General features: G+C 41.4%; 1 protein-coding gene across 2 annotated transcripts; it reads left to right on the forward strand.

Annotated features, from left to right (window-relative positions):
- The first annotated feature begins 36,622 nt into the window (after window positions 1-36,622).
- On the forward strand, window positions 36,623-92,740 carry epha7 (eph receptor A7). Of its 2 annotated transcripts, none has more exons than XM_030783309.1 (17): window positions 36,623-36,716; window positions 38,384-38,448; window positions 39,597-40,266; window positions 53,731-53,886; window positions 59,039-59,374; window positions 81,839-81,963; window positions 83,038-83,215; window positions 83,762-83,867; window positions 85,061-85,116; window positions 87,077-87,202; window positions 87,645-87,830; window positions 88,247-88,308; window positions 88,751-88,964; window positions 89,196-89,407; window positions 91,079-91,272; window positions 91,968-92,123; window positions 92,626-92,740. In XM_030783309.1, the coding sequence occupies exons 1-17, from the start codon at window positions 36,623-36,625 to the stop codon at window positions 92,738-92,740; spliced, it is 3,051 nt and encodes a 1,016-aa protein (XP_030639169.1). The 2 variants fall into 2 exon arrangements, with proteins under 2 accessions (XP_030639169.1, XP_030639170.1); XM_030783310.1 differs by having other exon boundaries at window positions 83,038-83,206; window positions 83,759-83,903; window positions 88,751-88,960; window positions 89,258-89,407.
- Window positions 92,741-122,500: the final 29,760 nt, after the last annotated feature.

The following is a 122,500-nucleotide window of genomic DNA, read 5'->3' on the forward strand; positions in this document are numbered from 1 at the left end:
CAACATCTCTATGAGATAATATAAAACACACAGTAGCAAGGAATGCTTTTCAAAACTGTGGTTAGTTATATTTTAAATCAAAGTTAAAATGAAGCCACATAATATTACACACTTGCATAGGAATCTAAATGTGGCTTATTGGTGTTGCATTTGGGGTAAACCTAAAACAGAGTAAATATAATCCATTCATCCTTCAGTTGAATTTGAGTGTACGTTTTTGGATGCCAATCAGTCTCCTACACTGTTTAAGTACGACTCAAAACTGGATAGAAATCAGAGAGCATTCATTCTCTGTGCTTCACATTTAAAATGAATAATACTTTCTCCTAATGTACAGTATAATATTTTTCTTCAAGCGTACAGAAACAAGATATTCAGACTTTTCTTTTTTTTTTAAAGCTTTGAGCTGTTGGTAGAATGAAAAAGGGGTTTGTTTTCTTTGGATAATCCTATGAAAAGAGTGTTTATTCATTTCCTTACAGCCTTTCAGGAAACGCTGCCAATTTTTGGAATGACGTTCGCTCGGTGAATCACGGTGGCAGTGGGTCATGCTGGCATGATTCCTTCCCTTTGCCAAAAAAAAAAAAAAAAAAAAACGGGGGAAAAAATAAATAAATAGCAGCAAAATAAAATTACCATTCTCTTTCTCACTGTGACAAAAAGGTTTTATTTTTTATTTTCGGGGTGACCTTTTCCGTTCCTCATGCATTTTTCATGTTCCCTCTGAAAACGCTTTCTAGAAAAAAAAAAAAAAAAGAAAAAGAAAGAAAGAAAAAAAGAAAAGAATCTGCGGGGTATATACGTCTTTAAAGCTTTTGGTGCCCTGTCCATGTATCTTCATTATGAGTGTGCATGCATGTGTGATAGAGAGATAGACAGATGATAGATAGGTAAAGAGAGAAGGAGAGAGAGAGAGAGAGAGAGAGAGAGAGAGAGATTGTTTGGATTTGGAGAGAACACATATGATATGCTTCTGATCCAAACCTGACTCTGTGTTTAGGGACACGTTCAAGGATGCTTCGGACTCGGGGTATAAATCCAGCCTTCAACCGTTCCCCCCGTTTATTTCGTGGCTGGGCGCTGTCACTACTCCGTGGACAAGATGAAATGCAACATCGTGTAAAGAAACTGAAATGAAAATCTTATTGGACCCAGCAGGACGGTGGAGGGGGTTATTATACCTGACTCGACGCCTCTTCCCCCTTGGGTTAGGGTCTGATTTTTGGGCAGGGAAATCTTTTCCTGTGGCCACCCGCTGTGGTCAGCTTTGTCCTGGGATCACAAGTTGTTCGGGGTGAGCGCTCTTGGGACGAGGGCGAGGGGAATGCACACACACCGCTCCCCGCTGACATTTAGATCTCTCTATTTTCCCTCAGCTCGCATTCAGCCAATAACAACTAGCAGGAGCAGGAGGGGAAATGCCACAGTCCACTGTGTCGAAGGAAAGAGAAGGGGAAAAGAGCACGCATGTGTTTGCATGCATGTGCACATTTGTGTGTGTGTGTGTGTACGACAAAGAGAGAGAGGAGAGGAGAGGAGAGGAGAAGAGAGGAGAAGAGAGGAGAGGAGAGGAGTGGAGAAGAGAAGAGAAGAGAGGAGAGGAGGGGAGAGGAGTGGAGAAGAAAAGAGAGGAGAGGAGAGGAGAGGAGAGGAGAGGAGAGGAGAGGAGAGGAGTGGAGAAGAGAAGAGAAGAGAAGAGAAGAGAAGAGAAGAGAAGAGAGGAGAGGAGAGGAGAGGAGAGGAGAAGAGAGGAGAGGAGAGGAGTGGAGAGGAAAAGAGAGGAGAGGAGAGGAGAGGAGAGGAGAAGAGAGGAGAGGAGAGGAAAAGAGAGGGCAGAAAATGGAGAAGAGAAAGGAGACCACTGCTTATAAGGACAATACAGGAGTGCGACCATGAAAGTGCAAAATTTCCTCCAATCAGCAGCTGGATTTCTCCACAGCCAGCAGGTGACGGACACAGAGAGACCTGGACCTCGTCCTCTTCAGACCCACGGATGAGAAAAATATTGTCTGTGTAAAACGTGACAGCAGAGCCTTTTTTTAAAGTTCAACAAACGTTGTTGGTTTAATAACTCTAGAAAACTGCACACGCTGAGAGATTTATTAGCTTTCAATTACAAAAGTCACCAAATGGCCTGAAATCTAAATAACATCAAACTTATGTTTGGCAGTCATACAAAGGTATAGAGACAGCTGGGTTTGAAATAGAGTTTCCAATGTTGTGACCATAGTCTGAAAACAATCAACACTGAATCAAACTGTCAAAGAATTCACTTCCTGGTCCTCAGTCAAAACAACCAGTTACGGTGCCTTTCACCATTCAGACAGAAGCATTGGCTGAAACTGTCAATCGACAAGCAAATTACCTTGTCACTGAAGTGAAGCCAAAACCAGTTTTACTGGTGGAGCTGAAAACATTGTGTAATAGGAAAAATTTTACAGGCATCTTTTTTAATACAATAGTCACATTAAATGGTTCACTACCGTGTTAGAGGCCTTAAGGACATTTGATTGAATTCAACTCTTTGTGTTAATACTAAAGCCCAGGACTGTAAACATCTAGAGTGATCCGGTACGTAAGCACAAGGACCAAAAATATACTCCTCAAGCAGTGAAAGATGCGAGTTTTCAAACTAATGAGTCCAAAACTACACAATAGCCTCCACACAAAGACGTAAGCTCCCAGCCAAGAGATACAGCCAAATTGAAAGAGTCCTTTTGTCTCTGTCAGATGTGCTGGAGGAGACTGGGTAATAATTGGCCAGATGTACATTTCACTGCAGCTGAATGGAAAATACTCTAATCTGATGAGTCTTTCCCACACATATCATCCACACTGCTCACACATACACACACACACACACACACACACACACATAATTGTATGCACACATAGGTGCATGCACTTCTGCACACATAAGCACAAGCACCGACACATTCACATGCACCTACACATAAACTCGGAGAAATGTATGGACGCTTTCCTACATGCAGGTGAGTGTGTGCACGCGCACACGCACAGACACACACACGCTCATACACATACACACACATGCATTCTCCTGTGGGCACACAGGCGCATGCATGTATGCACACACAGACAAGCAGACACACACACACACACACACACACTATCACGAAAAAAAAAATGAAGAAAGTAGACAAAATTCAAGCTGAGGTATTTACATATTCTGCCACATCTGTGACAGAGACGCATATTTAAAACATGAAATAAGTTCAATGGTTTATAAAAGTTCCAGCAAACTCTACCCAAGCATTTCAAAATGAACTTATTTACATACCCAAACATTTTCAGTATGTCCTGACTTTTAGCGGCTCTCCGCTCACTCACACACCCACGCAATCTTTTTTCTTTTTCTTTTTTTTTTTTGAGATGGTGAATCGAACAGGCAGCAGATAGAAAGAATTCCATCGTGTCAATACATTTGACCTGCAGTGTCAGATCATAGTTGGCATACCCTCTTCCTCACAAACCCACAGGCCTGCAGAGAATGTTTGCCAATCGAAGTGCACATCTCTCAGTCTGTGTTTAACCAAAAAATACAGCTTTACACCAGCCAAAGAGAGAGAGAGAGAGAGAGAGAGAGAGAGAGAGAGATGGCATTAACATCTGAATTATGCAACACTTCGCACCAGCTCTACTGTCTTCCTGAAGTCCCATTGTTCTTACTCTAATCATCGACTTTATCAGCCGCAGACAGGACTGAGAGAGCAGATGTGACAGACACCGGGGAGGGGCAGAGTGATATTCACCGTTGCGCAGGTCCAGATGTTAATCTAAGGGGGAACTTAAGTTGGTCAGAGGTGTGACTGTTGTAAGACTTAGGGAAACACAAAGGACTGTACTCTTTTATAAGCTTTAAAATCATTAAAATTAGCAGCCTGTGAGCAGCAGATAGTCTTATTTGGTGATGTTGTGGAATGTAGTAAAAACATATATTTCACAGGGTATTTTTAAAACACGCACAGGATGTATCGCTAAGGCCACATTAAAAGTAATTCTCTCTTTATTAAGAGAAAGTGCCTTATTGTGTTGTGTTTCTACACAGAAGTCCTTTTTTTTTTCTTTTAGTAATCCCTAAGGCTATGTATGTCATATTAGATTGTTTTGGCACTTAAAGACCTTTTTGCATAATCATTTGCCATTTACGATCCGGTTTTCACGATGCATAATTGATTTTTTTTTCTTTCTCAGAATAGGCACACTGGGGGAGTTGTGAGGTTTTTCATTAGATCTGCCAGATGGTTGATTGAAATCAAGCTGCTGGAATTCTAGGGGATTCTGAAAGTTCTGAAATAAAAAAAAAGTGTGTGTGTGTGGGGGGGGTTGGGTCCACTTTAGTTTGATGTGAAGTGCTTGGTCCACACAACAAGGCAAAGGATTAGACAAGATAGATTCCTGCAGAAATACCAACAGAATACAAAATATTAGAGTAGCGCTAAAATTTGAATGAACTGTCATGAGCAAGTCTAAACATAGCAATTTCACAATAAGAGACACGTGTTGAAATCCATTCGCATCAACTCTGTCCTTTACCCTACATTCTTTAAACTTTGATAAGATTGAAGCTAAGAAATCCAACAGACCATCATACGATCAAGGCATTTTCTAGCACAAGTCTGAGATAAATAGTTGTAAAATACCTGTTTGATGCTGTGTACGTTAACTCTTTTTTTTTTTTTCCAAAAGAAATATGAAGTCATGCGCCGTAGCAAAAAGAGAAAAGAGAGTCTCCGTGGGAGATGACTCAACAATGCTTTCAGATTGTGTTGAAGCGCTCAACGAATCGCTTCTCAACCCGAGACGGCAAAGAATAAAAGATAAAAGATTTTTTTTTTTTTCTACCTGAGAACACACTCCATCTCTCTTTTAACCTGCATTTGCCTGGAGGACTTTTTTTCATGGCCTGGTGGGTGTATGAGGACTAGGGTCTCCACTCCCTGTGCTCAGGAACAGAGAGATGTTTCTGTGCCTGGGAGCAGTGGAGCGAGTCCACCGATAGGATCGCCTTACGCTGCATAGCTCCTGCTTTGTTATCGGATCTCCGCCACCGAGGGACACAAAGCATCGTCTAACCCACTTTAATTCACACAAGATGTCCAATCAGCGCCTCGTACGGTCATTACGGCCGTTTCCTCAGAGTTTTTTTTTTTTTTTTTTCCTCGGCGTCCAGCGGCCCGTGAGACTTTACAGATGATCTCTTTGTGAAAGGGCTCTATTTCTTCTCAGAGGAATGGCTTGGTCCCGTTGCTTTATTTATCTAAGAAAACACAGGCAGGAACTTGTATGTCTCTGTACATTAACCTTGTTAGATATTTGGGTTGAGTATAAACAGTGCTGACTCAAAGATCTCATATGAACTTGAGCGCGTCTGCTTCTCATAGAATGCGATAGCTGTAGGCCGCCCACACCCCGCATAACCCTCCGCTATTGAACTGTGACAGAAACACCTTTAAAATCAGGTGAAAAAAAATCCCTAACTTTCACCCTCCCTCTACTACCCCCCCCCCCCCCCCCCCCCCCCTCTCTCTCTCTCACTCTCCCCTCTGAGGAGTTTAATGACTGAAAATTTGTGCTAATTCTCAGCCTGGTTAGTCCTCATTATCATAGAGGAATCATCAAATTCATTGGGTTGCTTCACTAAGCGCAGGCACTGAAGTGCAACAGCTGGCATTCATGCCAAACCTAATCAAATCTAAAGTATGCAATTCAGCGAAACAGGGAATAGATTACTTCTTTTTCAATTGTTCTTTTATACCCTGACATTTTGCCTGTTTAGTTTGAAATGATATCATGACTAGTAGCAAAAGCCGACGGCTCCAACCATTCAGAAGATAAATCAGTTTGTTCTCTCGTTTTGTTTGTTTGTTTGTTTTTAAAAAATTATTATTTATTTTGCTGGGTTTTTTTTTTTTCTTTTTTTCGTGGGAAAATGTCAATGCCTTTTCGAGTGTTATACATAGCTGTGAAATGCTGATGTTTAAATTCTGCATCTCCATCTTTTGTCCTCACTAAGTTCTATAAATTACAGAATTACAACATCTTAACATTTTAAGATTTCAAATACAGCTTCGCAGTTAGCTGTGTCCCCATTTAAGATACCACTTTTTCCTTTTCTCACATGTAGGTGACACATAAAATGTACGATCTGATTGGCTGAGACCTCAGAATGCCTATGTGTCCAAGGAGACACATATTTGAAATGAGTTGCACGACAGAACATTACAAGTCAACTTGAAACAGACACACACCCACACACACACACACACACACACACACACACACACACACACACAGACACACACCAACACAGACATATGTGTCCTGACACCCAACGGTATCAAGACAATGACAGCACCTTCATCACAGGCCGACCTTGTCTCACATATGAGAACGAAAATAAAATTTACACAGCAACTCACCATGGGGGACTCAGTGTTATTACCCCTCAAGAAGAGAGATGCATCATTTCTGTACAATGTTTGTGAAATCTCCCGGACAGAGTATACTCGCATAAAACTTTCCAGATGGGAAAGTATTTGGCAATATACGGACATTATGCCTCACGGCAAAATCCGAGGATGAAAAACTATAACTGAGAGGCATTTTGTGAACAAGCCAGGTAATATGAAACAGTAGCTAGTGAGTGAGAGAGAGTAAGAGAGAGAGAGAGACAGAGGGAGAGAGAGAGAGAGCAAAAAGAGAGAGAAAAGAAACAGGAAAAGAGAGAACTGAACATAAAGGGATAGGACCGATCTCATGACCTTACCTGATTATAGAGTGAAGTGGACCATCAACAGACCACAGACTCTCTCTGTCGGATCCACGGTCACATTAATCATTCTGGCCTCAGCCAAACTAAATATGACCACACTAATGCCTCCCAATTAGAGCATTTTTTAGCAGCCTGGACAAACTTTCTTCTGTGTGAACAAGGCTAGCAAGATCTCAACAACATCTGAAAGCATCTCAAAAACTGCCCCCTCAGCAATTTTCCCTCCTAATTGATCTAATGTTAGTGGTTTCTGAAACATTCTGAATCAATAAGATTGCTAATGAAGCATTTTGCTTTGTGGAGGTTACACACAAGACTCTAATATTGTTCTACATGGCGTATTGTCTTTCTTTCTTCTGTTGGAGAAATAATGTTTCTGTGTGTGTATGTGTGTGTGTGTGTGTGTGTGATTTGAGTGTGTGCTCTATCGAGTGTGTACATTGAGGGTTTTTTTTTGCAGAGTCACCATTTAGATCAGCTCATTGGTAAATGTTAACTCCCCCAGGTGGAAGTTGTAGTTGTTGTTAGCTAGCATTTGCGTGCTACCTGTGGTTGCTATTGCTAACAGCCCCTCTCTTTTGGAGTTTGTGTGTTGGCACTTGTTTGTGGCTGTTCAGAGACCAGTGTGAAGTATGGCACCTGCAGTTCAAGCAGATAGAATTACAGTGGGAGCCGATGTGATGCTAGCCCTGCTTTTGTTTGTCAAGAGTCTGTGTGTGTATGTGTGTGTGTGTGTGTGTGTGCGTGCGTGTGCACGCGCGTGAATGCGTGCACGTTCTGAACAAGAGGCAAGCAGGTCCTCAGATGTTTCAGAGAGGTTCAAAGAGATGGTGCCTTTAATGTCAAGAACGCAGCTGTGTTTACACGGTCACCGTTAACGGAAGGTCAGAGACAGGGGAAACACGACAGGGATCTGATGATGTCATGCGCCTGAGGGGAGACCTTTAACCCCTGCTTGGGCTGGAGGCAAGCTTTTTTTGGGGAGGGCAGTGTTAGGGGGGTTAGGTGGAGGACAAACAAAGTTACATATAAAAACAAAACTGTCCCTTGGAGTGTATGAGTATAGTGGGAGATATGCTCTGTGTATTTTTGCAGACTATGCTCGACCACATCATGTGCGTCCTGCTTAAACTTGCTTCATCTTGAAGTTCTTAATGGTCCTAGAATACACAGAGGGTTTGCTTTTCAGGGGTTTTTTTTTCCTCAACTAATACAAGCAATGTTTGCCTTTTATGAAAATTTCTTATGAAACTTCAATTATTGCTGGATAGTGTCCAAACATAAAGAACACATTTTAAATGATTATGTTCAGTAGCTGAGTAATTATTTTAGTAAAGCAATATTAAACACACAGTGATTACATATCATTGCATTTTTGTACTTCACTGCAGTATTGTGTCACATTATATTTAAGCTAATAAACACACCATGTCAGAAAGCAATATAAAAACCGTGCGTGGTTCAGCAAATTATAACCAGACTGTTCTTTACATTTCTATTGTATTTCTTAAATTCCACTGAATGCTAATTGCTTTGGCAAGTTGTGCTGCTCTGATTGAAATATAATATTACATGGTCTGAAAATAACAGTTAGCAACAAAGACCCTTCTTCTTCTTCTTCTATTTCTTCTTCTTCTTCTTCTTTTTCTTTTTTCCTTTGACCAGGAGTTATTGTGAAGTGCTCATAAACTATAGGGAGCAGTTCGGCAAAAAATTTTATTAAAATGATTTAGCCTGTTTATGACAAATAGTCCTCCTCGTGCTCTCTGGTGGTTAATAGACACAAAATTAATTCAAACATAAAGTCTCTTGCTGTAAGACAACTGACAGTAATTTGGCATGCGGCCAGCTCGACTTTTAAAGATTTTCTCTATGACGGATTACTCATCTAATAAATTAAAACAGGCCGCATAAATACAGACAGATAGACAGAGACGCATTGTTAGGATTCAAGCCAGCCCCTCAGAAATCAGCTCAACAGAAATCAGCCCAACAGGAATCAGCCCAACAGAAATCAGCCCAACAGAAATCAGCCCAACAGAAAACAATACAGAGGCAAATTTGATGCCACTGGAGTACTCAATAGCCCAAACAATGTATGCAACTAGAGAGAGAGAGAGAGAGAGAGTGAGAGAGAGAGAGAGAGAGAGAGAGAGAGAGGGAGGAAGAAAGAGAGAGCGAGATCTACGGTTCCACCTGTTCGGCCAGAGAATAGAAAGGGAGAGAGAGCAATTGACCCGTGATCCTGTCTGAAAAAAAAGAATGAGGTGGCGTGGTAATGGCTCTTCTCCACTTCACCATACATTCAAACCAACAGTCTCTTCTGGACCACTACACAGACCCTCCAGTTAAAGCAAAAACTACAGCTGGGAACAAAAAAAAAAACAAAAAAATTCACACAGACACCCTCCAAAAATCAAGAGAGCATTACATACTACATTTATTTTCTTTTAGATAAGATTTTATTTTTATTTGAAAAAAAACAACAACATTATTTTAAAAAAATCTGGGCCAAAAAAAGAAGAAGGAAAGAAAAAAAAAGCTAAAAAAGCCAAAATAATAATATTAAAAAAAAAGAATAAAAAAAAGTGGCACATCTTTTTAAGTCTAATTGCTGTTCTTAATAACTAAATCAATACATGTAATACAACTTGAAGATATAAAAAGATTACTAATCTTACTTACTTACTTATCTTAATCTTATGTCTCATTTAAGATAATTCCAGATTTAAATAATTATATTATTCTTGACCTTTTCCCCTCCTCAAAGTTCCAATTTGCGTTCCTACGTGTCTAACAGACATTGAATATTTGTGATTAAAAAGTACATCTTATCAGCGGTACAGGGGAAAACCACTCTGGAGCAAACATCTCAAGCATGCTCTCCTCCCATGAGCTTTATTCCATGAGCAGAACCCCTCTATGTTCTGATAATGGAGCTCCCCCCCCCCCCATCCACGGTCAAACAGCTAATCTGGCCTATCTATGGGCCATTCCAGTGTAGAGTGTGTCCCACCATGTGTTAAATTGGCCCTAGCCTATCCTCCCCAAACCTCCTTCTGATCCAGATAAGAGGTATTAGTCCTCCCATACACACACACACACACACACACACGCTCGCAGTTACATGTGCACAGAATCCTCCCGCCTCCTCTCCTCTCCTCTCTTGTCATGTATTAATCGTCTCTGGTGTTTCATCTGAGAAAAGTCTCATCCTCCTGAAACACATACACACACACACACACACACACACACGTACCACCACCACCACCACCACCCAACTCCCTAATCTCACTTTCACTGGAATGTTTTCCTCTTCTGTCTATCTGTGGGAGAATTGCTCTCTCTCTCTCTCTCTCTCTCTCTCTCTCCAACTGACAGCCTGCTCCAAATGGCCTCTCGATAGCCGGATATCTCAGTGCTTAAAAAACATCCACCACACACACACACACACACACACACACACACACACACACACACAAAACAGCCTTCCACCCCTCTTTTAGTCAGACGTTACTCGCTCTTCTCCGTCAAATCTATCTAATGGTTTGCGTTTCCAGCGCATCCAAGCTGCAGCAGCAGGGCTTTGAGCGGTCTGGAGTCAGATGGCCCCGGTGTATTTTTAGAGGCTCAGGAATGGTAACGAACGAGGAGCAATGAGTGGGAAATGCCTGAGAGCTGACAGTAAGAATGTGCACATCAGCTTCAGAAAATGTTTATGGTCTCCTAGAGCAATTCAGCCAAAACGACAGCACACAGACATGTAGTGAGTCAAGGTAAATAAAGAAATAATCCATCACAAAGCCATAAAATGCCCCTTTTTTTTTTTTCATAGCAGCACAAGGATTTTTACACTTTGTGCGTATATATAGCCCTCTTGGGATGGACGATATTAATAATTCATATTCATTGAGATGAAAATGGACTTTTTGTGTATATCCATAGGATATCTTTCAGCTTAGAATGCTTTATGGAGAATTGCCTTTACTAGCTAAAACTGTCGAGGTTTAAAACTCCTTCAGAAAGGCAGTGGGATCTGATTAATTGTCTGTCAATGAGTCCTTAACGTGAAATAGAGCTAAACGCTGTCTAAAATGTCTTTTTACTGGTATCTCCCTGTCATACTACCACATTTTTCCTCCATACTGAGCTGAATGGAGACATCACAAACAATAGCCGTGTTGTCTGACATCCGCACAAAGGCCCGAAGAAAAGAACAAAAGAGCGAGATTATGTTAACAGACACAAATATTGACACAGAACCACATTAGCAAATCCATTCACCGAGTTCTTAAAAAACCAGATTTTGGTGGTGCCATTTTGATGACCTCCCCCCAAACGTAATTTGTATGTAAATCTCTTAATTGTAATTTTGGGGAGTCTTTTAACCTTTTTGGTATAACAAAAAAAAGAGTTTTAACCCTGGCGTTTTCTAGTTTACAACAAGACGCCACAAGTTTACGCAACTCCAAACGAAGTAAAAATTCATTGGAAGAAAAAAAAAAAAAAGACAATATCCATATTTTCACACATAGCCTTCTGTGCTGTGCAACTCAGGGCATGTTTTGGTGTAACTTGCACTACGGAATGTTGCACTCTCCTACTCGGGAATGTTTCCTCAGTAATATGTTTGGATGTGGAAAGGGCAAAAAGTCAGACACTCCGGGGGGGTTTCTAAGAATAATTTGCGGGAGATGGTTGGGTTTCACTTAAGAGAAGTTAAAAAGAGATGAGGAGTCAAAGGCCACGCGCAGGCTAACAATCCATTAGATGGCTCTCACACATGCCATACATACTAACAATACAGCTTCTTTAAACCGACACTGGCAACCCTGAACATACCTGAGCACAGAGATATGGTAATAAAACACCACAGTCCAAATCTCCAGAGAAGGAAATCTAAGTTACCAAGTTCAGAAAAGGCCAGAAGGTAAGATGTCCTGTAGAATGCTAAAAGAAAAAAAAAAGAGAGAGGTTTTTTTTTTCTTTTTAATGACTGAATGTTGATGCTGGCTGTGTGGTTCTTTTCAACTCGGGCCAAAGATAACTTCTGATCCTCTCCGTTGTGAGGGGGGGGGGGGGGGGGGGGGGGGGGGGTTCGTTTTGCACCTTTAAATTGGCTCTATTGTCATATGTTTCTGCCTGTGCATTGAGCCTGCCTTTCAAAACCTATTCAGTTAAATATGAATTGCCTGAGTGAGAAGGATCACCTGTCTGGGTGAAATGAAACACTACAGGTTCCCCCCCCCCCCTTCTTTTACAACAACAGAAAGTTTATCTGTTTTGGGGCTGTTATTGTTCCATTAATATTTTAGTAATACAATACTAGGGAGTAAAATAAAGTAAAAGGGATCATGTGATGCATCAGAAGTATTTGGTTTGCAGTATTAATATTATATTCGGTGTTTGTGAAGCGACCGGAGAGTGGTCAGAATCTAAATTCAAATCGGAGAAAAATGCTCACAGCAGATGCCCGTTTGCGGCAGTATTAAAAGAGAAATGATCTTTGGCTCCTGTCCTCTCTGTTATGATGGAAAAGGAGTAAAAATGACTGAAATAATTGGGAAGAGGTCAGGAAATGGAGCTTTAATCACTAGTTTCCGTCTTTATCATAATGAGGATGTTCTCATATAATCAAGATCTTCTCATACACCACAGAGTTATTGTAACTTCACAGACGTGTCACAGGAGTATTAAGCTTGTCGAATGAATCATTTTTCTTGCCACTTTGATCGGATGTAAAAATGGCCTTAATTGTTTTGTTGACAGATGGCCAGTCAGAAAATCCTTTCATAACCTTTAATTATAATCATCCCACATTTCTGCAATTATTTAAAAAGAACAATTAAAAAAAATATATATATACATATATATATATATATATATATATGATAATAGTCTGAACTGCTCACAGAAGACCGTTGCGATTTGAACTTTGTCAGTCAAATGGGCAGATAACCACCGGCCTAGGAGCTAACAACCTTTCTTTCCATCCCTAAGTCCGACAAAACTCAGACAAAACAAAAACAGAGGATATCCACTCTACGGAACAATTGATTCAAACCCTGCCTGTCGCCGTCGTGTAGAGCTCATGTCTGTGAACGACCGTGAATAAATATCAGAGATTTTTGTCTATCCAACTTGGGATGTCTGCATGCTATCCTGAAGTGCTCCGAGGGTGTTGTTCACTTTGCGTGAGGGGAAAGTTGGATTGTTATCGATTGGAAAAGTGCTGTGCCGTGGACACATCACAGAAAACATTTACAGGAAGGAGCAGGAAGGTTTCCTTGTGAGTAAATCAATCTCACACACAGTGTGTGGCAATAGGAAACAGTCGGGTCCAATTTTTCTCACAATGCCATCCCAGCAACCCCATCCCACGGACACGCTAGCCCGGTAATTAAAGAAAGTGTGTAAATTACAAATGAAGTAATATTTGACCTTTTTTTACCCCCTTCTCTCTCCTCAAAAAAGCACAAAAGACAAATATATTCGACAGGATTGTCGCTTTGCTGACACACGCCAAGGAGAGGACGAAACCTCTCTCGTCTTTCCTTCCGATATTTCAAAAAGTATTCATTTCAGAATCCTTTCCTTTTTTCATTTTTCTTCTCAGTAAGCCACACTCTCACGTCTGTAAATCTAGTTTGAGCCGTATAGCGCTGTGGCTAACAGTTTGGACAGCCGTCTCATAAGAGCATTAAAGATATTGGAAAATTTGACCTGGTCACCCATATTGCCGAGCTGTACCTAAACGCTAGAAGAAGTCAGACATATGTTGTATGGATGTAGACTGGATTTGTAGTGCATGGTGAGGTTTGGGTTCAGGACTGAGGGGAGCTGGGAAGGGCCCCTCAGGGTCTGTGCTAACAGTAGAAGTGAAGCAGTCAGGTTGCTCCACGGCAGATCAAGAGTATCTGGTGTGAAACGTGAACGTGTCTTCCAGGGTAAACCCAGATTTTCATGTTTCCTGTAGCCCACACTCGGCCGCATACGCGTTTGCTCCCCTTCCAGCCATCCACAATCGTGAACGAAAAAACAGAAGAAATGACTCATCTCACGGGAATCGATGCTGAAATGAATACAGTCCACACATACGGAGAGAGTACAGTTTTTTTTCTTTTTTTTCTTTGGGATTTGGTACGGACAATATTGCAATACATTACTGAACAATGCACTGTGTTGCTTTAACAAAAACATATCCTGTGTCTTTCATAGCAACGTTAATACATGTAAAGATAGTTAGACATGTGGTTAAAAAAAAGACTCCCTTCTCAAACGGCCTTTGGGAGGTGCAGAGAATCGATAGGTTAGATAAGTAAACATTCTAATCATTCAGTTAATCGATACAGCATTCTCGCTTTATCTTACTCTCTAGAGCAAACATAGTCTACCACTCTCTCTTTCTTTATTTCCTACCAGATTTATACAATCTCAACCCCCACTGCTTCAACTCCCTGAATGCCCCCCCACCCCCACCTCTCTCTCTCTCTCTCTCTCTCTCTCTCTCTTTCTCTTTCTCCTAACACTGCTTAGTCTCTTCTGGGTTCTTTTTTATTCTTCTGTACATCTCTTTCTCTCCCCCCCCCCCCATTCTCTGGTTCTTTTTCTCTTACTCAATTTCTTTCTTTCTTTCTTATTCTCTTTTTCTATTTGTCTTGACTTCATCGTTTCATCTCTCTCTCTCTCTCTCTCTCTCTCTCTCCCTCATCTATCTCTCTCGCCCTACAGAGGTGACCCGCTGCTGCAGTGTGGTGGCCGTGGGGACTGGAAGCATCTCTCCCCCTCTCTCTCTCTCTCTCTCTCTCTCTCTCTTTCACTCTCTCTGTGTGTCTCTGACATGCAGAACAGATGCCTTACACTAACAAACAGCACAGTGTGCTGTAGCCTCCCACTGCGCACATACAGCTCACTACCACGGCAACAGGAAGGAAGGCTCCCAAACCTTGCAGCTGGTGCAGGCAGGGTCTCAACCCATCACAAATCTAGACAGGTGACACGGAAGACTCCTCTGGATATGTTTTCCCACACTCTGTTTTTTTTTCTTCTTTTTTTTTTTTAAGTTTGGGGGCTGTCAGTTAGGAGCAGGGGCAGATTGATGGATGTGGTGATGTCACACAGATATATGATGGATTGGTTTTCACCGTTATTAGGGATAGAGAGCTGTAAGCTAAAGTTTAACTCTTGAGAATGAGGAAATGGGATGTTACGTTCTGTACTTCCCTCTTCTGCTGTGTACAACAGTTCAGTTCAATCTTTACAAACTGATTAGCACTGAAAGAGTACACCTCAAGCATTAAGACAATCAAGAGCATTTTTTGGTGTTATTGTAAAATCATTCTCGCTAATTTACACAGCCCTACCACTTACCACAATAAAATAAAGTTATATAAAATAATAATAATCAAAACATTGAAAAGATAATCCAATGTAAAGATTTGTTTCAAAGAAAAACTGGGAGAAAAACTCTTAGGGTGGCAGTGTACCAAAAACCAAACGTCAACATTTTTTTTTTCAAGTGTAACTTTGCTTTGCAAAAAAAAAAAAAAAAAATCTGTTATGTCCAAGGTAAAGAAAAAAGAAAAAAGAAAAAAGAATGAATAGTTTGTTAGCATTATTTGTATGATCAAAATATAGCTTTGCATGATTTTGCATCAGTTGCATCAGCTTTTTGCATCAGCTTTTTTTTTTTTTTTTTACTGATTATCAATTTGCCTGCATGTTCTCACAGCTATTTTTCAAGCTGAAACTTCTGCTAGTGTTTTGAGAATTATTCATGTTCGAACTCTCAAGCTGTACTGAGGAAGTTCTTAACAATGGGAACTTGAAAATCGTGTCTTAAATCTGAAATAGATCTGAACTAAGAACACAACACATTCTGGTTATAAAACATTTATATGTATATGTACTAATATGTATCAGTTATATGTAATATGTATTAAATGAATTAATATGTATTAATATGTAATAGTTGATATATTGCAATGAAAGGACTAAATCATCCACAATTTTAACTAACAGTGCAAAGACCTACCACACATTGCTGTAAAGTGCCCTTTTTAACATCCTGGCTTTTGGTAAATGGCACCAGTAAACACAAGCATGTTCGCCAGGAAAATTTCGAGCTTTGTTTTTGCACCAACAAAGAGGAAGTTGACTTGTAACTTTTGTTTGAAGCTCTTTCAGCTCTTTTATCTTGGTTGGTAAAGCACTCGTTCTAAGTGTGACTTCAAAAAAAACAACAAACTGAGGAGGAAGTAACCAAACAACGTCTGACTACCTGATGTGCTTTAGCAAACAGCTCTGAGACGCACATTTACACACACACGCACACACACACACACACACACACACACACACACACACACACACCTTATAGATGCTGACCACCTGATTCATACAGGAAAGAAGGGGCTTTTTGGAAATTTGTTGGGGTTCGGCCAAAGTTCACAGCAACGCTTCTGGCTTGAAAAGTTAAGACGCTAACACACATTTAATTAAGCTACCATGAATATTTCAAAGCTACATCCCTTTAAAGACAGATTATTATTTAGTATCTAACCCGTTATGGATAAATTATGAGGAGAAACAGGCGCAGCTTGGATGCATTTTAATGACTCTCTCCAACTGCAGGGGAAATAAAAGTGACTTTTCATCCACTGCCAAGTGCACTACCTCCTGCAGCACAGGAGAGAGCGGATTCGTATATGCATATGCGTTTCAGCCTCGCGCAGCTCTCCAGATTGATGCATGAAATGCGACAAACCACATGGCACCTCGGCTCCGCAGTAATGATCCGCGGTCTGACGTTTAACGCGTAACTTATAACGTTGCGTTTGGAGACCTCTCATTAAACAATACATTCTTCAAAACCACACCACAGAATTCCAGACAACAGCGTCCCTCTGATCTAATGGTACAGGAGTGGCTGAGAGCTGTGTATGTGTGTGTGTGTGTGTGCGAGAGAGAGAGAGGGAGTGTGTATGCGTGTGTGTGTGTGTGTGTGTGCAAGTGTGGACAAGTGTGTATGATAAATTGGAGCTGAAAGACTTTCTTCCTCTGATAATTAGCATTTACCGCTACTGTGACCTATGAAAATTGCATACATTCCAAAGATGTCACTATATAAAACTCTTTACCATATCTCCATTTAACAACAGAAATATCATGTTTATCGTCCCACTTTCTGTGACTACATTTTCAAAAAACATTTTAAATATACATTGTGACAGTCTGCTGTCTTATAAAAACACTATGAACTTTATACACCAGGTCGGCCCTTTGTCAGGAGTTTCGTGGGAAACCTCAAAACCTCATTGCCTTTGCAATGAGGAAGACATGCTCTCTTTTGTCAACCCCCCTATCGCCCATCCCTACCCCCGCCCCTACCCCCACGTTACTTAGTTACTCTCTCTCTCTCTCTCTCTCTCTCTCTCTCTCTCTCTCTCTATGTCTCTCTTTTTAATAAGTTATCAAGTGTCATCCAGCAGGACTGCTTAACCCATGAGCTCTTGCACAAACATGCTCCTGGTCATGTCGGTGTTTTAGCTGGACAATGGCTGGACGAGGAAAGTGAAAAGGTCAGGCCGGTGGGGGTGCTTGTCTTGCACCCTGTTCTAAGCTGCTGTACAAGCATTCTAATCTGCTTAAGTCCATGTGTTCTGTCCCAGGGTTCTGAGAAGCGCTCCGGATTCTTTTTCCTCTCACAATTACAATCCAGACCCATTCCACACAACCGTGATCTGTCTCCTCTAATTGAGACGTAAACTCTTAAACTGCGTGCCCTTTGAAGGGTTTTTTTTTTTCTGTTGTTGTTGTTGTTCTTTGCAGGGAGGTGGTATTTGGCATCACGTCTGGTTACATGGTCAATTTACACAACCTTTGATGTTTGCTACAGAAACTTTGATTTTTGTTGGATGGCGTAGTGGACTTGCAAAAGTAAGACCATTTAATGTAGAGTGTTCCAGCCAACTGATGTCGAGTGCTCCAGTTTGACAGAAGGGGGGGGGGACTTCTGATTCAAAGTATCATGAACGATGTACATTAGAATGATCCGTGTTTTAAGAAAAAAAAATGTATTTCAAAAGTAGGGTTTAGTTGGGAGTTAAATGCTAATCACTATCTGAAATAAATAATAAGACCTTTACCATAAGGATGAACGCGTGATACAAAGTCACAGTGATGTTTTATTCAGTAAGACAGGGAACTCTCCAAATTTGCTAAGAAATTGGCAAAGCTTGCTTTTCATGATTCTATAAGTGCTTCAAGTTTTCACTTTTTTTTTTTTTTTGCTACTCTGAGCGCATTAGATATGAATTCATTAGACACAAGAAGTTCTTAGTCATTTCAATGACCTTTTATGATATTATTTATTTCATAACCTCCTCCACAAACTTGCTGGAGCTGGAATTTCTGGAACTCACACAGCTGTGCTGCAGTCATTTTCAACCTGCGCTTATTGATTTTGTAGCTTACTGTTATCCTGAAACAAACTTTCTGACATTGAGTGGAATGTTTTCTCTCTCTCCTTCTCTCTCTCTCTCTTTCTCTGTCTCTGTCTCTTTATCACTGTGTCCTCAACATTGTGACTGAAAAAGTGAATACTACCCATGGTGTCTCATTTGAGGTTACTGATATGGTCTTTCAGAAGTTTCAGACTTTTATAACCTCACATACCCCCCTTCCCCCCACCCCCTCTTAAGAGAATCTGACAGATTTCACACTTTTATTTATATATTTGTCTGTTTCTCCGCTGTTCCGCTGTACCGCTGTGCGGCTTGAGGAGGTCTGAGACTCCTCCTGTTGTTCACTTACCCCAGTGAACCACAGTGGACCCTGGGCTAGAGGGCTAGACAAACAGGGGTGGCACAGTTTCGGAATGCTTAAGAGCGGCGGAGGGTGTGGAATGCTAAGAGGAACAGAGGCTACAGGAAAACATCTTTCCTTCATGACAGTCTTTGGTCTTGCGCTTGACGTGATGTCAGGTAGGGTGACACGGAGGCTCTGCGGCCCCTTCCAGTTCCAGACAGGTTCGCTCCGGCCCCTGACAGCAACGGCCTTCGGGGGAAAGGCTCGATCCAGACGTCCGGCTGACCTCTGTGCCCTTGCTGCATGTTGTTTACCTTCAGAAGTTGGCACCTGGACAAACGAATGCCTCTGACTCTCCTGGCCTGAGCCGAATTCCGGAATTGACAAACGCGGGAGGAGGTTCGGAACATTTCACCCGAGCCTGCTGGTCCCTATGGAGCTGCCAAAAAACTCTGACTAGACCTGTCCACCCCCACCAAGCTCTGGGTCAAACAAGACATGTTCACCTATAACCAAGCACTGATTTCACTCTACTTTAAAAGGTTAAAAAATATTAATGAAGAATTAATGAATCTGACAAATAACCCCATTCCTAAGTGTGTATACTGGTGTCTAACTGGTTGTCTGTGTTTTTTTCACTTTTTGTTTGTATTTTTTTTTTTTCGTAAACAGCGTTGTACACAGATGTAAGCATCCAATCAGATAGGATTAGAATTTAAATACGTTTGTCCTTGTAAGTTGCAGGTGAAAAAGAACAGACAGCAATTTAAGGAGAACCCATAACGCCCTCTAGTTCTGCTTAAAGCTGTCCTATTCTTAGCGGGCATTAGCACTTGAGTAATTGTGGAAGATTATTCAGTGCAAGCATAATTATGCAAAGTCTTTTAAACGATGGCAAAATCAGTGCTTTTCAGTATATTGTTTAGCAAATGTTCTCGATGGTTCTGTTATCTCTCTCTTTCTTGGCAGCAACTGTTTATTGTAATTAAAACCAACTTTGATAAAGGATTTTCACTAGGGCAATCAACATCATTACTTATGTCATTCTATGTAAGACAAGTTAATAACTGTCCATAGATACATCTCCATATGTGTGTTTTTAACTCAAGACAAAATAACTCATCTTTCACTTTATCACTCTCCGCGGATCTGTTGTTCAGGAAAATCGAGTGAGCGTTTTCCTTAGGGTCTCTGTGAATTTCTACCTCTCAGAACATTTCTATCTCTCAGAACAATGATTGGCCTTTATTGTGACGTCTCATTTCAGTCTAGGTGGTACACATGTCTAAATTTTGGATCAGAAAGTAAGATATTCCATCTACACTGTAATAAAATAGAAAAAAAATAAACAGATCTAATGGTGCTAAAATCTGCCATTGGTCATGCTCATAGCCTGGGGAGCACGCTGATTGCAAACCCGTCAAAGAAAGTTTAAACATTACTTTAGTAAAGGTAAGATGATATCTAAAGGAATTTGTTAGCTGATTAAACTAGGTTGAGATGAAAATAATACTGTTTTCCCCCACATCATCCAGTTGAGTAATTCTCCATTTCCATTGGCTTTGCTGAATATCACGTTTATTGCTTAGAGGTGACGGAGGATCATATATATATATATATTTTTTTTTCGCGAACCGTTCCGGTGACTTCCACAACTAAAAGGTGTCACAATGCGCACGATAAACCGATATGTGAGTTCAGATAGCATGGAGACCACATACAACAAATATCAGATCAGCTGAAGTCCTTTAACCGCAAGCTGAAAAGAAATTACCTAACCGTGCCAACAAGCTCTTGACGGAATGAGTAGAGTGAGAGGAGACAATGAAGATGAAAGGGGGGAATTTTGATAATCTCCAGGGCTGGACTGTAATGTAAGTAAAATAGGTTCACCTATGTCCTCAAACAGAGCTCCCAAGGGTTCAAAGTCAATAACCTATTACATGGATTAAAAGAACCTTCCCTCTCTCTCATTGCTCTGTACCGGCCAACAAATAGCTTCTGATTTTTATTCATTGGTTTCTATCACAAGGAGATAGTTGGTAAAGAATGTGTCAGAATCAATCTATGGTCAGACATACAGACCACACTGAAAAAGAACCCTGCTGTTCTTTATAACAGTGGAGAGAGAGAAAGAGAAAGAGAGAGAGAGAGAGAGAAAATCCAGTCTTCCTGAGAATCTTGAGTATTGTGTACCAAAAGTAAATAAATAAATAAATAAATAAAAGTGTGGTGCGATATCACTGCGTGACCAACCACCAGGGTGTGAAAACACACTGTCATTATGTACGGCCATTTTAAGGCACGCTTTTCATCTGTGACAGATTTCACAAGATGCACTGTGGGATGTGTCTAACCTTATCCTCTAATCTTCCATCGTTGGCCGTTAGACAACGTTTCAGCGGGGGCCAGCTAGAAACAACACCGGCCGCACATCTCCAATCCTTTCCATCAGTTTCCGGTTATGGGTGTCATCTTCACCGCCAAATGGAGGTTTTATATAGTTTAGGGACCACTCTGGGGAGACAAACTCCTTAGGGAGAGTCACAAAGAATAAAAAGCCCTGCTGAAAAAGTCTACTGTGAAATGGCTGTCTGTGTCTCTCTCTGTTGCTATGCAGTCAGCGTTTGATGATTTATGCAAGCTGTTTCTCCCACATACGCCTGGGAGAAGTGATAACTTTGGCCAATTAAAATAGGTGATTATTGAGGAAGTCCAATAAGACGGCCAGGTCTGCCGGTGACGGTGGCCGTAACGGTGTTTGGTTTGCAAAGGTTAATGATGATCCTCTTCTCTGTGCTCCACTAACGTCATGTGATCTCTAATGACCACAATGCACAACCATTCATACAGTGGTCTACCATCCAGTCACCACTGCTATCTAAGCCTCCTCATACTCAATCACTGATTAATACCACTGAAATCATTTTAGGCTTACTAAGTACTGAGCGACTTATTAATTGTATAATTGGGATTTTAAAGACATGCAGAAGACCAGATAGTAGTAGACAGTACTTACATTTCAAAAATGATTTTAACCTTGTTTGCGTTTCATGGGGATTTGATTTTTCTCGTTAATTCTGTGTGGAGTTTCTATGTGGCACGGTTCTGGTAAACGCATGTGACCTGCTGAGTCTCTGCGACCGATGTTGTCTTTTTATGACCATCAAGATTCCCTCCAAAAACACCTGGATTCAACCGATGGAAACGCATTTCTCAGAGGAGATGAGGAAGGGGAAAAAATGCAAGGTTAAACAAAATGTTGTTTTTTTTTTTGTAAAGTAGGCCTATTCCTGATTTCAAAGCCATGAAAAGAAAGTGGAAAACAGGGAAATGTGATGGAGTTGAGAGAAAGCCAGGGCAGAGTCTGAAATAACAATCAGGCTTGCAGAGAAGCTCCAGCATCCAGCTCCGCACACAGAGAGAGAGAGAGAGAGAGAGGGAGAGGGAGAGAGAGAGAGAGAGAGAGAGAGAGAGGGAGAGATCCGAGACAGAACGGTGGGATGAGCATTGGCATGTACTGCATCAACATCATCCAAATAGAGGGGGAGAGAGAGCGATAGAAAAAGAAAGAGAGAGAGAGAGAGAGAGAGAGATGTTATCCAAGCCAGGGAAAGAAAATGAATCTGGAATGCAGATTTCTGAATCGAAGAAAAGCCACAATCTAATTTCCTGTGTAAAAATGTCAGGCTTGGTAGAATGCGGAGAGTTGTAATGCAGGAGTAAATCTTCTTGACTGCAACTATTTACATCTCATACTTGTGTGAGTCAACAAAAATGACAAGCTTCACTCAATACTGACTTTTATTTTGACATGACAAATAAGGTGGGAAATAAAAAAAAAAAAAAAAAACCCCGAAAAGATATAAAATTCAATACACGGGGCCAGGCTTGGATCCTTCCAGTGGGAGAAGAGTTTTGGGAAAGGCTAAGTATGGAGAGCAATGCAAAAGCGCTGTATGGGAGCAGTTACCGGAGCAGTTTTATACCTGCTGGGCACTCTGGTCAGAGTTATTTATGAGAAGAGTTGGTTTCCAACCTGTCCTAGCCAGACTTAAGCAGCAAAGTACACTACACTAAACTTAATACACATCACTTTGCTGAAAACACTCTTAAGGTTGTTTGCGATCCCTGGAGAAACAGCCTGGCCTTGAGGGAGAGAAGAAGGCCGGTAAAGAAGAGCTAGTCATTGTATCAGATGTCATTCATTCATTTTTTTTTTTTTTTTTTTTTTTTTTTTTGACTGACTTGTTTCTTTAACATTCTCCTGCCATACTGACCCATGGTTTGTCCTGGACATGAACTGCAGGGCAAGGCTTGTTTCCAAGGAGATGGAGCTCATCGCCAAGGGCATGAAATATTCTCCATTATTCATACGTTTTCTTTTAGACTCATGATGTTTCGATAGTTAGGCTCAGCAGCGAATAGGACTTTCATATATGCACAGAGACACAAAGTAAACTATTTAAGCTGAATAAATCAAGTCCACATACGAACCCGCACATCTGTGGAATTAATGGAACGTGAGTAAAAGTATCATTGGTTGCAGCTGTCTCTGGTCTAAATAAGGGGGAATGTGATTATCTAGTGTGACTTCGCATCGTTTCCAAGCAGGATTGTGTGTGAGTGTGTGTGTGTGTGTGCGTGTCCGTGCGTGTTTAGTCTATATATATCGATGACTAATCATACAGGAAGTGCAACCTTTTCACGCCCAATATAGGGAGAAAATATGTAGCTAGGGTGTTATGTCAATTTGAGTCAGTTACCTACTAAGATTTATTCAGGGTCCTACACAACAACAATTTATTCATTTAACAATGTATTCATTTGTTTATTAAGTAATAGATAGATAGACAGACAGACAGACAGACAGATAGATAGATAGATAGATAGATAGATAGATAGATAGATAGATAGATAGATAGATAGATAGATAGACATTTTGATTTCAGGTTTAATACTTTTAGAAAAGTGTGGTCTCATCACACTATATTAGAATCTGGCTTTTGAACTTTTGAACTGATTTTATGACTAAATGTACTTTGAAATACAAATCAAAAAACACAAAGCGCAAAGATTCCGAAGATGATCTCATCTCTTTTCTCACGAGTGTTTGACCTGTGTGATCTAATTCCCACAATCATATTCAGACATTCATATGCCTCAAGCTAGGAACGCTGGCATTAATGAATTTCTGAGAAATGCCTCATAGAGACTTTTGGTATTACAAAAACACTTAAAATAAGCTTACAAAACATATATTTATTGAATTTCACACACTGTTCATGTACTTAGAATTCACACATTTGAAAATATTCTCAGAGAAAACAGTTGTTTGAAGGTAGTGGATCAAATTTTAAATGAAATCCACACAATCTAAAGACAGGTTCATTCAAAACCACATTTGTGTCTGTGGAGACAGTCATATTACTTAGACAAGTTAGTCAGAGTGGGGTAATTCTTAAATGCAGCCTCGATAAGATCTCATGCATCATTGAACTATAACCTTGCAGTGTGAATTTTCCCTATAACCCTTACACTCAATATCAGTGTCGATGACGTTATACTGTCTTTTACTGATTACCTCCTCATGTCAGCACAGTATTTGTTCATAAAATTATGTGCATTCACTCAACATCCTAATTATCATGACCTACTTTTCAGACTTCACAACAACACCTTCATTTGTACAATAACATCCAGTGACATTATTTAGAAGTGTTTTTTTTTTTCCGCGCTCATCTTTCGTCAGTATGAGTGCGCACGGTGTTGTGAAGTCTACATTTGTTTTTTCTTGCCCAAAAAAAAAAAAAAAAAAGAAAGAAAAAGAAAAAAAAAAAAAGGTGGAAGGAAAAACAGAATGGAAAAGCTATCCGAGGGCGTGATTGTAATGCATTGTGGATAAAGGAGACAAAAGCCGGGCGCACCCTTTGACAGCCTGCACTTCACTCTCTCCGCCATTCTGACAGGTGAAGAAAAGAACGAACCCTGAAAGAGATGGCTATCAGGACCTGAAAGATGAGAAAAGATAACAAATCAAATTCTGAAGAAAGAACGTAACACCAGAGGGTCTTGACCGTTTTTTGGGGGGTTTTTTGCATTTTTTTTTTTTTCACCTCAGTGAATGGGTGTCGCACTCAGATATGAAACCAGATGTAATATAAAAAAAATAAAATAATAATGATAATGATAAAAAATTAAACACTCTGTAGTGCTGCAAGCATGAGGTAAAACGAAAGGGAAGTTTAAACAGGTTTTGAAATGGAAACTAAATGGAGTTATGTACTTTGAGTTTTACTTTTTCAATAACCTGGATCCCTCGATCCAGTGCATTTCTTGTGTATTTAACATTATGTAACACGTTTCATATTAATCTGTGGGATATAGTGAAATACCACGTCTATGGCCTGAGCTGATGAGGTTTATTGCAGTCATATGACTCAGATAGACATATTTTTGGAATGTGTATTTTGAGCTCAGGGAAATATGGGTGGATTCTTTTTGCGCACAGAGAGAAGAGGAATGATGAATCAAAGAGTGATCAATGCTGAATGTGAAATTCAGTCATCGATAAACATGAAAAATAATCACTGAAAAACTGAAAATAATCTAACTTCATGAAAATATGACAGTTTTCACGAACCAGGTAATTAGAAGGGATGCTTTGGGCAAAAGACAGGTCACACCTAATATGAAATAATTTGTTGCATTTGCTTAGTTGACTAAAGTAACTGATTGGATTACAATACCGGTATATCTTATATATTAAAATGTAAACTGGTACAGCACAGAAATGGACATTCATTCATTCATTCATTCATTCATTCATTATCTAAGCCGCTTATCCTAATTAGGGTTGCGGGGGTGCTGGAGTCTATCCCAGCGCTCATAGGGCGAAAGGAAGGGAAACACCCTGGACAGGTCGCCAGTCCATCGCAGGAAACGGACATTCACCTCTGTCAAATCACTGGACTTGTCCATCATCAGAGAGGTTTGGCTGTATGTCCACACTATCCACACTACAGTCTGACATCCAAGAAGAAATTCTGCTGGGGCCATCATGCCAAGGCTGGCTCAGACCCCAGGTACATCTTAGGAGAGCTGGGTCAGACCTCCTGGAGAAGGGCTTCAGGGTTATGGCTCTTAACTACAGCGTTGGCCATCGACTTGCGAAGAACAGAGGCACTTTGTACATATGCCTTGATTCTCCAACTCTTGAGCATGAGGAGATGAAGATGATGATGATGACGGTGATGATGACGATGATGACAACGACATTAAAAACAGTGCTCACAACAGCATAATCAGAGACTAAATACACAGATATGCACACATGTCATTGAAAATCAAACGTATTAACTTTGCATTCTGGCTGCATGAAACCTACAGTGACCCCCGAAGATTGAATAGAATGAGGAGTTAGAGATGATCAAATTCAGGGCTGAACTACAGTGAACTGATTGGTTGCTGTGTTGCAGCGTGCTCAGAGCATCATTTGGTTAGCAACAGGGGGATTAGATATTAAATCACTGGTATGAATAAAGCATTCTCTTACTGCGTGGTTTAAAGCTGTATAAAGACGTTACCGATGAATTTCTTAGAAGGGAAATGAGATCTAATAGCTGTCTAGACAGTGTCACTCTAAAGTCACGGATCTGACAGTAAGAATATTATCCGTCAAGCCTGAGAGACAGCGGTGGCCACACACTGGTGCCCGGGCTTGTGTCAAGAGCTGATGACCGATGAAAATTACTTATTATTTTTTTTTTCAGGTGCCATATCTGTTATGTCAAGGGACCAGGATTTCAATTTAACAGCAAACTAGAACTTTACACTCCGTTCAGACCCAACCTGCACTTTAACGGCTCTTTTGTTATAAGCTGACAGTATGGGCGAGGACTTCTCAGGAAGATAGGTAATTACTAATCTTGCCCCCCCACCCCCTCTTCACACAGTTGAGATATTTTTGTAATCTTCTGAGGCTGAAGAATCTAGCTATCTACAGGAATTTAAAAGAAGGGGGGGGGGGGGGTCCGTGACTCTGAGTGGCGGTTTAGATTTCAGATGTGGAACCAGACATTTAAGGGAGATGTAAAGAACATTTATTTCTTGATTTAATTATCTGATACCATTGTGTGAGCTACGCTTTCCCAATTAAAGTCATGTTTCTTTGGAAAGCCCTGTCAATCCAGACTAAGAAACTATATAGTTTTTTTTCTTCTCCTTCTTCTTCTTCTTCTTCTTTTCTTCAACATGCTCCAGTGTCACTAAGTTAAGCAGATTGATATCTTAGCCGGTCTTGTCATTTTACAATATATTCTGTACACATCCTCTCAGCCATGCTGCACTGCACTATTTTTAGATGGCAGCTCTATCCAAGCTTTCGGTTTTGAACGTTGTGAAAGTATTTTGCCATAAAAACAGATGTAAAAATAATGATGTGATTCAAGCTGGTACAGCTCAGTGATCTATATAAGGACCGCAGAATTCACTGCATAGCTGTAAGGGCGATATGTTATTAAATATTTATCTGATCGAGATGCTGCATAAGTTGCGTTTATGTTTTACTGCACAGACATACACACACACCCACACACCCACACATCCACACCCACACATACACACACACACACACACACACACACACACACACACACACACACACACACGCAGAGTCTTTTAAATATGATTTGGTGAGCATTAGGCTTTAGAATGTTCTTTGAGTCACTTTGTTTTGACTTTGCTCAGGATTAAACTTTTTTTTTTTTTTTCCCTCTTGACCGTGTGCACCTACAATCCTTCTGAGACTTCCATTCTTAATTTAGCCAACCATTAGTCTGTCCGTTCTTTCATTAAAAACTTACGCATATATTATCATATTATGCAGTTACAATGGTAAATCATTTATTATAATCAGTTGCAAGCCAGCATAGCTGAGATATATGTTGCATTCTTTTGGGAATGTATGATCTGTATCATAAAGCCGATGTGTACTTCTGCATTAATATGCTGTGGGCGTGTTTTTACTTCGACAGAGGTCAGTACTGCATGCCCACTCTTCACGGGGTGCAGAATTAGCACTTGAAAAATATGCCACTTGTAAACTGTGCATGTGACTTTAGAGTTTACATGGCTGTCAGCATACGGGGAGACATGCTCTGTAGTGTAAAAAGAGGTCACAGGGGAGCATGTGTGTGTTAGTGAGACGTGAGTGTGTGTATATATGTGTGTTAATGGCGCAGGAGAGAGTAATGAGAGTAAATAGAGAGTGAATGACTGAGCAAAAGATAACGAGAAAGAGAGAGAGAGAGAGAGAGAGAGAGAAAGAGAGAGAGAGAGTGAGGGAGAGAGACAAAAAGGGAGGGCAGAAGGGGAGTAAGAGAGAGAGAGAGAGAGAGGGAGACAGGGAGGGAGAGAGAGAGCGAGAGAGAAAAAGAGAGAGAGAGAGAGAGAGAGAGAGAGAGAGAGACAGACAGACTGACAGAGAGAGAGAAAATGAAAGAGAAAGAGCGCGTGGTTAGAGAGGAACAGAGAACTGGTATGGGCAGTCCAGCTTCAAAGCAAGGCATCAGTCAGCATTTTTTATTTTGCCTCTTCTTTTACCCCTACGCAGAATTAACCAAATCAGAAGATGAAACGACACAGAGGAACCATTTGCCGATCCCCTTAAAGCTTTCATAATCCCTTTTCCCCTCCCTCATGGAAAAAAAAAAAAAAATAAACTCAGTCTGAAGTCAGAAGGCCAACAGGGCTCTCTGATGGCAACGATGAGTTGAAACTTTGCTGTTAGCAGTCAGTGTCTGGTAAATGACAGTAAGGTTATCAGAGGAGTTCAAAGATTCACCCGCCGTTCCCATGTTGTGTCTTCATCTCGAACTAAACCAGATGAGAAAAAGACAACAATTTTTTTTTGTTTGTTTTGGGGGGGGGGGGGGGGGGGGGGGGGGGGGGGGGGGGGGGGGGTTGGTTGGTTGGGGAAGGGAGGGATGAAGTGATACAGAAAGAAATAAGAATCTTCCACTGACAATTGATGTTTTAATGATGGCGGGTTCTTCCCAAGGCCGCTCATTAATTATCCGTCAGAAACACACTTGGTCTGAATGTAAAGAGGATGGAATAATTTCACAGCATCAGACATGCCAAATAAAGAGTCTCGGCATCCTTTTTTTTCTTTTTTTTGCTTTTCATTTTCCCAGGGAACAGACATGCTAAATTATTAATTGAGCTAGATTTAAAATTACTGCACACAGCTATTCAGGACAAAAACAAAATTGCAGTAAAGATATTAGCTGTCTGAGTGTATTGAAAAAAGGAAAAAAAAAAAAAAAAAGACAGAGTAGTTCTACCAGTTTTCGCTGTATAATACCTTAATGTGTCTTATTCTCCTGGAATAAATGGAGTGTAAAGGTCTGTTCCTTTCATTTTAATGAAGAAAGAAAACCCAGACAATAACTGCATGATAGCGTAAATACAGGACATGAAACCATGGTATCAGCTGCTCGATAACAAGACCATATGAATATCCTCATCTTCCCTTTCATCCATGTTTATGAATGGTAGGGTGCCTGGGAGTCAAAGCCTTCAGGGGCTTAATTGTATGTTGTTTGCTTTTATCACCACAGATGCTCTGGAGAATGTCATTACAGATTGTGTGTGCGTGTGTGTGTGTGTGTGTGTGTGTGTAGTCTGATGGAGGCTCATTTAGTCTCTGCTTTATATCATTAGTGCTCTGATTGAACAATAAACACAGAGGGTGGCTGGATCTCCATTAGTTTGTGCTCCTGTGAAATTAAAAATCAATGCACTTCATATTTTGGTAACCCCCCCCCCCCCTTTGCATAAAAGGACGACTAATCTCCATCCAAATGTCTACAGCTGTATTATGACAGCTGTCACTGTAACATGAATCAAGCTTATTACTGTTGTACATATTGAATATTACTAGAGCTAAACTCTTTTGCTTTCACAAACAACGCAGCGAGTGGCTGGCATTTCTCACAAAAGCTCTCATTCTGTTAATAGTCACATGCATTCTATAGACGCTGAGCCGCGGGCAAAGAATTATAGACCCATACATCTAAAAAATGCTCTTTCATCGTTTGAAATATCAGATTATAAGAATGTGAATGGGTCAATAAGCAATCTTGTAACGTGATGAGTAGATAATAGGGAAGAGAGATCGTTCTTTCCCTCCCTCTCTCTCTCTCTTTCTCTCTCTCTCTGTGTTATGTCTTCCTGAGGAAGGAGTGGCAAGTGTCTGATCAAACTACACTATGAGATAGTCTGGGTGTTGTAATGACACAGAGAAGCAGGACGCACATGTTAAGTTAGCATCAGACTGACAAAGGTCACACAAGGATTCAGAAAGCAGGAAACTGACCAGGTTTGAGAACATGGAAATAGGAACGCTAACAAACTGGACAAACAAGGCTCAGGTACTCTGTGGAATTGGAGACTTTGCATAGAGCAGATGGAAACAAAGGAGTATATATGCTGAAGTCTGAACCAGAAACAGGTGTGTATGATAATCAGTCGATGAGCTGAATGGGCCGGCGGTATGTAAGCCGGCAAAACCAAGCGCTGATAGGCCGAATCAGAGGGAGGCGGAGACAGAGGCGTGACGCTCTGTAATCTGGAGCGGCTTCACGCCGGCAGGCCGTGGATCACCAAAACCAAATACTGTCTGCGTTTCAGCTCATGCCGCCAGAGAAACAAGTGAAATAATACACCTCCATTCTGGGCATCCCTTCAGGTTGGATGGGGCCACCTTCTACTCTTTCATGCTGCGCAGATACACAAGAAGACTCAGACCATTTCTCCCTCTCTCTCTCTCTCTCTCTCTCTCTCGGCTGATTTATAGACGGTTGAGTAATGTTACACCGTTACCACATTTGGAACACAAAACGCTGTGACTGAGTGCAATACCTGAGCAGAGGGCTTTTAAACGACGCAAGTAAAGCAGTTCTTATTTTTGGCAACGGAGCAAATTTCACGTACGACTGAGCACCTGCTTAACATGAAGAGCTGGGAGAAACAAACATTAATCTTAAATTAAAATCAGTGTCTCATGTCAAAAAATATGATGTTTCATGTTATGTATAACAGAATATCAAAGCTGGTAGAACAGAGAGATATTTTATCCTTGAAAAAATGAAAACCTAGCATTCATAGATTCAGGTCTTAATGGTTTGCTGAAATTTAGGGCAAGAAGAGGTAATTAATTTAATCCTTGTTTTAGATGTAGCAGACTGCAGGTTGTTATTGGACTTTTACAGTCCCTCTGTGGCTCTCCTAATAGTCACAGTCGTATAGTTTCCCTCTATCACGAGCGGGTTTAAGACTTCGCTGCAAGACAGATTTAAACACATTAAAGCGCGTTAAATGCGAGCATGTTTTTAAATCTGATCAAGTGGGAATGAACCTGCCATTCACAGTTTTCATTCCATTCTTTCATTCACATCCCAAAACGTGTTAAACCGACACCAAAAACAACTTTATGACTTTATGGGGGTTTTGAGATTTTGTTAATGCTGCATATATGATATATCGATATGTATTCAGCTTTCTTTTCTTGTACAAATCACATTCGACATGCTAGCACATGAGAAAGACTGTCTATTCATCTCCAACATACTGTAGCAACAAAGCTACACCCAGTACTTCAAAGGCTGATTTCTTTTTTTTCTCTCTCTCTCTCTTTTTACCTTTTCATCTACTCAGAGGTTGCTAAATAGCATGCTAACGCTACAGGCACTAGATGGAGGTCTTTTAAAAACACTCCAAAACATAGTCTTAGACATCAACAGTCTCGGCCAGTCGTGTCACATGAACCATACTGCGGCATTCTGCCTTGTGTGTTTTTCAGCGCTCGTAGCTGTCTGTATGTCTTCATCTGTCATACAGGAATGTTTTGGTACCCACAGGCCTTTAGCAAGGCAATGACACACAAGCAGGGCAGTGTGAATGGTCATAGCGATGATTGCTAATGCTAACACAGACTCTGCTGCCCTTTATAACATAAATTATCCCTGGATAACAGCTGTTTAGGACATTCACACAGGTTCACGTCACAAACACGTCATGTCTCTGATATCAGCTTTGTCCAAGCTGCAGTCTTCCTTTATGGGAACAGGTTTCATATTTACATTTTATAGTTCTCCGGTTTATAAAGGTGTTAAAACACGATGAAAACTTTGCATTAACACAAACCAGAATTCAATACTTGTATTATGGTTCAAAGTCGTTTAGACGTGGAATTCTTTGAAAAAAAAACAAAAAAAAACACACACACTTGTTCATTGAAATAAACCCCCAGGATTGATTGAACGTTACATGTGGCGCACATACTTTGACTGCAAGAAATCGTTAAGGTTTAAAACAATATTTCCAGGCAAATAAACACTGAGAAACATGGATCGCTGTTGCTCTAAAGAATGACAGTACTCTAATCACATGATTTTTTTTTCTTTTCTTTTCTTTCTTTTTTTTTTCTTACATCAGTATGCGAATTAGCCTTGTTCAAAATCATTCTTGTCTTCATGACTTATTGTCGTGATTGTTCTAATTTGTGAATTAGATTACAAGTGGAACTGTACGTTGCCATTCATTGTCATTTACATTTGCAGAAACAATTAGTCAAGTTAAACAGCCTCTTGTTATGAATGATGGACTGTCATGCTGAGGGTTTCTTTACACACCATTTAAGCACCAGTCACATTTTGTTTCTCCAGGACAAATATCTCAAAGCAAAAACTATTTCAAAACCACGGTCAATTAAAATACACTTTCTGTTTCCTTTAGCTCGTTTGAAATTTTAGTTTCTTGAGGACAGAATACAGCCAGGTTGTGGTAAGTAAATGTAAAGTAAATTGCAAGTAAATGAAGCCTTTAAAATGTATAAATGAAATTGTATTCAGTGATAATATATTGGTGAGTTTCTCTGCTTAAATTAGCTAATTGGATAACACGTATTCAGCTTTTTTTTTTTTTTTTGGGTCACCCATTTTATAAACTGACTTCATTTTGACCCAAGGCACTAGTGTTAGCCTAATATGTATTTAAAGACTGTGGGAGACTGGGAGGGACTCAAACTTGTACTTCATTACTTTACATTTTTAAAAAAATCTTACCCTGGCAAAAAAAAAAAAAAAAAAAAATTGTCTAAGGCAGAAATGTGACTGTATCAGCAAACCCAGTGTCAGGTGCAAATGGGTGTTAGCTGTCCCACAGACAAGCCCAGTGCAATGTCCAGCATTTGAAATTTCCTTTGGGGCTGGCGGCCCTCCATGTTACCCAACTATAAAAAGATCCATATTGCCTTCAAGCTCAATGAGCCAATATCTCTGATGGCCTCTAGGCTCTCTCTCTCTCTCTCTCTTGATCTCTCTCGCTCTCTCATTCTCTCCCTCTCTCCTGGACGCTATTAAACATGTGGGTGGTTTTTCCTTCAGGGTCTTCAGGGTTTTCCAGCGGGCCTCCACCCAGCTTTGCTGCGGGGATCAGACAAGAGCACGCAACTCAGGAGGAGTTCTAGCCCTATTACCCACACAGTCAGGGTCCGCTGAGGAACAAGTCATCACGCTATTCATCAGTACTTACAATTCTTCTCCATTCATCTCCACACTAATGTTAGGATTCTTGTGAAGGGAAAAGAATGAGAAAGAGAGAGAAGGATGAAGCGAAACATGATTTGCTCCCGGAGGGTGGCTGGGGGGGGGGGGGGGGCGGGGGGGGGTAATCTCAATAAAGAAGTGCATGTCAATACCTGCTGATGGAAGAAATCTGTCAGAGGTTTAAAACTGATTACATTGGAAACTCTCCAGGAATCAGCTATGCTAAATGAATGATCTGATAAGACAAGTCTTCCCTGAACAATGTTGCTTTTATACTTTCTCAAGGTCTGCATTTCAACAAGAGTATATAAATGTTCTTCAAATGTTTGTTTTGTCCTGGAGTTCGTTTGTCATTTGCTGCATGAAAAATTAGAGGGAAAAGTCTCACATTTTCGAAGAATTTACTTCTTGCCCGAAAAAGCACATTTCAGTTGTTTCTCAGCATCTTTACTAACATAATGGAATTTACCAGCTTGCTAACTTGATTGAGTGTTAAACCTACAGCGTCCTTTGAAAGGATTACATCCATTCCCTTAGGATACAGTGTCTTATCCAGTGAGGGACCAGGTACAACTTCCCTTGTGTAAAGTGTCATCTCCATATGACCACAACAACATAATCCCACAGAAACAATAGAACCCAATTAACAGTCGCCATAGCAACGTTAAGCTGATCATGCAAATCAATTTTTGGAAGTGGCAGATGAGTACGTGTTGGAAAAATGAAGTGTGCCATTACTGAACAACAGCAGAACCTTCCCCCCCCCCCCCCTCCAAATTTTGTTTCTGTTCTTATTTTTCTTCAGCATAAATAGTAAACTCACTTAAAAAGATACACCTGCATCACTTGACATTGTTATCTGAGACTCTAATGACCAAGATTTTTTTTTTTACCTTTTATCTACTTATTTTACCAATTCCCCGTCACTTACACAACTCTCACGTCTGACTGTCACATATCTCCTCTACTACATATAGAGTCTCCAACCACGTCTTGTCACCAGACCACAGAAGAATATTCCTTGAGTCCCTAACGTGTGTGGAGGTTCACTGTAATTGTCCACCACTAATCTAGCACCCCTGATCAACCAGTGGGAGTCGCTATGACAACAACTGGGAGATGATCCCCTGTCGGCTTCCCACCTGTGAACACTGCCGATTCGGTCCGCGTGGACAGCAAGTCAAGTCCGAAGAACCACCACTGGGACACCAATCTGAGTCTCCACTGTGGTGGGCTAGCGTCTTGTCATTGTAAAAATACAAAAGCAAAATGATATACATTTAAAGTACTGCTGTACGTATTCTGATGCTAACACTGTTATTCAAAGGAGCTCAGCAAGTCAAAATGAATTACTCTCAAAATGAAATTATGTAGTCATTTTTTTCTTGATATTAACAAATTTATGTCACTGGGTATTAATAACAATCCATCAAACAAAATGTTAAATTGAGGAAACTCGAAAGCAGTTTAATATTGTTACAATTAAGGATATGACATAAAAGCAATACTGAAGCATGCATCAAGGGTAAAGTGGATTAGCAATAATTTGCATAATAAACAGGCCAAACAAACAAAAAGTGGAGGTAAATAAACCTTGAAGTGAGTCCTTGTCTAGCTCCATCCATTTACGATGTACACAGTTTATTAATCAATATTTGTGGGCTATAATTGCGGTTGTTTGACTTGCTCTAAGTAATGGAGCTTCATAAGTGACCTGAAACAAATGCATTGTACGTAAAGCGATAATGAGTTCTTTTTCTAGCTATAATTTTATCCATAATTTGCCAAGTCATCTGAGTGGCAGGAAATTAGCTTGACACTTTTTAAATTGTGTTTAGTGTTTATCTTGATTCTTTAGTGCTACTTAAGACCCCAGCAGTCAGCTTTTATGGGGCTTGAATCTCATGCAGCAACACAACATAATGATTTGACAAACTCTCTCTCTCAATGCCCAATCACAGTGGGACTCCTGCTATCTTAAGGTGACCTTCTAAAACGCGCACACACACACACACACACATACACACACACACACACAGAGACAATGTCCAACATACTTCCTGAGAAGAAGAGGCTTCTTCAGTTCAAGAACAGATGTTTTCCCCTCTCTTCGATTATATTCATCATTTGATGACACTGGAATGTAAAAAAAGTGGAAAACAATGTGAAAAACATAAAATCTGAAGACATTCAATAGCATTTAATAATATGACTAGACTGATCTGGGTTAGTCGCTGAACCAAAGAAAGAAAGAAAGAAGAAAAGAAAAGAAAAGAAAAGAAAAGAAAAGAAAAGAAAAGAAAAAAGAAATGAAAAGACACTAAACAAAATTTAAAGAAAAAACAATAATATTTTTTTCTTCATATATTATAAACACCTGTTTGGACACTTGGCTGTTTTGAAAAACATGAGATTCCCTTTTCTTTTTTAATTCAATATGTGCTTGAAAATATCTGAACTGAAACAATGTGACTCAATATGCAGGTCCCTTTTCACTTATCTAATAACGGATGATATACCTAAACTACGGCATAAATTATACAGCAAAACAAACACATCTGCTCCTCTACAAAAATCAAGTTCACAAGCTTCTCAAAATTATAGATGTGCCATGTATGGGTTTCAAGGCATAAGGAATATAGCTGCCTTACCCAAAAAGCAAGTCATATTTTGATTTATGGAGCTCTGAAATAAAAGAAATGAAAAAGTTCCCATTTCTTACAGAGGATGAGCTTCCTCATTCTGGCTAATTTAGAGTAACTGCAATAGATCATAACTTAAACCTGACATTTTTTTTGGAGGGGAAATATCTTTATCTTCTGTTTTCATCAAAGAGGTTTTGTTCAAAAACACAAGCACAGACACACAGACACGCACGCACACACACACACACACACACACACACACACACACACACACCTCGTTTGATTTGAATTATTTGAATACTCCTAGAAAGAGGCAGTGTTGCTGAGAGAGCACATACTCCAGGTTTACTTCGTGATAGTTTTGAGTAACATCACTTTGCTTAATATAACTTTTTAAAGCAATCTTAAGAATAGCCAGATAAGTGCACTAATATATTCCATTGTTCAATAAAACATTGTATTCTCTGCTGAGAGTTACAAATCCATTGGGCATCTCCATTCAAAGATCCGCCTTGGCTACACAGTGATTCGTCTATGGCAGCAAACGGAGCAGTTTTTACTAGCCTTGGGTAGGTTTGGTCCCTGTCTGTCTAACTGCTTGCCATTCTATAGCCTACCGAACAGTCTCCGCCCAGCAGCTGCCGCTAGTATTTGAGTGAGAGACGGCAAATTTGTTCTCACAGAGCTGGTGTAGCGTCGTCAATGGGAAGGGAACGCTGCGGTGGAAAGCGCACACTATTTAGCTAACTTCCAACTGCACCATGGTTTCCACCTCGGTTCCATCTTTGTGGACTATATTTTGCCTTCATTTATGTTGTTTTGTGAACACTGGAGTAGCACAGAATGCAAGAGAAGGTAAGTGGTAAAGTTTCTTAAGATTAACATTCTTACCAGTGCATCCCGAAGATTTAGTGTCGGCACCATCAGGTTTCGGCGGAATTGAATGCGGTTGACCGACTCGACGACACTGAAATTTCCAACTGCAACTTATAATTTTGTTACAATATAATAACGCGTAGTGATTCCGTGCCCAGGCTGTTACTATTGCCAAGTACAGAGGCGGTTTTTATTGTGCGCGTAAAAACAAATCATATTTGAACAAAATGAAAACGATAATTGTGCGCAGAAGTTTCTGATACTCGGCAATGTTTAACCCAGACTCATTAAGACATGGGCTACTTTCATGAAAACCTTGCGGCCAACTTGATGACAGCCAACACTAAGGCTATCTGTTTCAGAGTGTATCAGCATCGCATCAGCCAGCTGAATATGAAAACTCGTCCCGGATTAAATAACCTACAGTAAACTGCGGATACATACATGCACATACGACGCGCTATGATGTGGAGTTCTAGGGAGACGAAAATACTATCAGAGCGTTTGTGACTGAAAATGAGAAAAACAAATCTAGCCACGAATATCTGCCCAAAATCAGTTTAACCTCATCGTATCCACGTTTAGTCTAAACATGGTTATGTTCGGAATCAGTCGTAATTATGACAGTTTTCCTTTACTTTCATCCAAAATGACCTTCAGTGAATCAGAGTCATGGAGGGATTCTCATGGTCGCAAAGCCACCGCAGTCGTACAGTGAGTTTCCTAATGTTCTTCTCAAGTTATTCAGACGCACATATGGGACCGAAGGCACATACGGCATTGCGTAGCATACACCTCATATATTAATAGAAGTCAACACAATTTTCAGTATGCAGGAAAACGCTGTGGTTACTTGTATACATGCTCATATATCTTACATGGGATCTTCGTTTAGCTTGGAGCTGTCGAACCGTTTTGTTTTTACTTCTTTTTCTTCAAATTTGAACATTAGTTGGGAAAATGTCCACAGGTCCTATTATGGCACTCTGCTTTTAATTTCAAATCTAACTGTAAAAAAAAAAAAAAAGTCGTACGTCTTTTTCCCCGAAAGATAAAATTCGCACATTGCCTCTGTTGCGGCAGGGTGATATTTATGCGTTTTGCGACCCATGGGGCAGGATGACATTAACTAGAATTTCACCATATAAGAGTCATAGGGTCCAACCAATTCGGTTTTCATTAAATGATTAAACGTCGGCTTAAAATTACACGTCTTGTTTATCCATGCATCTGAACATATTTCCACCTAATTAAGTTAGAAGTAGTAGTCAGTTGAGTTTTTCCCCCACCTCAAGCTATCTCTCGGTCGACAGAGAAACTAAAACAATAATAGTCAGAATCCACTATAAAGGTAAACAACACGTGTTAAGCTACATGCTACTACACAAACTCCTGTTTTTTTTCTTGTACGAAAGAGCAGGTGCTAACCAGAGGTACTGAGGTGTGAGACTTATTTTGCAATTGAAGTCCCTGTGTGCTTTGCTTCTTACTGTGAATTCCAGTCGCCTGTATCTAGAAAATGGGTCATTCGCTCTCTCTCAAGTTACTGAGATATTTGTAGACGAGAGAGCTACCAACCTTCGCAAGCCTTAGCACAATTAGAAAGCCATTATTTTAACTACACATTCTTTTGTTCTTGTCGACAGTGATCCTGTTGGATTCAAAGGCACAGCAAACAGAGCTTGAATGGATATCCTCTCCTCCAAGCGGGGTAAGTAGCAGGCTCGGTAACTTCATTTGTAACAGCAACAAACATGACTGCTAATATAATTCTCTAAAACAATACTTACCTCTGGTGAATTTACTTTTAAAATAACCGCTGTGGTTCGTAAGTGATTGAATTGCTCTAGAATTTATTTTTAGGATAACAGAAGCCAAAATGACAATTGAATTGAGCGGTCATAACCCAAAAGATGTATTATCTCTGAACCCTGAATCAGTTGAATGCAATACGACTGACTTTGTGTTGAACGTAAGTGTTTTGATTAGAGAAGAGGCCTTTGAACAAGATGTTTATTCGTGCCAATTAAAGTAAATAACAATAGCGTTCCCAGACTGCTCAAATGTGTCACATTTGTAATCTGGAGTTGTCTCGATGTAGACTTCCATTTAGGATCCAAGGCCTTGGTCTCTAATCCTTTTCCAGGGAAAAATGTAACATTTTCTTTGTTAATAAAAAGACAGATCAGTTTTATGTATTTTGCTGCATTTACTGCTGCTAGACATGGGATCAAACCTACTGCAAAAAAAGTACAGAAATAGCGCAAGGTGATTTTTTCTTAAGAAGATTATGCTTTTGTTCACATTTTGTTCTGTTGATTTAAATAATCTTTATGGATTAAGTTTCAGTTTCTATCAGCCCTGGTACATTTTCTAGCTCATTTGAACTTTTAACCATAGGCTGCTGTTTGGTTACTGGTGTAGATTTTAGTATTTTGAACAATAGAAATACAATCTAAAAACACTTTTCTAATCATTAGTAAGCAAATTGAAGGACTACCATTAGCCATGTTTGTTCAGTTTAGCATCTGCTCATTGAATGATGATAATGATGTACAAATTCAGTCAACAAGCTTACTTTTTCCAATGGCAAAGGTTACCCAAACACAGTGCAAAATAATTCACTTTCACATAATATTTCCTTTTTAAAGTAGTACATAAAGTCAACCAGCTACTGCAGTTATGACACTTTTTCATCTTACGATATGTTTGCTACGGACATGCTATAACAGATTCCTCAGAGAATGAGGTAACCCACAGATTTTCATAAAACATGTTGAGACGTTTAAAAAAAAAAAGAAAGAAAGAAAAGTGAAGCAAAGACCAGAAGACTAATATGGTTGTTTTTGGCTCTCACAGTGGGAAGAGATCAGTGGATTGGATGAGAACTACACCCCCATTCGCACTTACCAGGTTTGCCAAGTCATGGAACCCAATCAGAATAACTGGCTTCGGACTAACTGGATTGAAAAGGGGGATGCCCAGAGGATCTTTGTGGAACTGAAGTTCACCTTGAGGGATTGTAACAGCCTGCCCGGAGTGGTGGGCTCATGCAAAGAAACGTTCAACTTGTATTACCAGGAAACCGATTCGGAGGTGGGCAGGAATATACGTGAGAGCCAGTATGTGAAAATTGACACTATTGCTGCGGATGAAAGTTTCACCCAGGGGGACCTGGGAGAGAGAAAGATGAAGTTGAATACCGAAGTGCGTATAATTGGGCCGTTGTCACGGCGAGGTTTCTACCTGGCTTTCCAGGATGTAGGAGCCTGCATTGCTCTGGTCTCTGTCAAGGTTTATTACAAGAAATGTTGGTCGATTATTGAAAATTTGGCCACCTTCCCGGACACGGTGACGGGGTCAGAGTTCTCCTCTTTGGTCGAGGTGGAGGGCACGTGCGTCAGCGACGCAGAGGAGGAGGCCGATAACTCACCCAAAATGCACTGCAGCGCAGAAGGGGAATGGCTGGTGCCCATTGGGAAATGTATATGTAAAGCTGGATTTCATCAGAAAGGAGATGCATGTGAACGTGAGTACAGGCATGCTAGCTGTTCTATTTTCACCATATTCACTATTATTCATGCAAAGCCTCACAAACACAACAGAAACAGGCATTACAACTCTATAAAACTAGTTTAAAATGACATTGATTATATTTGTGTATTTTGATATGATTATAACATGCTCATGTTAATTGTGTTGTTATAATTTTGTGTGTTCTGAGCACTTGAAGACTCATTTACAGCAGAAAGTCAACAGTTTAGCGGAATGTCTAGACATTGCTTTTAGGTGTGCTCCATTTCCAAGACAATTATTCAAAAGACAGTTTAGGCAATACTTAAAAAGTGTTTTGGGTGTAAACAATAAAATTCGATAACATGAAGACAAAAAGCGAATATCATGACCAGAAAATAAAAAAAAAAAAAAAAACAGCAAAGAAACATTCTTGAAAAAAGCTCTAATTGGAATATCCTTGTTAATTATTTGATTACCAGGCTTTTAATTTATAGCTGTGCTTGTGTTGAAACTGGGATTAAATGATAACTCGCACTTGAGTCCAGATCAGTGTTTTCCTCTACAGCCACCCCCCCCCCCACCTTCTTCTGGCTACTGGCCAAAGCAATCACTCGTGGAAAATACACAGGTCTGGAGAAGATCCAGCCAATCACACGCCAGCCCTCTGCCCTCTCACAAACGACCCTGACAGAGAGGGAAAACAAATGGTCGCCGGCGTTATGGCACGCAGGCCGCAGGATATTTATGAAGGACCCTAACAGGAAATGCAATTACAGTCACCGTGGATACCCACTTGGTATCATCTCATTCGCTGATTTGTAGAGACCAGCTGTGCCTGCAATTAGAATTAAGATACTTTTAGGTCATGCTGACGGTATAAAGCGTTATTTTTGGTTGCCACCTGACTCGCGAGATAAAAAAAAATCATGGCAGATTGAAAGGAAACCACTTAGATTGGGTGGTGAAACTACCTACGCTCTTTTGGTGTAGCCTTTTGTAATGTATAAATTCATCCAGTCTTTTGAGGTCCAGTAATAATTTGGTGAATGTTTCTCTGTAAAATTTGTGGTACGCATAGCTTTTAAGCCACACACGGGTCCACGTCATTAAGTTACTGTGTGAAGAGTGCTTCGGGAGGCAGTTACATTATCCAAAGCTCAAAATAAGCCACCTATTCACTGTCACGGAAACACGTCAAGAGGGGATTTTATGGCTGAAAGCCATTTCAAAAGACAAGCCATGATAGAAGTGAAAAGTTGAAGGATGCTTTTTAGTCATTTAGGTTACACAGTCCACATTCAGTACAATAATGGTACATATTTTGGAGCTGTACTTTTTTGGGTACATTTAAATGAATTTCGAAATGGTTTTGTTTTTGTTTTTTGGGGGGGGGTGCAATGTTGGAGCAGGCACAATGTATTGAAGATTTGCCATATATATATATAAACAGTGACTGAAGCCATAAAAGACATTGTATTTTATGTAATGTCAAAAGCTGTAATGGAAATGGCTGTTTTAGCAGTAAGTTGTCTGTTGAGTGGTATGGTTTCTGTCAGGAACACACACACACACACACACACACACACACAAAACGTGTTATGCCTGGTCCTTGTTCTTCCTCTGGCATTGTCAGTTTATGAGTTTTGTTCTCGTACTGGCATGACTGGCCAGAATATTACAGGAGTAGTTAATCTAAACAAAATGAGAATCAAACCGCACTATCAGCAGTTTTCTCTCTCTCGCTCTCCTGATATTAAACTGCCCTCTCAGTCTTTCCCTAGAGCAAATCAAACTGGAAATCCAACGTTTTTTTTTCTTTTTTTTTCTGTCCTCTGTCTTGAAGAACAGTGCTGCACTGTGTCCTAATATGCAGGTCTATAAGAGACAGGGATCTTTTAATATACAGCTGGGATATGAGTGTACAGTATGGGTTATAGTCCACTCCTATACACACTCCTCTGAGTTACACTGTAGGCTATGGCTCTTTTCACAGTTCTGCTTCACTCTGCAATATTCGTACTCTCTCTCTTTGTCTTTCTTTCTTTTTTTTTCTGTGTTCTTGTCTCTTTCTGTCTACTGTACACACACACACACACACACACACGCACGCACACACATACACGTACTCAAACAAGTGTAAGGCTCTCTACACCACATGCAAAATTCAGCAGTACGGTATGGGGTTGGGGGGTGGGGGGATCTAGTAGGTGAGTTGAATTGTCAGTCACGTCAGCTGAGACACCTCCTCGGGGTGTGTGTGTGTGTGTATGTGTGTGTGTGTGTGTATGTGTGTGTGTATGTGCAAACCTCCTCCAAAATGAGTGTTTTGATCTACTCATTCATCACCAGCCTCTAGAAGGGGATTGCCCCCCCCCCCCCTCCACATTTTTCACCCTCTCATTCCTTAACTCTTTGTGCAGCGGTTTGCCTGACTCAGTGGCGCTCTCTCTCTGTCTTTCTCTCTCTCTCCCTCTTTCTGTTTCTCCCTCTCTGGCCAGTCCAGAGCCAATGCTAAGGGAATCAGTGTCATTAGGGGGCTGAAAAAGGGCATTTGAACTCTCCTGCAGCATGCCCCTGGGTGTATTTGCATAGAGCTGCGTCTTGTAAAAATAGCGCTCATTTATCCGCGACTCCTGTTTAGCAGGAGCTACTTCCAGAAAGCGAACCGTTTAAGAAGAAAGAAAAAGAACTCTTGTGGACAGACATTGGCGTCTTTGTTTTTTTTTGTTTTTTCTCCCCCCCCCTCCCGGAGTTCTTGCACAATCTTGGGAATGCCAGTTGTTTCATTTTAACACGTCGCATAATAGCATCTTGACAGAGTGAACGCCCGAGAAAAAACGGACGGTCGGCCCAGTCTCCCGAGTGCATTAGGCCCACAGCTTTTTTTAGAGAGTGTAAAAGATAAACCAGGAATAATCCTTTGCTGCTAGCGCTACGTGCTAACGAGTGAATTAGCGTGTGGCACTAGCATCCGGCAGGCACCGTCACCATCCATCTTCTAAGTGTCAGAGAGTTGGACAGAAGTTGGTCTGAGCGTGATGGATGAGAGAAGACCCAGAGGGAGGGCCTTGAGCTGACGGGTTCAGCCACAAAAGCCAAGGTAACAACAGCAGCAGGCAGCTCCACTCTGCCTACTGACAGAGCCATGCGAGGCCACGCTTTGCATTTCAAATGACGTTAGAGTCAGGGGGTCCTGATGTGTTGTGATGCTAGACTGATTGATAAGGTGCGAATGTTCTGCTCCCTCCAAAAATGGCCATCCATTACCAACTGTAAGTAAGCTTCATTACTCTAATGGGGGGGCGATGTCGGGGTGGAGGGAGGGGGGTTACCCCGCTGTCCCCCGGGGCTCGCCACTGGATTTAAACCTGTCCTGATTGGACTAATCTGTTGATGGATGGTGGTGCTGTTCTCTGGCATGACAGAGGTCATTGAATACCAGCATTTTCGACTCAATCTAGGGTTTTTTTTCCTGTGTTTTGTGTGAGCTAGGGAGGTAGCTTGCTTTGTGGGACTCACAGATGTGTCTTTATGGTCTCAGTGTATCAATGCAAACAGGGCTTGACGGACAGCTCTCAGCTCTTGTTATTGATCTCTTTTAGCTATCGATGTATACAAATGTTTGTTTAGTCACAGCTTAGACAAAGTACTGCCGGGTTTGGTTTTCCAGCTCCACGAGGAATTGCGGCTCGGGTTTAAAGAAGATACAATATTTGTTTTCATTTAGGAGACATAGTGATTTAGTCAATATGTTATCCTCAATATCTACGGAAAAGTAAACAGTAAATGGTTTCAAGACATTCCATGGTCTACCCACACAAGCTCAGTTCTTGTTTTTCTCTCTATGTAATTACAGAACCCTGTTTTAAACAAGAGCAAAAGCTTGGAAAGATGTGTCGTTTTTTTTTTTTTTTGTCATGAAGGGGGGAACCTCCCTCTCTCTCTCTCTCTCTCTCCCTCCTGCTGTGTCTTTGAGGGAGGGGGAGGCTGCGAGGTTATGTAATAAGTTATTGATTTTCTTCTTAGAAGGAGATTGAAGTGCTGAGGCACCTTCTCTTTGCTTCCCAGAGGAGACGCACTGACAGCCCATCCCTCCCAACACGTTCAGGAGGTGTTAAGACCCTCCAACCTGGACACATATCACTTTCGCCTGGCCTACAGCCCTGGGCGGCACTGCACTGAACTCGACAACACACACACACATACACAAACACACACACACACACACACACACAAACACACACTTATCCTCATATTGCCTTCTCCTGTCCCAGCACATCACTACAGACAGACAGCGGCAAGCAATTACCGAAAAAGACGTGTGTGCCAAGGTTTGGCTAGTTAAAGACAGAGAGAGAGAGAGAGAAAGAGAGAGAGAGAGAGAGAGAGAGACAGAAGAGGAGTTTACAGAAAAAAAAGAAGGGATTGATGGAGATGTCCGGACGTGTTACTCCGAGTGAAGATGAGGGCCCGGCCACTGGCTGCGAGGAGGCTTTTGTGGAGAAGGTGAAAGGGAGGGGGGGGGGGGGCACGGGGGGTCACTCCTCAGCCAGGCAAAGGTCAACTGCCGCCACCATCCATCTTCCTCCATGGCAGTTGCTTGTCAGCTCGGCTGCTTGGGTTACTAAGCAGAACGGGCATGTCTCCATTGTCCACTGCTCACACTGTTTGCAATCATGTGAAAATGAAGTTAATATTCAGTGACCTCACGCATGGCCAGCGGGCGACCCCGGTGACACGACCCCAGCGATGCCACGCCACGCGAAATGGCAAAGGTCCCTTCTTCTTCTTTTTTTTTTTTTTCAGATTAGCTCAAATAAGCGATTTTATTTCAGTTTTCTCATCTCATCTCTCTTTCTGTTTGCGCTGGAGGGGATAAAGCGTGTTTACTAAAACATTTTCCACTAATGAGAAAAGAAAATACTGCTGCCTCTGATTGTGTAAGGAGACGATCTCCTCTTTCACGCTCAGAAAATGATGAATGTCTTTTGAATGATCTCCACTCTTTTTGAAATATCCACACGTGATTCGCTTTAATAGGAGAATAAAACGCTTTGTTTGTGTTTGGAAATCCGCACATAATAGAGAGAAAGAAGTTATTCTCTGTCGCAGATGGTGGCGCATCACTAGTTTTTGTGTCTTGAAACCCACTTGTATGATCATTTTTGCGTTAGGAACTGTTTGTATTTATATAAACATGTGTTAGTCTTGCTTCAAAGCTTTGTGTGCACTGTTGAACAAAAAACCTCATTACTTCAGCCAAACAGTGACTGACATTATGTATTTAGAGGATAATTTATTTGGAGTTTACATTTGTTTTAATGAGCTACTTACAGTGCCTTATCCTTTTTTAATTTTTAGAAAAAACATTTTTTTTTTTGCAAGGATTAAGGAACCTGGACTTAATGAAACAAACAGAATACGACTCGAATGAAGACATTCTGCAGTCAGTGTTCAGGCATTAGGCTAAAGCTAATGAACATTTTCTAAATGGAATTAAAAGTAATAACATATCTTATGAAGATGTAGCATTTGTGTTTTAATATTGGGCGTTTATACGCCGCTTTCGTTCTTCAGGAGTTTCCCCTCAGACGGGCTATTTTGTTTTCGTATCCCTGGGAACGTTGCGTTTTTTGTTTCTTTTTTTTTCTTTCCTTTTTTTTTTTCCTTTCAGAAGTCGTGGTGTATATTTACGGGTGAAGACCACTGGATCCAGCATTAAAACGAATAGCTTGTTTATTATAGCTTTCTAAATCACAGTCTGAACCTTTTCAAGGCCCTTTTGTACTCTCTGAAGGAAAGAGCTTTGCTTGACTGTCCTAATGAGAAACAGAGGAAATGCTTCTTTTTCCCATAATAAGGGATTTAACAGAGCAAACGCATCACACAGAGGAACACTACCTACTTTATAGGCCAGCACTGACTTTGTCTCTTTGCCAGGTTATTACTAAATCGAATTCTAAGTAAATTCATTGTGCTCCAGAAAGATCAATAAAGGCAAAAAGTAATGTTCTCCACTCGAGAAATACTGCCCCCCCCCCCCCCCCCTTAAGATAATTTGATGTCTCCAAATAAGCAGGGACCCAGAGTAAATGCAAATGCTCTCGGCAGACACAGGAAGGTAGTTTGTCTAACTACCTGATTATTACAATCTATAAATGCATAATTAGCATTTATTTAAATTGGGCACTCTTGAAAGGAACCGGGAGATTTGATTTAGTGTCCAATCGATAGCTCTCTGAGCCCCATGTGGCAACTTGGCTTTTCTCTTCAACTGTGTGCGAGCACAGAGAAAGAGAGAGAGCGAGAGAGAGAGAGACTGTGTGTGTGTGTGTGTGTGTGTGTGTGTGTGTGTGCGTGTGTGTGAATGTTTGTGTGTTTACAGGCTATGGCGATGAAGAAGAGCACAGAGAGAAAGAGCACTTGGTTTGTTTGATGCTGTACTCTCGTGCTGCAGTTGTTATGAAGTCATGCGGTCCGGCGGTTGGGGGGCTAGCGCAGTTTTTGTGATAATGCTAACTTGCTGACTGGGGTGGTTTTCAGCACTGATTAGTTGTGGTGGTCAGGGGGCCTGGGTCTGGCCAGACCTCTGGGCTTCTCTTTCTTTTATCTCTCCAAAAAAAAAAAGAAAAAAAAAGCTGATTCCCCTTTCTACCATTATGCCTTTCATCAGAATGTCTCTCAGTCCTCAGCTTACCACATCCACTATTTAAGGTAGTGACTTCGCTTTAAACTTTAGGCCCTTTCTCCCACAACCACACACACACACACACACACACACACACACAAGACCTCCGTCTTGCCTGTTAAATGTGCTAAACGAGAGACGGTTAAGCAGGAGCGTTTTGTGCGTCAGGGAGAATTCATTTAGAAAAGCTAACACAGTAATGATAAATGAAAGCGTTGAAGACTTCTCTTCCAGAGGAGAACCCACGTATATTTTTCTGCGCGTGGTTGAGACAAGGCCCGATCTCTTCTCAAGCAGAACGAGCGTTATAAATTATGTATCCCGTAATTGATTTAATGTTAAAATGTCCTTTGTTTTTTATTTGCGAATCTTGGCTATAAATCAAGCTATCCTTTAGAGAGAGTGTGCTGCAGGTACACAGTCTTTCTGCATAGTCTACTTTTTCATCTGACAGCAAACAGCGACACGAGTTTAAATGCCAGTGTACATTTAACCGTGCTCTCTTTTCTGCTTCTGAAAGATTTCAAATGACTATTATTATTTTTAATCAAAACACACACACACACACACACACACACACACACACACACAAATAAAAATAGACAGACTGTTACTGAACATTTGGGTGGCCAAGCGTAGACAAAACCAATCTGTTTAGTTTCAGGACACTATTTAACTGTAATCGCATTACTGTTGGTGGCGTTTGACACATGACTCATGTGAAAAGAGTTTCAGAGATTCTTTCTTGGCAGCAGGGTTGTCCACCTCCAGCCAACACAAATGGGACTGTCAGGATGCGATCCATTCAGTAGTAATTGCACAGATATTATGTTGCCAAGCTGTGTGTTTGGGTTAAAAATGAGTTAAAGCAGACACATTTTAGCTGGACCGCATCATCATGTCGGCCATTTGCCTTGTCAATCATTAATCAATCAAAAGGGCTGTTGTTTAGCTGTCAGTCTGCTCATTTTTGTTTTTGTTTTTTTTTTATATAAAACTTTACAAAAAAAAGTATGTTTTTCAGTGTGACTTAATTTTGTGTGAGTTTGTTAAGGCTCTTTGACTTTAAAATAGTCTTGTCTCTCTAGAACTTTCTCAGGGTGTGGTGGGGCATTCAGAGGGCAGGCTGATGTGTCTGTTAGCATGAAATAAGGGAATGCTAATCGTCTCTTTGTTTCGGAGGGAAAAGCTACTTATCTGCTCTCAGCACAGGTAGTACAAATGAATAGGCTCTGTGTGTGTGTGTGTGTGTGTGTGTGTGTGTGTGTCTGAAGGGAATATAGCTCTAATCCAGGCTGTTCCATTTCCAGCAATGTGTGGGCTTTTCCGTATGAATTAAAACTAAGCACTATCATGTTGTTTGTCATCATTTAATCTGCCAGTTTTTAAAGTCATCTGATTGTAGTATCTTTTTTTTTGATGAGATTTTGTGAATCTACCGTAGCCCAAGTCTGGGAGTAGGCGTTTTGAAAAGTACCAGTATGGAAGCGTCAGGAATTGAAACTTTATCCCTTGTGCTAGGATTTCCTGCTGGGCTTTAGTGCTTCACCCTGCTTTGTTTGCTCTGCCACTGTTTCCAGGGCTTGCCTAGACACCTCCACTCTACAGGGCATATATTCAAATGTTTGGAGGTGAAAGGCTGGTTGTTCTGTTTTTGACTTTATGGATGCTTAATCTTTTTTTTTTTTTTGAAGGCTGATTCACACAAGGAGGCTAAAACCAGCTAGCACCTGTCGCTTTGATCAGTGTTTAGCAGAGAGATTTTACGTGCATGTTCAGTGGTATTGTAAAGGACCAGTTAAAGGAGAATCATGAAAAATATGTTGAGAAACATAATATAGTTTTCATTCTGAACGAAGCGAGACAGTAGTACGCGTAGCGGATGAACGTAGTCATGGTAATCATCTATAATCATTACTTTGATGGAGATTAAGATTGCTTGCTTGTCATGGACAGTCGCAGTGATTCTCAGTAGAGTTAAATGGTGAAAAAAGAGTGAATCTCTGTAAACTTTATAAACAAACTCTTGCCAGACAACAAAATACAGAGGTGAAAACAAACAGACACGAAGGAGACATCAGTGAGTGTTCAGGAGGAGGGGAAAAAAAAAAAAACCCAGAATAAAACAAAGAAGAGAAACGGTCCATGTCTGTGTTTGAGCTTTAGCGAGGCTGTGTTTAGAGTCGGTATGTATAAAGACGATTCCCTATCGCCGGTGCAGACGGCGGCAGAATTGGAGAATGTTTAGGGAAGGCACGAGCGATTTGAAATAAGAAAATAAACTGTTTCCTTTATCGTATTTGACCCATTCCATCTGGCATCCATCAGCAGCAGGGCCTGCGTGTGTTTGAGTCCTGTCGTCCGGTCTCTCACTCTCTCGCTCTCCTTTATCACTCTAATGGCTTGCTATCTCCATCCTCCGCTCCCGCCGTCCACGTCCATTCCAAGCATCGCCTCCACATCCATCCCCTCACGACGCGGCCGGATTTAACGCCGAATCAGACCGGACGGGAGAGGAGAGGGGGGGAGGGCAAAGACCTGACAGCCTGCATCACCGGCAGCCATGGTGACGGCCTTCAGAAGTGTGTGTGTGTGTGTGTGTGTGTGTGTGAGTGTGTGTGTTTCAGCTCAGCTCTTGCCTTATCCCTAGCTCAGTGCTTTGGAGTCAAGTGGCCATCCTTATTAGAGGCCACGCTAAACTGAGCAGAGACAGATGTTGGAAACGTTATACTGACTTTGGCCCGCCCTCTCCCACATTTCCCCTGTATCTCTGATCGCCGATAAAGATCACACTGATTACCTGTGAGACTAAATCCAGTGGAGCAGAGTTTCTTTCCGAGTTTTACAGACTATAAGTAAAATTGAACTCGTGGCACTACTGCATGTACCATCAATGCTTTTCAGGGGGCTAACTTGTGAAACCATAGCTGTCAATCGAAGGCCTAGATTAACCAGTGCCAGGAAAAAAAAAAAAAAGAACATTTGAATTACCAGCCTCTCACGCTAAGACATGAGAAATAATTATCATCCGTTATGGTCACAGGAAACGATATGTCAGACTCTCACAAAATGTCACCCCCAACTGTGCATCTCATCCATCCTCTTCTCTCTTGTTTTTTTTTTTTTTCCTCCCTTCACTGTCCCTTTCACAGATTGGCATTCAGTCACTAAACATTGCAAGCTCTTGGAGCCTATTCAAGAATGTTAAGAAGCTATACACAAAAGAAAAGAGGAGGGGGAGGGAAAAAGAGAGAGAGAGAGAGAGAGAAAAAAATAAACCAGTATCTTTAAACCAATAGAGTATTTTATTTCTGGCGCATGTGCCTACGCCAGATAACGGCTCTTTGTTTTTACCGGGTGCCCTCAATACGTGGATTGTGATTGAGACGTTCCCAGCCCTGGGAGCCGAGCAGCATTCTTTACTGGTCTGTGCGGCGTTCCAGCTCTATCAGAGCTGTGTACGGAGAGAAAGGGGAAAAAAAAATGAAAAAAACGCTGACCGAGGACCGTTTTTCCCCTTTTCGCTTAATGCGAATGTGTGGAGGGTAAATTACAGACGCTGGCTCCTCTCGCCTTCTTAGGAGGATCGGAGGGACGTCAGACGGTTTTAATCTCTCCTTCTGTCTTTCCGTTTAACCTCGACGCGGCTCTGTAAGGACCGGCTAATTTCTTTGTGTCGTAAATGAGTCTGCTGTTCCCGGCGGTACTTCTCTCTCACGGCCCATGTCAACAAGCACATCCCATTTACTTTCTTTTGTACTACTGGCAGCCTAAACAGAGCTGGTTTTCAACCGAGCCTCTCTTTTAACTTTGCAAGTACTTAGCTAAGAGTTTTTTTTTGTGTGTGTGTGTGTGTGTGTTGGAGTTCTTTTTTTTTTTTTTTTCCTTTAAACGTTGGCTATCTCTTGCTGTTTTAAGAAGACAGATATTTCTTTCAAGGCTTGTCATTAGTTCTGGGCAAAAAGTGGGCAATTAAGCCAAAGTGTTGTTCCAGTGTCTGACTCTCACACACGGTATGTGTCATGTTCTCACGGATTCTGTGGCAGACGGGGTGATGTAAAACTAAAGTAGTCATGATTACTCAACTAACACACAGTCAACTATAAAATGACACATACAGGGATAATTGCTCAACACCCCCGACCTCCACATTAAGAAACAAAACGAAAACGCAGAAAAGAAAAAAAAAAAGTACATCCACTTTTACCTTATCGATATCGATTCATTATGAACAACATAAACTTTTTTTTCCCCTTTATGTTAGCAATGCTAACATGTTAGCCAGGCTCTGGGCAAGGGCTAGCGGTACAGGAGCCGGGAAACGCAGAGCCAGAATGGCTGTGATTGTTCATGTCACTCTCAGTAAATCTGAAGCGAAGAAGGCAAACTCACAAACGTCTCAGTCTTGTCACACTACCGCCGGGTTTCAAGCCTAATTTGCTGCCTGGTTGCTTGTGTAAACATCTCAGGATAGCCGGGGCCACTCAGACACATCGATAAACACAGTCTGATCACTAAAACATAAAAATAAACAGCGCGGTGGAGGAAGCATGAAGTCAGAAGTGCTTGCTTTAGAAGAGGACTCCTGTTTTGGGTGACTGGGCGACAACACTAATCTTAGCATGTTTGCGAGAGAGCAGCATGTGCCACGCGGTTGAATTTTAAGCCCACGGAGTCAGTTGGGATTCTCTGTCCATACAGGAGATCAGACTCTCAAAGACAAACTGACACACTGCTTTACCCTCATGGGTAGTTTTTTTTTTTTTTTTTTGTTTCTTATTAGCACTCAATGGTGGATACACATCATAGCACCGAATCTGCTCTATTCATCACCCTATAAGGCACAGCTCTGTGCCCTAAAAAGTAAACGTATCCTGCTTTCAATTACAATTACACGGCCTCGCACGTAAAGAAATACCCGAGATAAAATCATGCAGCCCACATTTTTCTTTTTTAAGGTTTTTTTTTTCGTGGCTCGGTCTGAGAAAGGGCTGGTTCCTGGCAGCCGGGGTGCAGTGAGGTAAATAGGCAGCGACAGGTTTTTCATGTAACTGGAACAGGGGATACCTCGTCCCATAGGCTCTTCATCCCACGCTGAAGGTGTTAAAATGAGCCGAGCTGGAGGCCTGTACTCTCCCCCTTTTTTGGCTTTTCACAGAACACTGCCAGAATGTGCTGAACCCCTGTAAAAAAAAAAAAAAAAAAAAAAAAAAAAGAGAGCGAGAGAAAAGATGGAACTTAGAAATCGGAAATGATTGACTCAGGCTAGGGGTGTGTGTGTGTGAGAGAGTGTGTGTGTATGTGTGTGGATTGGGGGGGGGGGGGGGGGGGCGGAAATCTATACCCATATCCCATAATAATCGTTAAAATTCACTCACGGACGCTGGCAGAGGTTGGGGCTCCACGCGGATTTAAGTATGAATCACATGGGGCAGATTCTGTCTCAAGCTAAAGTGGGATTTCCACAAACAGCTGGGCCGCGGATTAACTCGCTCTAAAGTGTCAAGACCAAACGGCAAGACCTAAAATGGAATTTTCTCTCAGCTGAGCGAAGGCTGAGGAAATCTGGACAATTATTACCACTTCTGAGCTACTTTGTATAACTTCTTATGTCCTAAATATCACATCCTTAGATTTGTCATTATTTCAAAATAAAGGAAATTAGAAAAAAAAAAAAAAAAGCCGCTCTATACTTGAAGGTCATCTGTGGTGTGACCTTTTTCGATTTTACACAACAGGAAATTGACATAATTTGTTAATACCTAGCCCACAAATTAGATTCACCTGAACTGTAGCTGCCTGTTTTTTTTTAGTGCCATAGAGCAAATTAAAAAACAATGGACTAGGAATAATTAAAATTCCTGTGGATACACATCATTGTGATCTTTCATTTGTAATATCGTCCATATGCCCAAATGAAATAAATTCAGTGTGTAAATGACTCATTGTCATTGGAACGTGTTAAAGCGGTTTTCGCTCGGCGCCTGCGGCTACGTGCCCTTAATTTCTCTCACTGTCTTTGATACCTGGCAACATTCTGGCTGTCCTTTTTTTTCCACCAGTAAAGGTGAAACGCTGAAATAATCCATTTAAGTTTTTTTTAACCTTGGCAGTGTTCTAGTGCTATGCGATGGGTCTGCTCAGGACATCTCATACCGTTAGGTTGCAGCGGGCCTCTCGGAAAAACTCATCTGTATTTACTGATGGATCAATGTTCGCACTCCAAAAGTAAACATACGCCAGCTTGTCTCCTGTAGAAGCGGCGTGTGTACGTGTGTGTGTGTGTGTGTGTGTGTGTCTGTGTCTGTGTGTTTGTGTGTGTGTGAGTGTATGCGTGTGTGTGTGTGTGTGTGTGTGTGTGTGTGTGTGTGTGTCTGTGTGTGTGTGTGTGTGTGTGTGAGTGTGAGTGTATGTGTGTGTGTGTGTGTGCGTGTGTTTGCAGCTGTATTCTAAGTGGGTTTGTTAAGTAGGCTTGTGATGCCTGAGGGCCAGTTTGATCCAAAACACCAGCTGTTCCAAGATGTGAACACAGCCGCAACGCTATGGTTTATCATGCCCTTCTTTTTTTTTATGTGAACTCAAGTGTGAACAAGCTGGAATGCTCCTCTTGCTCTCTCCCTCTCTCTTCCCCACCTTTCTGCTCTTTTATCAGTCTTCGTACGTTTGATTTATGTCGCGTTGACAATCATCCACTGTATTACCAAGGGAATGAGGAAGATTAATAGGCGACATTACATCAGCGTAAAGCTAATTCTTTCACTCTCTCTCTTTCTCTCTCTCTGGGAGCAGCGTGCGGTCGTGGGTTCTACAAGTCTTCGTCTCAGGACCTGCAGTGTTCCCGGTGTCCGGCTCACAGTTATAATGACCGGGAGGGATCATGGCGCTGTGACTGTGAGGACGGTTACTACAGAGCGCTGTCTGACCCGCCCTCAGTCGCTTGCACCAGTGAGTATCATTACTGTATCATTACTATAGCAACTCAGGGTGAACCCAAAGGAAACCCCTCACATTAACTCACTCATAGTCCTCTTTTTATTCTCTCTCTCTCTCTCCCTTTTTCTCTGCCCCTCCCTTTTACTCTGTCTCTCTCTATTTGTCTCTCTCTCTGTCTCTTGCTCTCTCTCTCTCTCTGTCTCTTGCTCTCTCTCTCTCTGAGTCATTTTCTCTCTCTTTCTGTCTCTCTACTGCTCTCTTTGTCTTTGTTTGTGTATCCCTCACACACACACACACACAATCACAAGCACATACACACAAACACACTCGTGCATAAAGACGTAGCCCAGACTACCCTTCTGAGAATACCCATTCTGGTCTTCCCAGAAGTCCAGATTTTTTTCTCCTTCCTCTCCAGAGGCAGACACGTGCTCAGCCTCCTAATGCGTCTGAGCGTCCCAATAATCACTCACACGAGCTGGGATAGGGTTGCCTCCCCCCCCGCCCTCCCTCTCTTATACTGGTAGCTAATGATCAGAGCAGCAATTTACTGTTTCCCGTCCAAGATATGGCAAATGCAGTCAGCTGCAGGTCCGTGCATGCATTGGGCTAGACCAATGTGGCAATTCTGTTTAGAGGCATTGATGACTTGTTTGTTCAGGGAATGAGATCTGTTTTGGAGGGTGGAGTTCATTTAGTCCTAAATCTGCTCCAAAACAGATTCGGCAAGGCCTTGGGGGGGGGTATCGTCTCCTTTGCTCCAAAGACAGAGAAGTAGAAAGAGGGAGCGAGACAAAGAGAGAGAAGGAGAGAGAGAGAGAGAGAGGATGTGGGGACAGTGAAATTAGACTTAAGCCGAGAGGGGGTGTAGTAAAGGGTGGTGCAAGGACTCCGATAATAAGGTAAAGCAATCCCTCTGTGACAGGCTGATTTATCATTCGCACATTACACCAGCATTCTCTCTTTCACTCTCCCTCCCTCTCTCTCTCTCTCTCTCTCTCTCTCTCTCTGTCTCCCCCCCTCTCTCTCCCTCTCCCTCTGTCTCTCTCATTCTCCTCTCTAAATACATTTTCTTGATCTTCTCTCATTCCGTGACTGTATCAGCGACGAAACACACTGTAAGCAGTTTTGCCTAATTGTTGCCTGGCGCTCTCCAATCAGGAGCCGGTGAGAAGACAGAGGCCCCCATGTTCAGCATGTGGCCGCTCAGACTGGTAGCGTGAATGACGGATCCATTAGTCTCTGCACCGGGGCTGAGCTGTGGTTACCTCTGTCTGAGGCCTGAAAATATTCTCTTTACTTCTTCACAATTGCCTCTTGTGTCGTCCAGAGAGTCAAACATACACGCAAGAGAACAATGAAAAATCAGCCTCCCCCCCCCCCCCCCCACCCCCCTTGCTTTTCACACACAGTAAAATCTGTTCTGAAGAAACAGTTTGAATGATATTTCACATGGAAAGTTAAAAACTTGAATAATCCACAGTTAACGTTGGTAATAGGAATCCCAAATGTATTTTGGCAATAGCAGTAATCGTATAATGAGATAAATCTGTACCAAACTTAAACAAACAAACAAACAAACACACATAAGATAGGAAATACTGTACTGAGGGTCTGTAAATTGCCTCTTCTCTTGAAGTTCTGTTTCCCTTCTCCTGTTAGCTAAGCTTTATAGAGGACTGTTACCTTAATTATCTCTGGATTAAGTTATTGTGTCTGTCTGAATTGTCTTGGATGTTTTTTTTTTTTTGTGTGGGATTTAGTGCATCGTGTAGCTGAATGGTAATTGGAGGCGAATTTACATTTCTTGAATAAACAGTGTGATTGACAGATTTTTAAATGAACGTGTGTAAACCTACAGAACCTCAAGCCCAAGACAAACAGAGAGACACATCTCTTCAGAACGTGGATTAGGAGAGATTTTAATGAAATTCAGACGGTAGAAAGAGTGGAGGGGGGAAAAAAAAAAAAGAAAAGATTAAGATGTAGCGCCGATATGCACGGAGAGTTTTTGTCACCGTGGAGCGATATAAGGCCGGAAAGCTGGTCGAAAATATCTTTTGTTGTCGTGTATTTTGGCATGCCGCCAGATAATCCCGTCTGTGTGACACACATTCCGACCGGGCTCATGCAGACCTGGAAGCTGCTGAGATATATGGGACTTGACTGGGAGATTTTTTTTTTTTTTTTCTTGGTAGCTGGGGAAAAGACGGGAGTCGTTGACAGGTTTGGGAGTCAACATCAATCACGCGACAGCTGTGAGAAGCGTTGGCGCTAGCGGGGTCTGAAAAGGGTAGTTGAGACCAGCCCCTCATTCTCTCTCACTGCAACCCCCACCCCCCCACCCCCCCTTCAAATTCACTACCTCAAGTCGACATCTCGCATGAGAGACTCCACCCCATTAACAGTTGCTAGGACAGACTGAAAGCTTAGCAAGAAGCAGAGGTTGAGACAGAGAGAGAGAGAGAGAGCGAGACCCTCTCTTTCTTTCCTCCTCATTTCCTTCATCCTCTCTGTACCAGAAGTGCACAATGTGGGCGCAGGGTCAGAGGTCACCAAACATGTTTGTAGATTAAGGATTACTGCCTGGGTTACTTAAGTCCCACTCCCCAGGAGTCCCCAAGTGCCTCCAAACCTCCAATTTACGACTTGATTCCTTAGAGTTGGGATAGGGCTGAGTCAGTCACCCAAGAGCATTCTTAGAGCAGATAAAACCTGAATTCCTTCGCTAAGCCTCGACTCAAGGCAGTCCTTAGATTCCAGTCAGAGCCAGACTAAATGCGGTGAGGTATCCTAATGAACGCTGTACCTCTGGGTAACAGCTAGACTCGCTGCAACAGTGCATCTGTGTGTGCTGAACACGTCAAATATCCCGTGTCACTGGCCGTCTCTTCAATACCGCGCTGGTCATGATACCTAGTCTGAAAAGAGCCGGAATGAGGGGGCATACCGGAGTCAGGGGACTGGGCTTTTTTTGTTGAATAGAGAGTGAATGGGGAATCTGTTAAAGGCGCGGAGCTGGGCACAGAGTGTGAATGTCAGAGGGCCTTACTCATCGGCAGCATCATGGGCTCGTCCCCACGTCCGCGTCTGCACAGTGAGCTGTGAGGAGAGACATGCAGAGGAGGTGACAGGACACACACACACACACACACATACGGCTTAGATGTAGAAACTGTGTGATTGAGACATCTCAGCCTGTGAGGGCTATGGACGACTAATCCTGGAAATGAAGCATCAGTAGGAGGAGGTGTGAGGGAGGGAACATAAAAAGATAAGAGAGTGAGCAAGAAAGAGAGAGAGAGAGCGAGAGAGAGAGAAGAGAGAGAATGTAAGCCAGGTAGGGCATGCTGAGCTTTAAGAAGATTCCTTAAAGAAAGAACAAGCACCACACAGGAAACAGTAGAGACAGGAAGTCTTGATAAAGAAACTGGGGCCTGTAGTTTTTTTTTTTTTTTTACACTCAGGGATTGTTCTGTTTGTTAATTTATGCATGTTCTGTTAATAGATCAAGCTTCTGGCTCTGTGCTTGCTAACATCAGCGACATAATTTTTCAGAGTTATTAAAGAGGATTTCTAAGTGCTTTTCACTTGCTGATTTGGATTAAATCAGATCAAAGTCACATGAACGGGAAGGACGAAGCCCAGATAGCTTCTTTAGTGGTGATATGGTGAATCTGTGTTGTGGAAACGGTTCTCTGGCCCTCTCTTGATAATTATTTAAAGCTAAACGCTCCCTTGATCTTTGCCACTCCAAACACAAATGAAAGTGGCCTGGGTGAATGCTGAATTACGATGATCATCAAATGTAACCATGGAAATGCAAGACAAACAGATCCCCGAGGGTTGTGTGTGTGTGTGCACGGTATGTGTCTGCAAGTGTGTGTGTGTGCGTGCGTGTGTGTGTGTGCCCGTGTCCATAAGGGAAACCCAATGGAAAGGAGTGTATTATTAGCATCAGTAGCTGACATTGTGTGCTTGAGGGCAACAGACATTTTCCTCCACTTCACCTGTCACAGGTGGCCCTTTCATCTCTCGAGCATTGCCTCTCTCTCCCTCAACCACAATGAATATGGAAGACCGTGTCTCGCCCATTAGTCCTAATGGGTACAATAAGAAAAAGGCCTTTAAGTGCCACATTAGGCATTCAGATCATTGTAATGTTTTTTTTTTCCGCGTCTCTCATGCATATGTATCATCTGTTTTGTAAGTATAAGTGTCAAATCTTGTGGCCTGAGCATTTTATACCGCAGCTCTGCAAACCCGAAAGGGAAAAAGTGACGGCGAAAACAGACAAGTCGGCCCCCTTCGCATTGTTAGGTGTAAATTGAAGGTTTCCAAAAAAAAAAAGCCAAACTCGTAAATCATCAATCCGACCGCCGAACGATGTTATTTTAGAGGGTTATTAAGCAAGCACCCTGATTGTTATACTTGCATCTGGGTAGTAAAAAGCCAAGCCTGGCAGCTACAGACTGCCGAAAAAGCCAACAGTAAATCCGAGCTTTATGAGATGAGTTAGATCCTCTGATATTGCTTTGGCTGAGAGGAGACGACAATTTGTTTTCCTCCGCGGTTGTGCGTCTTCATGACCTGGGTGGTTACTGTTGCCCAGGCGTCATTCTATACCGCCGTCATGACCAGGCAGTAACTCAACGCTAATCGAACACATAAATCCCTGATCGGACTCCTACTCTCAGAGTAACCCTGTTTGTCAAAAACATAAAGTTTTAGCGGTCCCCTCACTGCTATTTATTACGTAGGAAAGTTATCACCCAGAAGACTTGTAATTAATTTTTTTCAGTAGGAGGAGAAAACAGTAAAAAAAACCAAAAAAAACAACCTTAACTTTTGACTTTTATGCCTCTTCCATTTACCTCAGAAAACATGGGCCTCGAGGTTTTTACTGTGTCATTCCCCCGTCTGAGTCGACCTTGGCAGTTGCTCACCTGCCATCTCGTCGACTGCGTTTCTGCCTATCTGGGTTACCGTGCGACCGCGTGTCAGGATTTTGCCGGAGAGCAGAAGTTGGCACGTCCCATGGCGTAGTTAGAGGAAGTGTAAATCCAGTTTCTTTAGCGTTAGCCCATCACTCTTCTCACGAAGCATCGTTTACTCAACCCCGATTTTTTTTTTGTCTGTTTCGCTCTCTCTCTCTCTCCACCAGGGCCTCCGTCAGCGCCGCAGAACCTCGTCTACAACATCAACCAGACGACCGTCAGCTTGGAGTGGAGCCCGCCGGCGGACACCGGGGGACGCAATGACGTCACCTACCGGATTATGTGCCGCCGCTGTAGCTGGGAGCCGGAAGAATGCGTTCCATGCGGTGGGAACGTTGGCTACACCCCCGCTCAGGCTGGATTAGTGGACACCTACGTCACCATCACAGACCTGCTGGCACACGCCAACTACACGTTCGAGGTTGAGGCGGTGAACGGGGTGTCGGACCTCAGCCGAACTCAGCGTCTGTTCGCTGCGGTCAGCATCGCCACCAGTCAAGCAGGTAAGAGTGCTGGGCTTTAAATAAAACTTTCTTTGTTATTTGAATCCAAGAGTCGCTCTCTTGGCAGAGTGAAGCTACTCTCTCTCTCTCTCTCTCCCCCGATATCTTTATTAAGTGATTTTTCTTTCATTCTATTTTTATGAAAATTATTATGTAATATGCTGGTGTGCCCTGGAAAGCAGATAATTGAGATAAGCAGATCATTTGCGAGTATTGAATGGTTTCATTGATTGTTTTGGTGTGTCTGGCTTGTGCAGAAGGTGTGTTGTGAGAGACTGTTCATTTCAGATGCATGTGTGTGTGCGCTGCTGTTCTGCATCTGTCCCCTGGATATTTTGACATGGATATTTTGTGGCTGCAGTTTTATTGTGACTGACAATTTGCAGTTGAATGTTGTTGTACGCAGCAATTAGCAGCACGCTGTAGCGTGTCACGCTAGTGATGTTTTGGAAAGCTTTCATTTTTTCAAGGAAAGGACAAAAAAGCAGTTTTTTTCTTTCAGTATCTAGTTTAGGAATCTACACTCTCTAAGTTTTTGCAAGGTGTTTTTCTCAGAGCATGAAGTGAGACTGGTTCACACAGTAATCTGAGAAATTAAACGAGTGCCAAATGATTATAGTTGTGCTGAACTAAGGGTTGCAAACACTATTAGCAAGACAAGCTGTACTGGCTGTTGTAGCCATGAGAAACAGTGCGTATCGCTCTCTCTTTCTCTCCCTCTCCCCCTTCTCTCTCTCTCTCTTCCTCTCGCTCTCTCTCGCGCTCTCTCTCCCTCGCTTTCTCTCTCTTTCTCTCTCTCGGGAGTTCTGCATTATTCAAAGGCTCTATCTCAGGCTACCAGACTCTTGCAAAGGCCATATTACACCTTTATTTAATGAACTGTTTTTATGGATCCACCAAACCAGTTTTCTCTTTCACGGTCAAGCATCCATGAAATACAATTTGCCTTAAAGAGCATACTAACTATAGTCATTAACAGAGGTCTAGACTTCTGTGATAGCTCTGCTGCTTTGAATGGTAACCTGCTTTTTGCTCTCTGCTAATGGAGGCCATTTTATCAGTCCCTCAGTACTGAAGAAATATCAGCCGGCAGAGTTAGCCGGTGGTCGGTGAAAACCCCAAACCCTTATCCCCTCGCGCTGGCAGATAGCAAAATGTATTTGACTTGACTTTTCACTTTTATTTTGGATACGGAACGTCCGCCAGAGGACTCGGATACGGTCTCGCGACCGCGCTCGTCCATTCTGGGAGAGGTGGCACGGAGGCAGAGGCAAAAAAAAAAAAAAAGGAAAAGAAAAGAGAGATAATTGCAGGCAGGCTGTGGGGTGAACGTAGGATGATGTATGTCGGGTGACAGGAGCGGTGACAGAGACACACGCCGGAAAAGGGGCTGAAGCAAGTTCAGCAAGGACACAAGGACGTATCTAAAGGTCGAGAGGGAAGGGAAAAAAAAAGATCACCCCCCCGCTATCTCGACGACGCAAAGCCCTCGCACAATTATGCATGGCGGGTTGACAACAGACAATTACTGCCCCAACCCTTGGCAATATTCAGCCATTAGTTATTGTCAGATAGAGAAAATGTATTAGCAGAGCCTTCGTTAGTGAAGAGGCAGAAGTTTTCCCCTCAGTGTAGTTACATTTAACCTAAAGAAAATCGAGTATATCTTTTTTGTTGTCACAAGCACAAGTATTTGCCTGATATGCTTCTGCTGTCTTCGCTGTCATTTTAATTGATTTTGAGCTCAGATCAATTTAAAAATACACCTGTAGTGATAAAATAACATTCCCAAATACAGAGGCTTACTGTTATCTGGAAGCTATGCAGGGGCTAGTACAATGGGTCCTCTGTTGGCTAGATGTAGAAGATTTTAACCCTGTTCAACCATGCAATTCTTCAGTCACTGAAGCTTCACGGTGTCGGTTGTATCTTCGGGCAACGGGAGAACGCTTCGCTGCTCCAGAATGACGGAATGGGGGTGATTCCTAAAACAATGGCCCTTGTGCTGGCCGGGGGAAGATGCAACAGTCACCTCCTCCTCAGCGCTGACAGCTGAGTTAAAGAGCTTCCTTTTTAACACACTCGTTCAGCTGCATTGATTAACCTTTCCCTAAACTGCAGGCATAGCTCTCATGCTGCAGGAGAGGTAAAAATGGGAGAGACATACTGTCTGCCGGTCTGTCTGTCTGCCGGTCTGTCTGTCTGCCCGTCTCTCTGTCTCTCTCTCTCTCTTGCTGTCTCTCTCTAACTGCTTCCCTCTAACACAGCCAATCTCTCTATTTTGCTATTTTGGTTTTAGTCTCTCTCCTTCACTCTTTTATACTCTCTCTCTCCCTCAGTCCATCCAACATACACACATACAGTAAACACACACGTGCACACACACACGTGCACACACACACACACACACACACGCACAGTCAAATACACGCTCTTTCTCTCTCTCTCTTTTTTTTTACCCTCTTTTTCTCTCTTTGTCTCTCTGTCTCTGCCATCTTCTCTCTGCATGTTAATCAGTCTGTACTCTATAGAGGAGGAGCGGGGATGTGCCGTGCGTGAATGCAGATGGCGATGCATCTGATGAGGAATTCACACGTCCTCTAATTATCCGCCTGCCAGTATCTGGGGTTCAGACAGGAGCCAGCGAGAAGGTGCTGAAGACTCATTGTTCTCCCCAAAACCTAATTACTTCTCAGCGTTGTCTTAAAAAAAAAAAAAAAAGATTTTAAACAGCTAGTGTTTTTTCGTCCGCCACTTTTATCATCGTGTTTTTTTCTTTCTTTCTTTCTTCCTTTTTTCCTCTTTTTTTCTTTTTTTCCTTTTTGTTTATCACACCTAACATCCCTCTAGATGATTGTTAATGATAATCCTGCCATATTTCTTTTCTCTCTCTCTCTCTCTCTCTCTCTCTCTCTCTCTTTTCTTTTCTCGTTTTCCTTTTCTTTTTTTTCCTTTTTCCCTTTTCCTCTGGAGGACATAACGTGTGGGGAAGTGAGATGGAGTGCATTTCAATCAGAGCTCTATTGTCATTTGACAACTCTACAAAGCACCCCTCCTAGGTCTCCACTGTTTGGACTCTCGTGCTGCTCTCCCTGGCAAACACGACCCTTTGTTCTAGCCCATGCTCGTAGGTGGGATTCGCTTACAGAACAACCATTAATATTTATTCAAGCCAGTACTCTCATATCAGAGCCAGAGAACTCACTGTGGAGAACAGTCAAGTCCCCAGGGTTGAAAACTGGCCAAAGTCAAAAAAAAAAAAAAAAAAACGTCTCCAAAACATCTCAATGCGCGGCAAAAGAAACTCAACATCCGATCAGAGAATGCCGTGTAGTCGTTAACAGCGAGCGGTGCGTAAGCAGCTTTCAAAAGCAAAAAGAGGCACAGGAAACTGTGGAAATTGATTTTAATGCTAACCGAACATGTCAGATAAATGCAAGGTACAGGTTACCCACCGATAAAAGATTACCTCATGTCGCAAACCGTGTTTTAGCAGCGTAGAAAAAAAAAAACACACCAGAGTTCAAGCATTTGGCGATCGAACGTCACCAACCTGGTGTCTTATGTAAGTTTGATATTTGAGTCCAGAAAAGCTGTTTGGTGCTATTAGTAACCAGTGTTTATCATTAGGAAATTCATCTAATGGTTGTTTACCCAGGCTGATTGCTATTAGTCTATGGGTTTGTTTTTGTTTGTCCTGTGTCAAGAGATTTGCAGATTATTGCACATGTAAATAAGCAAAATAATTAATCTGTTTCTCTCCCTTTTGCTCTGTTTTCAGTCAGTTTTTCTCAGCAAGCTGGAGAATAGCCATAACCTTGCATATACCTAAAAAGAATTGTAAACACTACTCAAAACTTGCAATGGAAAGTGCTCATTCTCAGCGTTACAGCTTCCGGTAGTGAAAATTGTGCCTTAGTATACACAATCGTATGAATAGCATATTACTTTGATCTCCAAAGCCTCTCTAAACCAAGCTGTGTGTGAGAAAGCCAGTCGTGTTTAGAATACACTCCTCTCAGCGAAAGCGGTCCGACCAGTGTCAACTAGCCAGGGCTCCTTTTCTCCGTCAGGCCCTTTTTTGGGGGGTGTAGTTTGTTTTTTTTTCCCTTCAGCACCACTCCTAGGGATTTGTTTAAGAAAAAAATTGTTCTATTCTGATACCAACACACCTGACTCAACTTGTCTTGCTAATTACCAAGCCCTGTGTTTGCTGAATCAGGTTAGCTAATTTAGGATTTTTTAAAGGGGGGGGGGGGGGGTTGCAGTTGTTTGAGTACCTGGGACTTACTGTGAAAAACTTCAAAAAGAGGATTGCTGTTTTTTTTTTCTTTTTTTTTTTTTTCCTAAGAAAGACTTGAGCTTAATAAATACTTTATCTCCCAGCAGTGACTGAACGTGTGAGAATCGTTCTGGCCCTTAAGATCCATTCTCATGTCCCAGCATGCAAGACAATAAGTTCAAGTCTCTTCCAGTAATTATTATTGCTACTTTATCAACATTTAATCACTTCAATTCATTAGTTAAAAAGAAAGACTTTTGGGAGCAATAAACCTATTGACTGATATCTTTAACGTTCTAATCTGTCTCCGAGTCGTTAAAAAAGCATGGATTGATTGATTCCAAGAACTCCCTGTTGACCAGTACCAGACTGGGTAATTCTTTGCGTTAAGCACATCTTCTTCTTCACTGTGTTTTGCATGTGGTTTTTACAGTACCTTGGTGACCCCTCCCTCCCTCCCTCCCTCCCTCCTTCTGTCCCTCTCTCCATTCCGCGACTGGGCATGCACTCGTTTGAAGAGAGCTGGAGCAAGCAGTGTGATTCAACAGCTGCAATAAAGCGGCGGTGGTCTCGCAAGGCTACGCCTCACGCTACTTAACCTGTTAGCTTTTTCTAAGAATGCCTCCTGATTTGTCTGTCACCCAATCCGTCACCAATGAATAATTTTCATGGAAGGTGCACTTTAATTACTTTCCCATTTAAATGGCATTATCGTGGCCTATCTAGGTAATTAATCTCACCGAGTATCCTGTTTCAGCCTTTTATTGCTGGCAGACGAGACCCCCTAAATCCCCCAGAATCCTCTCTGCTTGAGTGAGCGCTTGCTCTCTGTGGTCACTGTTTCTCTTTTAGCTTCTCGTGGTCTCTGTCTTAGTTAGTGGACAGGCAGAAAGACAGACAGACAGTCATGCATATGGACACACACAAACACACACACACACACACACACACACGCAAATCAGTGGAAATACACTGTGGGCTGTGTAAAAATGGACTGAATTTTGTTAGAAAACATACTGTTTAGCTAACTATTAAGTCTGTGACATTTATAACAACGCTGATGTTAATAAGAATGATAAGCTGACTGTTTATTTTTTCATTTTGTCAAACCCTCGACATCTCTTTCTCTTTCTGTACCTCTGCCTTGTTGTGTTTGTATTTTTCCTGATAATTTATTATTAATGAATGTCGTGAAGTCATGAGGCATATCATTAATTGGTGTAGTGATAGAGAACACACTCTTGAAAGCTGTAAGTCTTCTGATTATGATGTTGCACTGAGTCAGGAGCGTAGCAGAGTTAAAAGGCTACACGAACTCACCCACAGTTTTATCAGTTTCATCTTCCTCTTCATATTTCTCCCCCACAGAAGACAAGACAAAGACGTGTTCAATTATTTAAATTCTCACAAAGCTACAACAAAGTTACAGGCCAAGTCCCTCTTCTTTCTTTCTTTTTGGTCGAATCCATTGTTTTCTTGCCACCAAGGAGAAAAAAAATGAACATGGATAGCTGTGAAGAATTAATATGGAGTACTCTAAAGAGAGAATTTCTGTTTCTTTTCTTTTTTTTGTCCCCATTTGACTTTTAGTAGACTCTTAATATGAAGGATCTTGAACATGTCAGATGAATGTCCTTACATGAGTAGGGTATATGTCAGAGGGAGAAAAAAAAAAAACTGAAAGCCTTTTTATAATGTTCGTTTGAACGTCTGTAGATGCGTATTAATGAGCGTGCGTGAGTGACAGGCTCTAATTGAAGTCGTCAGTCTGGGGTAATTTTCAGCGAGGCGAAGGGTGAGCCGAGATCAGTCCGACCTGAGAACAATGAGGCGGCGACGGGAATATATTTAGCACCTGATAAAATCAGCCTCTTGCCGCACAGACGCCTCTGTTTCTGTGATTCACGATCCCTTGTCATAAAGCTATGATTGTTTACCCCGTTCAAGCTTTTTTACGGGGGTTTTTATTCAGCTGCTTGGCTTTTGAACGGGTATTTTTGTGTCGATTCTGAATGGGTCATGTTGATGACTGTTGCCCGTCTCCGCTCTGTAAAGCGTCTGAATGGAGTAAAATGACACTAATTGTTTAGGCTTGATGAAAAGGACGTGCGTAGCCTACACCTTTGATTACTTTTGGCTTCAGTATAAATGTCTTTTTGTGTATATATGACAAGTTCTTTTGGGAAGAGTTGTTTTTCTTTTTTTTCGACCATTTGAAGCGTGTGGGAAAGAGAACAGTGTTAGGTGTGGAGTGCTAGGCTTTCCTTTTCGACTGTTTTGCTGCGATTGAATCCCACATAATACAGATGTTTTCTTTTACTTTCTCTCTCCCTCTCTCTCTCTCACACACACACACACGCACACGCACACACTATAGTCACACAGTAAGAGTTACACCTGTGACACTGGCTGATAAAGAACACATGCGTTAGAACCGCCCATTTTGGGGCTAAAGGCTAAGAATACAGAGCGCATTGGAAGTAAAGTGTTTCATTTCCTGCTGAGGAAAGAAGGAAAGTCTGGCAATAAGGTCCTTAGTGTGATGCATGTCATAGGAGCACCTGCTAGTGACTCAGTTAACACGAATATACCCACCAGCCCCCAAGAGTGCTCTCTGGGCCTTGACAAGTGGCACGTTAAGAGGAATGAAGTGTGTGTGTGTGTGTGTGTGTCTGTGTGTGTGTGTGTGTTTTAAGCCTGACTGTTTTTCCCAGTGTGACAGGTAGAAATCTGTCTGACACACACGAGCAGACTGCCGTGTCGTTGCGGGTGCAGGGGCCGGTTTTGATATCTCTTTGCAGTTTATTTGAGCTTGTCACTATAACTCCAGAAGAGCGTGTTGTGCATTTACACTGAGGCAAATGTGTTTTTACAGGACACCACACAACAATTTCCTACACCACCTTTCTGCCGCAGGGAACGTTTCTGAAAGCCCAAAAAGACTAAGGAAGTTAGAGCAACTGTCACTTAGTTTTTAATAATTGTTATTTGTCTGTTTTGGAGGTTTGCCAGTGTTTATTAGTAAAATAAGAGGAAATTACGGAAGAAAGTTGGGGTTTTTTTTTCATTTTTCATTGTCTCATCAGCGTGCCTCCCTCCCGCAGAGAGGAGAAGTAATTATGTCTTCAACCCGCCGATTCACTTCCCTGCCTCGTTCTGTTCATCAGCTATAGAAATTATCATACGTTTGAGGCATACAAGGTCTCTCTCAAAAAGAAAAAGAGGAAAAAAGAAACTTCTGAAAGGGAATGGGCTACTTTGAGAATAGCAGTCGGAACGCCGTGGAAAGCCGCGCCTGTGTGCAATCGTTAGCGACATTTTGACCCTTGTAGCAGTGGCGTTCCAGCCTCACGGTCCAACCTAAACTTGGTTTCATCTCCCACACCTGCTAGTTCTCCTCAGCTGTGTGTGAGTGTGTGTGTGTGTGTGTGTGTGTGTGTGTGTGACACCCAGATGCCTTTCACTAACACAGCACCAATGGTGCCTTTTTATCAAAGCAGAGGGAATATATGACGACCATCTGGTACCTAGCTTTTAATGATTTGGTATGAAACAACAGTAAAAAAGATTACAGCACACATGGAAAGAGTGAGAGAATGTACTCTGGAGCAGATGGGACACACAGCTGGTCCGAGACATGTCAGAAGAAACAGAGAGGATGCTGGGATAGGGAAGAATGGCTGAGGGTTTTTTTTAAATGTCATTGACTGTCATACAGACAATTTGTTAATGTGGGCATTGGTGAAGGGTAAATTTGAGGTTCTGGGCCTTTGATCCTTTACCTATTTGGCAAATTTGTAACCAGAATGATCTTTTAAAGAATTTTCTCTTGGTTTTAATGTTTTCATCCCTTCAAGTCACTTGTTCTCGTAGTTAAATTGTATGTTTACTGCTGTGTGCACATCAGCGAAACTATTTTTTCAGGCAGAGAAGTTTTCGAAAACGGTGCAGTAACTCAACTTGGAAAAAAGACATAGCTTACTGATACTTAAGTTACCAAGCCAATGCCAAAATTCGGACAAATATCAGTACCGCTACCGAGACTAAATCATTCATCATCATCATCATCATCATCATCAAGCAGTAGGAACGCCCACAGACACGCGTGGAAAAGTGTGAGAAAAGCAACACATGAAAAGGGTGTATGGTTGTGCCACTGAAGTGATAGCGACACCAAACTCTACAGTCGCCCAAAAGAAACGTGGATATGTTTGATACGGCCAAGTGCTCAATGACCTGCTGATTTAGGCCCTAGGTTGCTCTGACCTTTAAGCAGATATTAACAGACATTACTGGTCTGTCACCGTGTCCGTAAATTTTGACCACTGCTTGCACACAGAGTCTATGCATAAAAATATGTTAGAGCTCTACATTTCCTACAGTTCCTCAAATTTGAAATCAGTATTGTGTCAGGATCCCTTTTTTACTTGAAGGCTATATGCTAGTGATGGACATAGAAGTTGTTTATTTCACTTTGATCTATGTGTATACTTATTTTTGTCACGGTACTGCAGTGGTACTGCAATTGGGAAGCTGCTCAATAAAAAATGGGTTGTATTTTGATATTAGTGAACGCCAATACAAATGCCAATGCTTTACATTCAAGTTTACTTCAGTGACGGTTGGTTGACTACTTGAGGGTTACGTAGCACTGTTTTAAAAAAGCTGCTGTCATGGTCAGTACTTCGGTCTTTCTTATTTTATTACTGTTTTATCCTTTACATTATTGTACCCCAATGGAAGCCCAATATAGTTTACTATAATATTGAAGGATAAATCTGCTGTTCAGTGTTAACTGTTATAAATATTTGAAGGGTACATACCATAGTATGCTCGTAGCTCTAGTTTTTATTTGTTAATGTTTTGGGGGGTTTTTTTGTTTGTTTTGTTTTTTTATTTTAGTAAAACTGTGTTTGCTGAACAGGATTTCTGATTTTGCTGTGGTATCAATTCAGGTATCGAGAATTGTGAAATTTCTACTGGTATTGGTGTTGACTATCATTTTCTGATATCACATCATCATTTATTCTCTCAAGTTTTTGGCATTCACTTCACATTTTTAGTCCACACAACAGGGGATTTTTCACTTCTGACAGCTGGGTAGAAACAAACATGGAGTAGACACTATGTACCAATCTCTCATTTTTCATTTAGGGAGGGAGAGAGAGAGAGAGAGACTGTTTGACCTGACGTCAGACAAAACAGAAAGTGCTGTCTCTGCTTTTCTTTGTCTCTCTGCTGACCTTTCTTCATCCTCTGTGAAAAAGATTGCAAGGATCTCAGAAGGCCCCACTCAGGAGAAGCTCCACTCTGAATACACCTTCACACTGTACATTTCTCCTGTCCTCAAGTCAAATCACTCCTGATTTTCAGTTGGATTCATCCCACGATATTCCCTGATGAAGCCTGGTCCCTGCTGTTTAAACCATGAGTAATTTCTCGTTTTGAGACTGAATTTGATTTTAATAAAACTCAAGTCCTCGGAGATGGATTCAGTTGAATTCCACTCAAATAATCTCTCTGCTTTACCCCTCCTGAGAAGTATAGCAGCGAGCTGCCAAAAACATTGTCACATTAAGTGCTGCTTCTGGACTCATATAATTTGGCAATGCGTTTGCTTCTCCCAGACTGAGAGTAGTGTAAGTACCATAAAGATTCAGAGTCAGAACCTCTTAGTGAGGGGAGTTCTCACGGAGACACTGCTTAATGAAGCACAAGACACATAACAGGTCTCTTTACTCTAATAAAATATGACCAGTACAGTAAAATAATGCAGCCGCACAGCACTTGGCTCTAAGCTTACTAACTACTAAAAGTATTTTCCCGATCCTCGGCTTTCAAAAAATATTAGTTTTACAACTGTTTAATCAGTACATAAGAGCATTATGGCAAATGGAAGATTCCAGTACTCGGTTAGAGGAGTCAGAGACATTGTTTACTTTAGTAAAAGATGCACTAATGGCCAAACATTGTAACAGCATTGATGTCTTCTGTCACCAGCAGCAGGTGTGAGGACGAGCGACCTGAAGAATCTCCAATGTTGTTTTTTTTTTTTTGTCACCTTGTTACCTTGAGCATAGAGAAGGTGGCTCAATTTGAACTGTGTGAAAGTTCTCACATTTGCATGATAATAAGACAACATCCTCCAATTAACTGGTGACAAAGTGGATTTGGATTTCTTAAGAAAGCACAGGCAGAGACACAAAGACAGGCGAAAGGCCCTGTCTGTCATTGTGTTCTGGGTAATTGGGATGGGCCCTGGGAAGAAGCTGAAACACCCTGAAAGCAAACAGCAGTACAGCCCTCCCACTTAGAGTTAAGCCTTTCCCCCAACATCCAACATGGATAAATCACCAATTACTGTACCCCCGAGCTCCCTTATAATCCCCCCTCCTCCTCTTCCCCCCCATAATGACAGGAAACCAACCAATGGCATCTGCTTAGTGATTATCAATGATCCCCCCGCCCCCCCCCCCCCCCCCCCACGACTACAGTGCAAATTTAGGTGGTTTGGTTACCTGTATTGTGTCTGTTGTCGAGGGAATGTGCTGTGGGTGTAAAAGTTGGTCTTTGGTTGAGCTCCATTGATGGTGGTCCATGTTACCTTTCTCTCTCTCTCTCTGAAAACACATTGTTCCTGGCTAAAATGGGGAGTCGACTACGGCTGCTGGCTGGACCCATAGTGAGGGATTAAGGCAATTCAGTCCAATAAACAAAGGACAGGCTGGGGCAGCTCTTTTAATTGTACTGTTTGATTAATGGCGGTTGTGTTAGGCTGGGTATTTTGAGAGACAACACAATTAAAAGTGATTCAAGGCACTGACTGCTGATTAGTTTCATGTGGAGGCAGAGAGTTTTGCCTGACCAGAAATGGGGTGTTTTGATATCTAAGTTACTCGGTCTGTTTTCGACTCATAATAAAGAGGAGATTCTCGAACAAGGCTTCTTTTTTTTAAGACCTGTACCTGTCTTCTCTTTGAAAAATGGAGAAAGGCAAAGAGAAAAAAAAAAAAACAACCAGGGTTAGAAAATTTAAGTTAAGCAGAATTGGGGTTTTTGTATCTGGCTGTGCTCCAGACTTTAATCAACCCTCTGACTTCAAAGGCACTGTCAGACCTTCTATTTTCTCCCCTCACATCTCAATACGTTCCACTCACCCTCTTTCTCTGCCTCTCACAGAGAGAGACAGAGAGAGAGAGAGAGAGAGAGTGGGAGGGGGTGAGAAAGAGAGTGACGGGAGGAGAAAAGAGAGAAAGAGAGAGAGAGATTCATCAGGCGAAGCCGGCATGATTTTATTTGAACATTCTGTGTGTTTGTCATTTGAAGGAACTGGCAGGAACTTCACTGTAGAGTCATGAAGAAGCAGTTCCCTTTGATCCTAAATTAGAAAACATTATCCATTTAATGGAGCGATTTCATAAAACTACCCTCGATAATTACTTAATGACAAAAGGTATGCTACCTAAGATTTATAGCCAGACAATTTGCGTGCTTCTCTGGAGCCCCCTCCCAATCAAACTCAATCAGTGTAATTCATGAAGGTCTGGCCTTAATGTCAGAGCGTGTTTTAGATGGGAGTGCTTTTGCTTATTACTTGCATTGCTCTTGGGTCAGACCATTTCTGTCTTTAATTTTTTTTTTCATCTTCTTCGTTTCAAGTGTCTGATGATATCTCACGAGAGTGGATCCAAACATCAAAGATTAACCTCAGTGCTCCCAACTACAGAGTGTAAACTGTAAATGAGGCGTTATCTGGGCTAATGTCAGTGATGATGGCTAAATGAATGCTTTTTAACATCTTGGCTAACAATGACTGCTGTTTACACGTTAAAAGACAGTTATTATGTAGTCATTATAATATGCATACTATTCGGAACTGAAGGAAACCAGTTTTGCAATGCTGTTACAAAAAACGTCTTCATATGTAGACCGTCACCATCATGGATGTGGTATTATAACTAGCCAGAAATAAGAAAAAAAAAAAACAAATCCATACAAAAGCCAAACAAAACTGGTTCTGTCATGCTGACTTCACTAAACAGATTCAGTCGGCCCTGTTGAGAGATAAGCTTCTCTGAAATTATAGTTGAGGAGAGGTAAGATCAAAAGGGTTTAACCACAGCGAAGTCAAGTTGAGCATATCAAAACAACAGAAGCCGAGGAGGTGGCCACATTCATTCGGAATATACCTCCGACTTTCCTACGGGCATCAAGATCAGAGGTCAGCTTAGCCAAGCCTGGTACAGCTTAACCGGGCCCTCCAGCTGCGAGATGTATATATGATTTCTATTTTTCCAAGGCATTATTGTTATTCTCATTTCATAAAACAACGGTAAAAAGGATTAAGGGGGCAGCTAGCCTGCGGTATGCAGCTAGTTTCCACTTTTATCTGGAAACCATTTGCAGTGATGGTGGACAGCTCTGAGGCAAAGTAAATCTAAGTGACTTTGCTTTCTGATACTGAGCAAATGCTTCTATGGCAGCGAGTGTGAAGGAGGGTGAGTAGGTTGGGGTGGGGAGAGGTCGGGGGGGGGGACGAAACACTCCTGGGTCTCTGCAAGTCCTTTTGTTGACTGGTTTGAGGTTCTTTGGTTTTTGTGTTTGGTTTGGCTACCTGAAAAAGAGATCTTTGTTTTAGCGGCTAGTCAATCACTCAGCACCAGTGAGGTTCAGCCATTGAAACGGACGAGTCAATCCGGGGAGGAGAGGACAGAACGCTCCCTCTCTCCTCTCCTTCTCCTCTCGTTTGACGAGGGAAAGAATCGGCTCTTTCTCACACGGTTTTTGTTCTCTTCTGTCCTGGATTAGGTGGGACAATGCCAGCAAGTTCGAGCAATACAAACACCTCTTCCATGGTCCTAGACAATATATCACCACCACCATCATCATCATCGTTGTCGTCATTATTATCATCAACACAAGTTGAATCATAACAGCTTGTTATTGGCTGACAGGACGAGAGAGGACTAACCACTGAAATATCCTCAGATATGATCCTATCTAACCATGTAGGGAAATCCCATAGTCGGTGAATCATTGGCTGTCTGCTTGAACACCATCCCACCATTAATCACAATCAGACAGTGTTTCCATAAGTTAATAAAACAGCGCTATGGTCATTTTAGCTTGGTGGGCCTTCATTTTTAAGATTTGCGACAACTCTCTCTCTCTCACGTTATTTTTTAACAAAATAGACTAGCAACTGCATGACAGATTGTTTTATATCCTGCTACATATGAATATATTTTTTAGACCTGACACATTGTTGGAAGTAAAACCGGTTTAAACAAGGTGAAACTCGGTCTAGGGGAGCTCCTCAAGAAAATGGGCGTGTCTCGTGTTGTGTTGTCTGGTCGTTTTATTTTGACGTCTCTCTCTCTCTTTCAAAAGAAGACGTCAAGTTCACATAAGACAGATGAATGATAGGGTTGCTCACCGACAATGACAGATACAGCAAAACAAACGCGCACAGCCGCTGTGTGACTAACAGAGAAAACCTTTCACAACAGTCACTAGCGCAGAAGCAGAACCAGGAGCAGTCCTCCCCAGTGAGTGGTTGCTCTTTCCGGAACGTCTGGGCTAGGGTTAGTCATCTCGACTGCCGGGAGTGGTGCTAACATGCATTTGATTACTCGTCGCTTTGGAGTTCTGTGGGCGTTTTGCCGCTGTCCCTCATCACAGAACACGCTAACGCGCTCTTTTTCTCTCGCTGTGTAAAAACGCAACTGAAGCGCTACTGTTTCCATATGGATAGGCGCACAATTGTCACGCAGGAATGAGTTATGTTCGCCGACACGCCTACTCCAAGTTCTCCACTTGTGAGTAAGGTCGTTAGCTCATCAACGCGAGGCTTTATGGTCTAGACATGTTAAAGGAGACCTGTGCTTTCTTTACAGCTGAGGTGGAGTAGGAAGTGGAATTAGAAGGGGTTTAAGGCCAGGTGTTTTCTCACGACAGGTTATTTGTTGGATTTTTACGTGAGGTTTCGCTCTAAAGCAGGAGAGTGAGCGCGCATGTGTTGGTGTAGATATTGTGATTGGTGTGCTAAAAGTCACCAAGGCTGATTACAAGCAGTCATTAAAAAAACAACCAGGGCAGAGCCGCAGGAGAAATGAGCTTGGCCGCGGTAATAAAGGAAATAGCATTTTCTTTGTTTGGCTTTTTTGGCCTGCGTCTGAGCTGTTTTTCATTTGGTATTTTGTCTGGCCTCAACTAGAATTCAAGTATTTGTTCAATAGACTCTGCTTTCCCTTCCTCTCATCTAATCTCTCTCTCTCTCTCTCTCTCTCTCTCTCTCTCTTGCTCTTTGAAGCCAATTTTGTTACCGAGGAGCGTGTCCACACAGTTGCAGATGTGTCTGTAGCTCTCATGTTGATTGAAGAGTGCCAGCCAAATGAAACATCATACTCCATTTGAGTCTCACATAGGTCACATACACAGGAACACAGAGGCTAGCTGCTCTCTCAACAAATCTCTCTCTCTCTTTCTGTACATTCTCCTCTCATACTTGGAGTTTCTCATGTCAGGAGATGGGGGTTGGTGAACTGGACACTAATTCTTCTTGCAAAACTGCGGTCACAGTCAACAAGCAATTACAGACAGAGACACACACACACACACACAGACACACACACACACACAGTTGAGTGTGCTTAGTTTTGGTGGAGTTATTTTTCTTGTTTGGGAGTAGTGGTTACATTTCTAATCTTGTTTTTTGGGGGGGGCGGGGGGGGGGGGGCATTAGTGCCTTGGTGCGGACAGTCTTTGGCTACGGTCCGGCAGTAATCAGTCGAAGGCGTCCAAGCGGGTTGTTCTCGGCTAAACTGCCGCTACGGCTGGATATGATTTGGCTGCTATGGATGACATCCAAGCCTGTGATTAAAGAGTGGATGAGGCTTTATTGATGTGATCATCTCCGTAATGACAGATGTATTTCTATAATAAATGCCTGTTTACATGGCCGTCCCAGCTCATCCTATGCTCCGCTCTCCCCGTTCAAAGCGTCTGTGCAGTTATAATCGGGAATTTTAATATTCGTCATCCCAGCGGCACACGCGAGATTTATTCAGCGCTGATAAGGGGGAAGAGGAGAGGAGATTTTTTTTTTTTTTTTGAGAGGCACAGAGAACTAGAGCTGTAGGAAAGCTTAAATAAGTAGCTCTGAATGCATGAAACCCTGAAATAATAGTTTTCGCTTTATGCCTCTGACCAAGCCAAACCCATCAATTTAAAACATAGCTTTTTTTTTTTTTTTTTGGTGAATAATCATTCTGTTTTAGCACTCCAATGGCTTAGAGTTACAACTGGTTGCGTGTATGTGCGTGTGTGTGTGTGTATGCGTGTGTGTACGTGTGTGTGTGTGTGTGCATGTGTGTCTGTGTATGCAGAAGCTTCAGGCAACGCTTTGACATTTACTAGAGACGAGAACGTAGAGGTGCCTAAATCTGCTTAGCAAGTCCCATACACGGACACAAAGTTGTCACACTAACCTCAGTCTCACTCTAAAGCTTCTGTTTTATTAAGATAAACGATAAAGTCGCTGTTGTAGGCAAACACGCTTGTTCCCTCAGGCTGTTCGTGTATCTGAAAGGACGTGTCTTGTACCTTACGCGTAGCCTAAAGGTCAACTCAAAAGCCAATCAGCTACGAGAGCTGGCCGGATTTCTGTCTCGTCCCGGGACTTTCTGGCCTCATCTGTTTTGTGCCCCATTCTAGGGCTAATATTTGCTGTGACATTTAATGTGCGGAGAAGTCGTTGGGAATGGCGGTAATAAAATGGCTGTGGAGAGAAGGGGATTTGAACAGACGTGGCATGCTTTTATGACTTCATCACAGAGACCCTCCGCCCGTCGTGGATTTGTGTGCTTCACAGGAAATTCTGCAATTAGTACTTTCGTTAGAGCCTCGGGTCTAAGACCCCCCCCCCCCCCCCCCAAAAAAGTCTGACTGCTTCTCTCTGTTTGTCCTACGTTAGTGAGATATGACTGGGGGAAAAAGGAGACCAAACAAATCTCACAGATTTATCTGCAAATCCTGTGAGCTCTCTTTCGTTTCTCTTCGTCCTCCTTTTTTTTTTTCCTTTTCTTTCTTTTTTTAAGAACTCGTCACAACCTCCCTGCAAACACGTGTGTGCTGGGGAGACTTTTTTTTTTTCTTCTTCTTTTTCTCCGGGTCTCATTTGGGCCTACTGGATATCATCAGTGAAGTTTTTATTACCGACCGAAGTCCACGAAAGCCCTCATTTGGAGAGCGGGTGAAATGCATCGGACGTAATGGGGGTCTCTTTGCCCTCCCTGGTGGGAACGCCGTAAGATTGGACTGAACGGGTTCGAGAGCTGATGTGTACATGGCTACAAGTGATGATGTGATTACATTTTAAACGATCTTGTGTCGTCTCGGGGGGAGTTTAGCTCCGTGAAATGAGTGCGGAGTTTACCGCCTGCGCGTATTGTGCCAAAAACTGTTTCTGCAAACATATGGGCATTCTGTAACACCTCATTAATTCGCTCTGTCACCTCATTCGTACGCATTCCTCCACACTGAATGGACTTTGAAAAATTAATCATGATTTTCACTAGAAAAAAAAGTGTTGTGTTTTTTTTTTTCTTTGTAAACTGAGTACACAGACAAATTACCCATTAAAATGTGCAATAATAAAATATATTAATAAAATTATGTATATGATCAGCAATGATGATGATAACCATAATTTCCTAAGAAAGTAATTTTGTATGTTTTTGACATGTAATATTATGAACAGTTATGAAATGTAATATTAGTTGAATATTTTATGGATTTATATATATACACACACACACACACACACACACACACACACACACACACACACACATATATATATATATATATATATATATATGTGTGTGTGTGTGTGTGTGTGTGTGTGTGTGTTCAGCAGAATATTTGCTCTGTGTTTGTGTGTGTGTGTGTGTGTGTGTGTGTGTGTGTGTGTGTGTGTGAAGGGTCAGCGAGTGTGCTGACACTTACTGATATTGATGAACAGCCCACGGGTCTGGATTCTCATTTAGACTGTGACTCAAAGCACCGGATCGGGCTTTTCAGAACCAAACGGACCCCCCCCCCCCCCTTCCCCCCTTTCAATACAGACCCCCCGCTGCCTTTCCCATTATGTAACGGAGCTGACCAGTCATTTCTGCATCTGTCAGAGAAACTAATGCCATTTACAGATTATGACAAAGCTCCCTGCATGAGATGCCACCGCTGGTTAAAATGAGCTCTCCGTCCACTTGCACTGCAAAAGCAGTCATGCGTGTTGCCGCTACAGTGGCTTGACTACTGAGAGAGATTGGCCCTCATGGATGAATGGCTGACAGTGACTAGACTGTGTTCTACACTTCACTGTACACTGGCCTGACTTCCAAACTCATACTGCTTCTCACACCAAGAAATATGGATTTATTTTGTACCTACAAACTGACAACAAACAGAACAAATATCCACAAATTTAGTCATGTCTTCAGGGATTCTGTCTCCTGTGAAAGGTTACAAAGTGCAGGAAATTGGTTTTAGCAGCAGTCTGTTGATAAGATGGATCTTGAATGGCTTTAAGATGGCTTTAAGATGTTTTTTTTTTTTTTCATCCTGCGTTACTTTGAATGAGAGCAGTAATGAGGTGAAATTGTCAACTCTGTAACAAAGCCATTGCTTAACAAAGCCATCATCATTCATTTAACTGTCATGAGTCACTGAACAGGAGAATAATCTACGCACACGCACACACATACATATATATATAATAACACATACACACACACACACATATATATATATATCTATCCATCTGCTATCTTGCTCAGTGCATATAAGAGTGTAATGAATGCCGAATACTAATACTGAGAGGATAAAGGGAAATGAAAGAGAGCAAATCTATCGTGGACCCCTCATGGTCAAGGTGAAGAGAAAATCGGGGATGTTTAATATGTCTAGACTTGTATTCACTCTCTCAGGTTCAACGGTGTGTGCTGGCTTTAGGAAATTTCACTACTACAAAAGAGCCGCTCCTTCGCTCCTTGCCTTGAAAGCTCCATCCTTGATCTCTTTAAAGAAATGAAAGCGTTACTTAGCGATTGGAGCATTTTACGTCTGCACTGGTGGATTTCACTGTCTCCTCCGCCTGCCTTTAACTGAAGGTGACAAAACTCTGGGCGAAGACAGCTGTGGAGTAGGTTGTTTTTTTTTTTTGTCTTTTTGCATTGAGTATGTCGTCAGGGAGGCCACTGTCGCCGGGGCTCATGAGCGAGAAACCTAGTCACAGTGATTCCGACAGGTCCCTTCACATTCATCAAAGGCCTGGCCTATCATCGTCTGCACATTTTATTTTCTAACTCACTGAACCTCTACTGAATGTCAGCGGCACAAAGAGTGAATTGTCATTCTCTCTCTCTCTCTCTCTCTCTCTCTCTCTCTCCCCCTCTCTCCCTTTTTGTCTGCTTCCCTCTCTATTCGTCTTTTTCACGTTCTCTCAGCGAGATGCTCACAGAGTGATTGAATAACCTTCACTGGGAGGTTGAAGCTGGTTCTAGCTCACACAACACTTCAACCAGTCAGACAAGCACTCCGAAGCCTAGGGAAACAGTGAGGGCACTCTCCCTTTCTCCTTCTCTCCCTCTCTCTCTCTCTCTCACACACACACACACACACACACACATACAGAGTTGCTCCACATACCCTATACTGCCTCCACGACTGTCCCCTGGGCGCCACCAAAATTTAATGCGAGAGGGCTTTTTTTCTGCCTCCTGTGCGGAGTCAGAATGTCAAATTGAAGTAATGGCGATTACATCATGCCTTGTTAGTGTCAGCCCCCGTGAACACACTGTCGCCCTCACTGATGTTTTCATAGAGTTCTGGAAAAGACGTACAAAAGAGGCCCTAAGTCTGTTAAAAGTCGAGCGCCTTAACAAAGTGGATCATAAATATCAAAACCCTGGTAGCGACAGGATAGAATCAGCAGGACAACTCCCACTGAACGTCATTCGTCTGTGATATTTCCTCTGTCCCGTCGGAACTATGTATAAACGCAATGTTTCTGTCCAAAAGATCAAACAGCCCTGAACCCAGATATGCTCTCTATTGAGTCAATCTCACGAACAAAAACTGGTCACTAATCAGCCATTTGGGTTTGCTTCAAGCGTCAATTTGAAACTCTGTCTCCTGACATACGGTTATGCCTCTAAGTAATCTAGTATTTTTAATAGAAAGATGAGATGGGCCACGATTTGAGCAGTTTGATAATTAAAGAAAAATGAGCATATACCCTTTACACGCTCCACAAGCCAAGCAGAAAAGCAGAAGAGAGAAAATGGTGAGAAAAAAGATGGAGAGAAGTTTCCTTAATGAAGTGACATTTCTCTGCTATCATTCACAGCATGTACAGGTAGACCCACCCAGCCAAGTGAATGAATAGGATATTAAAATCTCCCATGCATAATGTATTCCTAATGTATTCCTGCACAGGTCGCGATAGAGACTGGCTTATGGATGAATTAGCTTTACGGCACGGCGCTGAGGGGTCACTAATACCTGCCTTAATATCGCTGAGTGATTGCACCGAACGCTTCCCTAAACAGTGCCTTTAAAAAAACGGCCATAACAATTAGATAATTTTCTGCTACGCTAAGCCCCTCAGGTGTGTTCAAAGTGAGCCTGAGAGGTTGACTGGCTCTAGCTGGGCTGATGTTAAGCATGTCATTAATGGCCTGTTACGGAGCACTCGCTAAATAACCCACTGGGAAAACACCAACGGTCATGGGAGCAAGCTTTTTGTCCATATCGCTTGTAAATTTACTCTGGCCGGCTCATCAGTTCGGAGTCGATATGAGCCGATAAGACCTGCACTGCGGTGTAGCCGTCTTAACGACACATTCATTCGTTCATGCGTTTCGATAACTAGCAGTTGGTTTATCTAGTCGAATGTTCACTCGACGGCGTGTTTCGAAATTGATTTGCGCTGTCCTTTTGTAAATGTTTTCACATAGCTGCGTGTTTGGAGTTTCAGCGGTGCGTTCTCATAGCGCTGTGCTAACATTCTCTCTATGGAGCATTCAGAGACATGGTAGTGTACTCACTGTGTCACACGGTTAGAGACTTCCTTGCCGTTTCATTTTTTTGTGTGTACTTGGAGACATAGCTTTGTACTTACTTGTGAGTGTAGTTTGTCTCCTCTGAGGGCAAAGGAAAGTGAAAGTATTTTGTGAAGTTGTACTGTTTATCCCCAGAAAAGCACACTCTAATGCTGAGTCTCTCATCTATGTATTGGAAAGCTATTGGAAAGCATGACCATGGCCCTGAATATATTATGTGTGTGTGCGTGTGTGTGTATATATATGTATATATAAATACAGACACACGCATAGATATACAAATGCTCAGTTCTCACTCTTACAGAATGATGCATAATCAAAAGCAAAAAGCAAAAGAATCTCAGACAAACAGCCAGTTCTACATCTTCTGTACATCTGACAGACAGTCGCGTGTGAACGGATCCAATTACTGTTGGGCAAGTGTTTTTCAAGTGTAAAAATGTTAGTTTAAATTGCATCTTTCCACAGACAAAGTTAAAGTCCTTAGAGGAGAAATGGCACTCGCTACATGCGACGAATTTGTACGGAGACAGATCAAACCAAGCACAATCACGAGCTGCCTTTGGCTGTCTTCCATTCAAAAACACAATCTATTAACTGCTTTTTAAAAGCTACGTTTGTGTAATGCAGAAAGGAAAAAGGAGTTTTAAGTGGTTTAGCCACCAGCGGGAATCAAAGCTCGACTCAACTTGCCTGGCGTGCTGTGTAAGGACATATCATTATTCTGTTTTGGTTGGATTACGTATGACGTGTCAAAACACGGTTGTCTGTGAGGGCCTCTGCCGTCTTTCCCGTCATGTGCATTACTGTCAGGAACACAGATGACCGCTAATGAGATTTTAATCCCCTCCCATTCATTAGCAAAAGGTCATCAGAGCAAACACACGAGGTCAGCTTGGGTCTCTAAGGGTCACTGAACAATACCATGAAGACATCAACACTCAACACGCACACTTTCTCGCTCTCTGTCTCTTTCTCTCTTTCACATGCACACACACACACACACACACACACACACACACGCACTCAGAGTTAAAACATTCCCAGAGAATGAGATCGTCTTTTTTTTTTTCCTCTCTTCACGGAATTTTCGTTGCACGTTTTAACAGATCTCTTTTGAGAGCTGATGCTCATTAATGGAGAGACTACAACATTTCCATCTTTTCCATTTTAGTGTTCAGCCAGAGGTCATGACAAAATGTTTGAGTTAAAGCTCTTGTCATAAAACAGAGATTGCTTGTAAAATGGAGAAAAAAAAAAAATTTGATGGACCTAAAGAGAATATGAAAGTGTTTGATTTGAGGATGGTTTAGCTGTGCTTAGCTCTTCAGCCATCTTTTATTTTCCAGTATACACCAGTGATAGTTTTATCCTTAGTGCCAGACTGGTAATTATACACAGCACCCACACCTCTCTTATCAAAACATTATATGTGATGTTAGCTAGGAAAATATTTCAAATAGTCTAGTACCCAGGCCACAACGATGACGAGTTATTGACAAGGCAATGACTGAAAAATCTGTTTTAAATTCAAAGAATAAAAAAATTTACTTTAATATCCATATCTGTGAGAAATATTTCCAAGAGCCTGATGGTTGCGTAACGACAAGGGATAACTTTCCTTTTTAAAGTCTTTCTCTTACTGCTTCAGTCATGAAGGTGAAGAAGTGGTCTCTCACTTAGCATTAGCGGGATAAATCTGCCTTAATTGTCATTCACAATCCACATACTGCAGTTTTACACTCACTCGGATAATTCTTCCTTCCACTGTTTGCACTGTAATTGAAATTTCCATTATGAGTTGTAAACATTTAGGAGTGGCTGTGTGAATATTCATCAGACAAGCGGCTGAGAGTCGAGGGACTTGAGTGTGTGTGTATATGTGTGTGTGTGTGTGTGACAGGGAGAGTGAGAGAGAGAGAGAGAGAACGTGCAGTAGTGTGTGCGTGCGTGTTTAATGTTGTATGTATATGTATGGAGCTGAGTTTTAGACTGGCTGATTGATCCCACCACTGTTAGTCTGGACCATCTCTTATTGACATGTCTTTGTTCAAACAGCTCCCTCACAAGTGAGTGAAGTCATCAAGGAGAGTGTTCAGCAGAACAGTATCCAGCTCTCCTGGCAAGAGCCAGAGCAGCCCAATGGAGTCATCACCGAATACGAGATCAAGTACTATGAAAAAGTGAGTACACATTCCTCCACAGAATCCATTAATTCTTAAATGTGTGTGTGCGTGTGTGCGCGTGTGTGTGTGTGTGTGTGTGTGTGTGTGTCTGTGTGAACGAGAGTGAGTCTCCATCTTTCACTCACCAAATCCCTCGCAATCTGTTTTCTCTTTTCATTTTCTTTTGTCTACATTTCATTTTTGGACATCCTATCAGCATGCGGCACGTAGCTGAATGCAAAGCCTTCTGCCAGAGTATCCCTTTCCTTCTAATTGCAATAATGAATGAGACACTCATGAGATTTTAATTAGACAGTGGTCCTTCACAAACGTTAACACACACCCACCCACACACACACACACACACACAGGCCAGAATACTTCAAAATACCATTTTGTGAGGAAAAACAGTCTCCCACCGTTACTATTATATTCCTACGGTTCATCCATTATAAAGCACAGAGCTTCACAGTGCCTTAACACAGACTCCTCAGAGTCAGGTATCTTGCCAGAGACGGAAAGGTTTTACACACTCTATCAGGGACCAAGTTAGTTGGGGTACCGAATCTCACCCCACTGCTCACGGTCTCCTAGGCTTTGTGGAAATGGTCCCCTTGTGTGAGGCACAGACGCAGCTGTCTCACCAGCTGTAAAATTGGAAACAAGCATGACTTCACTCCTAACAGGCTTGGGCATTTCATTTGGGCTTCAGATCGGCCACATCGTTTACAGATCAACAGCAAAATACAGTGTGTTTAGATCCAGCTGCAATCTAAAGCTTTATTCTCCTGGTTTTTCTCTATCTGACAGCCCCCATTATGCACAGAGGGCCCCGAGCTTGAAAGCATCTTTATTTTGGTTACCTTGGCGATGATGGAATCGTATCAATTCTTCTCATGTCTCCTGTCTACTATCACTCAGCGTGTCAAAAGAGACCAGGCATTCCAAACAGTGTCACGGTCAAACACTTAAACCGTGCCATTCTTCAGTCATCGTGTCTGGATGAAAGTGTTTATGACTGAATGAAAGATATGAAATGTTTTTTTTCTTTCCTCCTCCTCCTTCTTCTTCTTCTTCTTCTTATCGGTGTAGGATCAGAAGGATCGCATTTACTCCACGGTGAAATCAAAGTCCACGTCAGCCACGGTGAACAACCTGAAGCCCAGCACGGCGTATGTGTTTCAGATCCGCGCCTTCACTTCTGCTGGATATGGCACCTTTGGACCGCGGCTGGAAGTCACGACCAAAGAGGAGGCTTCAGGTACTACCAAATTTTAATAACGACGATATCAAGTCTACAGCAAGAACAGTTCAAAAGCTTTGTTCCATTTCCGCAATCATACTTTATGTATTTCCCTAATGTTGTCAAAATGTGCACTGTGCTGTCTGAGAGTTCCAGATTTGAGGCATCCTCAGCAGTTTGTCAATGCTAGCAGTCTTTTAGCCTCTGAAAAAGCTTCTAAATGAGAAACAATCCAACCTGAATGTGTCATTGTTTCAAATGAAGGACACCGGCTTTTTCATCTGGGACTATTAAGCCCACTTCTCGAAACAGAGGCTCAGTGCGTGCCCAAGTCCCTAAAATAGAGCCTAACCCCCCCCCACCCAGACACACACACACACACACTCATACATACACATACACACACACACACACACACACACCCTCCCGGCATAGAGAGTGGTAGGGGGAGGGTGGATAGTTCTCTCATCTTCAGTGAAAACATAGATATTTCTTCTGTTTTAATGACAAACTGTGTGTCTGCGGTGCTCTGTGTGTGTGTGTGTGTGTGTGTGTGTGTGTGTGATCCAGCCGCAGTGGTTTCCAGCGAGCAGAACCCGGTCATCATCATTGCGGTGGTGGCAGTAGCCGGCACTATCATACTGGTCTTCATGGTGTTTGGCTTCATCATCGGGAGAAGGTACGCTCTCGCGGGCCCCATTGACTCTCCGCTACTGTGAGTCTCCGCTAGTCAATTAGCCTTTTCTGTCACTCACGGGCCACTGTAGCCCTGGACTCCACACACAAACACCCATCCTCTGTGGCATGCTGTGCTAATGGGTTGTACCACATCCTTTTTTTTTCCGTCTTCACACCGGGAGCGCAAACACACTCTTTTTGCATGTTTTTTCCATATCCTTTTTTTTTATCATCTATAATGGATCCATTACAAGAACAGAGTGCCTTGGAAAAGAAAAGAATGTATTTTTCTCCTCTTTTCCCTCTCTCTCTGTGTGGTGACCCTGCGGCGCGACGGTATACGCTAGGCTAAGATGGAGGCTAGTATTAACTTCCCTCTATTTTATCCTCTAGTCACGCTCTCACTTCTGTCAATCATAACTATACCACTTCCTGTGGTGTTGGTCGCCCCATTTTATCATCTGTATGTTCCCATCTCACTGGAGGAAGCAGAGGATGTTGGGAATGTTGATGCACAGATATGTGACTTTTTTTTTTTCCTTCAAAGCGCCCATTTTCACTCGATCTTATCTCATCACTAATATGCACGCCACGTGTCTTACTGTATGCCTCATGTCTTCAGTCTTACAGCTCATTCAATTTTCCAGTTTTGCTTTCAAAGAGAGCAACCTTGCAAAATCCTTTACTGCTCCAGGCACATTCATTAAATAACTTCTACTTTTTTTAATTAAAACATCGGTGCTTTTGAACTGATATTATTGCTGATAATACTACATGACATCAGCCACAACTTGAATAATTCACCCTGAAATATATGTTCAGACATATATTTATGACAGAACGCCAGTGTGCCATAACAGTAGGTTACTATTACCGTACCATAGGAGAATAGTGTATAATACAAATATAATATACAAAACATAATGGAGAGTATGTGCCTGGGTAGGGTTTAACTAAATAAGCAGATGCCAGAGACATTTAACATAATGTTAATTTTTTGTAACAAGGGCATTATCCTGACATAAGCTACCTGTTTTAAAGTCCAATATCCACACAGTTCCCAAAAATAGGAGTATGGAGCATATGTGTGAAAATTGGACTTGTGTTTGTGGGTCAAGTCAGGATAAGAATTCTAAATACATATTCATGATACAGGCAGCTGATGATTCATTTTTGTCATCTCTTTCTGTACAGGCATTGCGGTTACAGCAAAGCAGACCAGGAAGGGGACGAAGAGCTTTATTTTCAATGTGAGTATCTCCTTTCACCTCCTTTTCAACTCCGTTAGAAGTGATGAGATAAATAGAGCATTTTATTAGTATAATTTCTGTTCCGTCAAACTCCAGAGCTGCAGTCGAAGGGTCCTAAAATTCTGAAAAAATGCCTCAAATGTTGCACACAGACATGCAACGCTTATTGAATTAAAATATGGATTTATTTTACATCAAACTTGTGCTATGCATCATAGCTGCTAATGCATTGGCTCTCCTCGAAACAAATCTGCTGGATCACAAAAGCCTCAGACGCATGACCCGTCATCACAACACTAAAAAAAGAGAAGTGGATGCCGGAGTTCAGACTTAAGAATGTAGCGCAGAGAGCAGCTTTACTCAAGTAGCTGTTGAGCCTCTGCAGGGGATGTTCAGTCCAACAGAACCCTCTCCAACCCTAAACTTCTGCCGTCAGACCCGATCACCTATCCTCTGTTCTCCTACACGAATCCTAATGAAGCCCCCAGAGAGACAGTTGTCGGGAGACTCCCCAGGCATGCCGGTAATGATCGGCGCTCTGGGCAAAACTGCTGATTTTGAAAACAAAGGGTCAACGTGGCACTCTCTTTGCGCAGCCGCGCCACTGTAGCCAGTTAGCCAGCCAGCCGCGTGCCGAGGCCCGCTAACCATTTGACAGATCAGACGCTGCTACTCGGAATCCCTACTGCTAAACACCAGCGTGATGCCCCAAACAAGACCGCCACGCTAGCGCACACGCAGTTAATAAAAGGGTTCCGCTCTGCTATATTAAATGTCGCGATGCTAGCCAGCGGACAGGAGTCAGATAGGGTGTGAGTTCAACATGTAGATCCAATTTGTCTAGTGTGTTGAGCGGGAGGAGGTTGTGATAAGATGTCTCCTATCAGATCTAGTGACAGACGGGATGGACGGAGCAATTATAGCAGCGAGAAATAGCGAGTGGAAAATATGAGCCTGCTACAATGCAGCCATGTTTATGTTAGCAGTTAGGCCAATGCGTCTTTTTAAACACCCAAGGGATATTATTCTCCTCTGTGTGGCAGTTTTCTGCCTAGAGCAGATTAGTAATTAAATTACGTGTTAGTTCTGTCCTTTTCAGCCTCTTTTTTTTTGCTTCGCGTGATGTAGTCTATTCCGCCTTGCATCTCATTAAACGGCTCATAACATTGGAACTGACGGGTAACGTTGTAATCAGAGAAATCTGATTAGCCGCTGAGGTCGGTCCGTGACATTGATTGGCTGTTATATAATGTAGGATGTTTATGGAGATTATTTGTAAAAGCTCCACAGAACCAGTGTTTTGTTTGTTTACCCTGGGGACAAAAACTTGGGCCACTCACTGTATGATTAGGAAAAAAAAAAAAAAACGGAAATGTTGCCCCATACTTGCTTCAGACCATGTTTTCTTTCCTCTGGTCATTATCCAATTTATGCTGATAGATTTGTTGTGTTTTTTGTTGTTATTGTGTTTATTGTCTTATTGTCTATAATATCATTGGCCAGTTGAAACCACTTGTGTATCTGTTCTTTGTTATGTTAGTGACATCAGTGACAGTCATGTGTAAATTAGAAATTTAAATCATAGATAATGTTTATATTGCGTCCTGTGTTTGGCATTGTTGCTTCCTTGTAAATGTAAAGCCCTACTTGTTTTCTCAGTAGAATGCTACGCAGCTCACTAAGTAGAGTCAGATTAGGGAAAGAACTGCAGCTAATATATCTGTACCTGCATTGTCAGAAGCCTTAGAGGGAAATGTAATAGCTTCTTCACTTCCATTCTGAGAGGAAGAAAATGAAGGTTTACAGTTTTGTTAAAAAAAAAAAGCCTTTGTTGACATCATAAGGTTGTTTATTCATGTTTCAGTCCTTGTTTGCAATCTTTGGTAACCATGTATCTGTCAAGAGCTGTGTAGCGACGTGCATATTTAATCGTAACAGTAATCCTCTTACCCTTCTACAGTTAAATTTCCAGGCACCAAAACATACATTGACCCTGAAACGTACGAAGACCCAAACAGGGCTGTACATCAGTTTGCCAAGGAGCTGGACGCTTCGTGCATTAAGATTGAGCGAGTGATCGGCGCAGGTGAGATCCTCCTTTCTGTCCCCGGGCGTCGTCGCTTTAATCACACCACTCTCCCATACATCACAGTGACAACCAAATATTTACACCTTCATTGGGAACCCACCTCCTGTTCTCCGGTTATTGATAGCTTGCCTGCCAAGGGGTGTAAAGTTCATTTTAATTAATATGTCCTTTCTAAAACGCAGAGTGAGCGAAGTTGTCCGCCGCTGATGAATAGCTACCTCATCAGTTATTAAATATGACTCGTGAATGCGCCCGGATACATTCAGAGTGTCCAATTATACCATATTCACATTCCCTTGTGTATCGGCGCATGCTAGCAGCTAACACTGCGACCTGCTATAACACAGTTGACGGATTTCCTGGCCCTTACATAGATAGCTGTGTTAAACATGAAAGCCCCAGGCTTTCTGTAGCTTACGGGTGGCCTGTTGTGTCACAGGAGAGTTTGGGGAGGTGTGCAGTGGACGGATGAAACTCCCCGGGAAGAGAGATGTGCCTGTGGCCATTAAGACGCTGAAAGTGGGGTACACAGACAAACAGAGACGGGATTTCCTGTGCGAAGCAAGCATCATGGGACAGTTTGACCACCCTAATGTGGTTCATCTGGAGGGAGTCGTTACTAGGGGTGAGTATGGCAACAGTAACGATCAGCCCCTGTGCTACAGTTCTTCGTCTTGGATTGGAAAAGGCTGAAAACTGAGAAATCTCTCCAAGCCAATGGAACAGCAGAATGCAGTACAACAACAACAATGACGACAACAACAACAGCAAAAAACCTCATTAAATTTCAAGCCCAAAAAAAGAACTCAGCATGGGTGTAGCATGGGGGGGGCTGGCAGGGTGGGGGTGGGGATTGATCGGTTTGGGATTGGCTGCTATCCACCTGAGTGAATTGGAACCATTTTACACACATTCTGTGAATAGAAAGGTCTTTGATGAACATCCTAATGGATTACTCCCTGGTGCAGTCGTTTGCTGTGTGTGAAGCATTCCTCCTCTGGTCCTCCGCTGATGGAACACCTTCTTTTTTTTCCTTTTCAGGAAAGCCGGTCATGATTGTAATTGAATATATGGAAAACGGCTCACTAGACGCTTTCCTCAGGGTAGGTCCAAACTGAACTGCTTAAGTGACTATTTGATGAGATCCAGATTATACCACACTGTTTAGTACACCTACTTGGATGATGAGATTGGAACATCATTTTTTTTTCTTAGCAATGAGTCACATGCATGTTTGATCCAAATGTTTTGCCTATTCCCCTTAATGCTAATTCTTTTTAACTACAGTATAAAGTTTGCTGCTATAAGCATGCACAGCGTGTATGCTTTGCTTTATAATATGATAGCTAAAGGATATATATTAACTGGTTTAAACATTTTTACCATTAATGATGCAAGATCACGATGAGCTAGTGCTAAGAGTCTATTAAGCATTTATAACTGGTTATAACAAATCATAGTATACATTATGTTTGTTTTATGAAAACGATGCCTAATTCCCTGTCAGTGTAGGTCAAGCTGATGTGTTTGCTGTGTTTTGTACAGAAACATGACGGTCAATTCACGGTCATTCAGTTGGTCGGGATGCTGAGAGGCATCGCGGCTGGAATGAGATATCTCTCCGACATGGGTTACGTGCACAGAGACCTGGCGGCGCGGAACATTCTGGTCAACAGCAATCTCGTATGTAAAGTGTCTGACTTCGGCCTGTCACGAGTGATTGATGACGATCCCGAAGCGGTTTACACGACAACAGTGAGTCAATTAAAGCCTTCCCATATTGCATTGCCTAGCTCTCCGAATCGACACCTCCCCAGAATCCCCAAATCAAAACCACATCCAGGGCACAAACATTCATTACCAAATGAGACAGCCACATGCCCAGGCTTCTCAAAACAAATTATAGGCTTAGTCCATTGTTTCTTAAATTATTACTGTGCCCTGTGCATCTCTAAGATAGAACCCTTCTCTTGTTGAGGTTTTTGTGGAGAGATGCAATGTGTTGTCAATTTGATCTTTGTTACGACCACTGATTGGTGTTTTGTTGAACAGGGCGGGAAAATTCCGGTTCGGTGGACAGCCACAGAAGCCATCCAATACCGCAAATTCACCTCAGCCAGTGACGTGTGGAGTTACGGCATTGTTATGTGGGAAGTCATGTCCTATGGGGAGAGGCCTTACTGGGATATGTCCAATCAGGATGTAAGTCACTGTCTCCATGGAGAAAAATGTTGTTTTTGGGTTACTTTGATATGTAGAAAATTTTAACCGTCATGTGTTTTTTTCCCCCCCTCTATCATTTAGTGTTGGCTGAAGGGGTAAAAAAAATTGAAATTGATTTTTTTTTAGGGTGAACTTTTTTTCCATTGAAGAAAAAGAGCGCTTTGCATATAGACTGCCTTTTTACGCGGCCTAAACGACTTTTAACCTCGGTGATGAGATATGGCAATCCAGAACCCAAATTTGTCATTAGCTGAGCTGAGTAATTTGGAGAGATATCTACTTAACTATACAAAACGAGTCTGTAAGAACAGCAGATCCGGTATTGTCTCCCAGAGAGGCGGAATGGACGAGCACGGTGTCGCTTTTCATTACTCTGATCACAGAGAGCGTGTTTAGAGGACTTGAAGCGAATTGAAATTCAGACACGGTACCGGCTAATAATACAAGCGAAGAGAAGTGTTTTTAATCCGCCGCTGTTTGCAAGCACTTCTGTCTGTGTGTACTGCACTGTTAGTCCGACACTTTATTTAAACCACACATACTTCAAGATCCTGGGAGGATATAAATTCGCCTTATTGCTTAGAATACTAATACCATTTTATAATTTCACCTCTTTAATGAACTCCCCGCTAATGGAACAATTAACATAAGGCAACAACAACATTCCATCGCTAGCACAGCCATTTTTAAGCTGCCATACCAGACTTTTTTGATAACTTGACAGACATCAATGTCAGAGACTTTTGTACCCCGTCAAACCGTAGACAAACAGTTCGTCTTGGGATTCCAGAAAAAAAAAAAACAAAACAAAAAAAAAGCAAAACCAAAGTGGGAAATATTTACATTTCTTCAACGCTCTCTCTTTCTGTTTTGACACATCCCTCTTTCTCTGGGTAACTGAAGTCTTGTTTGGATAGACCATGAGGAGAATGAGAGATGAGTGTGTGCAGAAAATAAACAGATTTTCTTCCGCAGTCTGTGGGCGGAACCCGCTATGTCTGATTTCCAAATTGAGGGTTTTTTTTTTTTATGCCCTTTCAGTTCCCCTCACAGTTGACTCATAGTTTTTCAGCTCTCTCAGTTCATGTTCAGGGGACAGTTATAATGCTGGGTTTGCCTGCATTATGCTGTTTTTCATCTATTGTTCTTTACCTTACTCAGTTTAAATTACAGGAAAAGACAGCGTAGTTCATACGGTCAAGTAGAACATTAAAATTAGCTCTGATCGCTGAACAAACTGCACAGTGTCACTGCTATCGTACACATGGGCAACTGCTACAGAGACTCATCTCTGCTGAGTTCTGGAACACCAAAACCTAGCCAGCCACAGGAGCGCTGGCTTCTGGTGCCATTGTTTAATTTCCATTCCTTTAAACTGCAGTCAGGGTTCCTAGTGCCTCAAGTCGTTTTTAAACGGATGATGTGGGTACAACCACATCTCTTGAACCTTCTTGATCTCCAAAGCTCTGTAGTGCTGTAGGTAACCACAAAAGATTCATCTAAAGATGCTTTTGTTTATAAAGCTCCTGATTAAAGGAAGAACGGAAAAGGGCTTGAGGTGCTAGGCCTGGTCATCACGTGGCGCTAATGGCTCTTAACCGCCCTCTCTTCATAAGTCTTTCTTTCTCTCTCTTTCTTTTTCTTTTTCAGGTCATAAAGGCTATAGAGGAAGGTTACCGTCTCCCGGCGCCAATGGACTGTCCTCCAGGCCTGCACCAGCTCATGCTGGACTGCTGGCAGAAGGACCGCGCCGACCGACCCAAATTCGACCAAATAGTCGGCATCCTAGACAAAATGATCCGTAATCCCAACACCTTAAAAACGCCTCTGGGAACCTGTACAAGGTAAAGGAAGCTCAGCCCAGTTTAAAAGCCTTTTTACGCCAGTCCTCATTGATGGCCAGTTGTGCCTTTTATAGCAGAGGCGTCATTTTATGACAGATGGATGTTGAGTTGTCTTTTTTTTTTAATGTGTGTGACAACCGTTCCTAATCTTTTATTTGTATGTAACTACATTAGCGAACAATCCCTCGCTGTCCGAGGTTTGATTTATCTACAGAGGTTTACAGATGAAAGATAAAACCCTGCAAATCAATAAAGCAAAGCAGCTTCCATGGCTTTATGGTCAATAGCTGAGCTTTTAAATCAATCCACATAATGAGTTCCTGAGACTTTTAAGTTCTGTGGGAACTCCGGCCCCTGCTGTGACATTTATCAGATGAAATCTATTTACAGTAGGAACACTGTCTCCTTATGCAAGATTGAGGACATAACCTAAAAACAGCCCTTGAAAAGTGCACCCGTTAGCCGTCTCTTTTAATTCCGTGTCTTCAGCCTTTTTTATTTTTTTTTTTAACCATAAAAGGGTTTGTTAGCACTTGCTGAAGACATCAGGGTCTTTCCCATCCCATATGACTTCAGTCGAGTCGTTTAGAGGAGATTTGTATGGACTTTGCCAGCGTGCGACTCCGTCTTTGCGCGCTTGTTTCTCGTTGACGATTTACAAGCTGAAATCTCTCTCCTTTCTCTTTCATCCGCAGATCCGTAAGTCCCCTGCTGGACCAGAGCACTCCAGACTTCACCTCTTTCCTCTCTGTAGGAGAGTGGTTGGAAGCCATAAAAATGGAGCGTTACAAAGACAACTTCACAGCTGCTGGGTACAGCTCTTTGGAGTCTGTCGCTAGGATGACTATCGAGTAAGATATAAGGCATCACAGAGCTTAACGCTGGGAGAGCCACTCAGTTCAGTTTTCAGTCAGTTATGCCGCTGATTTCAGCGGGTAGCACTAGCCTGCAGTATCTTTGAATATCAAGGTTCTGAATTTTATTTGAAATATTTTGATTGGTGAAGTTTCTTGTCCCGTTTTAGTAGAGTGTTTGGTGTTTTTCAAATCCAGCCCTGGAGACCCATCGGACAAAGTTTTTTTTTGTTTTGTTTTTTTTTTTTTACTTTGATCCATCTCTGATACCTGACATTACCTGCTAATTAACACATCCGTAGTTAGCTTAATAAGCGTCAGCGCACGGAATTAGCACGGGGGCTGCGCTGAAACGGTGCCTTCTGGTGGGACCCAAAAACTGGATTTGAAAAGCTCGGTTTTGGTAGATCCAGTCTCTTCTCAGTCATGAAATAGTAAATGAAACAGCAGTTTCAGGGGCTGCCATTTTGTAACTGGATGTTCTGTTTATCTTCTCTAGGGATGTGATGAGTTTGGGAATATCGTTGGTGGGACACCAGAAGAAGATCATGAGTAGCATTCAGACTATGAGAGCCCAGATGCTCCATCTCCATGGCACGGGCATTCAGGTCTGACGCATGGCACCGGCCCTGGGTCTGAGGGCATAGAACTAATCCAGAAAACAGCGCTTAGGGCGCTACTGAGGATAATCATGGCAAAAAAAAAAAAAAAAACCTCGCCCTTTCCCCTGCGTCTGAATCTCCGACGCGCGGAATAAAATCATTCCTTTGTTCTCTGACGAAGGATTTAGCCCCATATTTAAGCAGGTGCTGAATGGAGAAAGACAGAAAAAAAGAGAGGGGAGAGGGAGAGAGAGGAAGAGAGAGAGAGAAAACTACCTTGAGACTGAACTCTCAAAACTCTGAAGAACTCAACACTTATCACTAGAAGATGGAGCGTTTTAGATGAGTTTAATGCTTTTTACTGTCTTATCTTTCCCAGCGGTTGATTTTGCTTATTGTTGGTATGGATTTCACTAAAATATGAAATTGTTTAAAAAAAAAAAGAGAGAGAGAGAGAGGAAGAAAAATACAAATACAAAAATGACAAAAAAAAAAAACGCCCAGTCTGAAAAAAAATAAAAAATCAGGAGCGTAATTATATCAATATTTTCTTTCAAGATTTTTGTTTGATTTGTGTTAACCACAGTGAGATGGTGTGTTACGTACCCCTTCCTTTCATTTGTGTTTTTTTTTACCAAGTTTGTTCCTTTTTTTTTTCTTTTCTTTTCTTTTTTTTTTAATCTGGACTTGATAACAGGGTAAACTGTCACTCATCCTGAAGTGGGTGGGGCAGACACAGTGACTGAACCTATATGGAGGAAACTTTAAGGAGGTTTTATGACCTGTGTGCATATGTTTTTGTGTGTGCATGTGTGTCACACACTTTTCTGACCGAACTATTTGCAGTGGGTTGTATTTCCCTCCAGTATTTTACATTAAGTGAAAGTAACTGTTGTGTAACTTCTTTCAGCAACGTTGTTTTGAAGCTTACTGCTCTACGGGTTGCATTTTTGAAACACACAAAGAACACACAAAATGTTCTCAATTTACAATATGAAACACAACAGTTCAAATGTGTCTGTGCAAACCTTGAAATTAGTACAGAGCTGATTTAAAAAAAAAAAAAAGATTTATTCATTTTTATATGAAATGTGTTGAGGTGGCAATATTCTTAACCTGTTTGTGTTTGCCACATGAACAAAGTTGATCTCATTATCAGTAGTATGTTTTGAAGTTTGCTGCCTGTTTTTTCTCTGTTAATATTATTTAAATGAAATGTCTCCATGGAGGAAGGTACTATTGAAAGACTGCGTCGATGTTTCAAATGACGATTCAATACAGTGAACTGTTTAGCCATTTTAATACTTTAAAAAAGGTACGAGGTTGTTTCTATCAGACCAGTATTTGTTTCGATCTTCGGTTGTGAAAGACAACCGTAAGTGATGAGTCGGTCAAGTTAACGTCATGTAAGTCAGGTCCAGTCGTAACGCTGCCTTAAAACGTGTTTGACTAGGTTCTTGCTCTTGTTTAAGGTGTTTTTTAGTGGGTGACTGTCTTTGCCGTTTCATTTGACAGAGGTCTTATTTTAGTTTAAAAAAAAAATAGAGTCAAAAAAGGTAGACTGGCTCCCAAGTTGTGTCATCGGAAGCTGTCTTCTCGAGCTTGAATTGATTTGAATGAAGTGAAAGAGCTCTTTCATGCTGAGAGTGTCTCAGAGGGGTTTGGAAAAGATTGACCAAATAGAGCAATAATTACCCCAGGTAGAAGTGGTCCTCCTTTTGCGACGTCAAGGTGCTATTGTAGATTTATACTGATGTAGTGCTTGGAAGTCCCCAATGAGCAATGGTGCATTGGTCTTTGATAAGATGAAGATTGCCCTGAATCAACCAGTTTATCTACAAGTATTTGCTATGGCTTTCTCCCTTGTTTTTTTGGTTTTTTTTCCCCAAACCCTGTTCCACCCTATGCTGAGAGATGAAAAGCAATTTTGTGCTACAAAGCCAATGTTTAGTGCCAACACCATTTGTGTATGTTGAGTATGTACAACACATGAATGTGACTCTTAAGAATCTGTCCACAGCACCACAGTCTTATACACGAATGGTTCCGACGTGTTCTTTTCTGTAAAAGCTTTCGGCAGAATAGCCGTACCCGAGAAAAAGGTACAAAAAGATAAATTACAAAATTACATTAAAACAAAAAGTGTTCCCCCAATATTCTTGCAAAAAAGACAAAAACAAACAAACAAACAAAAAAAGTGTTTGAGGCAACACACTCTAGCTTTTCACCAGACATGTCAGAATGTTGTAAGGGTAGGCATTATTAAAGAAAAAGAAAGAAAGAAAGAAAGAAAGAAAGAAAGAAAGAAAACACAGTGTCTTGCAGCAGCTTGTTTGTTGACTTTTGTACGGAGGGAAAGATGATCATCACGCAGCATCGCTAGAGTGTATGTCATTTTCTTTTAAATTTGTGAAAATCCTTCACGTAATGTTTTGTTTGTTGTCTAGCACACTCATCTCCACACTGTCCTGATCTAAATGCCTGGCCCATGCGTGAGCGTGTGTGTGCCCACCCCCCATCACGGATCCCCAGTCAATCCATCCGGCAAACCTCAGCACTTTGGTTCATGCCTGCCCTTTGAATTGAATTGAAATGTAAAGGCACTCAGTCAGCAGTAGAGACCGGGTCCCTGCAGCAGCGGCAGCTGTGGCCAGTCCAGCCCGCCCCCCCCCCCAAATGCCACCCACCCCATTCTAAAACCGGACCCTCCACAGGGCCCCAAACTCCCCAGATGAGGGGTTCATACCCCATGGATTTGTTCCTCTGTATAGACGGTAATCTGAGCCAATTTGAGATTAATGTCTGGGTTAAGTTGACCTGCCATTTTGGTTGCCCTGAAGCTTGTACCACAGACTTCGTTGCAGTGTCTTTCCTATTTTTGCATCTTAATCTCTTGGATTGTGTGTTTCTTTGGTGGATAGATTGAAACCAAGCTTGATTCAGAAAAAAAAAACATATTGAGTAAAGAATTGTTTTTGTTGGAATTTGTGTGCACCCCATAGCTAATATGATGGATGATTCCAAAGAGTTCAGCACTGTTGATTGTGTCAGAAAGATGGTAGAAATACAAGGGAAACTTTGTATATGTTCTAATTGTAAAACCTGTACATTTTATTTATATTGTTGGTTTTTTTTACACACATTTCTCTGTAGTGAGCTCTAAATTCATTGAAAATGCACTATATTTTTCTATCTCACTTACAGATGATTATTATTATCACCATGACGATTTTAGTTGTACATAATTTCTCATTTAGGACCAAAGACAACTGGTAGGTTTCCATGTAGAATGTTATTTTCCTTTTGCTTTTCTATTTTAGGTTAATGTACAGTAAAATGAATTGTCAATTTATTATTTATTTTTTTTTCCTGTGTTATTGAGTCTGTTGAAAGTATTCACTGGTGAAAAAATATTTTCCCCAACTGCAAAATTGTAAAATCATTTACCTAGACGATTTCTTGTTACATAGACATTTCTTTTTGCTTTGTAACCTTTGTAATAGACTGTACATATATTTTTGGAAATATAATACAATCTCTATAGAAACACTGTGTTTTCAGTTGGCTTCTGTCCCATGACATCATTCATGGTTTGCTAACCATGTTTACATTTTGTTCACTGAAAATCCCATATCAGATGCTCTCTCCAGTCGCATGTCATCTTGATAAATCAGCCAACAATTACAGGTCATTAAAACAATATATTAGTGATGCAATAAACGTTCCCCTTCACTATGAGGTGCATCAGGTTTACAGTACAGCGGCCATTTAAGGGAAAACAAACAAAAAAAAAAAAAACGAGACTCATTTTGAAGCATGAACAAAAGCTGTGAATTGTGATAAAATATAATGCGGGGGTCTTTTTTCCATCATCCAAGCATTAAACATTTATGGTGCTTAGCTGAAACGCCGAACAGAAGCACCGCGTAGATGATGTCTGTATTGGCAAAGCATTTTCACTAGCTCTGCGTTTCTGCCCGTCATTTTGCATAGCTTATACTGTGTTGGCTCTGTCAAAGCTCATTACTCCTGGGGGAATGCGCCACACATTCTGTTACTGTACAGAGTTTCCTGAAGCACTTTACTTATGAAGGTGTGTGGGAAAGAGCTCGCTATCTGACACGGTGATCAATAGGACTCTATGATGTAAGCTGACTTTACACGTCTTTAGGGCACAAGTCTCTGATCAGTTCTCACTAATGATCAGCAGTACCTCCGATGCCTTAAGAGTAATGTGCATGTGTGTGTGTGTATGTGTGTGTGTGTGTGTGTGTGTGTGTGTATGTGTGTGAGTGTGTGTGTATTTGTGTCTCAGCGAGAGAGAGAGAGAGAGAGAGTGAAGGAGAGAGCTAGAAAAAGATTTATGTGATGGCCCTACATATGAAGAGACCCAGGATGGTGTCATTAAAAAGACATTACCAAACCTCCAAAAAGGAAGAAGAAAGATAATTAAGGCTCTCCCCCTGGGAATTAAACAAAGACACCCTAATGGATTTATAAAGATTATATCTCTCTAGATATTCCCAATATTTATTTTATGAAGTCAGGATAAATCTTAACATATCCATATCGCACTGCCTGATGGAGTGTGGTTATAAAACATATGCATTGCTTATGAAAGGAGTTGGCTAGAGTCCATATACAGGAGAACAGGTCCACACGCTTCCAGTTTTAGTTTTTGCTAATCCCCCCCATGCTAAATTCTTATCGTGCTTGTATCAAAAACAAGAAAACCATGTTCACTTCTTTCAATGGAAACAAAAAAAGAAGAAAAAAATGTGACTAATTTTGTGATATTCCTAGAATTCTTTCATCAGTCTAAGAGACTTTTAGGAATGTCAGTACTGTGTTTGGTTGTGATAACAATTTTTTTCCCATTTTGTTTTCAATTTCTTTTTTTTTTTTTTGCACCACGCAGGCTACAAGGAAAGTTTAAAAAGAGACCATTCAGTTTTTACATAAATCTGACAATGGACAAAAGTAATCTGTATCAAAGGGAATACAAAACAGAGCTTTGCAATAGCTTAATATCTGTAAAATCATAATAACCCCCCTTTCAAATCTTCATAAAGCGTTTTCTTTGATTGTAACAAAGAGAACACCCAAGATGAAAAGATATGTTGTATGAATCAAAAGACCCCTCCCTTAAATTCTTGTCAAAAAGAAAACATCTGAGGTAGAGGATTAAAGAAAGCCAAAAAAGATGGAATCTGAATACAATCATAAGCAGGAACATTAGATCATTATCCAAAAATTTGCATCTAACGAAAATCTTAAACTAGATGATCAGATTACATTTTTTGGAAACATCAGAAAAATAGTTGGCAGGATAAATCCCACTTTGGCCCCTCTCTCTCTCTCTCTCTCTCTCTCTCTCTCTCTTTCTCTCTCTTTGTGTTACATAAAAGAATCCCAGCCTTTGGTTTAGATAACTTGGTATCATGTTGCACTGCCCATTAGATACAGTCTTTTGGGGGCATCAAGACTGGAAGTCAAGCAAATAATGTGTAACCTGCACCCCCCCCCCCCCCCCCCCCCCCCCCCAAACAACTGATCTGTAGACCAGTTCACATGCTGGAGGAAAGAATGCGTGTAGAAAGGCTCTGGGTTTTATTGGGATAAAAGCCAGACCTAAATTAGTAATCTCCGCACGTAGGAGAGGAAAGGTGTGTAGGTGGGAGTGGGGGTTGGGGAGGGGGGGGGCAGTAAATCAAAGGTAATCTGAGAGAGGTCATTGACTGTGCAGGGCTGGGCAGGGCTGTTCACCATGTCTGAATCCTTCCATAATTCTTCTGATGAGAGCAGTAATACTGAATAATGGCATGAGCTCTGTGTTTCTGTGTGTGTGTGTGTGTGTGTGTGTGTGTGTGTGTGTGTGTGTGTGTGTGTGTGTGCGCGCGCATGTGTATTTGTGTGTTTCTGATTAATTTGTTGTGGGGTCATTTTTGTGCTTTCCTTTGACACTTCTAAATTGCTGCATACTAGGACAGACATGTTTTTTCTTCCCTCTACAAACCTTACCTGAACATAATATATGAACCTTATCAGAATTCTGGTATCTCTATCTGGTATCTATATATATGGTTTCTCTGTGTATGTATGTATGCGTGTGTGTGTGTGTGTGTGTGTGTGTGTGTGTGTGTGTATGTGTGAGAGAGAGAGGCTGTAAAGCAGGGCCTTCCGTGGCTGCTAGGCATTTGTGACATTAATGAAGGTGGCAGATGTCTGAGAGTGTTTATTCTGTCAGGTGAACACAGATTGCACAAACTTAACACATTAAAACGTCACTTGAGCTTTCGCTTTCCATCCATAAAGAAAACCCTGCAGACAGTAACATACTGAGCCTTTCCCATGGTGCTTCACACAGCTCACATCTCACACAAAAAAAAACCCACCGACAAAAAAAAAAGAGCACTGTTTTTAATGACTGTTTTCATATCAGATTGAAAGAGGGGCTGACTAATTATTCATTCCAGTGGCGTAATTAAATTCATCAACAACCTTGGTCATTTGAGTTTTATGAATACATAATTCACTGTCATCAGTTTCTATCAGATCTAATAGATACAGTCAATGTTTTTAATAAGTAATATCCTCTCTCAAAGGTTATATAATACTCCTGAGAACAGAATGTGCAGTAATTGGTGAGGTGGAGAGAAGTTTCCGGATTGTACCTACAGTCGCCATACATTTTTATTAAATGACGATGGAGGGCTGATTTCACAGATTCGGGACTAGGATTTCAAGCGCACTCATATTAATAATAATCTCTGTTTCATATGGATGTGATGAAAATAAGACATGTAGCTGGCTGTCTCATGGCAGGCTGATAGAAGCTGGTAGCTAAGGATGGATTCGTGGGTAAGGGATACCTCCTGCGTTTGCAGTGCAAGTCTATTGTTTCTGCGCTGTGAAATACCGATCCACGATTACCCTTTCTTTTTTTTTCCCCCCTTTATGTTTTTTTTCTTTTTTCTTTTTTCGGTTAGATGAAAAGCAGTGGCACGACTCCACTTAGGTATATTATATTGTTTATGAAAAGCCTTTCAGATACTCTTATTGTGCAGTTGCTATCCCTAAAGCTATTTTAGTCTGGATAATCTCACTGCCATGAATTCTCACACTCTTTCTCTCTCTCTCTCTCTCTCTCTCTCTCTCTCATTCTCTTTCTCTCTTTTTTGACAGGCCAGCCCAATGAAACCTTGTGGCATTAAGTATTTAGAGTCCAGTAAAATATGTCTCTCCCACCATTCCCCAAGGCAGATGATCAATTTCACAGGCTGGCAAATGCTTCTTTTGGAAAGCATTGATGGATTTGGCAGATATGATGGTCTCCTCACAGACACAGTGAGGGGGAATGAGTTATAACCCTTTTCGCCCATTAGCTGGATGGTCAGACAGATCGCTCAGATGGCCGAGGCAAAACCTTGGTGTGTTGGTGTATAATGGCCGCAGGTGAAGCTGGACCACAAAATGGGTTCTGCTTCAATGTCGTTGGACATTAAGTAAGCCAAAGATTGAGGCTGATTTCATAGGTCATTTGGTTGCTTTGGCAACAGCAATTGGACATCCAAATGAACTGTTAGTAATAAAACGTCAATAAATCAGCATTTCTGACAAAAATGTCCTCAAGATATGGTGTGGATTTAAACGATGTTTATTTTGATACAGTTACATTTCCCCCTTCGTACAGTTTTCTCAAGGTACTCGAACCGCATATGTGAATGGAACTACTTAAAAAAAAAAAAAAAGAAAAAAAAAAGAAAGTTAGAGTCAATAAGTGTTGAGAGTTATTGACAAAAAATGAAATATCATTCTCAGTATGAAATTCAAATTGAAAAGGAATAACTCTCATCCCTGGAAAATAGTCCAGTGAACAGTGTATATCAGTGAAGATGACTCTTTTCATCCAAGAAATAGAGAGGGGGAAAAAAAAAAAAAACGCTGAAAGAAATCCTTCAGCGTTGACCCGACCGATGCCATCCAGCGCTGGCCGGGATCAAGTGGTTAGTGCTGCATGTGTGTGTGTGGGGGCCAAGCGATGGAAGGTCAACGTCGGGGCCAAGCATGCATCTTCCCACCAAATCTCATTGGCCAGTAATGCGAGGTATGAAACAGCAGGCAGATAGGAGAATGGCCCATTGTAGAATGGGCTCAGGGAGAGATGTGTGTATGCTTTGTGCCATCATTATCAGTCTATCTCACATGAGATATGGGACATTATTCATGAAAATGAACCGAGAGCAGACCATCCCAAAGGCTTTTTTGGCACGGCAAACTGGGCAAACGCGGTACGTACGCCAGTCTCTGCTCTATTAGGTCCTCCTAGAATGGTTTTCATGTAATTGGTAGGCTGTTTAAGAGATTTAAAATGTGAACCTGAGAGAAAGATTTGAAAGTTGTTTTGGATAAATCATACAGCCTTCTTTTCACGGAACCTGAGATTCCCGCTGTCAATTAAATTTCATTCTTTCTGTTCAGAAGTTTGTGCAAAGTTTAAGCAGTGAACCAGATTGTACTGAAATGTTGATTGAAAATGTGGCTTTGTGACTTGGACTGTGCACTATTCCCCATAGTTTGCTGAAATTTATTCCTCTCAATTCAAGCACTGAGTGTATGGAGAGACATTTATCAGTCTGGTCTATTGACACTGAACTGTTTGACAAATTTTCATTACTATTCCCTTCCTTCCGCAAATTCTCTCATTTTCAGTCATTCCATGGGTTCAGATAGCGTTGAAATAACAAAGATAATGAGCAAACATGAGGGCAGAAAGAGAGACAGACAGACAGACAGAAAGAGGGGGGGGGCAGAGACAGAAACAGAGAGAAAGACAGAAAGAGATAGAGAGAAAGAGAGAGAGAGAAAGAGAGAGGGAGAGAAAGACAGACAGAAAGAGAGGGAGACAGAGAGAAAGACCGAAAGAGCAAGAGAGAGAGGGGGGGGAGACAGACAGAAAGAGAGACAGAGAGAGAGACAGAGAGAAAGACGGACAGAAAAAGAGTGAGGGAAAGAGAGAGAGAGTCAGAGAGAGACATAAGTTGGAACACTGCATATGTAATGGTGCAGCCACACTGCACCATGGGAAGACTGCATGCTGCTAACAGCTGTTTGACGTCGCTCTTACAGACTGGCTGATTTTGATAAACACAGCTGATAGCTACACTCTCGCTGTAGCCAATAATCACAGCTCACAGAAACGCTCACCCACTCCACTGAATAAGAGTAGGCCATTAGAAGAGAGAGAGCCTGGAAGAGACATGGGGAGGGGGGAGCAGGGGGTGGGGTAGACGGGCGAGAGGGGGGCGGCTGGCGGACGTTTGGAGCAACACACCACCTGATGGGCTGAGAAGGTTCTAGTACCTCAAACCAAGCTAACAGAGGGGGGTGGGGGGGGGGGGGGGGGGGGGGGCTCTAATGGGAGCTACATTGATTGAGGCATAGTGGGGATGCCATTATATATCTGACAGAAAGACTCTTAAACTCTTAAAGAAGAAAAGAGAAAAGCAAAGCAAAGTTTTTTTTTGATATTGATCCAACAAAGTCTTGGAAAAAAAAAACAAAAAAAACTCCCACTCAGCAGTCTGGAATTTGGTGAAAATTCCTTTGAATTGTGTGTATTATCAAACAATAGCCTCCCAAGCCCTCCAATTCGTGTGCTGTTCTTAAAATAGCACCTTAACAAAAAAGAAAAAAAAGACAAGAAAAGAAAAGAAAGAAAGAAAGAAAGAAAGAAAGAAAGAAAGGGAAAAAAAAGTGATTTTCTGTATTGTGCTTAGTTGACCTCAAGTGTATTGTCCTTCTTTGAATTACTGCCTTCGTGATGTATGAAGTACACATCCCCTTCTAACCTTGTGCAGTGTGTTCATTGTAAACTGGGTTAGCTAACCGTCACCTTTACAAGTGAAGTATGGTGCATGGTGATAAGAATCATGGGAATTGTGTCCCCACTGAGCAGAAGTCCTCACTCTGTGGTTCTACTGTTCTGCACACAGTGTAGCCGTTACAAAGTGGTCTCCGAGCCCCTTCTCACACTAGACTGGATAAGGAGTATGACTTTACTCTTGGGGTATTAAAGATAAGGAATTATTCTTGTAGTGCTGTTCACACTGACCTATATTAAGACTTTGTATTTGGAAATCTTCGTACCTAAAATTAGACGCCTCTGTTAGTTTTTTTTTTTTTTGTTTTTTTTTCGGGTCCCTGTGTGAACCGTGTGAGGTTTCTTATGCTTATGGAAGTCTGTTCCAATTTATGGATCTTTTTCTTTTTGTGTTTCATTCTCTGGTGTTTATTTTTTTTGTATGGTCATGATGCCTTTAGGCTGATTTTTTTTTTTCCCCCCATAAAAACGCAGCTCAGAAATCTATCCACTTTTTTATGTTTGGGGGCAGAACCGTCTCGGTTCACACAATTCATTATCTGTCCCGTTTATGCACATTTACTGATTACTAAATTAACCTCCTGGCCTCTATTCAAAAATAATTGTTAATGAGAAATTCTAGCTTTCATTCACACAACTGTTTGTTCTATTTCAGTGACAAATGCAGCTGTCAGCTGCAGAGAACATCTGCTGGATTCAGTGTGGACACAGGAAGAAAGAACGTTAACAAAAAGCTGTTGAATATTTTAAAATACATCCCACTGTTTTATGAAATGTGTGAAATGTTGTAAATTTTAGGACAGAACACCCTTAAATGAATTCAAGCTAAGGATAATGCTAAGTCAATGTCATTATGTTATGCATATTAAACAGGCCCAAGTCTGTCAGGTTTAACTATCAGTAAAGTTGAACTGACCAAGCAGAATAATTGTGCTAGAGGCATAAAAACAAACCAAACGACCTTGTGACATCAAAAAGAATATTACGTAACACGCTTCGGTATAATTTTTTATACATTATGTACCGAAAAACAACTTTGGCAAATGCAAAACTTTTGTTCTTTTTTGTACAGATTGAATAGAGCATTTTGATGCAAAAGTAAGCTCTCGTTATTTTGCAGTTGTTTCCTTGCAGGGGCGACGACGTGAAAACGATTCTCCCTTTAAGGCTTATGGATAAATTATAATTAATTAGAGCTCTACTTTGTGACAATAGTCTCTTCAAAATCATGTTTTATCCCAACCTAATGCCCCTTACAGCAATACACTTGTCATTCACCTGCCTCCATTAGAGCGGAGCTAAGTCATACTCAAGAGATACTAGAAGAGCGCAGTTATTCTTGTGATTATCATATGGTGATTATTGAAATGTTAGTAGGAGAACTGATGGCTTTTGAAGCAGAGTGTCTCACCCAGTGTTGTAAATTTTATTAGGTATCTATTACATAACATAAGAGTACAAAAACGTATATAACTGACAAATTAGGGTCATTGAGAGATATCAGCACTAACTCAAGCAATGTTCTGTGTGCTTAACATCACAAGTTTGGCATGTAATTTTTTTTTTTTTTTTTTAAATGTTGAAGAAAATGAAAGGGAATAGATGGGTGTTTCCAAATAAGATCTGCGTTTAGATCCTTGCCCTTTTTTTTTAAATGTCTCCATTTGCTCTCATTTCTTAAGTCAAATAAGTAGAACATTCACCTCAAAAACTGACTGTATTACAACAGTATTAAAACCGTGAGATTATAGACTCTTTCTCCATCATCGGAACATCACGTCGGTCACACTGAGCTTGATTCAGGTAGGCCGAATCTACTCTGCGGAACACAGCCAGAACTGTGTGAAAAAGCACGACAAATCATCTTGCAAACACTGAAAGAATGCAATCAGCAAAAGAACGGTCAACCGAATTATACTGAAACAAAAACAAACAATATCCACCTTAAAATACAGAAAATTTATGCCTGCCTCGCTGAACATGTTAATGTTGAGCGAACGCTTGCAGTAAATAGCTATATACTGCTGACGCTCCTTTCAAACAGAAAAAAAAACAACAAAACAAAGCGCCTCTCTGTGAACCCGAAACTAGAAAGGCAGAGAATGAGAATAGCATGAAATGAATACAATTCCCAGAAATAAGTGTTCTGTGACACATCAGTTTACAAAATAAGACCAAAGAAATTCACTGGTGGGCAAAAAAAATGGTCTTTTTTTTTTTAATCGTAAAGTTTTGGTAAATTTTCAAAAATTAGAGTGCACCAAGGAAAGGATTTTTAAATTGCCACAGATGCAGTAGAATTATGGTTTTTTTTTTTTCCTCAAAGCTTTTGTAGAGTCTGACAGCTTGAGATGCACACATTCTATCATTAAGATCTGCATTTAAATATTTCCCTTTCTGGCATCCATATGCTCCACCTGTCTTAATTAATTTGAGAGAGTGAGAGTAGCAACAGAGTTTGGCAAACTTCTGGGAGCTTGAGTGTACGTTTGAATATTTAAAAGAGATGTTTAGTTTTATCCTTGGACCAAGCGACAATGTGTCGGACATTGCCCTTAAGGTCACTCAAAAACAGAATAATCCACATTAGCTGAACTCAGTTTGGCTAATGGCATTTTGATGTTGCTGAGTTGCTAAACAGCAAGCTAAACATTTGACAGGTGTTCCGATCTGGTAAACACCAGATAGTCAGACATCCATTCCAATCAATCTTCATTTATCTTTACAATGTTTCCCCCTCACTTTGTGTTTTAGCACTACCTCATACACCCAATCTACACACCGACTAGTTCCCCCTGCAGGATGGGAGGGACCCAGCACTATAATGACATTTTTGCTATGTATATTCTTTGGCTGTTCTGTTCATAGATTTTCCTCTGGATAAGAAACATTTTCCTTTAGATTTAAGCCCTTAGCCACTATAACTGCACATTTCCTTGTCGCTGTCAAAAATTTTGTAATAGAGTCATCTGAGTGGGTTTAATGACTCTATGTAGTGCAGTGTTTTTTTTTTCCTGTATAAAATCTGAGAGTATTTTGCCTCCATATGGTCATCTTCAAAATGTCTTTTTAATAGTATTAATAAATGGCCTGACCATATGGGCTATCAAAATCCCAGTGTGAAGTGCATGCTGGGAGCATGACTAATCAATCGGGCCAGTTGGTGAGATCTTGCCTGATGCAGATGTTCATCGAAGGGTGACCAGGGGTGCCTGGCAGATTGCGCAAGCCGAATGGATGAGCAGCTTTGGGGTGTGTTGTGTCTCCTGTCAGTATTCACATCACCTGATGAAGAATGAGCAAATAGCACAACCAGTCACACACTCTCTCTCTCTCTCTCTCTCTCTCTCTCTCTCTCTCTCTCTCACACACACACACACATAGTCACAAATACACACACACACACACATACACACACATACCCCTGCACACACACACACAGACACAGACACACACACACGCACACACAAACACACACAAATACAGTATATGCTTGTTTGAGCCATCTTTTGTTTGCCATTGACTAAGACCAGAGAATATATTTCTGTCTGTGAGTGGCTTTAGGACTTAAATCTGTATGCACTGAGGCATCCCACAACACAATCTGCTGATCTCTCAGCTATTCTGTATTTGGTCCAGTGTGAAGATTGCTATCGCTCTGAGCGGAGAAAGACTGTGTTTGCTGACTGCAGGTCAGATGCACAATTGACAGACATTTTTTCCTCATATATTACCTCTGCTAATCCCTTATTACCGAGGTCACTATCTAAAGGGCAGTTGTACCCCTATCTTACAGAACAAATGGTTTGAAAAGTATAACATATCCATATGTACTAGCAAGATATTTCTGAGTAATAACCTGTAGACGAGAAAACGAACAACAAAATGATATGATATCGCGAATGTGTCATTCACAAAGGCTTTGTGAATCACACACCTTCAGACTCTCAGAGGAGATTAAACACAAAAAAAAAGGAAAATGAATAGAGATGCTCTTATTACCCTCTTTCTCACCAAAGCATTTCCAAAGAAAGCTGACAATTACATGCGGAGATAATAAGCTCCTGTTAAGCAGTGTCTCCTCTGAAGCCTAGGGTAAAATACAGCATAGCTCTTCTGCTCTCCAAACAGCCTCTTAGTGATGTAGTGAGAGGTTGCCATGTCATTTATACTTGGGGATTTTCATTGGATACACACGGTTTGTTCTGGATACAGATGCTAATTGCATTTTAATGTGTCGTTAAGAACAAACCAATAAATCAAACGGTACTAGTGTAATTGGGGTTTAAAGATTTAAGGGCCTCCAAGGATACATAATCTCGGTTTCCCGTTGAGTGGGGGGGAGGGGATGACAGAAGAGCACACGAAACTGTCGACAAACGTGGATCACGTGACGACCCAGAAACAAAAAAAATTGCTAATGGTGTTTTTTGTTTTTGGTTTTTTTTGTTAACGGAAGCCCCTGTCATCTCAAGCATGAATGCATGACTCTAAAATGGAGAAGATCCAAACTTTGAACTTGGCACAGAATGGCTTAAAGACGACATGGGTAACATCTAAGCTTTGAAAATGCAGTAATTGTGAACACGATGGAAAACATTATATGTAGATGTTACAGGCCCGCACACTGATCTCTCTCTCTTTCTCTTTCTCTTTCTCTTTCTGTCACGCAAACACACATACACAAAACACAAATCCCCACCCTCTACATGAATGGCATGAACATGTTTATTTAACACAGCACACCAGCCCAGGGCAGCCTGTAGACCAGGCTTACAAATCTTTCCACGAAATGTAACGAGTCCGACCTGAGACTAGGGAGGATTTATAACTGAGCTCAGTGTCTACCTTAGCGGGGAATGTTTGGGAATGCCGACTGAGCTTAAATATTCCATGCATTTTGCACTCTCGTGAAGCCGACATGAAATAAGAAGGCAGAGATTAGAAACTCGGCAATTGTAAAGCTGTTGGATGAGAAATATGCTGTGTTATAGGTCTCAGCTGGATACTTCATAATTACGGGAATACATATTACCCCTCACCCCGTGAATCCGAGATTAAATAAATTCCAGACTGATTACTTTTTTTTTTTTTTTTTCCTGGCAAAAAAAGAAACTGTTTCTACTTTAAGTCCCACAGATTTCTGTGTTGTGTGTCAAAAGAAAAACCCATCAGAAAGTTGGTGAGTGGTTTGCTGTGTGGTGACGTAACTTTGAATTTAGGTGTGTTTAACATTTATCTGACGAGCAGCTTTTTTTTCTCACTTGAGCACCTGTAAGCGCTGAGGACAAACCACAGTGGACAGATCAATAGAGCATTTTCAGTGTCAACTAAGATTGAGGCAGATACATGGACGTTTTTATGGTTCTAGAGTATGGCTTGTATCCATTCAATTAAGGTTTTGAGTGAGGACAGAGGAAGATACAAGACATATATTGCAGTATTGCTGAATTACTTGCTATGGGAACAAACAAATATTGATTATCTCATTATCACTGTGATGATGTATCGATTTCATGCATATACTGTATTTTACCAGAACACTTTGGAGGAGTGAAACTCTTCCATACAAGTGATACAAAGTTAGTTTTTGAAAGAAGCCATAATCAAATAATCAATTGTGATATATATATATATATATATATATATATATATATATATATATATATATATAAAGACTGTGTATTCCTATAAAGAACATCACTGGAATTAATTCCTATATATGTGCTTCGAAAAATTCCATTAGAAAAATCACTTGTTTAAGCAGCACTTAAATATCTTGTTGCTGAGTAAAACCATAGTCCCCTTTTAAAAAAAAAACCCAAATAGCTAAGCATGAATTTGCACATTTAGATATGTAAATGCAGCGGAGAAATCAATAGCACATTATGGCTGGACTCAGTGCAGGAAGAGGGGCGCACTGTAAGCAACATTCAAACCGAATCGCCGGTGCTGCTGTGTGTGGAGCAGCAGTGGAAAAGGTGTCAGGATCTACATTCTCCCTCTCTCCCTGTTGCCTTCGGTTATGTAAAATTCAGTAGCCAGCAGAAACAGGCGAAAAATGGCAGGGCAGAGAAAGAGTGGAATGAGGGAGTGAGTGAATGAGTGATAGAAACAGGAGGGAACAGAAATCAAGAAAGGAGAGAGAGAGAGAGAGAGAGAGAGAGAGAGAGAGAGATAGAGAGAGAGCGCTCACGCCTTAAAATTCCAGTCATTTTTTATTGTTGTCCCACAGCAATGTGTCATTGTCAGATGGTTTATCTGTCAGGTGCACTCTTGCCCACAGACAGCCAGGGGTCCTGAGGGAGGTTACGCAGTGTCTCTTTTTCCTGTTTTTTTTGGGGGGTTTTTTTCCGTATGGAAGAGGCAGGTGGAGAGTCATCACGTCTCCATTAGCTCCAGCATGGCAATAAAAGCATATTAACCTGCTAGCATGAGCTCTCTGCTCATTACTGCTGTGAGGCTTAGAGGACTGGGGAGTTAGCCTCAGCGCTCAGAAGCCCTGCCGTGTGACCGGGCATTGGCTCAAACCAACGGCTAAGGGAACGAGCGAGTCGCAGGGGTCAAAGGAATAAAGGCATCAAACACTCAGATGGATTCCAATTCACATTCCGCTTCGGAATACTAAAAAAAAAAAAAAAAAAATCCTCCCCCCTGCACTCCCAACCCCTCCTTCCCTTTCCTCTCCTTTCCTTTTACTCCACCTTTCAACAAAAGGAGAGGATAATAGGTAGGCACTGACAAGGTCCTCTACCCAGCATGCATCTGTGCCCACCTCCCCCTCATGTCCGCTGACATCCTAGCGGGCATCCTCATTCACACGTTGATAAAGACTCGGTCGTGATGACCTCATGGGGGGCGACCACTCGACGGGGGGTGCTCGCCCCCCCCCCCTCCCCACCCGCCTCGCCCCTAAATCCACGTTTAACCATTCCAGCACGTCCAGTGATAGGATGCCTGGCCAACCCCCCCAAATCCTGTCGGGACTGAGATAATTAGCCCCTGGATTTCTCTTATCCACAGCGTTGTCACGTCTCTGAGAACAAGCCCTTTTGTCAGAGGCATATTCAGGCTGCTTTAAGGCGACCACAATTACACAACCTTGTTTTCCCTGTGGCTAACAGCCACTCCATTTATGGGACATTTTAATTCAGCTGTCATGGTTTAATCTCTCTTCTTTGTTTTTTGGGGGGGTTTTTTTTGGTGAACCAAAAGAGGAAAAAGAAAAAAATGTGCATCCTGCTTCATTTTTTTTTCTTTTTTGGAGAAATAACATAGACTAACCTTGATGAACTGTGGTGAGTTTAGCAGGAAATATCTGATAGAAATGCCATTATTGGTTCAATTAGCCATGACTCTCTTGTTCTGTCATTTCCATTAATTTGTGTTTATCTTGTAAATACGAATATTCTATTAAGTAAGATACAGTTTAATTTGATCAGTGTACCGACACATCAAAGATTTTTGGTGTGCAAAATCCCAGATGGAGGTAATTTGTGGTTCCTCTGCATTTGTAAAGGAATCACATACTTTTTTTCTGTTTTTTTTTTTTTTTTTACTTAAAAACACTGCTGTGTTCCAGGTGTTCAAGGCAAATGGCGGAGGACACTAGTTTAGTAACTAGCGTTGTAAGCCAATGAGGATTCACATTAGAGGTGTACAGAGTGCTACTTTCCATTTAGCTTTTCAATTAGGGAATGCAATTTATGTTCCCCTCCTTTAAATTAGATTCTAAATGAGAAACACGTAGAGTCATTAATTATCGGAAAAAAACCCCCAAAAAACAACTTTGTGAGCAGTATCTCTTTAACACAAAACGCAACAGAAAATTGAGTGTAAATGATAATATGTTGTTGTTCTTCTTTCTTAATCTCAGTGTGAGTATCTGTGTGTGTGTGTGTGTGTGTGTGTCTGTGTGCGTGTGTGTGTGTGTGCCTATGTGTGTGTGAAAGAGAGTGAAGCAAAGAGGGTAGCTGTTCCATACCTCTGCGGTCAGACTGAGCGATTAGCTCTGTGGTGTTTAGAGAGAGAGAGAGAGAGAGACAGTGCCAACAACCACGCTAAAGCCCCATCAGAGACCCCCGCAGGAGCGCCCGTCTGCACCAACGTGGTGTCTGTCAGCCTGCTTGACACCTCGGCTCCAGGGAGAAAAAAAAGGAGTGGGAAATGGAAGGAGTCGGGTACGGCCAGAGGGGAGGGAAAGAATCTCAGAGGACACGCAGTCCTCTGGAAGGCCCCACAACTACCTGAGGAGAACACCGCAGAACTCCAGCACCACTGCCGCGGTTCTGTTCTGTTCTGTTCAGTCAAGAGTCGGAAAATGGGTCAGGCTGCGGCTTGGAGCGTCGGATCTGCGCTTTTGAAAAAAGAAAAAAAAAAATGAAAGAAAGGAAAGGGAAAAAAAAGAAAGTATGAAAAAGTATGAAAGGAAAAAATGCTGCTGCAGCATGCTTTAGTATAGACCAGCCAAGAAGATCAGAGCATCTATGCATTTTGCATCATGCATCCACATACTCTGCCGATAGAGGTACTTAGCAGTCCTGCGCATCTTAGCACATTATGATGACTTAGCTACCCGAATATGAATCTCGTTATTGCTCTCTCGTGGGAATACTCACTTGCATCTCTCACATTTAGAAAGTCTAACAAAACACCATAGCACCTGCAAATGAAAACAAAAGGAAATAAACTATGTGGCGAGCTGGAGAGACTCGGGTCTTTTGTATATGAGGTTTCTTATTGATGCTAGTGGGAGAAAATTTGAATAAATGCAGACCTAGCGCTGCTTGTGTTGCTCACGGTAGGGAAAAAAAGGGCCATGGGATGCTTTGTGTTTTCAGAATGAAGAAAAGATGTTTGAAGAATTTGGTTTAGAAGAATCATACCACATCTTAACGTCTTAAAAGACGAGCGAGTTTATTTTAAAGGAAGTCATCGGTTGCGCGGCCCACACAGATATTCCGCTAACGATTCAGCATAATAAACCTTGATTACAACCTTTCAGTTTTGTTCTTTGTTCATTTTTACAAACTTTTTTTTTAATGTGTATTGGTGATTATTGGAACGTATGTGATGTTGTTTCTGTGGTTACACACCCAAAGAAATCATGTGTTTGCTGTAAATCAGAGCTATATTGGTGATTGAAGGATAAGGACCCAAACTGACTGATTGAAGCCTTTTGTGATCTGAATAATTGTGGCCTGATTGTGGACTGTTGTGCTTCGGTTGACAGTACAATCAGAAACCCTCAGTGACACCTGCTCTGCATTTCCAAATTTACATTTCCCGTTGATGTCATTTGTTTCTAATACATACAAAGTGTATACACACACGGACACAGACACACACATAAACACACACACACACACACATACACACACGCGCGCGCAAACACACAAAGCCCTTTTAACAAATACAGATGTTAAACAGTGTAAAGCGATTGGAATCTGATGCTTTCTGTGTGTTTTTGTTATGTGTTTCACAATGCAATTGACATTGAATGTCCTCAAGCTATTGCCATTCTTTAAAGCTTGGGCTTGGTCCCTTGACCTACGTCCTCTCTAATGATTTAATACAGTTAGTTTCAGGAACGCAGAAAACACATGGTCTAAGCTTCTAACCTTTCTTTTTATGACATCAGTAATACTAAGCTTTGAGAAAATGGCTTGTTCTGATTCCAGATATTTCAACAGCATATAATTACTTTTGCATTCGCAACTGTAAAAAATACGCTACACCAGTAAAGTATCTCATTGTGCTAGTTTCTCAGTTATGTTTATTCTGGCTAAAGCTGGACTATGGACGAAAGTGAGGTTCAGTAGAACTTTGAGCAGTGTAATTATGCCTGATTAGAAAGTAGACACAGTTTAAAAGTGAATCATCAGTATATGGTGTGTATCAGAACACACATATACTGTTGTATATGGCATAGACCACAATGGTAATTGACATTGAGAAAATTAGGTACAAACTAAGGTACATAATTGGGGCGTGTAATATCTCTGTCCTGCATTGCAGACTCAGAATATCTGATATTCCGCTGAGAAATTGGCCCTCTAGGGGGCACAAGGGGCTTTGTTGCATATTCCTGCAATTAAAGCATACTGCCCTAATTATCTCAGCACTCACTCTCTACTCCTTTTGAAGATGGATTTTTTTTGGTCTATTTTCACTTCAAACTCAATGGAATTGCCCTGAAGAGGAAACTGTTTGCAGAAACAAAATGGAATCCACACAGGCAACGAGAATCTCATTTTGCAACATATTGTGCAATCACTTGGATGACAAGAATATAATTCTCCTCATGACGGATTCACCCTCAAGCCGAAGATGATCCACTCGCGACCTTGGAGTAGGGAATCGGAGACCCTACCATGAGAGCTAAAGCTTGAACTGCTAGCCTAGTCAAAAGAGAAGGTGTTTAGCTACAGTGCTACTCTTAACTGACTCACTTCCGCCACATCTCCATTTAAGGAACGAGCCACCCAATCTATTTCAGTCCATTAGTTCTAGAATCTTCTATAGATAGTCTGTGGATCCATCACCATGTAAGGAATTCTATAGAAGACGCAGCCATTGTGAGGATTGGGCGGTCACTTTGTCACAAGGGAAATCATGATGCAAGTGGAATTACAGTTAAATAACAAACACTTAAGTAGATTGATATGCTAATTGAAGAGATGGTGAGCCTGGTGGAAAAAAGAAAGAGAGAGAGAGAGAGAAACTGAACTGGCCTAGGTTGGGTTTTTCTCATGACCTGGTGCTAAAAAGCTCCCTGGGCCATTTGTTCAGTCTGACCCACAAAGACCTTGTGCAAACAACTGGGAAGTGGAACGCAAAGTGGTTCAGCCAAACAGGGCCATGTTCAAGCACTTAGGACATTTGAATCTGAATGACAATTTAATGACCCTTTCTTTCCCTACTGTCAAGTGCTCCTGCAATGCAGGTCGTGTTCTGTTGCCTTTGTAATTTGACTTTCACTCAAACTCCCCAAGATCCTTGTAATTATAGACCATGATTAAGTTTGTAGCATTCTGATACATGACCAGGTCCAAGGCTGATTTGCAAAGCAGAGCGGTTTGTTGTGTTTTGTGTGGCGCCTGCTGACAATGATCCAAAGCCACAAAGACAACAAGTGTGGGTGCCTATTTAAATGTTTGGTGAAAAGAAATGAAAGGTGACACTTTCGGAGGGAAGCAAAAGGATGGAAGTATGCCTCATCCTGGGACGTGTATAATTAACTTCATCGTGACAAGATCACAATTAAGGCACAGCAGCGTTCGTGACAGTTCCGTTAAGGTTCTCGTGCTGCCTCTATCAACGCCCGCTGGGCAGAACCGACAGGCTTTTACCTGACAAACTCTAATCAGGTGAACCTCCTTCTGCCGCTGGTTCAGGCCTCCGGCCCCCCCACCCCCCACCCCTCCATGGTCGACCACACACCTCCCGCCAAGCTTGTTTGTTTGCGTCAAAAGAAAAAAAATCTTTTCCTGCCTTGACAGCTCACCTGCAGGGCAGCTAGGCTGTAGTTGCTGGTCTTATGAACGTATTCCTCTGAGACAGTAGTGATAGTGTTTGTGAACAGATCCTTTTGAGGGAAAACCCAAAAAATTATGATGGAATTGTCCCATGGCGTTCAGGTTGCTTGGTTTAGGTCTTCTCTGCATCTTATGTTGTTGCTGGAAAAAACAACAACTTTTTAACAGAAGAAGTTTTCTTTTCATTAAGTAGGAGGAGGGTGGAGGCTTTGCTTTGCTTGAATTCTTCTCGGTTGCAGTGCTAGTATTTGTTGTTTGGATCTGTGTCTTTGTGGCTGTGAGCTCAAAGAGGCAGTGAAGAACAATTTGTGGAGGCGTCGGGTCAAATGAGACCAGAAGGTCACGGGTTCAAAGCCCCTGGTAGAACTCCACACTGCTGTTGATGTACCCTCAAGCAAGGAGCTTGAGCTGGCTTCTTTCAGCCTTTATCCAGCTGTACAAATGAGTGGGGGAGACTGTGAGTTTAGCCTCGGCCAAATCACACACATAAAAGGCTAGCCACGCCACCTGTTTGTTCTTTTCTGTTTGCCTTTGGCCATGTTACTGCCAGTAGCTTTAGGGTGCCAGAGGTTTCACGCCAAGCTCCTATGAATCCTCACTCAGGGGGGTGAACTAGCTGTAACATGACATATTGGTATGGGCACTGGGTCGACTCTTGCTTCGTCCTGCAGCCCTTTGGAAGGTCTGTTACCATTCAAGAGACCAAGCAGGGGCTCCTTCTGATTAGTCATTAGCTCTGCTTAATTAGCAGTATGGATGTGTGTACCTAAGCCAGAAGCAGCTATTCATTGTCATGTATCATGTGACACAAACAACGGCATAACCAGTGCTCTTGATGATGCTTCTGGGTCAAGTTTGAAGTGGCAAAAAAGCTTTCTGGTCCTGTCATATTTGGTACATGTCTCCTGGGAGCTGGTATTTTTATTGTGGGTTTCTTTTGGAGTGAGATATTAATCCTAATTAGGGACTACTTACGTCCCCATTGACCGGTCTGTTCGAACTGAGGGCCTTGAGGATGTTCTTCCCTTGTAGTGCAGCGAGCGTCCTTTGCCCCAGTTATGTCTACTGGGAGCTTCCCAAACAAGAGAGGTTGAAGAGTTGAGTATTGAGAAGGTGATGAAAGGAAAAACACAAAAAACAAAACAAAAAAACAAAACAAAACTAAAGGTAGCATCTGAGTGTTTAAAGCTGTGTTTAAATTATACTTCGAAGTGACATTCATTTTTAAGACTGTTTCAAAAGTAGTGAAAAATAATGCCTAAAGGATCAATAAATGTATGTTTCAATTTTTATAAATATGAACTGAGGGAAATGAGGACATTAAATAAAGTGTCTATTCACTATAAATACAGTGTCCCATCGTGGGAAAAATATATAGATTGTTAATACCTGGTTTTATTTATTTACATTCCACAAATGCATCCATTAATGTTTGGAAAGTATATTCTAACACTCAGCAATCTTCCACGATAGAGTAACTCACAAATATTTGATAGAAAATCTTTTTCAAACTATTTTACTTGAATCTGATTTTTAATTGTCTCATTATTACTTACAGTATAAACATTTCCAAACATAAGAGAAAAAGTAAGTCAGTAAGTGCACTGCTAATAAAGCGGCAAATATTATTGGTAATTATAGTTAATAAACACTAATTCCCACACTAAAGAACTGCTTTCAGACTTGTACTAACATTGTAGAGTTGGTTTACCATTAATAAAAGACAATTATGAAATGTTTAAGAAATTGTTATTCATTAGTAGTAAATAACATGTCTGTGAGTAGACACAAAGCTAATCCTTCTTTACCACTCACGTTTCTAAATGTAAATAGGATCTAAATTCATCAGTAGTGTGTAATATTATAGGGATCTTTTTCTTCTCTGTTTTTTTTTTGGGGGGGGGGGGCACATTGAAGATATGCCTGACAGTCGTAGCTGTCTCTGTAAACCATAAATCTGGTACTGATTTGAAAAAATATGAGTTGAATTATGGTGAATGGATTCCATTTTGTCATTAGCTACTTAAAAAGGTTGTTTTTTCCTTTAAATGTAATAAGGCTAATAACATTATAACATAAAGCTTGTTAGCTGAAGGTATGTGTTGTTGACATCCACGGTTGGAATTATGGGTCATGTATTCTCGAATGTAAAACATACCTCTTGAAGGAGTTTGGGTCTTTAATTGCCCAAATAATTCAAACACCTGATAAATCAGATTTAAAATGGTTTCTTCCTTCTCTCAGAAAAAATCAAAGCAGGAATCCAACTGTGCTTACATTTCACTTTGGACCCAGTCATTTCCCTTGGCCGTCTGAAATTGCGTATGACTCACGACAAGGGTTTTTTCTGAGGCCTTTGATTCCCTTCTTCATAATATGAGGTAATTAGACACACTCCTTTAGCTCTACTTTCTGAAAATGAGTGGAACTCAACAATCACTCCCTTTCAATTTAATTCATCTGGGTTAGAGCTCAAAATCTGTACACAAAGTAATGACAAGCAGCGATGCAAAGTTCAGTAGGATCAAACAACGCGTGATAGAATTGGATTTTTGTTCTTCCATTGCAGATCCACGACTGTCATCAACGATTTGCTTTCTTTATATGAGAAAGAAATATTTATACTGACTTGGTAAAAAAAAAAAAAAAAAGAAAAGAAAAGAAAAGAAAATCGATGCCTTACAGTACTGAAAACTTCGATGCCTTTTTAAGGAGAGAAAAGAAACAACATGCAGAGATATGAGTTAAGCACGACAGCGTTTTTATATCCATATGGAGATACTCCAAAAAAAAAAAGGAATGAAATGTTTAAAAATAAGTATAGTGGAGAAAAAAGGGCTCTTGGTACATTGTATGGGAGGTGATGGTTGGATTTTATTTGAAGCCAGAGTGTGACTGATATGCATGGCTTATTTTAGTAATTGTCTTGGTGCGTTGGACCCAGAGACAGACGTGGAGATCCATGCCGTCCAGTAATGTATGTGCTAAAATGGTTTTCAAAGTGAATTATCACTTCAAGCTTTGCTTTAGGCATGTTTGGACCTTGGAGATTACATCACAACAAGCCAGCCAAGCTTCGCCTTGGCTACACACAAACATCACAGTTCGACAGCCAAAGAGCTCGGTCAGCTAAGTAAAAGGAGAAAAAAAAAAACCCTAAGAAAAGACCGTACAAAGAGACATAACACGTTAATAAATACTGTAGCGTGTTTTTGGGCGGGTTTTTTTTGGTTGTGACTGATGACTACAGAGGTTTTGCCACTTCGATTTGGATCTGCTTTTTCCCCCACCCACTATAGTCAGTGGGAAAAATCAGCAGTAGCATGCGGATGTGTGGACCGTAGCACTAAATGGCAGCTCTACAGAACTGGAGGATTTCATCATCTGAAACTCGCTAATTACAGCCTTATTTGAAACTGCTGGATCTTATCCCATGAACCTTGGTTCAACTTTAGTACAGTTTTCCAGAGACTTAGTTCAGGGAGCATAGTTAACTTCTTTTTTTTCTCCCCGTCATAACGTGCAGATTCCCGAAATGTTTTTTTTTTTTTTTTACCCTCTGATGTTCTGTAGGATATTCAATTCGGATAAAAGAACAAGAAGTCTGTGTCTATTTGAGCCTTTGAGAGTCTTATTAGTGATTCTCTTGGCAGATAAAACTAGGTTTATTTTGCTTTAAAAGCGCCTGCAAGTGCTATATGATGTACTCATTTAGAAAATCCACCCGATGATTTTTTTTTTTTTTGAATGTATATAAAATTGCTGAAAATTCTTTTGCCTTTGATCTGTCAGTGCAACAGACTTGATATATGGTCATGAAAACTTTATGAGAGGGGAGTAAAATGTTCCAAAAAAAAAGAAAAAGAAAAAAAAAAAGCAAAGAAAAGAACAAAAAGCCAAGAAGATCACATCAGTAGTACAAAGGCCCCTATCATTTTGCCCTTCCATTATTTTTCATCATGACATTGCGTTTACCCTTCCATACGACCCAGAAAGTTCTAGAAAAAAATTGGGCCCAGAGATCAAAGTTCAGGGATAAAATGCATTGGGGGCTTTTCTTTTTCGCTCCATTCTCTATATCAGGAGAACTCTGCATTCTTGAGGAACAAGAAGCTAACTATCACAACCCTGGACTTCCAATCCAGTGTTTTTGTCTGAGAAGGTAAACTTTCTCCAGATTAATAATTGGCTGTTAAACAGGAGATCACATATAACCGGGACAATGCACACAGCCAAATTCAGTTTTCAAAGTGGTCTTTACTAATTGGCATTCAACATAGATTTATATCAAGTGTTGTGCGATTTATAAATGTTACGTGTTAAAATACATAACATCTTGGTGCTGCTTCTGACTTTTTTTTTTTGTATAATCTGCTTTTCCCCTAACTCTGTAAATAAGTCAAACAGAATTTATTTCAACCACTGTAATCCATGCTTGGTTTCATGGATTAACAGTAAACCTAATAGGATTTGTTATAATATATCCAGTTTTAGCCCATTTAAATGTCAGGAACAGTTTGGGGAATGGGGCCATTATACTTTAATTATATCATTTCCAGCTAAGCCTTGATATCGTGGTCACTGTTGGATATTTGGGCGTAATTAATTTACCATGGGTCTATTACAAATAGAAAAGAGCAGTTTCACAGTCAGTCATACAATCTATTATAGTTTCCTGCTATCTAAAAAACTAGTATACTAGACACAGAGAGGGAGTCAATGTTTTTTGTCAACAAAAAAAGCTGTTTTAATGATGGCATTTTCTAATGTCTCACAAACTGTTTCACATGGACATGGAGAGAGAATTAGACAGTCCTCAGTCAGTTAGCTTGTGGTATCATTTTCTAGATGTTTCCATATGTTAAATACTGTTTGGTGTTCCCTCTCTGACGTTATGACTGTGGGATGTTCCCTGCATACGCTGCCAGGTGATCGCATTGAGTTGGCTTAGCTGTGTGGAGATGAGTCAGATTGGAACAAACCTGTAGCGGTTGTTTTTCCTGACTGATGTCTCAGCCTGATATCGTGTTCAGTCTGTGACAGATGCGTCTGAGAGCAGGTGCACCTGTCTATTCGACAAGACTGGAGTGACAGCACTGATGTTGACGCGCTAGACGAGGGAAAGGAGCCACTTTGAAGCCCTCTTTTCCTGCCACCAATCAAATGGGACGCGGGTCAAAAGGTCAGCCAAGTCACCCTATAAGAAAATGGTGACCCAAAATGGTAGTGTCATATTTACTCTGAACATGTACTTGGTGTATTGGCCTTTTTTTTTTTATTCATTTCAGCACTTCATTTAGAAGATGAAGGACTGTGCTGAGCTGAAATTCCCTTGCTGGATTATGTAAGTCCTTGATTAGGGACTGATATGCAGTTCATAAAGTCACAATGGTTCTCCAGAAACACGATTTAGCATGAGGTGATTGAGGTGGGTGAAGTGATGAATACAGTTCTTCACCACTGATTTCCTATTTAGAATAAAGACCAAAGAGAATTGGCAGGCGAAACACCGACACTCTACTTTTTTGGGACAAAAAAATAGAAAATAAATAATAATAATAATAATAATAATTTTGAGGAGATTACAGTTTATTTTCTTTCATTATCCCTGAACTTGCAGCGACCGCTTTCCCCAGTGGACATATCCTGGCATCGTACTCACATTCAGAGCATTGTTTGTGGTTTTTAAATTGATAAGCGAATCAGAGGGGTATTACGTATTAATTATTAATTTCACATTGTGACACAGAAAAACAAAACCAGATCAAACGGCTGAAATGAATCGGAATTACTTTTTTTTTTTCTCTCTCTCTCTCCGCGTCTAACAAAGGAACAGTGCGGTGTGTTGAATATCAATTGGCTGTTGTTTTTTTTTTAAAACTCTGTAAGCCATAATGACACTCTCTGCTCCAAACCCTGCAGACTACTACACTAATGACCGACTCCAACAGTCTGAAAATTGCTTTTGGGAAGGCTGAGGGATGGGTCTATGTCTGTACACACTCTCAAATCTGTTACCATGGGTCAGTCAGAAAAATACATTTCATAAAAATAACAGCGACGTCAAATAGCTGACACCTGTTCTTGTCATCACAGTTTTCGATAACTCCAAAATCGAAATTAAGAACGCAAACGCGAAGCATTTTGTTTTGGACATAAAATGAAAAGCGCTGTATGCATGAAAAAAAAAAAGCATGATTATGTTATATAATACAAACATTCCCACGTGATGAAGATCTCAACCTCTGTTCTGACGTGAGGCAAATTGAATATGTGAAGTATTTGAATCAGTGTGGCTACATGGGTAGCAGCTGACGTTGTTTTAATGGCGGTATGGATGTTATATTGTGTGTGCTGTCTGGGAATGAGGAAAGCTATTAGCAGCTATATCTGACTCCTAATTTCACAAGCCCTGTTTGTGCCTAACATGGTTGCAAGCTCAGACACGGGCGGCCCGGGATCAGCGGGAGCGTCGGAGATGACCTGAATCAACATCACGCAAACCCAGTAGCACTGCAGAGGGTCAAGGCCTTGGTGCAATGGGGAAAAAAGACTGAATGTTATCTGAAATGAGGCAAGAGTGGTTAGCTCATAAGACTAAACCACATGATGTACCCACACAGAAATAAACACTTGGACGCCTGTGTGTGTGTTTGTGTGTGTGTGTGTGTGTGTGTGTGTGTGTGTGTGTGTGTGTGTGTGTGTCTGTGTGTGTGTGTGTGTGTGTGTGTGTGGGTGTGCGCGTGTTTTAGCTTGTGTTCCAATTCGAGTATCATATTTTGGTCCTCAAATTTGAAATCTAAAGCTCGGAGCAGATTCTTGATGCCAAATCCCAGTCTAGCATGCTGTTTCTTCTTTCACTCTGATCAGAACTAGAGAGAGAAGTGGGTGTGAAATGAGAGAAATAACTTTTCCTCTCAAGCTTTTCCCACAGAGATTTTTTTTTCCCCGCCTATGCTAGAGGTCACGGGTCACTTAAAATGGATCAAAGAGCCGAGAAAAAAAAAAAAAAAAAATCTTCCACATTCGGTTTTGCATGATTTTTTTTTTTTTTTTTTGTAGATGCGCAAACATACACTGGTAACATACACACACACACACAAAAAAGCATGCACATGATTAAATCAGACAGACGAGTGATGAAATTTCATTCCTCGCATGGTGAATCATTCTGCAAGGTTTATTAAAAGAGGGCCACAATTACGTCTGTGGGGAAGAGGAGGAGAAGCTGAGAATCGCTTGGGAACTCTGACTTTGCATGCAACGTCTTCACCAGCTTGTCTAATTGTGCTTTTATATTGAAATTGTGGGGTAAACAAAGTGTTCTCATTTCCAAACGTAATAGCGAGCGCATCATGGGAGTCGTGTTGTGTAAAGGCAATATCTGGCTCCGCACACTACTTTTGTCCCCGTGTGCCCAAAAAAAAAAAAAAAAAAATGCTCTCACTCTTCCAAAGCACTTGGAAGGGAGGAAGATATACAGTATGCTATGTTTTTTTTTCTTTCTTTCTTTCTTTTTTGGAAACAGAGGATGCATTGAATCCAGAGGGATAAAAGTACTGCCAAGAAATATGTAGCTACTCACAGTTTACAAACATCTGCAGTGTTTTAGTCACTGTTTAACTTTAGTAACTGAAACTGTTTAAACCAATAATGTAAAGTAATATAATACAAGAGAGAGAACACAACTGAATGACGCTGTATAGAGGACCAGCTCATGTTAAAAGCATAAACAATATTCCCTTGAACGAATAACTTTGCGAATATAGGCCGTACTCGAAAATACTATAAAAAAGAAACATCCGTGTAATTTATTAGGAAACGCGCTGACATGTGATAAAGAGTTTTAAATTTGCCATAAATGGAAGCCTTTTTGCTGCGGTGTAAATCCAGACAGGTAGATATCGCTCATGCCTATCAACTGACGCATTGACTCCAGCCTCGAGGGTTGTTGTTTAGGGTGACTTTGGTTTCGTCTAAAACCCTTTTTGGAGCCATGTCAAAAATGTTTTCAGGGGTCTGCTTTTCGACAGATGAGGGTATCCTCTCTCAGCTTAATAACGTGCTTTCTACTCAAGACTACCTCAGTCAAACTCGACAGACAAAAGACGTACAACATTTCAACTGTATTAAGCATTTTAAAAAGATTGGGTTTCTGAGATAGCGGAGATTAAAGGGAAAACTGACATGCTGAGGTCAGATTTCATTGAGCATAGTTTTAATGCAAGGTATTATATTTGAGATTATGATTTTCACTGTCTTTTTTTTTTTTTTTTTTTAATCAGGATAAAAATGTTATCAGTTAAAATTTTAAAATTTAACCAATTAACACAACCACATCAAAGATTAAAC

This window comes from Chanos chanos, chromosome 8 (genome assembly GCF_902362185.1).
Source record: "Chanos chanos chromosome 8, fChaCha1.1, whole genome shotgun sequence".
Classification (NCBI taxonomy): Eukaryota; Metazoa; Chordata; class Actinopteri; order Gonorynchiformes; family Chanidae; genus Chanos; species Chanos chanos.

Bases quoted from the DNA above. Each gene is read 5' to 3' on its own strand.
- epha7 (XM_030783309.1), top strand. From the start codon at position 36,623: ATGGTTTCCACCTCGGTTCCATCTTTGTGGACTATATTTTGCCTTCAT. The intron at 83,216-83,761 runs AATTTTAATAAC...GTGATCCAGCCG, and splicing joins GGAGGCTTCAGGTACTACCA to CAGTGGTTTCCAGCGAGCAG. The intron at 83,868-85,060 runs GTACGCTCTCGC...CTTTCTGTACAG, and splicing joins GGCTTCATCATCGGGAGAAG to GCATTGCGGTTACAGCAAAG.